General features: G+C 38.4%; 2 protein-coding genes across 3 annotated transcripts; both read right to left on the reverse strand.

Annotated features, from left to right (window-relative positions):
• Positions 1-23704: 23704 nt before the first annotated feature.
• Positions 23705-72808, reverse strand: PLOD2 (procollagen-lysine,2-oxoglutarate 5-dioxygenase 2). Of its 2 annotated transcripts, XM_053458509.1 has the most exons (20): positions 72637-72808; positions 59461-59552; positions 58375-58511; positions 49801-49964; positions 47768-47880; positions 45241-45304; positions 43674-43771; positions 40057-40158; positions 34952-35077; positions 33267-33388; positions 32417-32521; positions 31885-32010; positions 31146-31287; positions 29503-29565; positions 27663-27776; positions 26466-26531; positions 25699-25803; positions 25243-25389; positions 25025-25150; positions 23705-23971 (listed from the first exon to the last, which is right to left on the reverse strand). In XM_053458509.1, exons 1-20 carry the CDS (start codon positions 72752-72754, stop codon positions 23816-23818), a joined length of 2286 nt encoding a protein of 761 aa, XP_053314484.1. In that variant the 5' UTR covers positions 72755-72808; the 3' UTR covers positions 23705-23815. The 2 variants fall into 2 exon arrangements, with proteins under 2 accessions (XP_053314484.1, XP_053314486.1); XM_053458511.1 differs by lacking the exon at positions 29503-29565.
• Positions 72809-110603: 37795 nt separating this feature from the next.
• LOC128484089 (uncharacterized) lies at positions 110604-139443 on the reverse strand. Its single transcript, XM_053460407.1, has 17 exons — positions 139387-139443; positions 138689-138731; positions 137218-137438; positions 136035-136196; positions 135733-135894; positions 134604-134625; positions 133707-133756; positions 130732-130952; positions 130128-130269; positions 126779-126855; positions 118236-118267; positions 117160-117218; positions 116682-116724; positions 115992-116212; positions 112392-112553; positions 111613-111774; positions 110604-110676 (listed from the first exon to the last, which is right to left on the reverse strand). The coding sequence occupies exons 1-17, from the start codon at positions 139441-139443 to the stop codon at positions 110641-110643; spliced, it is 1872 nt and encodes a 623-aa protein (XP_053316382.1). The 3' UTR covers positions 110604-110640.
• Between the last annotated feature and the right edge of the window lie 4736 nt (positions 139444-144179).

A 144179-nucleotide genomic window follows, 5' to 3' on the forward strand; every position in this document is an offset into this window, starting at 1 on the left:
TACCCTCTCCCTACCCCCCTTCTCACTATCTACCCTCTCCCTACCCCCCTTTGTAGGTCACTTACCGTGCAGTCCTGTGGTGTCTCGCTGCTCTTCTGTGGTGCGTACGGCTTCACTGCTGAGTGCCGGCATATGATGTCATATGCCGGAGCTCAGCGTGAAGCGCCGGTACCCGAGACCGACGCCTCACGCTCCCATCACTGCAGTCGGGGCAGCGCTGAGGCAGGCGACAGGGAGCAGAGGAGACACAAGGGTGCCGAGCTGTTGCTGAAAACAACCGCTCGGCACCCCTTGGGCCCCCCTGACTGGCAGAACTCCAGGGCCCGGTAGCAGTCGCGACCCCTGCGACCCCAGTAGTTACGCCACTGACAGAAGCGGTTGGCAAAGAAGGTAGGGAGAGCTTAAGAGAATGAAAAAAAGTGTATGAGAATGAGGGTGTGAGAGACTGCGAAAGAGCATTAGAACGTGAATGAGGGTGGGTAACAACAAATTTAGTTTTTCCGAATGTAAAATGCCTTCGATTTTTTTTCTGAATCAAAAGGACAGGACATGAAATTCATTGTCCAAAAACGAAAGACCAAAAACTAAAATAAATAAACCCTACTACTATGTAGTGTTTAGTAAATGGTCAAACTTTTAGTTAATTCAAAATAACACAGAAAAATTTTAACTTACCAAAAAGCATTATTATTATTAGTAATAAATATATCACACTTACAGAATGCCAACTAACTTCACTGCTGTACCATTGGAATGTTAAGTGTATAATAATAATACTTTTAAATCAAGAAAAGCAGAAGAAGTTTATAGCTCTTCTCAATAGAAAATTGATAAGACTGTAGACATAAGGGGTACATACTACTATAAGTAGTAAGGACTGTATGAAGGCCTAGTAAGCATTAGAAAGTGATGTACTGCTTCTCCCTTATATAACTATTCCCCTTTATAGAAGCCTTCCTTTGGAAAAATAATATACTACTTTCAATGATGAAAAAATGCCACTTATATTTATGGATTGTGACCTGGTTTATTTGTTTCATTTTAATCAATTTAATAGAAGGATGAGGAGACCAAATATCAAGAGCAATTAATTCTGGAGAGACATCATAGCAGCACTGTACATGTATATCACAGTAACTGATTAAAAATACACATTACAAGCACAATGAATGAAATGACTTTGTACATTAGGTGGATTATAAGACTTTGTCAATAGTTAATAAACCTAAAGTTTATTTTGTTCAAAATGTTAAAGTAATACCCATCTATCTCTAGTTCTCTTTTGGGATGTTTTGCTGAGTTGGAACTTTTTCTTATTATAAATTTATTTGGGTAAAAAGTGACCTGAATGCAGAAACCAACCTTTCTAAAGGGACAAATCATTCCTCACAACTGTCCCAATTTATGCAAGATTTCTCCCAATTTTATGGATCTTTCATACTGTCCTGCAAAGTGGTAATATGAATGTGGTGATTTGTGATGCTTCAGCTGTGAAGGTATGCAGTGGACCAGAATGTCACAGCTCAAGGGCAGTACGCTGAGCTAGAGAGAGTAGAGGTGGGGACATTTTCTCAGAGTATGCTAAGCATGAAGGTAAAGGGAGGGATGCAGAGATTGTATGTCTGCACTGTTAAGCTCTACTCTATTACTTGGTTGTTGATCTTATTAACTATATATATATATATATATATATATATATATATATATATATATATATATATATATATATATATATATATATATATATATATAGAAAGGCTGCTCAAACACTCATTACATACCTACATAACAATATCAAAGAAATCCTTTATTTGTTCCCACATTTGTTCTACTATGAGGTTAGAACTGCAAGTTATTTAATGAGAATATAAACTATTGTATATTTGAGGAAAAGTATTGGGACAACCCTCCATTTCCATAGACAACTATTGGCAGTAGTATGGGTAGTACTGAAGAGCTAAGTGACTTGCATTGCAGTGTCATAGCACACCACCTTTGCCACAAGTCGGTTCATAAAATGTCTGCCTTGCTAGATCTGCCCTGGGCCACTGTAAGTGCTATTATTGTGAGGTGTAAATGTCTAGTAGTAGCAACAGCTCACCCACAAAGTGACAGACCACACACAGCAATGCTGCCAAGTACTGAATAGCGTAGTCTGTAAAAATGATCTGTCTTCTGTATCATCACTCACTACAGAGTTCTAAACTACCTCTGGAAGCAACATCAGCACAAGCACTGTGTTTCAGGGGCTTCATGAAATGGGTTTCCATGGCTGAGCAGCTGCACACAAGCCAAAGATCAAGCTCACCATCTGGTGTTTTGTAAAGAACACCACCACTGGACTCTGGAGCAGTGGAAATGTGTTCTCTGGAATGATCAATCAAGCTTTACCATCTGGAAATCTGATGGACAAATCCGGGGTTTGGCAGGTGCCAGGAGAACACTACCTAATATAATGTATAGTGCCTACTGCATAGGAAGGATAAAGGTCTGGGGCTGTTTTTCCTAGCATCCGATGGGATAATTGTTGACAGACAAGAGCTCAAATAATGTATGTCTGCGTGACCAGAGGCCTCTTAAACCTTCTTCCACTCCAGCCTCAACCCTGTCCAGTCCTGGTAACACTCAACCCCACTCAGTTGAAGTTCCTGAGTGAGAGAAGGGAGAAGAAGGAACAAAGTATGGAGGTGCTAATTAAAACACTTGGACTGGATCTTAAAGACATCTACTGCCTGCAAGACCAAGTAAAAGGTACATATGTAGTAACACTACTGAACATTCATAACATCTACAAGAGCCTCAGAGGAAAGAAAGATGACCCTTTGATTGGATGGACTCCACTTCATGTTGCTGTGAGAAAATCCCTCTTACTTTTCACATGTATAACCCATATGTGTCTGATTAAGCTATCATAGCCTGGTTATATGGCTATTGTAATAAAGTATCTAGCCCACAGAAGGTACAGAAGGAGATGGGGATTTGGAACAATAAGAGAAGGTTCCTTGTGCAGTTAAAAGAGCACAAGGAAGGGGTCGGTGGATTAGTGCACCCCCCTAGAGTTTTTCCATCGGTAGCAACAGGGGATACTGTTTCTACCCAGGAATGCCAGGGGCTATGGGCACACTCAAGTGACCTGCACAGCCGACCCTAGGCCCCTGTGCAGGAACTGTGGAGAATGGGGCCACCTCACTGCTAGCTGTGATAAGTCCAAGTTGTGCAATGGATGTGGCAAGCCAGACCATGTTAATAAGGACTGTCTCGGTAAGCCCCGGCAGTCCTGGGCAGATATGGCTACAGGACGGCCTGGGATCTTAAATCCAGGTCCAAGTAAGCCCTCCTCTACAGCTGACCCAAAAGAAGCCTGTAATGGTGATGCCGCCACTGGATGATCCTGCTGTGCTGGATGCAGTGGGATCAGTAATGCCAAGCAATCAAAAGAAGGAACGAGCTGTTTCGAGTCCAATGGATCCCTCCCCAGTGGTGGGTCCTGCGGATCACAATGTGTTTTTCAATCCCTGTGTGGGTCCTTCTACCAGCCATGAGAGTCACATTACTGTGGGAGATCCTGAGAGCAGTCCTGACGACAGAGGTGGAAAGCCCAGCAGTGAGATCTCGCCATCAAGTCCGGAACAAGAGTTAACTACAGCTGTCGTGGAGAAGACTGTCCAATCACTAATCTCCATTAACCCTGCGCATATGATAGCTCTGATGGAAGACTGTCCAATCACTAATCTCCATTAACCCTGCGCATATGATAGCTCTGATGGAAGCGGAGCAGGAGTTTCCATGCCTAAGAGGGGGAGGTCTGACAGTGAATGCTGTTTGGCACCCCTTCTGGAGGCTGAAGTGGAGGGCCTGGTAGACAACGCAAAGGAGAAGTCCGAAGTAGAGTTTTCCGGGAGCCCCAGGGATGACATCATAGAATCATCCAAGCAAAAGTCAGAGCTAGGAGACCTTCCGGAGTCAGAGGGCTTTGGTCTCTGCTTGTGTCTTTCTCAGCATAAGTCACTTTTACTTACCAAGGGCTCAGTTGCAGCTTCTGGCTACTGGAGTGATTGGACAACCTGGGCCATGGATGTAGAGGCGGTATTGTTGGTCCACCAATTACAAACGTCCTGTAAAAAAGGGGATAGCAGAGGAAGATCAGGCCCCTGAAGTTCTTATAAGCCTTTACATACTGGGAAATTCATTAATCTTTGAGTTAGGGAGTTTCCTGCAAATGTTGCATCTGAGAGTAACACCCCATACATTTCAATGGAGTTCAGTGAGGTTCCATACAATAAAAGTTGCATGGAATACTCTGCTTTTTGAAATATTTCTCAGTAAAAAAACAATAATCTGCAAACTCTTTTCTGTCACTTTCCATCTCTTAATTAATTCCTTTCTAATGAGCAAAGGTAAATGCTTCCTGGTGATAACGGAAATCTGCCTTATGCGCCAAGGATTAAAATGTAAAGTTGAAAGATTCTTTTGAGACCCGCTTTTGTTATGGTTAGAAGGATAATTGCTTTTAAAATAATGCCCAACAGCTAAATTAGTTTTCTGACAAATTTTTTGACATATTTTCTTTCACTAATGTATTATGAGTATTTTGCACAAAGTGGCGAGGGAAGGGTGGGATGTGTTTTTTCTCTCAAAATTGAATCTTAACATAAAAAAAGATACTGTTGAGAACAAAATACTACTTTAATCAACACATTCTGGGAGTAGGTAAATGTTTATACCCCTACAATTCTTAAATTAACTTTTTAGATCTTGATCATAAATGAGCCTGTTGGAATTAATTGAAAGTCGGCTAGATAAGAATTCAGAATATATTCTATTATATAATAAATAGTTTGTGCAATCAACGTTGAATTAAATCCATAACAGAAACCATAGACTATATGCCACATGACTTATTTTTATGCTGAGAAGTGAAGTGAACAAAATTGTGCAGATTGTGTTGTTGCCTGTAAGATAAAGAAGAGACCTCTGCTGTCCTGAGAGTTTATGCAAATTTACATAACTTTCTGTTTAGGCCCAAGAAAAATTTATTTTGCATATATGATTGCATTCAATGTGCAACAGTCAAAACCAGATTTTTCCACAGGAGAGAGAAAGTGAGCATGTGCATAGAGGTCCATTTGAATAGGGGCAATGTTGAGGAAAGTGGTGGTGCTTAGTGTTTAGTCCTACCCACTCATAATTATTAACTTTCTGTATCATTACTTTGATGCGAGTCTGCATCTTGAAGTTGATGTTCCCTCATTATCTGAGTGGCATTGTGATAAATTATCTTCAAATGATGATACTGGTTTTTTGGACAAGAATCAAGAGACTGTTTACTTGTTTAGGAAATTGAGCTGTCTGCATTGTTGTCAGCTATGCTTACTGCTCTGCACCTTCCTCCAATACCCCACTGATTTCGCTTTTAGATAATTTTATTCCTTAATTTTAGACTTACTAACATTTGTGTCCTATGCCATTATACTTAACTCCTTGTGATATTATTGTTATACTTTATTTTTAAAGCGCCAACAGATTCCGCAGCGCACAAAGATGAAAATGTTACAGATAACGACAAGTACAATACAGCAATTGACATACAGATGAGGAATGAAGGGCCATGTTCCCTCAGGAACTTACAATCTACAGATTGTAACATCATTACAACATGCTTACACCTATTTTTTTCATTAACTTCTTATATTTGTAATTATATTTCTTTAGTTTCTTGAAAAGGGAATATTCAAAAAAAAAACATTTTAAAACTCACTTATTCTCCTATTTTATAATGTGATATACTTGAAATACAGCATTTTATCTATATATTGTTTTTGCAAATCATCTTGGAAACAGATCGTATAGTTATAACTATTTCTCAGATGTTCCCTCCTTAATATTGGAAACTGCCTCTGCATAATTTTATATTAGTAGGTCAAGGAAAAAGTCATTTTAACATGATTTTTCTGTCCTTAGAGATTAACAATTTTTCATTATGCTCAGAAATTTGTTTAGTTTAGCTGTGTGAAATTTCCCGTGGCTCCAGTTAATTTGCATGTAGTTAAAATCCACCTTAATTAACACTTGACCTAACTGACGTTGGAAATCAGGAGTCAAGCTCACTTATGGACCTCCAGTGCATTTTGGTTTATTAAAACCCACAAATCAGACTGAATGGATAGATCAACCTGACATTCTATTTATTATGACGAACATGTATATTAGTTAGATAGCCTTGCCAACAGATATACATAGCAAAATCCATGTCAGGACATAGTCTAAGGCTCGGGGGCGATGTACTTGTCATTCATTATTTAAATGGTGGCAGCATATTCAAAACATTATGAAACTGACAGACAGACACATCTGTATATAGTGCAACAGTCTCTAAACACCAGAGCTTATAATATTATATCCGCATCTCTAAGGTGGCACTTTGTAAACAGGTACTGCAAGAAACATGCTTGTTTGGCAAACAGAAAATCTGCTCTGTGGTCTCCCCAACACCCCTAGTTGTATCCATTTTTTTAAAAAAAAAAATGATGTAATTTCTAATGACTATATAAGTAATAAAAAAAATTGGGCCTGCATCAAACTTTCCAACCATTCTATCACTACCGGTACCTCGATAAAAAACCATATTGTTCTCTGCTTGAAAAATGACAGCTTTTTCCTCCTGACCCAACAGGGTTAGCCCTCCATATGTCACAGCCTCTCACCTTTTAAAATTTACCTTATAAGGAGTAGTGAGTACCTGGACTTTTCATGCTTGGGGCACCAAAGATGCACATTTGGTCATGTTTTTTTTAGATTTGTCCTATTTTTTCTCAGTATATTTCCAAGGACTACAACGTAGAATAGAAAAAGCTCATCCACCTATTCTTCATCTATACTAACAAGCTACTTGCAACATAATTTGTCATATTTACACCACTCATATTCTGTTTTATGTATAAAAAAATGGAACATAAGGAAACAAAGATCATTGAGAGTCCAGAAGCATTGGCTCTAATTCCAAATGTCACATATTGTTCATGCTCCTGAGTAGGATTGCATGAGAAATGACATGGAAAGGTCGCAGTACAGAAGGAATTGTCATTGTTGTATTAAAATGAAATCGCTTCTTGTTTGCAAGACTTCTCTTCAATTTTCAAAACTTAATGTCACTAGAAGCTGGCATACAAATGACATTTACAAACTAGCGGTTTCTTTGTGACTTTGAAATGGAAAATTTGCCAAAGGGAATTCCTAGATATTGCTGGAGGGGTAAAAAAAAAACCTTATAAAAGCTTTATATTGAAATTATGCATCAGATACTCAACAAAAAAGCTAATTTGCATATTCTAAAGAGATCCAAATATTTGTATGTTTTTTGTTTTGGGTTCATAAAAATTTTTTCAATGTAAATTTGCAGAGAGATGAAAAGCTGCATGTTCTAAAATAAATACCCAGTAGGCACAATATGTCAGAGGTGATTGCTTAGCAAGAGAAATGACAATGCTGATAGAACAAGCACAGAATTGCACTGATGTCTCTTCTTAATATGTATTGAAAGCATGATTCATATTACTCTATAAATGATTAAGAATATAAACCTTGGAATACTTTTTGTATGTTATTCTAAAAAGGATTGGTAATGCCTTCCATCTTTACAACCTATGTTCTGTTAAAAGGTGTGTCTAGATTCTAACTTATAATGTATGCCTTTGGCCCTTTCTTTATTTGGAATTTTTTATTAACCTCTGTCTTAAAATATAAAATATATATATATATAATGTTATTGGTTATTTCAGTGGCAGCGCAAAAAAGAAGAAACTTACCTGGGGAAACAGGGTTTCATCTGGAGAGTGCCAATGTATGTATATTATTCATTATAATATTAATATGTGGTATTGTTACTGACAAAGTGGCATTCAACAAATCTCATCAGTTAAACAATACCTAGTAAACGTGGTAATTTCAGCCCTTCTTCTAGGAGAAACTCTATAAGAATGCTTTGTGAAATCAGTGAAATCAGTGAAATCTAATGTTCAATAGAAAAAACATCACCTTACATCAGTGGTATCAATGTCTGCTATAATGTTCATATAACCACAAAAATGAATAAATAGACCTGTGCATTTGGATTCATATATATTGGAAATTTACAGTATTGGCCGGCAGACCAACATTCAAAACAGTCGTTGAGCGAACGGGATTGAAAGCCTCTTCCGGACGCCGGAGTCTAATGAAATTAAAGGGGCTGGCGTGCACGCACCGCGCACCCAATGGCCGTGCCTCAGCTCTTCGTCCCACCTCTTTTAAGACGTGAGGCGAAGTGCTGAGGCACGGCCATTGAAAGCCTCTTCCGGTCGCCGGTATCCCGTTGGGCCAGCCCGGCCCTGGCCTCACCCTTCCAGTGAACCCATACCCTCCTGGGCAGTCTGTGCTGTCTCTTTGGTACAGCCGAAGGAACAGCCCCTCTAGTACGGGTGGGGTTGAGAATATAAGAAAGGCTGGACAGGTTGTGGTGGTAGGGGACTCTATATGTAAGAGAGTAGATAGGGTAATCTACCGCTCTGATGGGCTCAGCCATCCACAGAGTGGATGGATTATTGGGAGGGGCTGGGGATGACCCGGCTGTCATGTTCCATATTGTCTGGCATAAACTTTTAAGTGATAAAAAATGGAGTATCTTCAAACAAATATTAGAAAGGTACACTTCTCAGTATGTACCATTGGGAAATAAATATAAAAGAAACAGATTGAAACCAAATGTGGATTAGTGGGGAAGTAAACCAAGAAATTAAAAATAAGAAAATGACTTTTAAAGCATTTATATCAGACAAATCAGAGGCATTCGCTCAGAGGCAGGGTCGTTCGCACAGACCTTTAATATTGAGAAGGCCCCTGCCGGCGACCAATAGAGTCGCTCTTATGGACCTTAACGCCTGGCGGCGAACCTACGGATTTCCGCTCCCGTTAACAATGCAGCATCGCAGGGGTTAACAGGAGCAGAAACCCTTAGGTTCTCCGTCAGTAGTTAAATGTCCATAAGTGCCACTCTATTGGTCGCCGGCAGGGGCCTCCTCCGGCATCAACCAATGAAGGGCACCTGCACTTCATTGGTTGATGGTAGGCAAGCCCCCTGCTGGTGACCAATAGAGTCGCTCTGTTGCCGAAATCCTGGTGCCGAAACTCGTTAAAGTTTCAGGCCAAACGGAGATTCTTCGTGTTGTGTGTCTCCGTTTTCGTATACGTTTTGCCTCCGCCATGTTCGTTTCTTCTGTATTTGAGCTGAACAACGAAAACGCACCCTTCGTGTTTGTTTTCATGTTCACCCGAATACGAATGCACAAGTCCAACTTTGTCTCATCAGTGTAATGTCACTCTGTAAAGCAATATTAAAATTAGCACACATATTTAGTTATTTTGCTAGCAGCGTAGACAAGACAAAACATTGGTGAGTTAATTATGATATACTGTATGATATGAGATGATACCTACCTGCATAGCTTTAATTATACCTTGTGTCTTTAGTGTTGTACATAGAACAGGAAAATAAGTTTTCAGGCACAGTTTCTCAGGACTGAAAGACATGATAAACATCCCAGAGCTGATTGTAGGAAAGAATAATGGGAAAGCAACTATTTATCTTAGCAGCTATTCATCTTAATAAATTGAATCTTTTGTCTCCTCTTGTCGCCTGCTATCTGCTGCATCCATCTAACAAAATAAATGCACAGAGAGGACCATTATCTACCCTGTGACAGTTACAGACAATTGTGAAAAAACAGTTTTTTCTATGCATTTTTTTATTACTCAAATCCACCTTTAATGTTTTGCTGAGATTTTTACATCACTGAAATAATTTACATCAATTCAGACTTTTGCATCACCTGTAACATCTCCCATATTATTAAATTTATATCACATGTTTAAATTCAACTGTGCTTTATGGACACATCCTGCTCCTGTATGGTTGGGGAATGTTTTTTCATAATGATGCACAGGAGAGAAGGTTATATTGCCATATTAACCTTTTTTCTTGCATAGTTGAATTAACATTTATCTGCATGCATATTTAACACCTTAGAACAGGTGCTCTTGAACGCAACTGGCACTTGACAAAATATGTGCAAATTACGGTATAATCTAAGCGAAATATGTAATACTACACAGTTAATGCTACCACTTCATACTCACACCTAGTCATGTTGAATCATAATTAAATAAAATATAACTTGCAGAAAAACATAATCAGAGTATATTTTTTAACTTTTAAACTGGATCAATCTATTCATTATATCAGGGTTTCCCAATCCAAACCTTGGAAGATGTGGATACAGGTTTTAGGATAGTACTTGCCATCTAGTTTAGAGGTTCCCATTGCTCTGTTTATGATTTATTGCTTTGTATATTGCTTGATGATTAATTGCTTAAGCAAAAACTATTAGATCTTCTCTATATTAGGGGATACATATCTTTAAGGTAAATCACTGACTGTAAGCAATGGCTAAAACTAACTTGACAAATATAAATGCTCGAACTCGGAGTAGTCTTCCATCTTGTCATTTTGATTTTTGTCCATTATACAGTAATTTATATATATATATATATGGGTGTGAGGAGAGAGATGGCAATATAGCTGTGCAGAGGAGGAAGGTTGAGCTATAGTATTGTGATTATTGTGATTATGGCCCACATGACTGTGGCTTTGCTGATTTGTGGGCCAGGATGTGGTGACTCCCTGGCCAAAATAAAACACACTGACACCAGGCTGATACAATCTGGCCAAAGTTTAATATGTATGGGGCATACCCCCTGCCTCCCCTCCTGGGACTCCCCAGTTGCCCTGCCTGGCTGGTAGCCCTGGCCTCGACCCCACTAGTGGGCCAAGCTGCTCCTGAAGCCATGCAGCTCTTATGTGCCTGGTCGCTGCCCTGATCCAAAATCAAGCAAATTATATATATATATATATATATATATATATATATACAGTATCTCACAAAAGTCAGTACATCCCTCACATTTTTGTAAATATTTTATTATATCACAGCCATTAATGTCTAAACCTTGGCAACAAAAGTGGGTACACCCCTAAGTGGAAACGTCCAAATTGGACCCAAACTGTCAATATTTTGTGTGCCAACCATTATTTTCCAGAACTGCCTTAACTCTCTTGGGCATGGAGTTCACCAGACCTTCACAGGTTGCCACTGGAGTCCTCTTCCACTCATCCACGATGACGTCACAGAGCTGGTGAATGTTAGAGACCTTGTGCTCCCCCACCTTCCATTTGAGGATGCCCGACAGATGTCTGAAGACATGCTTGGCCAGTCCATCACCTTTACCCTCAGCTTCTTTAGCAAGGCAGTGGCTGTCTTGGAGGTATGTTTGTCGTTATCATGTTGGAATACTGCCCTGTGGCCCAGCCTCCGAAGGGAGGGGATCATGCTCTGCTTCAGTATGTCACAGTACATGTTGGCATTCATGGTTCCCTCAATGAACTGTAGCTGCCCAGTGTCGGCAGCACTCATGCAGGCCCAGACCATGACACTCCCACCACCATGCTTGACTGTAGGCAAGACACACTTGTCTTTGTACTCCTCACCTGGTTGCCGCCACACACGCTTGACACCATCTGAACCAAAAAAGTTTATCTTGGTCTCTTCGGACCACAGGACATGGTTCCAGTAATCCATGTCCTTAGTCTGTTTGTCTTCAGCAAACTGTTTGCAGGCTTTCTTGTGCATCATCTTTTGAAGAGGCTTCCTTCTGGGACTACAGCCATGCAGATCAATGTGATGCAGTGTGCGGCTTATGGTCTGAGTATTGACAGGCTGACCCCCCACCCCTTCAACCTCTGCAGCAATGCTGGCAGCACTCATACGTCTATTTCCCAAAGACAACCTCTGGATATGACGCTCAGCAGGTGCACTCAACTTCTTTAGTCGACCATGGCAAGGCCTGTTCTGAGTGGAACCTGTTCTGTGAAACCGCTGTATGGTCTTGCCCACCGTGCTGCAGCTCAGTTTCAGGGTCTTGGCAATCTTCTTATATCCTAGGCCATCTTTAAGTAGAGCAACAATTCTTTTTTTCAGATCCTCAGAGAGTTATTTGCCATGAGGTGCCATGTTGAACTTCCACTGACTAGTATGAGAGAGTGTGAGAGTGATAACACCAAATTTAACACACCTGCTCCCCATTCACACCTGAGACCTTGTAACACTAACGAGTCACGTGACATTGAGGGGGGAAAAATGGCGAATTGGGCCCAATTTGGACACTTCCACTTAGGGGTGTATTCACTTTTGTTGCCAAGGTTTAGACATTAATGGCTGTGTGTTGAGTTATTTTGATGGGAAAACCAACTTTACACTGTTATACAGGCTGTACACTCATTGTGTAGCAGAGTGTCATTTCTTCAAATAAAATATTTACAAAAATGTGAGGGGTGTACTCACTTTTGTGAGATACTGTGTATATATGTATGTATATATATATTGTGACAAACCCTGTAGCATGAGGGCCATACATGTCACATTTAGGGGTCCTAAGCACAGTCCTCTAGGGCAATCAGTCGGGAACACCAGCGTGTAACAAAACAGCGCTTTATTTTGAACTGCTCAAACCCCAAAAACCAAATCTTAAAAAGAAAACCTAGCTCCCAATTGGAGCCCTCTCTAACTGAACTATGCTGGTCCAGACTGACCAGCCTAATCACCCACTAACTCAACCTCCCAGCCAGACCCAGCTACGCCAGGCTCTGGAAAACCTCCCCCAGACAGCACACAAAATGTCCAGGCAGGTATTGCCTCACTTGGCTCAGGGATGGTATCCTTGTTCAGGGCCTCTCCTTGCCCTGGGAGCACAAGGAAACTTCCTCTTCCCCCTACAGTCTCTCTGCGTATCAGACTCCAGGGGTTTTTAATGCCCAGCACCTGTGCCTGATGCCGGCCTCATAGAAATCCCGGACCGGATGCTGCAGACTTCTAGCCTCCTGGAAAAGCAGGCATGGATTTTCCACAGAATGGGGGAACGGAGCATTGGCCCACCCTGGTCTCCAATTGCTCCACCCCAGGGACCCATATTTACATTGTGGATAGCACCTGTACCCAAATGCCATATAATATAAATGGCCTCCCTAAGGTCAACTGACCAATACCCTTTTTAGGATATAGTCGGTAAATGGGTTTCTTCTCTCCATTTTTAAATTGCTCTAAAGCAATACGTAGATTTACTGTTTGAAGTATATCTGCCATGGAAGGTGTTTCAGCTTTCTGAGGGTTATGGAAATGTAGTTCACAAATAGCTAATGATCCATATTTGGACAGTCCTTTAAGCTATGTTTTCATTATGGCAATCATCACTAATAGAGTTAAAGCTAGCATTTATTTTTACAAAAAAAGATTTGAAAGCACAAGACCAGTAAGAACAGTAAGCTCATTTGAGCAGGGCCCTCCTCACTTGTTTCTGGATGTCATCTTGTTATGTCCTGTCTATCCTTTGTACAGTACTGCAAAATAACACAATAAATAATACAAATTAAAAAAAAAATAAGAATAAGGTACACATCATTTTAGAGTTAAAATATAGGATGCAAACAACTGAAATGGACATGCTGTCATCAGTCATTTAACAATTTAATATTCAGTATTAATTTGTTAGTTTGTTCCTTTTTGTCAATTTAATAGACATTACTGAAAAAATGTTATTAGTTTAGTTGTTTGATATTAAATTCAATGCTGCTCCCCAGTGGAGGATTGAAGAATTTAAAATAATTATTCTCGGGTTTTTTGTGAAGGTATCTTTTACTCTAAAATTATATATATATTGTATATATAAACACTTAGTAATATCGTTTTCTGTTTTATGTTGAAACAGAGGAGGATTATATATCAAATCTGCCTCAAGTTAGAACTTATAATTTTTGACTGAATTAAACCATTGCATTGGCTGCTATGGAGATGTTATGTATATGTGTGTTTGGGTGTCGGTGTGACAGAGCCTGTCCTGGTGTGTGTCTGGGTGCCGGTGCGGCAGAACATGTTCTGATGTGTGTGTGTGTTTGGGTGTCTGTGTGGCAGAGCCTGTCCTGGTGTGTGTGTCTGGGTATTGGTGTGGCAGATCCTGCCCTGGTGTGTGTGTTTGGGTGTCGGTGTGGCAGAGCCTGTCCTGGTGTGTGTTTGGGTATCGGTGTGGCAGAGCCTGTCCTGGTATGTGTGTCTGGGTGTCGGTGTTTCAGAGCCTGTCCTGATGTATGAATATCTGGGTGTCGGTGTGGCAGAGCCTGTACTGGTGTGTCGGCGTTGCAGAGTTTGTGCGTGTGTTTGGGTGTCGGTGTGGCAGAACCTGTCCTGATGTGTGTGTGTTTGGGTGTCTGTGTGGCAGAGCCTGTCCTGGTGTGTGTGTCTGGGTGTCGGTGTGGCAGATCCTGCCCTGGTGTGTGTCTGGGTGTCGGTGTGGCAGAGCCTGTCCTGGTATGTGTGTGTTTGGGGGTCGGTGTGGCAGAACCTGTCCTAATGTATGTATATCTGGGTGTCGGTTTGGCAAAGCCTGTCCTGGTGTGTATGTTAGGGTGTCGATGTGGCAGAGCCTGTCCTGGTGTGTGTGTTTGGTCATCTGTTTCCTGGCACTTTACTTACCGTATGAATAAAATGAACTATTTAATTTTTACTTATCCAGAGATAAAACACCCTCCTTAATTTGTAGTCACTTCAGAGGACAAAACATTATACGCCCTGAAATCAGTGAGAGGAAAAGTAAAGGTTTTGTGTTATTTACTCTATTTCAATCTGCCTATTTTATTAAAAAGGATTAATGGCACTAAATTGGGGCTTCAGGTGTATTATGACTTTTTTACAGTACTGATGTACTCCCAATTCCGTCACATAAGATACTATCTTATACTATCTGCCTAGCACTGATGTCATCTTTATCCAGCACACATGGATGCCGAGGAGTTAAGATTCTGTCTATTCCCAGGTACTTATATGGGAGTTTTAACACTTTTTTGTTACTGGGAATTTAATAATAATAATGTGGCATTCTGTAACCATAAAGCAACAATTTAATATAGTTTTAAAAATAATGATTTAAAGCTATTTGGAGGGTGAATAGTGTGGCTCAGGTAAGCATGCGTAACGGGTGTGACATAAGGGCACAAGAGCTTGACCACTTAATACAATACATGGGGCTAGTGTCAAAATATTTCCAGGGCTGCTTTTCATTGCCAGTCCAGCCTTGGATATTGAATCTGTTTGGTCGCATTGCGGCCGTTCTCCTGTGTGTCTCCATGTTTGTTGTGCCTAACACTGCCTATTAGCCAAAAAAATAATAGCCTAAATTGAGATCCATACCAGTGACACCCATTGGGCCAAAGTAGCCTAAATATGGGGATAGGTAATATATGTGTGTATATATATATATATATATATATATATATATATATATATATATATATATATATGTATATATATATATATATATATATATATATATATATACATATATATATATATATATATATATACATATATATATATATATATATATATATACATATATATATATATATATATATATATATATATATATATACATATATATATATATATATATACACTGGCCACTTTATTAGGTACACTTGTTCAATTGCTTGTTAACACAAATAGCTAATCAGCCAATCACATGGCAGCAACTCAATGCATTTAGGTATGATGCGTGATGCCATCATGACCATTTGGACCAAAATCTCTGAGGAATGTTTCCAGCACCTTGTAGGCAGTTATGAAGGCAAATTGTGTTATGAAATGTTTATTAATAAAAAAAAATGTTCTGGTCTTTACTACAGTCTTTACATGAGTTGAACTAGCCTTACAACCATATGGATGGGCGTGATTTTTCTTTCTGCCCCGGGCGACTGCAACTCTGGTTACACTGGTCTGGAGCAAAGCTAAATTATTCTTGAAAATGTGTGTTGTATTTACAAAGTTTCTATAAATTTATGAGCATTTTTGCCACTTGGTGGCAGTACAAAGCTAAAATTTTTAATTGTTCTTTGAAATCACATATTCAAACAATTTAGCAGTCAACAACATCAACAGAAGTGACTTATTGCTTCATGTGCAGTATAGAATTGAAAGTAGCATATGGAATAAAGCATGTCCTATCAAAGTAATGGAAATCAGATGTTATATTTGGAAAGTTATGAAGCTTCCAGCACTACAGTTACAAATGACATTGTTTTATGTATGAGTGAGATACAAAAGTATGTGACTGAACACGTTTTTATGGATTTGCTGACTATAGTATATTAATTAAAGGGCAAAGTTAAAAATGTGGTGCTCTAACCGTGAAAACCAGTAAACTATTCCTTCTGGTGGCCTCACATTTAGCACCAGCTAAAGCTTTTTGCTTTATTCTCACACCCTCAGTGACATTATGCAACTAGCCTATTTATTCTTCATTCCCGCCCGCTGCTGCCACATATGTGGTCAATCACGCCCACCTCCTTACCTGATCTGCAGATTTCCTGCACAGTCCCGCAAGGCTGCCTTTGCGTTGCTCCCTCACAACGTCTCTTCTCTTGTTCTGCCCAGGAACACAGCGGAGTCACGGGAAGAGACGTCCCATCACGTGACTCCTCTGGGTTCCTGGGCGGAACAAGAGAAGAGACGCTGTGAGGGAGCAGCGCGAAGGCAGCCTTGCGGGACTGCGCGGGATTACCGGGACCCGCAGGTACAGTGTTTGACCATCTGCTCCCACTCGCAACACCAGCAAGACCGCCCGCCCGCGCCCGTAAGTTTTTTTGGTGGGACCTGCAGGACCTGCATCCCAATGCAGTCCTCTACTATGTACTATTATGTTAGTTATCACTCATGTTTTAGATTCATATGAGTTGCAATTTTAACAACATTTGCATATTTTGCCAATTCATGACCTCCCGGTTAACTTATATGTGCAACCTGGGTGCTGAACAATTCTTATTGATGCAACTTGGGTGCTGGGCAAGTCCTGGAATCTGGGTGCTGCGGTAAATCCTATGAGTGCAATCCAGGTGCTGGACAAGTCATTTGGATACGACCTGGGCACTGGGCAAGTGATTCAGATGTAAATTGTGTGCGGAGCAAGTCCTGTACATGCAATCTGGGGTTTAGTGATTGTCTTTGGGATATGCGAATTGTGATCTTTGCCTGCTATATAGGTCAATGAATACTAACGTGCATTTTTCACTTGATCGCACTTTTCTGTTTTGTTTTTTTTTACATACAAATTTATTTTGTTGATCTGTAATGAATCAATGTTCATATTCTTAATTTTGCATTCTGGTAGACCAACCTTTTATAGTATCTTCTAGCTCTAGCTGGTCCTTTTATATATATATATGTATACTGGCTCTTCATAATGTATAATTATTGGACACATGTTTTACCTAAAGCAATGGCCCAGCGCATATAATTAAAAAGTGATATTAATATATTGATGTGATATTGGGGAGTTATGCTGCACCACTGTTAGTGTCTGGCTCAGACACTGTATATACAGTTAGGTCTGGAAATATTTGGACACCGACACAGTTTTCATAATTTTGGCTCATTACGCCACTTCTATGGATTTGAAATTGAACAATCCACATGCAACTGAAGTGCAGACTTTCAGCTTTAATGCGAGGGGTGGATTTAGGAAACATTTAGGAATTGCAACCATTTTTAAACACAGTCCCCTTTTTTATTTTTTAATACTTTGTTGGGAATGACTGCTTGAAGTCTGGAATGCATAAAAACACATATATTCACACACACTATGGATAAAAGTGTTGGGACACCTGACCATTACACCAAGAGGGACTTTGATGACATTGTATTCTAAATAGAAAGACATTAATAAGTAGTTGATCCCCCTTTGCTGCTATAAAAGTTGCCACTATTCTGGGTAGGCTTTCCACAAGTGTTTAGGGTGTTTCTGTGGAAATCTTTGCCCATTCATCCAGTACAGGATTTGTGAGGTCAGGCACTGATGTTGGACAAGAAGGCCTGGCTCGCAATCTCTGTTCCAGTTAATTAGAAAGGTGTTCGAAAAGGGTTTAGGTCAAGACACTGTGTGACCAGTCAAGTTCTTTCACACCAAGCTCATCCAACCATATATTTTATGGACATGGTGACATGATGATGTTAGGGTGACATTATTGCATTTATTGTTATTTATATATTGTATTCACTGTTATCACTTTTGTAGCTATCGCACAGTGATCAAGAAGCTATGTAGACCTGCATTCATGATTACAGTGTGTGCAATCTGCCAGAAGCTGGACGTGATCAGAAGTCTTAACAGAACAGACCCTCCTGGGTCTCTTCTTCTCTCCTTTGCTCATCTGGTGGTATCAGCATTGATCATACATACACCATATGACCAATGGTGTGTGGACACCTGACTATCATACCGATATCATATTCCATTCCAAAACGTTAATATGGAGTTGCCCCCCCCTTCCTTCCCACTATTCTAGGAAGGCTTTCCACAAGATTGGAAAATGTGTGAGAAAATTTGTGCTCATTTATCCAGAAGAACATTGTGAAGTCATGCAATGATGTTGGGCAAAGGGCTGGTTTGCAATTTGCATTCCAATTCATCCCAAAGGTGTTCATTGGGGCTCAAGGCTACATGCAGGCCACTCAAGTTCCTCCACACCAATGTCCACTCATGTCTCTATGTACTTTGCTTTGTGCATAGCACAGACATGCTTGAACAGGAAAATTACTTCTCCAAACTAGCGTCACAAAGTTACAAGTTTACAAAATATTTATATTATTGTATCTATGCATTAGTATTAACATTACCCTTCAGTAGAAATAAAGGGCCTGACCCAAACCCTGAAAAACAGTCCCAGACCATTATCCCTCATCCACCAAATGTTACAGTAGGCACTATGCATTCTGGTAGGAAGTGTTCTCCTGGCACCCAGATAGTGAATCATGATCTCATTAATTCATGAACTCTTCTGTGAGTAATGCTACAGAGGACAGATACATTGTATTCACTACAGCCTCAGCACTTGGCAGCCCCACTCTGTGAGTGTACGTGGTCCACAGCTTTGGGGCTGAACTGTAGTTACTTCTAGACACTTTCACTTCGCAATAAAACAGTGTGCCTGAGCAGATCTAATACAAACTGGCCTATGGCAATGGTGGCATATTCTTTTGTGCCATGTTTAAAGTCACTAAGCTATTCAGTACAAACCATGTTTGTCAAAAGAGATTTCTGCCTATGTGCTTGATTTTATGCACCTGTTGGTATGGGGGTGGCTGAAACACATAAATTTAATAATTAGGAGGGGTGTCAACATACTTTTAGTCATATAGTGTTTTGGACATTTAGCTATTGAAGGTATATCTGTTACGGACAACCTAATCTTCCTGCAAAAGGACAACTATCTGGGGTCTCTTTTTCAACCCCAAGGAAGAACCCTACCTCTCACAAGATAGAAGAAGTAATCTGAGATGGATGTAGGGGGAGAGAAGACCACAATAATACCACTGCTCTTAGCTTCATCCAAAATAAGGGCAGCCCTGTGAAAGTCTTCCTCAGATCCATACAATGTGTGCTGATTAAACTTGGGAAATGTAGTCCTACAGTCTGAGTTCTTTATATTATCCCATAAACAAGCAGGACCAGTCTATGCAAGGGATGAACAGTGTATTGGTCTGTTGATCTGTAGCAGTTTACTCACAAATTGTATATACACATATATACTACATATCCCCTTGTAAACAGTTAAACGTTTTACAAAAGTTGAAATATCCTGCATATTGTGGGAATCCTTAAACGTCTTGGCAGTAAAAAAACAAAATAGTTTGTGAAATGAACAGCTGTGTGGTTTGGAATGGTGCAGTGTTTTTTCTTCCAAACAAGTCTGCAGGCTTTTAAAATGGCCAGATTTAAACAAAGGGATTTTCAGAGGGCAATACATTGCAAGCAGTACACAATCCCAATGTCATTTATTACTAACAAACTGTTTTGCAAGCAGATATAAATTGTTCAAATACTAGCTTAATGAAGGACAATGTAAACAACACAAGGATATATTTGTGTAAGGTTTTCGTAAAATATAAATAATATATAATTAGATTGATTGATTTGCAAAAAATACTGCCCTATTCATTCTCCCTCCTCAGTACAGGTTGTGTTTGAATGGTTTCCCAGTAGTAGGTATGGGTTCTCTCATTGCTCCCTTGGTATGGAAAGCTCTAGGCTTTTTTTTCACAATAGATCTGTTTTCCAAAAATGTAAGACTTTCCATGACTTTTTTTTCTACAGAAATAAAGAAAGCAGAAATCAATTTTACTTTGGCACAAAACTACAGCAGAAAACACTTCTCTCTTTTTATGCATAGAAACACAAACACAGTCTAAATCTTAGCGGTTGGAATGATGGTTCATAGCCAAATTATTGTTTTGTATTAGACTTAGGCACCAGGGGGCTCTTCGTCTTCGTGCTCGTCTTCGGCCAAAAAAAATCTTCGTATTCTGCGAATATTCGCCCGTTCCTGTCTTCTCTTCGGGCGAATATTCGTGGACATTCTTCGTCTTCGTTTTTTCGTTGTTTTTTCCGGTTAAGGGGTTAATACGGGGTTAACACGTACCGCAGCAGCTCTGGCGCCAAAAGTTTAAATGTCCGTATGAGCAACTCTATTGGTTGCCATCAGGGGGCTTCATGCTGGCGACCAATGAGCATACTACCATATATGGCTAATATATTCTCAGGCAGAATGCTGCCCTCTATTGGTAAGATACATTGAGTAGCATTGTTCCATATGCTTGAAATCCAAACAGTTGCAAACTTTGTTTTTATTAATTTTTTTGGGGGGGGGTTGTATTAAACTGTTAGACTAAAGGATCATGGGAATATATTTTATTTCAATAAATGCAATCTTCATGATCGTTTTCATGTTCGCCGGAAGACGAATGCACTAGTCTATTTTTTATTGACCCATGATATAATAGTCAAGCAATGGTGCATAGATGTATAGATTTAATATTTTAATATTAAGTGAAAATCTTTAAAGTGACACTCCAGTTCTCATTTTCATTTTAATATATATGATAGCCGATAAATTTTTTGGCGCTCTCCCCTTAAAAAAAAGATGGAAGGTTATTAATGTAATTTTTCTTTTGTATGTTTAACTAATGTATACAAAAGTACTCACAAAGTACATTTAATGCACATTATTTTTGAATTCCTAGGACACTGGAATGTACCATTTAATGTATCCAAATAAAAAAATGATATAGTGTAATATATAGACTTGTGCACTTGGATTCATACGAATTTTAATTTTAACAAAATTTGCCTGAATGTCTGAAAAGGACTACAAATCTGTTTGAATTTTGTTGGTTTCACATTGTCTACTTGTACACCTTTAACCTAGCATCCCAGAGTGCTTCTGCAAAAGGGCAGAGTCTGTGTTCATATCCCCCCAAAGGCAGAATATTGGAGATATAGCTGCATAAAAAGGAAACATTCAGAAACAGTTCTCTTTCTCTGCCAATCTGAGAGGAGTGTTAAACTAGAGAGGATGATTTGAAGGTAGAGGAAGGAAGTCTGATAGGTAATGTGAGAAAATACTACTTTACAGAAAGAGTACTCGATACCTAGAGTATTTTAGAAATACAAATGCATTACATGCTATTACACCATAATTTGGGTCATTTTTCTCATGGAGCATAAATACAGTGACTTTCCCAGCTCAAATACCAAACTCAGCTGATTCCTTATGACAATTCTAGCAAAGTGTGTTTCTCCATAAACCTTTGTAAGTCAGAGCCTCTGACTTGGTGATTAAAACTAAGCCATTCTGTTTACCACAAGAATCAGGCTGCTTGTGTAGCTGAGATAACATAGCTAGTACAAATATATACAGCTAATATGCATTTGTCTGAAAACATTATATTACGCAAAAACTAGGACTGTTTAATAAAAGCACAATATATTGAAGTTAAAAATTGCATTTTTAAATTTCTAAGGAGGAGAAATCAATAAGGTGAAAGATGCCAGTCTGTGAATAGCAACATTAAAGAAATGGAAGTAGGTTATACAACGGTAGTTGCAGAGTGGGTCTTAATGTAATGACTTTTTATTTTTTCTTCTCCTCAATTTTTAAGACACACTTAAATGTGAATATGACACCAAAATGGAAACGGATACATCAAATGACATTTAGACACAACAGGTTTAGTTTGTAAATATTTTTTTTTCTGTGTTTTTGTTTTAATTAATTCCATAAGAGCATCATATTCAAAATATTCTGCTTTCATTGAAGAAGACAAAAACTAGGTTTAAATTAACATTTATTCATAAACAACTGACATCTCACCGACACATCAGAATGAGTTACTGAATATTTTGTTCAAGTACTGCAAAAAATACAGAAAAATTTACTGATCCCAATCAAAAATCATTTATATCTCTAATAATATAGAAGTCACTTCATCTGACAAACCCTTTACAAAAAAAGTTCTCTACAAACAATTCAAGTCATTTTTATTCTTCAAAAATACATTTAGCCCATGAAATGTGAGAGGGCTTCACACAGCATTAAAAAAGCACCTGGCAAACAAAGGGTCAAATTGCACAATATATGCAGATGTTTATAAAATCTGACTGCCCTATTTCCATTGGAAAATCTCCCAAACATATAAAATAAATGTCCAGTTAAAAAAATTCCCTTGTCATGTATACAATGAAATTATCCTTCCATAATGAAAGATATATATAAAAGCACATTTCTTCATAGCACTCCTTAAAAAATACTATTTACATAAATCATCAATCCTGATGGATTTGAATTGCTAAAAATCATAACAACTAAAACATACTTTCATATATGGAAGGAGCATTTGAAATGTTTGATTCTCTTGGACCGGTGAGCAGGGGTAGGGGGTTTGGGGAGTGGCACTCAGCTTTACTCACTTCGTAGATATTCCATGCTTCGAATATAATTTAAAGCAAAGGATTCATTTTACAATCTATAAGTCTGTAACATTATATAAGCATATCTGAGAACTTGGAGGCAGGCCCAGACTATTGAGCAAGCAGCCCGCTATATAAAAAGGTTTCAGTTTTGTTCACAGATACACGAAAATGAATAGACTTTTGTTTTTCCATGTTACTTTGGAAAGCCTGTACCACATTTAATTTTCTCCTCATTTTTTTAATAGAGCTATTTTGGTACTTTTTAAAAAATATACCCTTTTTGTGATAATAAGGTATAATTTGTGTGATCATATATGATAGGATGTTATACTGTAGCTATACTAGCTCTTCAAAGTACAGATTCATTTGACACTAGATGTTTTATGTGTGTTTTACTACAATGTGTGTAGAGTGGGTCTGGATATATATATATATATATATATATATAAATATATATATATATATATATATATATAGGAAAACTTGAGTGCAGAAATTCTTGCTCACAACACTTCTGCATCAATTTTCTTTATTATAATTTGTATAATTAGTATTAACTAAAAGCAGAGTGATTTACAGCAATTGAATACTAAACGGGAATAGCTGCTAGGAGGGTTGGCCTCCTAAACATTCTATTTTGTGGGCCATGTGAGGGGCATAATACACAATGAATAGGGTTTTAACCTACGATTATTTGTAACAGTGATTCTCTTTTTAAGTATTTTATTTGCTGGATTAACACAGATTTTATTTTTTTTATTTTAAATTTAAACATTGACAAATATTTCGATTTGGTACAAATTCTATAAATAGACATCTGTCATAAAAAAAGGTAATATCTTGGTCGTCATGGGTCTGGAGTTTGTTATACGGAGGCTTAAGGGTCAATAAAAGATACTGCAATATATCGAGTTCCATTGGTAACAGGAAGTCCTTCATGCAAATGTGTGAGTCTTCCTGGGTGCATAAAGCTCCAGCCTTTCCTTGGTGACTCAATGGAGCAGTTGTATCTAGTGAATTTACATCCTCCTCCCTGCAAGAAGAGAGACAAATCTGCATCATTATTGTTCAACATTTTTTTTCAACCAGTGAGTGGACATTTAAAACTTTAAAAGGTGAATGTGTAACTAGGCAAGTACAAACCAAGATGCACATTCTCTAAAATAATATAAGTAAACTAAAGAAAAACCTAATGCCCTCAAGTACTGTCTAAATCGAGCCATAGTGGACCATGTGTATAAAAAAATGGACCAATATTAAAAGAACAAAAAATGGCAAAGGCTATAAGGACAAACAAAATTATATAATTTCCTAAACCTAACTCCAATGGCCAAGGAGCTGGTGGGAGATCCACCAAGGATCAAGACCTGATTAGGAGACATCCAGATCCTCCCAATTTGACAGACAAGTTGTCAAGGAGGGGAGAGTGTATCATTTCAGCATATACCAGCCTGCCTCTGGGCAGGGCAAAAAAAAAAAAAGAAAATGCTTTCGGTAAGGAAACATAGGTTATATCCCTAGGAAGTTAAAGGTAGAAAAACAGTAAGAAATGTATGTCAAAAGGAACAATAAGAATGTAAAAGACATTTAAGGCCATATGTACAAAATTACCAATCCTGGAACAATGCTATTAGCAGCCATAAGAGTTTTTCTACTAGTTAGTACTTTGCCCATTAATTGCTCCTGGTTGGTAACCTAAAGTAGTCAGCAAAAACTCTTAATTGGTTGCTAATTGAATTGATCCAAATTTGATTTATATAGTTTTTTCCTATACAGATATGCCCCTTGATTTAAGAAAAAATGAAATATAAAACTACCTCCCCAGTATAGAAAGGGTCTTGCTGCCTAATGAAAATTAGAAAACTGTAAATTACTGACATAGTTCAGAACAATTATGTGTTGTAACAGTAGCTTTAAAATATACTTAAGTATGGGTAAACTGCTAACAGAAAACCACTTTATTGAACAACAGTGTAAGAAATAAAGTCATGTGCAGGTCTGGGTTATGAAACCCTAATAGTAACAGGGTAATTGCAAACTATATCTCATAAGATACATTAAAATAATGTTCAGATATGCCACATACCCAAAAGTCCACATTCTTTTTGTTGAGGGCTATGTTGATGGTAAAGGTTGAAGCATCATGATGAGGACGTAGGTATGACTGACGATCTGGGGTATATTTGACCACAAAATTAAGCAAAGCATGTCCCTTAAAAAAAAAAATAATAATAATGTTGATACATCACAAGAGCAAAAGATTAGCAGTTGCATGGAAAGTTTGACAACTGGAAGCATTCTTACTTTGGTGTAATAGCCAGCAAATACTTTTAAAGTAACTGGAGCAATGTATTCTCTGATGAAATGAAGCCACTCTGTATCCATCCCGATCTGGCTCATGTGTATATCATCCGTTGGCACGTTCTCGTATCCACCAGCAATACGTTTATCCTAATTACAAGTAAAAGAAGTAAATTGTAGCCATAACCAGAATTTCAAAACAAATCCTGTAATTAGGGTACTGTAAAAACTAAGTCTAAAATATTCAGAGATACAAGGCTAATGATAGTTTCACTGCTTAGCCAATACCAAGGACAAGTATGTTCTTTATTTCTGCTCAATTAACAAACATGCCTCTTCATGCACATATATGACTTCCATGTAATTATTTGTTATGACATGGATGATTCCTCAACCCAAATCACTGTCAGTTGTTAACTTTATCTATTTTATTTTTATTTTTTTAAATGCTTTGCTTACCGTATTTTTTGAACCAGACCATTGTCCAAAGTGCTCCATTTCCTGTACAAGTTCATCACAAGCTTTTTCAGAAAGCACGGGGAACCAAAACACATCTGGACAAGGCTACAAAAATAGGTATAATGAGGTGATTTATTCAAAACCTGCTGAAGTGTTGTTTGGGCCATAGTTATGGCCATTTAAATGACAATAAATATAGGTATATGATCTGTGAATTAAACTGTGTGTTATGTACATAGCTAGTTTAAACAGCAGATGGCAGAAAATAAGTTGTTTCTACATGTATGTTAAAGATGCTCTTTCACCTATTACTGATTGTAACTTTTTTGTAAATTAAATGTAGCATTAGTCGTCCTTCATAATAACCAAACCTTTCCTATAAATATTTCTGTGAATTTATTTGTGTAAAAATTACTTATTTGAAATTTTGTTGCCAGAGAAACTACAAAAAGATTTTTACAACTTTTATGTGAGTAAACCTTTAGACGGAAGAATATTATGGCACGTGTGATAAAGTTTATTTGCTTAGCATACTAGAGTGCAATTAGTGTTATAACTTATGAGACTATTGCCTAAATTCAGTAAAGGTGTTTCCAGGTCCTTTCGTATGTATTCTCTAGCTTTACATAAATTGTTCTGATATCCAGCAAATTAGGAAAAGATTTTTATTATAAACTTATGTCACAAATCAGAAGTTATGAAACAATTCATTTTTCTTACTGGGATTGGCATACTCAATAGCTGCCTTAAATATGAAATAATCTTACCTGCTCAACTATGTTTTCAGTGAAGATCTTTGAGTAGTTTGGATCAATGTATTTTTCTTTCCAATCCTGGAAAAAAATAGATTTAGGTTTTATTTTGTATACTGTTGCTTATGATACTACATCAAAGAAAATACACAATGCATGTACTGCTCCACATCTGAATGCAGCATGTGAAATTTAGTGTCTGTCAGTTCTAATAACACGCAAACAATTTTTTAAAGAAAACCAAATATCTTAATGCATGTGGGAATTTCTGTAAGAAAGATTATGTTGGGAACAGAAAAGGAATTCTTTATTGTCACTGGGCTATAAACCCATCTTTTATAGAGGAAGCGATACACAGTAATAAATAATGGATAACTAATGGATAAATTTAATAGAAAAAACTTGCATAATAACAATAATATAACATAATAATAAATTTAGGTATAATAAGATACAGATTAGGCATTGTAAATTAGACATCCAGAAACTATATCCTTACAGAGAAGTTGGCAGCTGAGTAGAAATTGTACACGTACATGCATAAAAAAAAATCATGAAATATGACGCCACCAAGTGCCTTCCTCACGGCTACAGTAACCTGCACAGCACAGCTACTGTTATTCAGCCAGAGGTGGTGTGTTGGCAGGTTATCCATTAAAGCACCAGGTCCTCTAGGGCTTGAAGTCTCCTAAGAATTTGACTAGTGTGCCTAAGGGATGATGAACCACCGTGAGAGCATACGTGTACTTTTTAAGGCTTGAAAGGTTTATCAGGTTACCCAGTCATTCCCCACATAATGGGATAAGAAACATCTTTTTCACCTGGTATTTGTTTTTGAGCATGCATACCTTTCATTACACCTAAAACAGTTGAAGAATATATTTTCATTGCATAATTAGTGCTAAGCTGTTAACAAGTATTAATACTAGGCCTCAACTCACCCTTTGCCCAAAAACTGTACATTAGAACACTCGCTTTCTCTCCCTCTGACCGAATCTACTTTTTCACAGTTACTCTATTACATTATACAGACTTTCCTAATCAGATCCTATCCACTTACATATTAGTGACAGAACGGCCAACAGACCAAAGGAGGTTCAATATCCCTACCAGAGGCTATTACACGTGATCCTCGCATACATGCAACTGCAATGTACATGTTCAATCAAGAGCACAGAAAACAAAACACAAAGGTTTTTGCTTAATACGTACCGCGGGGTTTTCAAATATTTGCCAGAGGTCATTATTATAGTGAGTAGTATTGTAATTGGCAGTCGAAAGAAGTCTTCCAAATTCATGTCTGTTTGTAATGTACATGAAGACGCCCTAAGGCAGACAATTAAGAATATATGAGAGGGATTGTAATTTCAAGAGAATACAATTAACAGCTTTGAAAGTGAAATAGTATAGTGCTGTCACTGAAATCCCCATCCTATAAGAGAAGAAAAGGAAAGTCATAGTGTAAGAAAATATAATGTTAAAAGGTTTAAGTGGTTTTTGTCCTCTGTAAACAATCCAAGTGGTTACAAAAAATGTATCTGAAAGAAAACTTAAGTACTTGTTACATACATGAAATTAAAGCCTGTTATAGTTAGGAAAATGAGCTTCTAAAGAAAAATGTTATGCTTGTAGCACAAAGTAAATGGGCATCTTGAAAAAAATAAAGATTTAAAAAATACAAACTCAGGTTACTTTAAATTACTAAATTAGTATTTTATATATATATATATATATATATATATATATATATATATATATATATATATATACATATATATTTTTTTTATTATTATTATTTATTTTCCATTGTCGAGTACATTTTAGATCTGAAAAAAATATCAACGTGCCTTAGTTAATTACGAAGAAAAAAAAGGAGGCAGAAGAATATTTTGTTAAAGCATGTTTCCCAATGAAGAAATACAACACCCTTATGCTGCCAGAAGGATAATTGTGTTTTTAAAAGAAACTGTATTCCTGACATTTTTTTTACAATAAGCAGATGAGTTGTATGGCCAGTTATAAATTACTCCAGTTTCAAACCAAATGTAGTTATGGGGAAAAAGGCCCCATAATTGGCATCACATTTTTTGTTGGCATTTTTCTATCCCACATGTAAGAAAATTGTCTTAAGTTGGAGCCAAATGTACTTCGATCTCCAAAAAGAGGCATTTAATTCTTCTTGTTCTGGTTCCTTAACCAGAACATTCTAGTAATACAGCTTTTTATGTTTCACGGGTTAAAAATGGTCCAAGCTCTTGTAAGAAATTATTATTTTGAAAACCAAAATAAAACAAAAAATGGAAGAAACAAAGAGATAAATACATGTTTAGCAATGCCTTGTTCACTTTTTTTTGATGCTAATGTAACCAATGGTTCTCATCTATTGCCTGAAGACTTTTTAAATCGTGGTCTTATACCTTACCTTGCTGCAGATGCCAAGGACATTACAATTGTATGCAGTGGTGACTGCTAAATAACAAATAATAAGACATTCCCATTTATGTAATTTTATAATATAACAACATTAAATAAAACATGTTATATTAACGGGAATTGTGTGATGGGTCGTTATTATTAATGTTATTTGTTAGGTGAGACTAATTACTTGCTTGCATAATAAATATATCTAATTTACATAGAAGTAAAGATTCTGTGTTTATGGAGAAAAATATGCTATGTACAACTAGGTTAAAATGTAATGCTTATACATATAACTGCTACTGATCGAGTTTTAGAGGTTTCCTAACTTCAATCAGCTAATCATTAGGTTGGGATGGTGAATAGAGACATGTTTGTCAAACAGTACTCTCTTTGTTTCGTCTACATATTAATGCTCTAAGGGGGCTCCGTATAGAACCTGTGAGCTCTCCATTGAGTAACAACTGATTCTACATAGCTACATAACCTCTTTAAAATGGGTCACCTTAGAAGGAAAATCCTCCCTTTTCTAGATGCTAAGAAAGTATGTCCACTGTGAAAGGATATTAAAAATGGAAGAGAGCAGAGATCTAGACAAGAACAACAAAAAAAAAGTATAAAAATAAAATGAAACCTTCGGGGCTCTGAGCATATGGAAATTTTCCGAAGATGGGGAGTCTCTTTCTCTTTGTAAACTCTAAAATGAAGAAGCATCAAATAAGTTGACTTGCATATCACTTTTTTTTCTTGCACTCTAATTTTGCCTAGATTAACTGTGGAAATATGAAAAATATAAATTGAAAAAAACAGCCAAACCAAAAAGATAAGGAGTCTTTTTTTCAGACAACGTGCGGCTTCAAGCAAAAGCAGGACATAAAGGATGACTTGTCATGCTCATTTGCCAGATGGTTGGATATAGGTCAAAAATGTTTATCAACATAAATGAATTAGAAAAGTGCCAGTAAGAAAAAAATCAAGTCTTCCCCTGACCACATTCTCAGCCGAGCATTCCAAAGTCAAGGAGTTAGTAACAACTGAAATCACGGATGCAGAGAGTTACAAAAAAGGAAGTTTGGAGGACTGCCACGTAGGAGAGATGCAGATGATCAAGAAGCCAGGCCTTTAGCTGGAAAGAGTAATATAATGTAGAAATACTTGCCAACTTTTGTTGTGCATTTCAATAAAGCAGTTTCAAAAATAACAAATATCTGGAAATATTGGTGGCTCAACAGTAAATTGTTTCTCTTCTCTAACTACACACAATTAATAGGAACTTCTATCTAATAAAGCTGAACATTTAGTATGACATACGAAAAGAAATATAAAAGACAAAATCAGCAAGTATACATTCTGTCAGTTTTAAGTAATGCTATATATACATACGATGTAAAACTATATGTGGCTTTCCTGGAATTCAGCATTTGTATGAGTATATGTAATTGGTGTATATATATAAGAGCCCAGCAGCTGTTCTGTATGAAAGGGGCCCCCTGGACCAATAGGAGGGGGTCATGACTGCTGGCCCATGCCCAGGGCTTCAGTCAGGGTCCTTTTTTATTGGTGGGTAGCTGCAACATTGTTATAGGGTTATATTGGGGGTAAGAGGTGACTCTTACCTCTTTCTCCTTTTTCACCTGCAACCTTCAGACATTCCCCACCCGCCCTATTTTTTGTGTTTGACACCTAATGGTTTTGTTGCACTACTTTTGGTCTGCTCATGTTATTTATATGTTTGTTACCTTTCTTTTTCCATCTTGTTTGATTGTCACAGCTGCGGTCTGGGTACCCTGGCCAGCGCGGATCACAAATAAGCATGGTATGTTTGCCCCTAATGGTCTTGGGGAAGTGTGTCCCGTGGGCGGCTTATGGCACCTACGGGGCTAGGACTCTTGGCTTGTTGGGGTAATTATCTACCTGTTGGGCTTAGTGCTTAACAGCTGGCAGGTCATTTTAGGATTGGTTATGTGTTTTACCGCTGGCCTGGGGAATGTTTATGTAAATTCTAATAAAGCTGTGGCCAAAAGCCCTACCCCACTAATGGTGTCCTGTGTCTTTGTTTGGGGGAAGGTGGGGTGGTTAATCTTGGTATTGGTATCGGGCTATGGGCTTAAGCAGTCAAGTAAATAAAAATGAGCAAACCTTATTTTGTAAAGAAAAAAAAAATAGCCTAGTACTCAAAAACATAGAAACACACACAAAAAACAAATGATTAGAGTGGCGAAAAAGTGCTAACAATGTTATAAATTCTAGTCTACCAAACCTGCACCAAAATCGTACCATTTCCCTTGCATTTCGGCACAGTGCCATGTCTGGATCTAGCCTGTTCATAGCAAAATGGTTTCTCTCCTTTAATTCAGACCTAAGTGTCTCTCCTTTAATCAAATACACATTGGCCATGTATGGAACATTCCAAACGCCTCTGTAGAAAAAAAAACATAATATTTAGTGAACTGATTTTCTTTTTTGGGGGTGTCAAACTCCAGGCCTCAAGGTCCCCAAACATATACCACTTTAGGCAAAATGATTGAAACTGATTTAATCTCCCAATCGCTCAAACCATTTAGGTCCAAAGTTGTACATCCATTCTCTATATTCATTTTAAAAAATAAGTAAATAAGTATTTTTTGTGTGTTTATAAACATCTTAAAGTTAGACCTTAAGAGAATTAAGAATAACCATAATGATGCAATTTACTTTCCAGATGTCAGTGAAGTGAAGAATTAGGTAAAGAATATGCTTCATTAAATTCTAATATCTGTAATCTAAACAAGATTTCCCATAAAACTAGTATTAATAATATTAATAACAGGGGCGAGTTAATTTTATATTAGACATGACTGTTCCTTTCATTACCTAATAGAGGTTTTTATGATGCACAGCTACGCATCTAGTAAGACAACTACACTGAAGTATCACGGTATATAGTTTGCAGAAATGTACAGTACTGCAACCACAAACAATGGTGGTGGGCCACAGATTTTCACGAGGGTATGAATTATGGTAAGATTACACTTACACTCTAGTGCCTTGTACAATGTCCACATAATCTTCCGACCTTGCATAATATCCATCTGGACTCAAGGCACCCCAGAAATTAGACCACAATTTCCCATGTCGTGTTACAAGAGGAGCAAGGATCTTTCTGTAAAAAAAACAACAAAACAACCATTTTTAAACAGTCCCAGTTTTTACATAAGTAGTTATTTGTAGATGTGTGTGTGTGTGTGTATATATATATATATTTATATAATAATCTAGCTCTGTTATTGTAATCCAGTCTACAAGACAAACAAACTCCTTATCACTCCCTTTCGGCAAAGGAAACAATGGCTTCTTAATCACCCAGACTGCCACTCTTGCCATAAAGCATTGCCATAAATAGCTCAGTGTGTTGATTCAGCAGAGGAAGTCACCCCAAATATCACATGATAGGTTTGCATGTAAAGAACAAAATTAAATAAAAACAGTTCTCAAATACTAAACTATATTACCATATTCAGCACTGAATTTATTCTATAAATTCTACACATCATGAATAGCCCACCTACCTGTTTTGCTCAATTAGTAGTTTTAATGTTTTGGGGTTTGTCAATACAACATCTGCATCTATGCTAAAGTAATAATCACATTCTTTATTCTGACGGCAGGTGTCCCTAAAAAACAAAAATGGGAAAAAATGTAAGTTCAGTTTGATTTATCTCAATTTATATGCATAATATAAGTCTGGAAGTATGATGCCCCCATTGGAGACTGTAATAGAATGGCACATGTACAACATAGTATAGTATATTATAGTATACATAGATAGATATACAACATTCACACATAAGCATGCTGAGTTAAATTCGCACTGATAGCAACAGGAAGTCAAATAGTTGAATCATTAACATCTGAACATCAACATCCCGCTGGGCCTCCAGAAGTCAAGAAACAAATTTATTTCTCTCTATTCTGTGACATCATGGTTTAAGAATGTTGTGAATGTGTGTGTTTTCTTAAGCGTTTCTAAAAAGGAACAGCCTTAGCGCTGACCCAACAAGATTTCATTTTCACTTTTCTATTCAATTACATTTACTTGCCGGGAGCAAGAGATTTGTGCCGACTTACAGAGTTGTCTAATGCCAAAATATCTATTAGCGAATAAAATGTCTATACAGTTTTGTTATAGTTCAAACAGCAGCACTCAACGTTGTTGCCCTCCTCCCGATATATGTAACTTATAAAGGGCTCTTTGTATGAAGAGTCTGCCCTGTACACCATAATAGAAAAGGCTGGTACTTCACAAACAAACAATCTGATCTGGGAAGTCTCTAGATTTGGAGGCACAATATACAGCCGTCCCTGTTGACACAATGTACCAAAGTGAAAAACACACAGTAAGGATGTAATATTTATTACATTCCCATGTTCCTAGCTTCTGCTTGAGAGATTGTCTCCTCCGGTCCCACGACTTTCAGATTTCCAATAACACCTTTGGCATCTTCCCAAAACTTTTGAATGTGTTTTTCATGATAAACTTCCTATAATGGAAAAAAAGTGTTATTAGGAAAGTACAAAGTCATGAATTGATGGAACAAAGAGTACAGTTCTAAAGGGGAAATTTAATGACAAAAACACACACTTGCATTAATAACAAGAGTGTGGGCCCCCATGTGTACCTTAAATGATGAATGTAATGGTTACTAAATGCAATGCCCCCCATCTTCAGTTCAGAGTGGACCACAATAATTCCTACATTGGCAATCATTAATAAAATGATGTTAAATAAAGACAAACTAGACAGGTATCATAAAGCTTTCTCCATCAGGCACGGAACAACTGGATCCCTGGTGATGTCCTTTTACGTACATTATTACTTCCTGAAAAAAGGTCATCAGAATGATCTTAGGATGTAATAGTACATCCTGTGCTTTTCAAATTTTCTTCTGATGTGTGGGGGATGCAAGCATAACTGAAGCCAATATAGCTACATTACACTACACTGATATTAGAGATATTAGAGTTATAAAAGGGCAAACAATGTATCAAAAAATACCCCCTAATTACATGATTAGTGTAACATTTCTTTAATGTTCACTTTTAATAATATTTGCCAATTTTGTTCATTCATATGAATTTCTGAAAAAGAGGAGAGCCCAATGAAATAGATAAAAATGAAAGAGAAAGCTCCTAATTTGCATTTCCTTTCATTCTCACTTTCTCACACTAACTCTTACGTTCTCTCACACTCTCTCTATCTACTTTCTCCCTCAACTATGATCCTGTTTCCTTTCCACAGTTCCGCTTCTTGTTTTGCCTCTTCTTGTTCTTCTGTCTTCCTTCTGTTGTCTTTGTTGGTCTGTTTTACCCCACTATCCACTCAGTTAACCTGCCCTCCTGGAGTACTTCCACAACAGGGCAGAGTCTTGGTATACACCACAGGGAAAACCTCACTCGTAATTGGAGGAGTGGAGGAGAGGCTCTCCCCTTGGTGCATACTGTGGCCTCCAGGAGGCCAGAAAAATGCAGACGGGTTCCCAGAGAAAGCGAAGTGCAGAAACATGTCTCTTTCTCTGTGGATCTGTCTGCATTGTTCTGGCTTCTTGGAGTACTTTTGCAACAGATAGTGGGGAGAAATGGATCAAAAAAGAAGACAGAAGAAAGAACACAGAAGAAAAGACACAAAGCTGCAGAAAAGGAGACTGGGACACAAAAGCCCATGCATTTAGGGACTTATTGTACTCAGGTTATGCTGTTTAGCATAATTTGATTTTGTTTCAGTAGTCGTTCCTATACAGTGTTAAAGTTTTAACCACAAACATCACAAAAAAATATGCTTGTACCTAACAGCACCAGGACTAGGTAAGTGGTCATACAATCTTTCCGCACAGTTGACATGGATTTCAATGACTTTCAAAGGCTAAAGAGTTACCCTCAGCAGTGCTATAAGAATACCTTTGTATTTTCTGCTATAGAACCTTAAATAAGTTTAGAAAATACACTAGTAGCAATGTTAAAATACTATTTAGATCTCAGTATAACAAATGTCATTTGTTTACTTCCACTGCTTTCAAAAACCACAAATGCGAAAGTAAAATACTCACACTGTTGTGGATGAACAAAAAGAGATTTTCCATTGGATAATCTAGAGCCAGCAATCTGTTGAAAAAATCAGACAGGAATGGTGTTGGTTGTTCAATAAAGATTCCAACTGTTACTTTTGGATACTCCTAAAAACAAAAAAAGATACAATATTAATAACTAATTACCGAGAAGGGGCCTCATTCACTTTTATCACATGCAATGATTCATTGTAAATGTATTTATCAACCCTGTAAAATGTACATCATTGTAAAACATGTTGATGCCTTGTAATTAATCGAACTGCCATTGGTAATATTACTGATATAGTACAATATAGAGCCCTAAAAGCATGTTCACTTGATGGTTTCCAAGCTTCAACTTCTAAAGAGTCTAGTGAGTTTGAAAATAAACATTACTTTTTAAGGAGCCTGGATCATATGGATATGTCAGAAGAAGATTTTAAGCCCTTTTTTCTGTTCCACCATAGAGCCAGCTGCATCCATTATGTATCTTGCTAATACAAACAATTAAATGCAATGGAATATTACACATCTGGATGTCAAAATCACAAGCCATTCAAACGTTCAACTTTTTTTTTCTTGGATAAAGTGCAAGTTCATGTTATTAAGAAGGAACTATTTATGTTTAAGTCAGTTCTCCAGAACAGCTTTCCTTGAAGGAAATATGCTGCTCCGACCAAGAAAAAGAAGAAGAAGGTGAAGATGGGAAAAACACACTTTAGGTGAAAAGGTCAATAAAGTTAAATATCAGGAAATATACAAATAAATAAAAAACATTCGCCAAAATAATATACATTTTTAATAAGAGATAAGTATAATGAACATGTATTCTTTGTTGTTATGTTTGTTGTTATGTTCTGGATTTCGTTACTTCTCATGAGGTATTCCGTCCAAGTTTAAGCACCCTAAGTAACTTGCCACTGTTTGTCAATGTTCCAAACTCATGTATAAAATCATGTATTTGGAAATAGAACTTTACTTTTGTTTGTGTAACTATAAACCAGATTGCAATGCATAATTTACTTTCTAAACATAAAAACATGACTTCATGTGCACTAAACAAATATTCCTGAATGTGTAAAAATAGATTTATTTCAACTCTTACACTTTTCACAAGTTTTTTGTTGAGGTAGACAAATTTATAGCCATATGTGTTATTTTATAATCCTCAGTATGACTGAATGCAAATCTACTCTTCTACAATCCTATAAATACAACCTTTCATTTAAAATTGTATATTTATGATGCCAAAGTACTGTTACTGGATATTAAAATATGACTCACACAGTGGCGGAACTACCGGGGTCGCAGGTGTCGCAACTGCGACCGGGCCCTGGAGTTCTGCCAGTCAGAGGGGTCCAAGGGGTGCCGAGCGGTTGCTGAAAACGACCGGTCGGCACCCCTTGGGCCTCCTGACTGACAGAACTCCAGGGCCCTTCTGTCTTCTCTGCTCGCTGCCCTTTGCCGCCGCCTGCCTCAGCGCTGCCCCGACTGCACGCTGGCCGCTTTAAAATCATTAAGAGGCCAGCGTGCCTGCACAGTGTCCTGTTCCGTGTGACTCCGCCCCCTTGAGCGGCACGTCACATCATCAATGTGATGGAACAGCTCCTCGTGACAGCTAGAAGAGCACGTTGGAGGACAGCAGCAGTGAGGAATGACAGCAAAAACGCAAGTATTAAAAAAATTAAAAAAATAGTTGGGGTAATAGGCAGAAGGGAAGCCATATTCAAAGGGGGGGCTGCATTGGGACAACAATTAAATGCAAAATGGGGGTGGCTAGGGGGTATAAGTACATAACAGGGTGGTTGGGGTGCCACATAAATCAATACACAAAGGTGGGGGGTGGGTGGCTGGGTTCAATATACATTATTGACATTAACATTGCAAAGGGGGGCATCGATACACAAGGGAGGGGGCTGGCTGGGGACATCACATAAATCAATACACAGGGGTGTTGGGGCATAATCTACAAAGGGGGCTGGCTGGGGGCACAAATCCACATGGGGCAATACACAAGGGGCATAATGTACAAAGGGGGCTGGCTGGGGGCACAAATCCACATGGGGCAATACACAAAGGTGTGGGGGGAATACATTAAAACTAAAGGGGAGGTGGCTGGGGCATCAATAAACAAGGGGGAAAACAAACAAACACCAAACCAGTGTGGAAAGCATTTTGGATGTGGGTGTCAGTGTGGCAGAGCCTGTCCTGGTATGTGTGTGTGTTTGGGTGTAGCTGTGGCAGAGCCTGTCCTGGTTTGTGTGTGTGTTTGGATGTCAGTGTGGCAGAGCCTGTCCTGGTGTCTGTGTGTTTGGCTGTCTGTGTGGCAGAGCCTGTCCTGGTGTGTGTGTGTGTGTATATATATGTGTGTGTGTGTGTTGGTGTGGCAGAGCCTGTCCTGATGTGTGTTTGGGTGTTGATGTGGCAGAGCCTGTCCTGGTGTCTGTGTGTTTGGCTGTCTGTGTGACAGGGCCTGTTCTGGTGTGTGTGTCTGACTGTCTGTGTGGCAGAGCCCGTCCTGGTGTGTGTGTCTGGGTGTCGGTGTGGTAGAGCCTGTCCTGGTGTGTGTGTTTGGGTGTCGGTGTTGCAGATCTTGTGCTTGTGTCAGGGTGGGCCGTTTGGGGACAAAATTGGCTCACTCTGGACTGTAATTTGTTAATGTTATCTTGGTGCTGGTCGGGTTCTATGTGGGCAGTGTGGACACCAGGGCTGGCTTTGCGGGTGTGCATCCTGTGATCTATGCCTGTAATTTAGGGGGTTTTATCTATACCTTTAATGCTTAGTTGTTATGTGATTTCCAGTTGATCTGTACCTGCAAAACTGGGTTTATGTGTTATTCTGTTGATCTGTATCTGCTGTGCTATGTTTCCATACATTATTTATGTATACCTGCAAATACAGGGTTTGTATTTCTTATTCAGTTGATCTATACATGCACGTGCTGTTTACATGTGTTGTTTATTTGATCTATACCTGAACTACAGGGAGTAAGTAAAACAGAGGTGTGGCTTAGTGAACAAAGGGACTCTGGGGATGATTACAGGCAGGGGCCCAAGGAAATGCCTAGGGTCCAATTTTTCCATATTTAAATTTTATTTTTTTACAAAGATTAGTTGTTTTTTAATGTATTAAACATATTTTTTTTTACTCCCAGTCCCATCACATTACATCAATATGCGTTAGAAAATCAGGAAAAGATGGGCATGGATGGTGTGCTGATTCGGTGGTGCAACGAGCCACTTGACTAGACTTGCCCCCCCGAGCCTTAGGCTGCCAGCCCTCCCCTGACTGCAGTGGTGGGAGCGTGAAGCGTCTGTCTCGGGTGCCGGTGCTTCACGCTGAGCGCTGGCATATGACGTCATATGCTGGTGCTCAGCAGTGAAGCCGTGCGCACCGCGGCAGAGCTGCGAGACAGAGGCCTGTAAGTGACCTACAAAGGGGTGTAGGGAGAGGGTAGATAGTGAGAAGGGGGGAGAGGGTAGATAGCCTGAGAAGGGGGGGTAGGGAGAGGGTAGATAGTGAGAAGGGGGGTAGGGAGAGGGTAGATAATGAGAAGGGGGGAGAGGGAGAGGTTAGATAGCCTGAGAAGGGGGTAGATGGGTTGGGGGTGGGGGTCCCTTAACAGATTCTCGCACCGGGGCCCTGAGGCTTCTAGTTACGCCCCTGGACTCACATTTAAACAAATTATAGTTTTCCACTTTTATAAACTTTAATCCAGTGTTACCAGCTCCAGGTAATGCTAACAATGATCTGCAAACAACATATAGTGAATTATATAATGTCACTTAGGCCCATCTAATCTGCCCATTTTTCCTGATGTAAAGACTCAGAGCATAATCAGTCCTTGGTCTCATATTAAATTCAGAATAGTTTTATCACTATCATTCTAACACCTTTCACATACAAACAAATATCTAACACATACATACTTACACACAGCCAATCTAAAACTACATACTTATACATACATACACACTCACCTTATTGCCACACACTTACACATACATACATCCAAACATACTCAATCACTCTAACACACATACATACACACATATGCACACAGCCACTCTTACACCATACACTTACACATACATACAGCCAACCCATTCTAGCACAATACATTTATTTTTACAGTACATACACACACTATCATACACTTACACATATATATATACATTCATACACTCACAATCACTATAACAACCATACACTTACACACATATATACATACATACACTCAATGCCTCTGATCGCCCATGCAGCCCACACACTTCCACATCCCTCTTACATTTTTAGCTCTAATTTTTAGGAGAGCTACAGGTTTGTGTGCATTGTAAAGTAAAGTTAAAAATACTAGAAGTGGTTGCATGCATGATAGATGGTGGTTTGCAGAGGGCTTCAGCTGTTTAATGAAAGCTACAAGAGGGGAAAGAGAGAGGTAGATAAGAGAAGATCCTTTTACGATTAAGAAAAGAAGACTGGGTTATAGCTGTAGGAGGCCAGAGGAGGAGGGGATTAAGACAAACAAATTTACTTTACCAAAGTAAAGACCACTTGGCTAATGACACAAGTGATCATATTTTTATTCTGCTAAAAATGGAATTAATATTTCTAACTGAACCTGTATAATTATTTGTAATGTTACCTTTCATCTGTTTAGCCATGATGAGCTCAATAGTCAGAGCTGTATATTGACTGAGTTCACCAACATATTTACTCTGTACCCACCCTTACCTCACATCCATACACTCAGCTCAGCAGAGACAGTTATTTAGGCAATATGCTGACAATTGTTTGTATAAATAGCACAGCTTTGCCATATTCTTCAGTTTCAGAATATTCCTCACATGGCAATAGGGGCGAAGGCTAAAATAACTAGTGGCTCAACAGAAAAATCTGGAAAGCCTAGGGATGCATTAGTTAAATATGTTGTGACTAAACAGATAAACTCACTGCTGCATGACATCAGGCAGCTGTCGGGTAAGGAGCTGAAAAACTTCCTGGATTTCACTACAGAAGGCACAGTAAGAGAGAAACAAAGAAAGGGCAATATATAAAGGGGAGAGGGTGCATTTTATTATTACACTCTTGCAGAATGAACTTACTGTAGCTGCAGATAAATTAATTGTATCCAAATCACAAGTTCCGCATGGAGTTTCAGGTGTCCAGACATTGGGTATATAATTTCCAAAGAAGTTCAGCTGAACCTAAAAGAAATATTAAACTTTGATTACTAATGTATGATACAGATCTGTTTAATATGCTGCAATTTACTTGCAGGAATAAGTACTTTTTGCAATTAAAAAAAGATGCCATGTTGCAACAGACCATGGACACATGCAGAAGAGAATCCCTTTAAAATTTCCAAAATCTGTATCTACAGAGGCACCATATGTGAAGGTAAATTTCAAAAAGCGCTCCCTCAGCCCATGTAGGGGTGGAAGCATTAGTCGACATAGCTGTGGGGCCCTGTTTAGCATCAGGTCCAAAATGTGTTATGTTGCAACTCATTGCCAACTCACACAAACTCAACTGCAGGAGTCTCAGCATGACCTTATCTTTTGTAAACTTAAAGGTCCATCTTTAACTAAAGAGAACACTTTGTGTCTGTCTAGCTCATGGCCATAATCCATCCAAGTTATAGAAACATTCATATATATGGAAATAATTATAAAAAACCTGCAACACCATTTTTCACTTTCATTCCCAGATTTTCAAAATGGAATATCTGAACTCATAAATCAGGTTTTTTTTGTCTTCTCATGTGGAAGCATTAGACTATAAAAATAATTTTATAGCTTACAGCCTGGAAAAAAAGTTAAATGTTTCACATTCTCCATGGTTTCATTCATTTCTATGATATCATTTATTTTACCATGAAACAAAAAGATAGTGGAGGGGAAAAAAGTTGAAAATCAAAGGATTCTGGAAATGGCTCTACCACTTTAGAATTAAACATGCCAGAATGGTTTATCATTTCACAAATGTTCCTGTTATTCATAAATACTCCATTTGTGGGTCTTATGTTGGGTAACTGATGGTCAGAAGTGCACAAATCATCCTTGTCTTTCTCTCTTAGATGAAAGCATGAACACTTTTATTTCACAATTATAGAGCACAAGGGATTACTGAGAAGACTGGAAACATCAATGAATGCCACACATATATACAATTTTAAAAATCTACGGAGTTCCAAAGGATATTTGAATAGACATAATAAAATGAGGGTGGGTCATGGACAATTTTCCAAAATGTCACTGTTTTATTAATTTATTTTACTTTTAAATTTATAAAACTGTGTTGAGAATGTAATTTCATTCAAAAACTGAATTGTTGATGCTGTTATCCATGTGTTTATATATTACAGCAAGTATATGTTATTTTACTATATGTCTATTGCATTTAGCTGCACAGTTTCTCTGAAAATGTTAAACTTATGACAAGGAATACCAAGTCTGATGCCAAGTCTGATGTGGCACCAACTGGTAGAAGGTCATGAATGATTCACTTTATACTCCAATACACAGACAAAGGAAAGTGGCAAGTTGGAATTACATGCTTGAGATGCAAGAACATGTACAAGAACATCACAAGCTTTAAACAGTTAATAGTGAAATGCATGTACTATGTAAAGCATCTGTGTATCCTATTCAAATTCCAATCCCAGTTTCTTATTTCCATCTTAATATTCTTGAATTTATGGTCTCGGGGTCAGCTCCATAGAGATTTTCTATCATTCGGTATTTACTATCTAAACATGACTTCAGGGGAAACCTTCTCACAGAGCTCACACATAGCTTGCCAAGTTTAGAAATTGCTTCAGTTTATATCCTGTAAAAAATATCCTACGCATAGAGGCAAAACACTGTGCCTCTAACATATCTAAAGACAGTGCTCTTTTGTTACAGGGAGAGTGGTTGGAGGACTAGCTAGGGGGGCATGTAACTTATTGATATCCGATTATGCAATTAAGGAAAGTTATTTTAAGTATGTTTACAAATTAAATGTATAAACAAGACGTTCTGTTTTTTTTCCTAAATACATTGTGACTTTTAGCAATTCAGAACACTTTTATACACTCTGAAGTCAAAAAAGATGGATAGTGGGGGATGAAACATGTTGTGACCAGCATTTAAAAAAAATAAAAATAAAATAAGCTTCCCTAGTTAATGAAGTCCTCTGGACAATGAAGTGAATTATGGACAGAAACTCCCTCCTACTGAGAGACACTTTTTTTTCCTACAGAGAGACACTTATTCTGTTCATTCATTCATTCATTCATTCCATAAACCTTGTTTACATGATATAATGTCTAATATAGAGTCAGCTCTTGGGAGCAGGAAGTTTCCACAGAAAGAGAAGTGCATGGAAAGAGATTACAATACTTACAGAAGTTGCTTTACAGGCTGATTTTACAAGATTGCCTTTACAGAGTGATGCACCCTCTATTCTCATCATTACTTTTCCCTCATTTAGATTTTATCATTAGCAATTTATATCATGAACAAATAAGCACATTAATAGCAAACAACATTAGAAAAATAACTTTAACAAGATCCGTTCATGGTATTTTATTGCCATTATAATGTGTGATTAGCTTATGTGGAGAGACTGTAAAAAAAAAAAAGTAAAAGGTATGATGATGAGACAGAAACCGCAAACTAGCTAGCAATGAAGGCAGCAAATGCTTTCCAGATGACATCAGTCTGACAGTCTAGCCTGTCTCATGTAAGGCAGTTTTTCCTCCTTTCAAACATTTTTTTCAGTGTTTCCTGACAAAACTAAATCGTCAGGGAATATAAGACAATGTAAATGGATGCTTTAACCCATAAAGTGCTGTGCACAGCATGGCCCCAAGAGCACTTATGTTACAAGATGCAAGCCCACATAAATCTCACTAATAACCAAAGACTGAAGCCCAAACCTGAAATAGCCAGTGAGTCATCCTGCACAGAAAAAGTAAAAATATGGCGCAGTGTTTCCAAATAAAAGTACATTTCCGTGTGTCTTGTCTTTCATTTAAAAAAAGATTATAAGGTACATAGAGGTTCAAACAGTTCCTAAACTCTAGAGGATTTAATTACAATAATTATGGAGAGACTGGGGTATTTCCGTAATATAGAACTTTTTTCTGCTTGGAAACTATTTGCTTCTGGGTAATTGATAAATATGCGAGCAATTCATAAAAACTTCAAATACAAAAAAAAATGACACCTTCTGATTACATCAACTGCTGTGCAGATCTCACTGAATGGTTTTGACTAGATTATTTTTTTACTTCACAATATATGAGAAGTAAATCTGCCCTTAAAATAAACTTATACTCCCCAACATTCCAGGAGTCCAACTCACAACACTTATGGGTGTGAAAAGAGGTGGGAAGATGGCCCTGGAGGGAGGGCTGGGAGCCATGATTCCATCCCAGGGAAGCAATGTCGGAGCTGCGTTTGAGGTCTGTGCTGTAAAACTGGAAGAGGGCCAGTGTGGCCTGTTATAGAGGATAGGTCCATGGGCCTCATTTTGTAAGACTCTTTGGCAAAAGAACGCGTGTGATATATTTTAAAATACTGTTCCTTTACAGCGCTTCTCCAGGGTCTGGGCCCTCACTACTCAACTCCTGGATTTGTACAGCTAAGTGTTTTTAGTAATAACAGACAACTATATAAATGTCAGTTAAAGATTTCTTGAAAGTATAACATAAATAATATGTCCTTTACTGTACCTTTGTTGGTCCATTCCCATGTATTAAGACTGGAAATGTGTCATATTGAGAATTTTTTGCTCTAGCTTTGCCCTGTTCAAAGTGTAACGTAACTTCATCTGCAATAAAAATGAAAAATAAAAAATAAACATCAACAACAGATATTATGGTTATTCAGACACAATCAATGGGACACTGGTGTCACACAAAACAACTTTTGGCTACAAAGAAAGGTGTGTGTGAGATCAATGTGTCAGTAACATGGTAGCATTCATTACTCCTCTGGAATACTATCCTTAAGACTGATTTTGATTTTTTCTTCTTTTTTTTTTCAACTATTTACATAAACCTCTGATATGTACATTAACTAAATGGCTCCGTTCACCAGGAGGATAAGTAGTATATCATAACATGCATTATCTTATTTACATTACTATGATCAGGAAGTGAAATAACTTTTGTTTTTAGAGCAGAGTGGTACCATTGCACCTTTAAATCTAGGTTATGGCATAGCTGGTCAGTTATATTGAGTATGCACGTAGCCCACAGATGTGCCCCAGGAAACAGGTTGTCCTAAGGTTAATCCCTTGAAAAACAGCATCTTTTTAGCAGACGTGAGCACCATAATTCAACTAATCTCATTTGACTGTTCACATAATCTTGGTTCTTTTTGTAGTTGTGCAGCCAATGGTCAGCTCTCCAGATGTTTAGCTTCATATGTTTTTAATTGCCTGCATTCTGGCTTAAAATCATGGGATAGGTTAAGCAAACTACAAAAGGCCTCTAAAATACCCCTACTACAGAGGTGCTACAGAACACCTTTGCTAAAATTCTGTTTTATAATGGCCGCAACATTTATTTTAAACTCTAAACCCTAATGCTGGTAAATAAAAGAAAACGCCTATTATATTGCTCACTTATTTCAATTACACATTTTGGCGGTTGTTAAATATACTTGGGGATTTTACTATATGGCTTGAGAGGATACGATGAAACATATGGTACTTTTTAGGATATTAAACTGAAGCAAGATTTGGCAACAATTAGACAGCTAGTGTTTGTGAAATATGTTTTGTTAATCCATATCCATTGTGTTCCAGTAAAAAAAAAAACATTCACACATTTTCTTAGATACGAATAATATATTGTTACATTTCACACATGTACTTTCCACCAGGAATTCTTTATTTGGGAAAGTACTAATGTAGTTGGAGTTTGAGTTTGGAGAGAACTAAGTAACAAGGTTCCCTCAAGTTTTGAGTGTTCCTAATCAGTGAGTGACTTAGAGAGGACAATCCATGTGTTGCAGAAGTACTTGCAGGTGCTCGTCCTCTTAGACTTATCTGCAACAAACAATTCTCAATACCTACAGCATACTTTAAAATACAGATTGATTTTTACTAAGTATGGGTCACAGTTACTATTACTAAGAGTTACTAAGATTTTTATAACAACATGAGTTAGATTTAAGTGATAGGTATTTTATTTTTCACCTAATAACTATGGTCTTGTCAAAAATAAGGTACAGATGTTTTTTTGCACATAGATGTTTATTATATATATATATATATAATGTAATTGATCATACCAACTGCTCCATTCAGATTCTGGAAAATTCTACACTTGTGATCCAAGGTAATATTGATTTGTTCCTGAAAGACAAAAAGGCATGTTTGAATCAACAAATAACTTTTGGAAAGCCCTGTTACAAAAGGACACATGTTTTTGTCTTTATTAAAAAGCTGACATACAATAGTAGGAGGAGGGATTTTTTTCCCCTTAGAAAACCCATACCAAATATATAACTTCTGTAACCCTGCATCCATATATCTTACTCATTGACATCTTTTGTTAGAGCAAAGACATTTGGTACTAACTACATATCATAACTGACTTCAAAGGAAGCTGATCTTAATGTGATATCCTTGTCTAATGTAAACCTTTCTATCTATACAGTACATGACTGATTTTGTTTCTGTAAGAACGCCGTATGAATGTATCAACTTTTATCTCCTGCTCAGAGAAATAATTATTGTGTTTGCCTTAGTATCAAAAACAATGAAATTATTTTTGACCAACGTCTATGTTCCTTATACCAGATTTCGATCTACGCAACTGAGAATCTTTTAAAAATATGAACACATGCATTCTACTTGGTTTATCATAAGAATTAACAAAATATAATACCCATAACAAATTCTTTATTAGGTTCCTTAAAATGTTAAACTTAAAAAAATGCTTCAGTTTTGCAGACACACAATTTCAAATGGAACATCGATGTGTCTGTATTTCAGACTAGACTAAAGTGATAAAACTACATGGAACAGTATAAAATACAGTTGGTGAATTTGGGGATTAAAGCAAAACTCAATTTCGTCACAGCTGCCTATTCAGTTAATCCATATTTGTCCTCTTCATCTAAGACTAAAAAAGTACTGACTTTTGGTTTTCATTATTTATCGTATTTACCCCATGAATTAAGCCACCTATTGGGATATATGTATCGTAAAGACTTTAGCGTAGCCAAAAAGGAATAGAACTCTTTGCAAATATAACAAAACAATATTTTTTGTATTATTGTCTAATCTAACCAACCCAAGCTAAGTATATTACATTATTTGTACAAAACAAAAGAAATCCTATCATAAAAAATAAATATTTAGATATCCCACTAAAATATTCAAGTAATCGAGATAGCTGGAAAAGAGATAAAACTTTGATTAAATTACTACATTAAGGCTAGGTTTCCACTTGGGTTTTTGTCCTGCGTTATTTTCTTGATGAAAAACGCCAGGAAAAACGCCAAGAAAACTGCCACTGCATTCTCCTGCGTTTTGGCGTTTTTTCTGGAGTTTTGTCTAGCGTTTTAGCCTTTCTGTGGAAATTGCTTTTCTTGACCTTAGGCAGTTTTTCCAGCCTTTACAAGTTAGAAGTTTCACCCAGCTAAAAGGGATTAGGATAAATGGCAAGTATCTGCCCCCTCCTGATGTCATTTACTTGGTAGAGTTCTACTTAAACGCCCCGGCGGACCCTTTTGTCTCTTTTCTGTGGTTTGTAAGGCATGCTTTATTCCGAATGTCTGCTCCTCTAGGAAGATTGGCCCCAAATGATGGTGCAAATTGTTTGCTGTTGCTTTTGGCACGCAGGATCCAGTTAGGTATGTTTGTTTGTAATGGCATGTTTGTTCCAAATGGTGTAAAATTCAATATAAACTTTGTTTTGTGTGAGCCTATTTCTCGTAGGACACACAGATACTGGGTCTATCCTCAGCATTGTAACTGTGGGAAAAAACGCCATAAAAAATGCCAAGGCAAAAAACCCACATGGCTTTTTCATGGCGTTTTTTCGCTCCCATAGACTTCTATTGGAGAAAAACGCCAAGATTTCCTTGCAAAAAACGCCGTAGTGTCAACATGCTGCGATTTTGAAAAACTGCCACAGAGCCCAAAAAAGCAGAAAAACGCCAAAGAGGACTGAAAAAACGCCGAACAGAAAAACGCCAAGTGGATATGGCATTGTGCGATTTCCTATTGAAGAACAGCTAACATCTGGCTGCAGCGTTTTTTCACTAAAAAAACGCCATGTGGCTGAATTGGCGTTTTTATGGGCGTTTTTAGCAAAAAAAAACCAAGTGGAAACCTAGCCTAACTCAAAAATATGTAAATATGATTAAATTAACTGGAAGTCCATGAGCTATTAGAGGTAGTAGTCACAGGGGTCACCAATTCACACCTTACTGTTAGAATGTTGGTTTCTCCTTTCCCTCAGGTCATGTTCTTAAAGGCATAGTGTCAAGCATCATTAAGCCAGGACTATTACCTCTAATAGCTCCTGGACTTCCAGTTAATTTAGTAATTTTAATCATATTTATCTCTTTTCATGTTAATCTAGTAATTTAATCAAATATGTATCTCTTTATATGCTACATTGATTATTTGATATTTAAGTGGGATATATATATTAAAAGTTTAGTTTTTTATATGATTCATTTTGTTTTGTACAAATATTTTTTGTGTTAGGGTTTGATTACCCCTGGGAATGCCTATAATATAGAATTTTCTGGTGAACCAAAAACTCTGTGATTAAGTATATTACATTAAGAATGCTCTACTTACCCTTTGAGGGTTATCTATGAAGATTTTTGTGTAGAAGAGTTGATCATCATCATTATCTTGCAAATTCCATTGTTGGACAATTTGCTTAATATTTGCCAGGTATCCCATAAATCCTGCAATCAGACAAAGCAATTAAAAAACAACACAGAAAAAAAACATTCGACAATTACGTTTTTAAAATATTTTTTTAATACATTGAGTGTAGAGCACTCTGGAGCAGTGGAAACATGTTCTGCAGAGTGAGGAAATACGCTTCTCCGTTTGGCAGTCTGATGGGTGAGCCTGGGTTTGGCAGATGACAGGAGAACATTACCTGCCTGACTGCATTGTGCCAACTGTAAAGTTTTGTGGAGGGGGACAATGGTATGGGGCTGTTTTTCAGGGGTTGGGCCACTTACTTCCAATGAAGGGAAATCTTGATTCTTCAGCATACCAAGACATTTTGGACAATGCTATGCTTCCAACTCCGTGGGAGCAGTTTGGGGAAGGCCCTTTTTCTATTCCAGCATAACTGTGCCCCAGTACACAAAGCAAGGTCCATGAAGACGTGGTTGGATGATTTTTGGTGTGGCTTGACTGGCCCGCACATAGCCCTGACCTCAATCCTATTTTTGTCCAACATCAGTACCTGACCTCACAAATGGTCTACTGGATACATTCGCAAAAATTCCAGCAGAAACACTACAAAATATTGGCTTTTAGCTGACCAATTGTGTGTGACAGCACAAGCGCTGGTACACCGCTAGTGCTGACCACCACTGGAAGTTCACTTAAGGAGAGGAAAGGCTCAGCATGTTTTTTCTAGAAAAAAGCTAAATTGCAAAACATTATCGATTATTATTTTTCATTTGATTTTAGTTTGGTTTTTTTTAATATTGTATAACTAATAATAATTATGTTTTATGTATTTATGTCCTACGTTTCTTGAATAAAATCATGTATAATTTGCACAGGTTCATCATATATGGAAAAGGGGAATCATGGTTTTACAAACATATGGAAAAAATTACAAAAAAAATCTGGTCCTTAGGTTATGAAAACCCCCAGGCCTGAAGGAATTCAATGTTTCTATCACATCTCCTCTTTTGTTTTCTTTCCTCCAAGCGATAAATATTGAGTCAACAATTCTAGAAGTGATCACCGAGACCAGATGAAGCATGTTAAATTGAGCAAAGCAGCTATGACAGTCTCTGCATCTACTGCCACAGTCTTGAGCAAAAGGTCAGCAAGACTGATTGCAGGTTGAGGATTTCTACACAGCACTGTGAGTGCCTTTGGCTTGAGTGGGTTCCAAATTTAGTTTATAACTTCCCACCAAGCAATTGTAAAGTGGGGGTATTTGCAAAGAACATGTAATCTGTAACTGGTCCTCCTCATATTAAGTTTCACGTTACCTCTGGCCTTAATTATATCGTGGCATATCGTAACCAAACAAAATAATACTTTCTGTAAATGGGAACGTGCAAATCGTTTCATTCTCAATGGTAATCTCTATATTTAGAACTGTCAGTCGGCAGCACAATGAATAAAATGGGCTCCACAGAAAGAAATGAACATCGCAGACTATTTACTAAAATTAGTTTTTATGGTCAAATAAATGTAGGTATTAATAACAGTTTATTCCAGGATGAAAAAAGTGAAATATTTTCTAAACAGCACTTCATTAGAACATGGGTGCAAATATCTGTGGCCACTTTTCTAACAGTGGGCAATTTTTTAACAGCCTATTTTTATTATATATCCAAGAAAAAGTTACATAAACAAATTGATTTTTAGGTTTTTTTTTTATTTTTTTAGGGTTTTTTTTCAATTTTTTTTTTAGTAATGCTAAAACACTGCAAAAATAGCAGAAATATTATAGAGCTACTGATATAAAAATAATAATGTATGCAATTATAAAACTATACTGAAATATAATTTTGAACAGCTATCATTTTGAAAAGGTTAACAGAAATATGTTAAATGGTCCAGTGTAAACCATTAAAATCCTCTGAAATTCTGTAAATATCTGATTTAAAAATGAATGATCTTACCTCCTGAATTAAGGAATCGTTTCCCACTTCTCACCACAGGATATTTTTCAGCTAATCGTTTATCTGGCCATATTAAGCCATCGGCGGAAAAAATAACTTTATGGTTGGCTTGCTGGAACTTTTTGAGCAATTCTTCTGGGCCTCCAGCAAACAGGACATCATAGCTACAAGAAAACACCAGTTGACAATTCTATGAAATGCTATGCATACTTAATATGGTACATACATTACATTTTTTTTATAAAATATATTTTCTATTGTAAAAAATCCAAAACCACTCTGTACTTAAATGTGAAATTGTTAAAACGTTTTATAAATGTGTTCCAGTTGCTGGCCAGCATTGTGAAAATGGAATATTGAGGTGTAGCAAATGTTTCTTTCTAAAAAATGTCTGACCTTTCTCTCTTGTCAACCCAGGGAAGAAAACAAAGCTAAATCTTCTGTCTAACAGACAGAAACCAGATAACCAGCATGTGCTTACAAAGCAAATACAGCAGCTTAAAGTCTATTGATGGTCGAAAGGGGACTTACAGTAAAAACAACAAACAAAAAAACATTCACGCTGTCGCCGAAACATCAACAATAACATGCATGCTAGGTCAAGTAAATTGGTTATTCTCCCGAATCCTGGATGTGTAAGGGAGTAACCATATGACATTTATAGAATAGTTCAGAGATTACAAAGCATCCATATGAAGAGTATGATGTGACCTCCCTATACCAAGAAATTTAGGTGGCCAAAATGAAAAAAATATATATCTGCCATTTTTTACTGGCCTCATCGATATTTGATGATACCCACCCATTTCTAAAGAAGAAACTCTGAAGCCACATACGAATTACTCATATAATACTCATGCTTTAATTGGATTATAACCACAATGTTAAGAGATAAGGATTTGCCGAGACAGATCATTTAGAACATTTTTTTAAACACACTGGTTATTCCAATTACTGTGTGTGTGTGTGTGTCCATTTGATGTGATAGACTGAGATATAGCAATGTTTGTGAATCCAGAATATAGTTAAAAACAAGATAAATCACAATGTATCCTTTCTGGTAAAATATATTACAAATAAGTAAATATATCCATGCACATCACATATTAGCAACTACTATAGAAAGTAAGAGATCATATCATTTATTTAAATAGAGATCATCTGGCAGGAGTGCCTTGGGCACCCAAAGGGCCAAACATATCTGTGTACTTGCTAAAACAGAAAAGTAGGGACACAGATTTGTAAATGTCAACAAAAAAAGGATATTAATTACAGAGAAGTAAAAATGTTAAGTGTGCCTTGTAATAGTGTCATGTATATTTTTAAACCCCATCTGATGTAAAAAGTCAAGGGAATTCTGACTGATTAGTACAAGAAAATGTAGGTGACGTTTGAGTATAGGGAAAGCTTATTCCCCCAACACCAGATGTTTAAATTACTTTTAATCTAAACACTACTGCCAGAGGCATTCCCATTTCCATGTGTCTGTATGATGGACTACATCTGTTTCAGTAAAAAGAAATCTACAACCTCCACTATTAAATGCTGTATTATCACACATCAAACATTATATTACATTTATTGATCATGAGGAGTGTGAGATTTCCAAAAATAAGTAGGATTCTAGAATTAGGATATCAACCAATAATTCGCACCTGAAGTGAAGTTGCATTTCTTATGTCTGTGGGATTTAACAAATTTACTAAGCTAACTCTCATTTGAACAGAAAATATGGTCCAAGGTGACTCACTAGTGTCCTGCAAAAAGCAGTTGAATTAGAAAATTATTAATTTATTAATTCAGGGGGCCACAGGTATATTTGGGCCTACACCCATACCTGACAACTCTTCAGGTTTCAGTGTGCTCTTTTATTGGGGTACGGGAATTGTGTTTAGCCAGACCCATTTTCAAAACTACACACACACACACTATATCCCATCACAAGGCTTATTTTATTATTCCCATACCCAAAAAAAATCTGTGTTTTTATTGTTTTTCTAGGGGTATTTTTACCTAAATTTGGCTTTTTCAGGTGACAATATGCAGGTGTTCATAAAAAATGTAATTGATCTTATGAGACTAGTTGTAGGCACTCACATGCATTTGCTAACAACTTGCATGCTACTGGTTATGTCAGTTGTTTCGCAAGTCTTAGCATGGAAAAGAATGCAACCTCAGTCGGGTCTGGCAAAACTAGTCAACCCAAGACATATCAGCAATCCCAGGTCCCACGGGCAACTAGGAATCTGAATACCAAATTTTGTCTGTTTTTTTTTTTTGAGAAATATTTAAAGTGCTTCTGTCATTACAAAAATGACAAGGTGTCACTCTGAGGGGATAACTTATCATCTATATGTCTGCGTAGCCAATTTTCTAAGAAATGTATGGGGGTTGAAGTTTTTTTAAAAATCTGAAATATTTCTCTTTTTTAAGTTTATGCCAACATTAAGCCAGCCTAGGGATAAAAACGTGGGTGTCCACATGTGCACCCAGAATCCTCCTCACTATGAGTAGTTTAGTGCACATGCATGCGCAGCACCCAGGCAGCCATACGTAAGCCTCCAGGAACTGGCACCAGCGACACATAGTTTATACATACACACATGCTGATTATCTCACCAGCACAATGTATGCATAATGTGTCATATGTACCTGCAGTGGACCCCATTATCTGAGCCCATGACTGGTCCACTTTAAGTCTCATTATTTTAGCATGTCTGATTAAAAACCAAAAACAGCTTTCGCAAACACAGCTTTTAGCATAATTATATTAATTGATTAAAAGCTACCCTTTTCTAGGAGTCATACTGTTCTTGTCTTAACTGTAGACCATTAATTTATTAGGTGTTCAGTTTTGGTTCTCAACTCAAAATTGTTTCAAAATGAGAGCTGTACGCCATTTATTTACATTTACCAATTTGTGGCAAACAAGATCTATTTTCTGGCCCCTATTATATGTGAAGATCTCAAATGATATAATCAATTTCCTCCTTATTACATGGAGTAGAAAGGTACAGTTAGATATGGAAGAATACAAAGATGTGAAATATTAATGGGAACATTAAATAACATTGCTTATATGCAACCAAATATCATTTTGAATTTGAACTACCAGCAACTTGGTGGCTTGCAAAAAAAACATATGCTAGGATTTTATCTAGTTCAGTAAGTTTTATGACATGTATACCTTTCTTTTATTTCACTTATCCTAGTAGAATATCTGCTATCATATTAAAATATTCCAGGAATGCCAATGTTTTCTTAAGTTAAGAGAACAAATATAACTGAAAAGTGAACAAGTTAAAGGAACAATATATAAAATTTGATTCACTAGGTGGTAAAAGACCTAGAATGATTTATGTAGCATACTCGAACATTTTAAACTGCAGCTGTATGTGGTTTCATTGCCCTCAATTAAAATACTATTTGTTCATGGAAATCAAATAATGGGAATCAAAGGGACTATGCTTAATTTTGTACTATTTCCACACTCTATATAGTATTTGTTTTAATTTAGTTAGTGAATGACTAGGTCCAGTTTTGTTTAAGTTACATCATCGTACTGATAAGCCTATTGATGTAGTTCCTACAGCAGCCTGGGAAAAGGAAGAAATGGCTCCCAAAAAAATAAATACATGAATACATTAATATAAATAAATGAATATAGGATTCATTAATTATTGGAACTTGAGCCTCTTTAAATAACCTCTTGAAAATCTCTCTAAAAAAATGCATGGAGGGATTGTGCAGAATCCCCTCCCCCAAGCATTTCCCTCTTTCTCCATCACCTCAATTGAAGTAGGTTCCAGAGATATGGGGCAGCAGGAGCAAAGTCTTGTAGACAGGAAAGGGAATAGGTGATAAGTGAGAAGGAGAGCCTTAGCCCACGGGAAGAACGATCGAGAAGGGGAATATTTGTTTATGAGGGCAGAAATGTATGGAGGAGCAGTGTTATGGAGAGCCTTATATATTAGTACAAGGATTTTAAATTTAATTCCAAAAGTAATTGGGAGCAACTGGAGGATTTCACAGAGTGGGAAAGCAGAAGAAAAGCAGTGTGCAAGGAAAAAAAAGCCTAGCCGCAGCATTTAGGAAAGACTGCAGAGGAGAGAGTCGAGACAGCGGAATGCCAACCAGAAGAGTGTTGCAATAGTCAAGACGGGAAATGATAAGTGAATGTTGTTTAGGTGCAAGCCGCAGGATCTGGTGAGGGACTGAATGTGAGGGATAAAGGCAGGGCCGGCCCAAGACAAAATGCCCCCTGGGGCGAAGTTTAAAATGCCGCGCCCCCCCCCCATTATCTACCCTTCCTCTCCCTGCCGCTCCCCCCATTATCTACCCTTCCTCTCCCTGCCGCTCCCCCCATTATCTACCCTTCCTCTCCCTGCCGCCCCCCATTATCTACCCTTCCTCTCCCCCCCATTATCTACCCTTCCTCTCCCTGCTGCCCCCCCCATTATCTACCCTTCCTCTCCCTGCCGCCCCCTCCCCCATTATATACCCTTCCTCTCCCCCCCGTACTTACCTTTCAGCAGTCCTGCGGTGAGTCTCCCTGCTCGGTCTCGGCTTGTAATGCTGAGCGCCAGAAATGATGTCATCTTCCGGTGCGCAACATTACAAGCCGGCACCGAGACCGAGCTAGAGGGCTCGCAGAGGAGAGAGTGAGGGGCGTCGAGCGGGTACTGACAACTTGGTAAGATAAAACCACTCGGGGCCCTCTCTCTCTCTCTCTTCTCGGCTTTAAAAAAAAAAAGGCAAAGTGCCGCCCCTTCAAAAGTGCCGCCTGGAGCGGTTGCCCCACTCGGCTCCATTGTCGGTCCGGCCCTGGATAAAGGAGAGGTTTGAGTCAAGGATGACCCCAAGGCATTGGGCCTGGTTAGTAGGAGAGATAGTCGTGTTGTTAATGCCCACTTCAGCCCACTTCTGCCCGTGACTCAAAACAGGGGTCAGGGGAAGCAAGCAAACTATATGAGAAGCTATGAGAAACATGTATCACCTTACATCTATAATCTACAAAGCAGTATGCTTTTTTAAGGTTTGGATTTTGTTATTCTATAACTCTTAAGATGACCTCATTCTGGCAGCAATATCAAACACATTTATGAGTGCTGGGTCTGTATAGTATCAACAGCTGTTCTTCATCACATTGTCAAATGAATATCAAAATAGTTAAGCACAGATCACAAAATCATACCCAAAATCGAGAGTTCAAAACTTTTTTTCAACACTTCTTCAACAAATGACCAACATTTATTTGCCAACTAAACTTACTACTACTTATAGAAATGCATTTGCAGGATGCACGCCTCATTTAGAAATATTTTTCTATTCATTAAAGATACATTCCAGCCACTGTATGCACTTTAACATATACAGTATATGACGTCAATAGGAATTCTTTCTTGCCAATGACGGGCTACTTCAAACAGCCACAGCTCGCACACAAAGTCAGACTGCAGTGGTGCAGCTTCTCCAAAATGTAAGTAATGTAAGATTCTTTAGAATCCCCTAACAATTGCCATCTTCCAAAATCCTCAGCTGAATAAATGCCCTGAAAGGGGATTAGTTTGGCGAACACATCTACCTAGATATAATCAGTGGCGTCGCTACAGGGGGGCAAGGGGGGGCAATTGCCCCCCCTAGGTTATTCCTTGCCCCCCCTGTTGCCCCCCCGCCGAATTTGTAACCCTTTGACTGCTAACGACGGCATGGTGCCGTCGCTAGCAGTCCCAGTCAGGTGCTAACGACGGCACCATGCCGTCACTAGCACTACCTTACCTTGATGGAGGTCTGTGGACCTCCATTACCACCTACCCCGGCGATCTGCCCCTCAAACTGAAGGGCATCACCGGAGCCACCCGATCTGCCCGGTGACGTCTCGCGCAATGACGCGATGACGTCACCGCGCAACTTTATTAACAACTGACAATTGTCAGTTAAAGAGGTATGGGGGCATGCTGCTTAGATGCCTGTATCTCAGGCATCTAAGCAGCTACATACCCCCAACATATACCATTGGAAAGGTAATCGCCTCGCCTTTCCAACGGTATATAGCTTGTAAAAAAATAATAAAAAATATTAAGTTAAAAAAATAAAAATGTAAAAAAAATGATTTGGGGGTCTCTAAATTATTTAAACAAAGTAGTTTAACTTTAAAAAAAAAAAAAAAGTTTAAGTATTCCAGCTAAATGATCACTGTGGTAGCCAATGTTACCACAGCGATCATATAGCTATAAAAAGTCACATTCCCTTTTTAAAAATGGCTGATACTAATTTTTAATCCTATGATCCCTTTGATCATGGGGTTAAATTTAGCCAACAGTAGAGGGAGGCAATTTTTGAAATCCTGATGAACTGCAAATATTATTAAAATCAGCCATTTAGCCTGTGCGGTACGTGAGTAACCATATCATCCCTGTATCATCCCTGGAGCGCCTTGCATTTTTACTGCAAAACTTATTTTTGCTGTAAAAGTGATTTGTTTTTCTCCCTTTACCATCATCTCTTTGGTATTGTAAGGGGAAAGAATGGTGTGTGCTTCTGTGAGTGAATGTATTTAAAGTATGGTGTGTGCTTCTGCGAGTGAATGAAGATATGAAAGGCGTGTGAATGGTCAGTAATTAGGGTTGAAGCCTTGACGTGGCATTACTGCTCACGTAGGAAGTTAAATTATGGCACAAAAAGTACACATTTGCAAAAACGACATCCCTTGGCGCATCAAATGAGGGGCTGCATGTGTTTCTAGTACAAACCTGGAGTGCGCAAGACACAAATGAACATGTCGCTATGGATAGAAAAAACATATTTTCTAGCCAACGCGACATATTCCATCATAATTTGTGCACTCAACTTTTGTCCTAGAAATACATGTAGCCCCTCATTTGAAGCTCCAAGGGGTGTAGTTTCTTAAAATGGATGAATTGTCTGAATGAGGGAGAGCATGAGTTAATATGTGGATAAATTGTCTGAATGAGGGAGAGCATGAGTTAATGTGATTGTGCGTATCATAGATGTATAATTGTGGAAGGGCAAAGATGGCACTAGCAGGATGTTTGAGCCTTGGGGACCAAGATGGCACAAGCCGGGTGTATATGGGACAAAGATGGCAAATCGTATGTGTGTTATCTGGGTGTGCAACCTGTGATGTATCCCTGTAATTTAGGGGGTTTAAAATATACCATTAATGCCATGTTTTTATGTGAATTCCAATTGATCTATACCTGCAAAGCTGGGTTTGTGTGTTCTTCTGTAGATCCATATCTGCTATGCTATGTTTCCATACATTATTTATGTATATCTGCAAATACAGGGTTTGTATGTCTTGTTCAGTTGATTAATACCTGCAATGCTGTTTCCATGTATTTATTTGATCTATACCTGCGATGCTACGTTTCATATATTATTATTGTATACCTGCAAATACAGGATTTGTATGTCTGATTCTGTTTATTTGATATATACCTTCAGTGCTGAGATCACAAGTGAATTTCAATTGATCTATACATGCAAAGCTGGGTTTGTGTGTTAATGTGTTGATCTATACCTGCTATCGGCAGCAGGGTCTAATATTTATATATATATCGGCAGCAGGGACTAATATTAACATATATATCGGCAACTGGGGGCTAATATTAATATATTTGGGCAGCAGGGGCTAATATATATATATATCAGCAGCAGGATCTAATATTAGGCCCTTAAATCATTTAGTGCAAAAGTTAAGGTATTGTGTTGTTTAAAGGATTTCAAGGATTAGTTTTACTAAATTGTGGCTTCAGGCTTCCCATGTTGAATGATCAAGTATTGTCCAATAACAAAAGTATCATTCCATAGCACATTACTTTTGGCAATATATATCTATATATATATGTGTGTGTTTTTTCAGTGGTATGATTTAATGGTGGAAATTATTAATGCCCCCCCAGTTTGACTGTGGTATCTTGTGTGCCCCCCCTATATATTGTTTCTAGAGTCGCCACTGGATATAATACACTCACCTACAGTGAGCTTGAGTGCTGGTAATACTGTGTGCTGTTCAGACCCGTGTATGTGTGTGTGCGGTAAGTTCTGCCATTGACTGACTACTTCAAGCAGTTGAACCATGGAGAAGGGCTACTGCTGCTGCAGGGCAACCTCCTCTGTGTCAGGTAAAGGCTTTATGTTTAATTGTTTATCTTTTGGATTAATGCATTGTAAAGTACGTACAAAGCACACTACAATAAAATACATCATAATATTTAAAAAGTAAATACAATACATACTATCATAAAAAGTTAATTTGTAAAGACATACTGTTTGAGCCAGTTAACTCACTTGTAAACATAAATACATCTACAGTTAAATGGAGCTTGGCTTTATGATATATTCTTAATAGGAAACAAACTGACGATAAATCCTTTACAACACTTACAAGAACGCCACGTTTGCTTTGATAACTGAACCCCCCATTAAATTGAATACATGCAAGCAATAATAATAAGCTGTCTCTCTGTGAGTGTGAATGATAGATTAGTACTTTATATTGAACAGCCAAACACATGCACTTAATTATTCCTTCCTAGGTCAAAAGGTTACCTGTCTGTAACAAGAATTAGAAGATCCTCTTGGTCAGCAAAGCTTTCCAAAGCTTCTTTTAACAAACGGACTTTCTGCCCTCCACCTATTGAATTGGCTACATCACCACCTTTCCATTCCATTCCGCTGCCAAGAACCTATGGAAAGATTACCGGTAAAAAGGGTATTACATTATTATGTGTTAGTTTATTGCAAAAACGTCCACCATTGTAAAATAAAAAAACAGATTTGAGATCTACATTCAAAGAAATCTGGGGGAAAATCCTTTTCAAAGATATCTTTATAAAGATTTCTACTCATTCAAAAACACAACAGACTAACAGATTTGAGAAAGATTATCTGGTTTTAAAAAACAAAAAATTACTTTAACTTAGGGTATCAAACCATTTAGGTAAAGTTCTAGTATGTATAGAGAGTAATGTTGCCTTTAGTTACTTTACACAGATATTGTAACATTTAAATATTTTGTTTTCTATAAACAGAAATAATTTTGGACACTAATCAAAACATTTAAAGAAAATTAAATTCATATTTTAAGAAAAATTTGCAAAAATGAATAACCTTTACACACAGTTTCCATACCAGCCAAGATAAGTGGCCGAACAGTCACACTTAAAAATGATAGCGCAAAGAAAAGTCTCACCCTTGATGGCCTTTATGAATTATTTCTTTGGTGATCTTCAACCTCAGCACTTACTTATCCCTTGTCTAACACGCTTGTCTACGGCAATTGGTCTTAAAGTCCTTTTTCCGAAAATGTAACTTTATAACACAATAATAATTTATTTCTAACTAATAATGGTTATATTTTACAAAGCACTCTGGTCTACAATGGTTTGTACAGTATGCTCACTTGAATTAAGGAATCTAATATATATATATATATATATATATATATATATATATATATAGCTAGCTTTAAACAAAATTAGGTTTTCCTGCTTTCACTAAATTATTCCAAGATCAGATTAAAGTAAGTCATTAGGCAACAACACTTGGTAATGTGTCTCTGCAGTTACAAGATTCTGTTACTACAAAATCTACATGTTAATAGGTTTATACTATACATTATACAAAAGTACATACCTTAACATTATAGTTGAAAAACTTTGCGGACTGCATAAACCGGTGAAAGCCATCTGTTTCTTGTGTTGCTACTGTCAAAACCAACAGTTTTTCTAGAGGGGAAAAATCAGGAAATAATGCCAATCATTCGTCTGTAAAGGCTTTTAATACAGACATAGACAAATTATTTTACATAAAGCCTGCTTAAACACTATCAATCTAGGAGTGCCAACAGCTAATTCTTAAAATCTTGTTAAAATAATACATGTTTCAGCAAGAAGTGATATTGCCTTTAATGGTATGTAAGTAATGTATATATGGTAAGGTAAGCTCTGGTGTTCCTTTCAAACATACAGTGTTATAGCGCTGGGGGTATTCTAACATTCAGGTAAATAATTAACCACCAGATGTAACTATGCTTTCGGGTAGCATATATCATTTTAATTTCTACAAAAAAATAAAATAAATGACAAAATGAATTGGCTCAATTAGGAAAGGAACACATTGAGAATATGTTCTACATTTCACCCACACAATATCTTTACTAAACCATAAAGATTCACTTGTACTGATAATTTAACTTCTGGTATTTTTACAGTATTGATTATTACATTTAGCATACAAAAAAATCATAACATTCAGTCCCTCAGCAAAAAAGGAAAGCATATTGAAAATATATTCTACATTCCAAACAAAAAACAAAAAAATCTTTACAGAACCATGGGCTGCATTCCTTTGCTTATAAAATCTTCTTTTACATAAATTCTTATGATCCAAATGGGAGACGCATTGAAAGGCATTTAAAAAATCTGGCATCTTTCCAGGGCCAAGGACAGGAACTTGAATAATCCCTTTATAAATCTTCACTAGTCTAGTCAGACACAAATGTGTGCTTAAATGCTCTTCACGATGGAGATGGAAACAGCCAGCGATAGAAGCAATATTTTTAATGGAGAGAATGACTGTTATGGGATAAAACAAATAAACTAAAAAGTTCCCTGTACCTTCATCATAACTTTAAAATGTAGCCAATATCCATATTAAAAGAATAATTTCTGCCACTAAACAAATATATGTATTTAATATAAGGTTATCCAAAGAAAGAACATACAAAACAACATAATTCTGAAGCTTTTTTTAACAATTTATTTCACAATTAGAACTTTGGAACTGCCTATTTCTTTGATTACAATTGTTGGTTCCTATGGTAAACCCAAACAGAAGTGTAGATTTTTTTCTGGACTATAGTGAACTGTATTCTGTATTATAAAGTGATATAAGAGGAGATAACACGCATCATATACATTTATGATGTCAGCTTTAAGTTACGGACAAACTATTTATTTTCTGTTCTCTACATTAAAATATACTTCTTGAATATGAGTAAAAGAAGTAATATATACGGGGTGATATCACCAACCATTCTAAACGTCTACATCTGGTCGCTCTACATCTGGTCACTCAAACCAGAATCTAAATTAAATCCTTTAAGATACTTCTAATTACAGGCAACCAACCACATTGATCCAGTAATGTCTGCCACAGAAGTGGTCTGGTGCATGCAATTAAACTGTTCCTTAAATGAATGGGTGTTCTTGCAAAACTTAAAATCTCTTCCCATCAACATAAACATTTTGCTTAATCACCACTTTTTGTGACAGATGCAAAATAGTTCTATATTATTTTGCTGATTAAGCTGGAGAGAAATAAGACCATTGCCTAAAATACACAAACCTTGCAAACCCTGCCGTATTAGTGGTAGACTTGTGCATTCAGATTTGTACAAATTTCAAATTTAACAAAAAAGTCCACTTGAACTTTGCCATTCTGCACTGAGATAGCCCTGCATGAACTCCGGCCAAAATGGTGGATTTTCTGGTGATGTCCTATCCCCTAATTGGGGGATCGAGGTAAAGAATGTCACCATAAGCTCTAATGTAACCTTGTGTGAACTTCTGCCAAAATGGCAGAGCTTTTGGTGACGTGGCTTCTTAGTCATACATGTCTCATTTACTCACTTACATAATCCTCTCACTTATTCCCTAATGACCAGTTTCTGATTTATATCATGTACCACTGCTGGGCCTGCTTTCATGAGCATGTGACATTGCATATGGACATTCATGCCCTTATGTCAAGACAATCTTTAACATGGCTATTCTTTTAAAACTATACTGCAGAGCATGTATACAGTAGTATACATAGTGAAGAGGGTAACATTGAATACATTTTTCACATACATACTTTAAAGTAAAAGCTGTGTCCCATATTTAAGTACTTTGCCCCTGCTATTCAGGCCAGGTCTGATTGCTTAAAGCAGCCAATTACTGGCAATAGTTGATGTCAATGGGAAAATACACAGCACAAGTGTGCAGGGGGTCTCAGGGGATATCATAAGAGACATCAGTTTACAGGTAATTATGCTGTATAGATGTAAAATAAATAAAACATATGTCTCCAGTGTTCCTTGTAAAGTTGCCTTGCCAACTGCCCCTCGCAGTGTTAAGGACCTAATGTGGCAGCTAGAAAGGACAGGTACCACATGCTCAACACAAACAGCCAAGTATTAACTTGCTAATTTACAGTTTCTCTGATATAGAACATGTGAATCACAAAGAATTGAAACCAAAAATGTGTAATGTCAAATAATTTTTCACCACCAGGTTTACTTTTTTTATTTTTATTATAGTTGATGGGGTGATTATATGTACGATGGGTACTAGAAAAGGGATTTTTTTATCCTGCTAAAGAATACAGACTGGGTCATGGTTCCATCTTATCCTTGTGTGTTGTTTTAAGAAGAGTCTAGATGAAGTGTTAAGACAGCTCCTGGAACATTAAACTCCAGTCCTTCTATTCTTCCAATTTTGCTGTATCTCTGCAACACTACATACTGAGTTTGTTGGGCCGCAGAGACATAAGCCTGCAGCAATGTGACTTGGCTACAGGAAGCACCATGCAATATTTTTTCCTCTCTCCTGTACACTTGTATGGCTGATTTGTTTATTTTCAACAAACATTTATGATAAGACGCCAGAAAAACATAAATAAGATGCACCCAAACAGCTGTCTAATATCACATGATCTGTGTTACTGACCATATTAACATATTCAGTGCTACTAATAAGTATAAACCAGATAAGGCAATGAGAATACAGTATTACGAACCAACATGTATACTTAATGAAAACATGACTCCCTGGCATGTTAATGAGGGATAAAGATATGTATTAGCCATGTTGCCATGGAATGTATAGCCGACCTCTTGCTGATACTATTGCAGTAATATCAAAGAAACCTAATGCCAAAGCTCTCTTGGGTTTAGCCTTGCTGGCTGAGGAACAGATCACAAACAGTCTTACATAATGCTACACACACACACTGTTTGTGCTTCTGAGGTGTTTAATTTTAAGTTACAATTTTAGTAACGCAAAGTATATTTTAGTAGGAGAGCCAGAAACTCTGACACCGGATTACTTTAGGTTACCTTTTTTGACCCCAAAAAATTTCAATATTTCAAAATAGTCAAAATTCTTTTTCAGAGTAGCAGAAAATGATTACTTTGGAATAAGATATCAATCTCAGCATCTGATCTAAAACCTTTTGGATAAAAAACAAATTACATTAGCAAGGCTTCATAAAATCTAAAAGAATCTAGATCAAGTAGAAAGTAAGGCAACGGTATGTCTGAATAAAAAAAAATATATATATATAGATATATATAAAGCTATATAGATATATATATGTGTGTGTGTGTGTTTTGCTCGCTGGTATTTAATACTAGCTGCGTGTATATGAATCTGCCTAAACATTTCTCGCCAAGTGCCACGTAGTATAAGAGAGTTAGAAGAAACTTCTGTTTTTAAACCAAAGCATCACTTTATACAAACATTGTTTTCATTTTCCTGCCAAGCCCCATAATTACAGTAAGCTGTGTAGTTACATTGGATCAGATAAAACGTGCAGAATACAGGCGCCCTACTCTGATACACTATCATTCTGTTAAATAATACCCTAGAATACTGTGTCTCTAGCAAAGCTAGTGTTAACACACTAACGCACTACACTCTGTAACCATGTTCTGTGTAGCTTCTCTGTGTGGCTGCCACATTTTTTGGGGGGAGGGGGTTGCACGTATGTGGTTATGTAAAAGTACATCTAAAAAAATACACATAAAAAAGTTAAAATATACTGTTAAGGCTTAAAGTTTCATTTTTCTTCCAATGTGATTTCATTGTAGCTCTTAAAATAACCATAAGTAGCTTTAATTATATAAATGTTGGGGGCCCTTTATTTAGATCATGTGCTACTAGAATGTCCAGATGTGTGAAATATACCATTATTTTATTCCCTTTGACTTTCAACAACTTGAATGTGAAGAGGCATTATATTAAACTTGCTAATTCTCCAAACTAGATTTTGTATTTACAAGGGGCATTTATAAGGAAGACATATGAAGGGTAGCATTAAAATGAATGAAGTTGAAAATATATTTTTTACTAAAACCCCCCAGTTAAAGGGGAAAATAGCATCCTTATAACACATGCTTGTTTTGTTGTAATGAGTATGAACATGCATTCAAACTTTGCAGCCACCTAATAAAACACATAGGTTTATTCACTAAAGGGACAGTTGACAGTGAGTCAGCAGGAGAGTTGCAGTTTCATCTACCTCACTTCACTATTCATAATGAAGAGCCAACCCTAGTGAGCTTCTGTTGTGAAAACACTTGGCTGGTCCTGTATAATGCATAGCTAAAACACTGAGATTTCTTCACTGTCTGCTCACCCATAAAACTATTCATTATGCAGGGCCAGCTCAGTCTTCAAGCTGGAGGAACCTGCCAGTCTTGCTCCTCCATAGTAAATGAGGGACCTGAAACCACAACTGTCCTTTAAACTCTCCAGTCAGCTCTTACTTTAATGAATAAACATCAAAGAGATGTGGCATCTCAATATAGCTTCTAGTGGTTTTATGGAAAAACAAAACAGACATGCAAAACAAAATCAACGGAGAAGGAACTCGGGAAATCATATACAGTATTATAATACCAGTATGGAAGGTTATGTCCAATGTTTGTGGCAGCTATGCTTACATTGATGCACAAATTAAATTCAGTTGATTTCTGTATGTGCACTTGAGATTAAACAGTATAACCCAAATAGTGTATTAAATTAAACAGATATCTCATTAAAGCCAAGAAGAATTCTTGTGTGATTGTGTTATTGAATATATGTGGTATCACCATTAAGAAATATTACATGTTATGTATGTATTTATTGATTAATTGCTGTGGCCAGTACGTTGGGAGGTCCCTTTCAAGTAAGTTATGACTTTTTACTACTGCTGCTTTGGAAACAAAGAATACTTTTTCTTATGGCATGAAAAAGAAAACATGCTGGCAAAGCAATTAATTGAGGCACTACTATTGGATCACTGTTATGATTTTATTTCCAAGATGAGATGTATGAATCATATATATGCCAGGAAGGAAATTGTAACTGCAATGATATCTTTACTTTGGCCAGTAATGATTAATACACATGGTTTGATTCTCTATGCTAATGGCTGGAATTTACTGACTGCCCCAAACCATTTTAGCAGTTGGATAGGAATTTGGACCTTTCCCTGGCTGAGGTGCACTATAAGACAGAAATTTATTAGCCATAAAAGGGAAGACCTTACTGCCACTGAGTGATAGCTTAACCAGTGACAAGTACTTTTGGGTTATGGAGGTAAAAAGATGCCAGGTGTGTCACACAGTACTTTTATATGCATTTTTCTATAGTAGGGTAGTCAGTGGCATTACATTGTGTCTTCAGGGAATAATTTCTATTCTCTGATATCAACATTATTTATTCTATTTTCCTCATAGAAAAAAAAACATATTCCCTAGATTGTGCACTTGCCAGCAGTGTCATTACATAAAATATTGGTTTGTCTTAGTCTATTTATACATGTTTTATTGTATCCTCCAAATGGATGCAGTGGAGGGCAACACCTGGAGCTGCTGTCCTCTATGCAAGGTAGGTGGTGGCGTTGAGTGCAGATCTATATAAGGGTGCCAGATAGACTGCCTGCCGCTGGAGGGAGCACGGGGTTCAGACCTCTGTCTCCCTGTTCACCTGGTATGCTGCTTGTGATTGATGCTCAGTGCCATATGATGTCATATCCCGGCGCTCAGCAATAAAGCGGCGCACACTCCGAAGGAGCAGTGAGACAGAGGTCTTGTGCTCCCACCACAGGACTTCAGCAAGTGATGGAGAGAAATGAGAGAGAGAGAGATAGTGAGAAAAGGGGGAGATAGGATGTGAGAAATGGGATAGATAAATGGTGAGAAAGGGGAGAGATAGTAAGGAAATGGACAGGAAAATATAGAGCGGTAATCAGGAGGAGAGAGAAGGGGAGGAATAGAGAGAGAAAGGGGAGGGATAGAGAGAAGGGAGATATAATGAGAAAAAAGAGATATGGGACGAAAGACAGATGGGAGAGATTTAAGATACATTAGAGATAATGAATAAGGGGAGATATAGGGACAAAGGGGAGAGATAAAGAGAAAGAAGAGAGATAGAGATAAAGAAGAAGAGATATAGAGTACAAAGAGAGATAATGAGAAAAGGTACAGATTTAGAGAAATGGGAGCGATAAAGAGGAGAGATGGGAAAAAAACAGTAGAGAGAAAATGAAGCAGTAAAAAAGAAAAGAGATAAAGTGAACTAGGAGGAGAGATGATGAGAAATGGGAGAGATGAGATAAAGATTTGTGGAGATGTGGACAAAGATAGAAGATAAGAGAAGATGACAGAGAAGATAGTGCTGGCTTGGCAGGCCATGTAGGTCTTACAAGACCAGAAACAAATCAGCTCCCATCTTACTTTGAAGAATACCCCTGTGAACATGTGCAGGAACTGCTGATTTCAATGGAAGCATTTTCCTGCTACAGATTGGTTGCTTGAGACTACGGAGGAGGCACTGCACTGCAGCTTCTCCTTAAGGTAAGTGCTTCATTTATTTTATTTTTTGAACAACACATATAAAAGTACTCACAGAGTAATTTAATATGTAGTTTTCATTAGTTAGGCTGCATGAGACACTAATGTATATTTTTAATAAAACTTGTGTTCATTTGTTTACAATTTTCAATTGCATAAAAATGTTCATACAACTGCCAGTCTTTAATATTATTAGAGTATTTTTATGTAGACTCTGGCTAAGTCTGCATGTGAAAAAGATCAACATTTCCTTCCATGTTAGTAGGTTTTTCTAAAAGGTGTAATGGATACTTATTACATGGAAAGGAAACTTTTATTTTCAGTTGAAGAAAAGCTGGCTGACAACATATGAGATTAAATTACATTGTACTAATAGCCCGGGTAAACTGTACTCACAATGCTAGTTAATTTTTTTGTAGGGTCTGTAGTTAGCCAGTCCACACCATAGCCAAAGACTTCAGTCAGGATTTCCCCTTGGCTCGGCAAGAATGAAGTCATAAAAACGGTGTAATACATTTTCTGGTGTGTATTTAGGAAAATTCAGTAAGAAGCTCAAATTCTATTATATATATTTGCCAGTAGATGGGTAAGAATGCAAGCGTAGAATAAATTAACTCAACAAAACATCTGCAATATTAATCAATGTGAAAAAAAAATCTCATGTTAGGTGTATGACCTAAAGAACATTCTTCTTAATAACACAGAAGTTGTTTGTAAACTTAAATGTTTCATAACAATTGCATAAAGCAGTGGATTTATTAAGTGAAAATAAAAAGGGCTGCATCTCTAATACCCTTGTCTTCTGATCACATACAAATATTATTAGTTCTAATAAATCTTAATAAATTCAATGAGGACTGGACTCAGGAGCCCAGCTGGTATGATCAGTTTATGACCAGAGTGGTTAATCTGCTTACCAAAATCAATTAAGTGGATAGATATCAGTACTTTGCCACCCAACATCCAATACATTGGATAAACTGGAGACCCAAAGTTTAAAGTCTGATCTGTGAAGTTGTACAAAGTGGTACAGTAGTCATACAGCCATTAGGATCGGTATATTTGATTAATGATAAAAATAGGTATGCCTACATTAAGGAAGAAGGTCTAAGCTGCACTAGGGTCAGTCAACAGTATACAATTAGTTGGAAACATTACAAAATGCATTATAAACCAACCAATTAAGCAGCCTAGCACCAATGAAGTGAATATTTCTTGGGAAGACTGTAAATAATAAAAATCAATTAAAATTTTACATCTGATATGGGTTTTGCCCAGGTTTGTCAAGTGGTACCAAACATACCAGTTTTCACTTACAGAACAAAAGGTAATGAGGGCATTTCATCTCTCTCTTTTTTTTTTACTTCTGACTGTATCTATACTCAGGCATTTTAGCCCCAATTCACACTATGTTAACCTTTTCACCTTCAGCTGTGAAAGTGACATTGCTTGATATACCTACAGCATTGTTTAGGGCAAACAATCCCACCCACCCTGAGTGCTGTGATTTACATAACCCAGCTGTTTAAATGGTTACAAACTAGAACAGGAAGCAGATGATAGGGAGGTTTTAAAAAAACATTGCATATAACATTGTGTAACATAAAGAAAATTATTACAAAATTCAAAAAAAGTAAAGTGTGCATTATGAAAAAAAAGTATTTGGTACTTCTGAGATATATGAATAACAGAAGTAAAGTTTATTTAGGTGATAAGTAAATATTTAGTGCTATTGTTGTGTTTTCCCTACCGCTTGCATTTTGAAGCTTCCAGCTGTTCCCATATGCATGTCAGTCTCAGGGCTAATTGGAAACTGTTCCCATAATTGGAAACATTCCCATGTAAACTGGGATGGTTATAAGAGAGGTTCATTGATAGCTAACTATTGAAACAGCAAACTAAGACATTTAAACAAATGTGATTTGTTAACATGCTAGAGACCACGTTGCATGCAGGTAAGCTGCCAGCTTTCAATTCTTTATATATATATATATATATATATATATATATATATATATATATATATATATACACAAGGGACATTCAAAAAGTTTCACAGTTTTATATTTGCGTTGGAAATGGTGAAGGCGGGAGGAGTAGTAATTGATATGTCTGGCAAGCAGTGAAGATGACTGCGAAACGTATAATTGCATCAAAGAGGAACAGCGTTCTGTCATGTTGTGCTTTTGGTGGGCGGAAGGTTTGCCGGGAGCACAAATTCATCTTTTCACGTGTGCTCAGTTGAAGAGGTTGCAGCAAAGCCGAATGTGAGTGTTGGATCTGCCTCTGATTCATGACAGCCTTAAGTTCAGCGTGTGCCAGGTGGCAGCTGACAGAGGAGCATGAGTGCAAGCGCTTAGATGTTTGTTCCCAACACATGGCCTGTTACTGTGAAGAAGGTGATGATTTTCTGTGGAAGATGTGGGTTCACCATTACAAGCCAGAAAGCAAGCAGCAGAGTATGCAGTGGAAGAATCCATCATGCCGATGATGTGAAAGCAGTGGTGCATCATGATGCATAATGCTGATGGCATTAAAAAATTGGTACAACGTTGGGAAAATTGCATCGCAAAGGAAGACGACTATGTAAAAAAGTGATGTTTAAAAAAAGTGTGGAAACTTTTTGAAAGTCCCTCGTATATATATTGTGTATATATACCGTATTGGCTCGAATATAGGCCGCACTTTTTCCCCCCACTTTAAGTCTTTAAAGTGGAGGTGCGGCCTATATTCGGGGTCTAGCCTCCGACGCCCGGGACATGCAGTCCTGGGCGCCGGGCAGGCAGCGGGGTTAGGATACAGATCCCCCACAGCGGTGCAGGGGACCTGTATCCTACTCTCCGATACGCTCAGACAGCCTCCCCTGCCAGCACTTTCCGCGATGCGGGTAAACAGCCTCCGCTGCCGGCACATCTGCACGATGTGCTTTAACAATCTCCCTTGCCGGGAATTCCCACGGGGGAGTCCCGGCAAGGGAGATTGTTAAAGCACATCGTGAAGATGTCCCGGCAGCGGAGGTTGTTTACCCGCATCGCCGCAGCCAGTGACCGTCCACACGATGCGTTTTACCTCTGCCCCCAAGACTTACCAGAGCAGACTTCCGGGTGTCTTGCGGGGCCGGCGGGGGACATCTACGCAATAGGCGTATACTACTTCCGGTGCCGGCACATCCGCTGAGTGCCGGCACCGAAAGTTGTATACGCATATTGCGTAGATGTCCCCCGCCGGCCCCGCAAGACACCCGGGAGTCTGCTCTGGTAAGTCGGGGGGGGGCAGAGTGGCAGCATATCTCGGGGGGGGACAGTGGCAGCATATCTCGGGGGAGGACAGTGGCAGCATATCTCGGGGGGGAGGAGGAGGACAGTGGCAGCATATCTCGGGGGGGGACAGTGGCCGCATATCTCGGGGGTGCACAGTGGCAGCATATCTCGGGGGGGGAGTGGCAGCATATCTCGGAGGGGGGAGACAGAGTGGCAGCATGTTTTTTTGGTGCTTTTTTAAAGAAAACAACTTTTTCTTTAAAAAAGCACCAAACTTTTAGGGTGCGGCCTATATACGGGGGTGGCCTATATATCCGAGCCAATACGGTATATATATATATATATATATATATATACGAGTAGATTTAGTTTTCAGGAAATGAGATGACTGCTCCTTTGGGATCCTGACTGTATCAGTTGTATACAATGCTATCTGTTGCCAAGGCTTTTATTTAGACAGCTGCCTGTCCACTGGAATCACTAAGAATCACACCAGGGGTTCATGGCTCCAGGTGATTTCATAAATACTACGTGTGACAGGTTTAAGGTGCTATTTAGCTATAGCTGAAGTAAAAGTGTCAGAGCTATTTAAAATGTTTTATGGCCTCTTAACCTACTGTTTATATTGTTTACACAAGTGAATAGATTGTTAGAAAGTTTGGTCTAATGTGGACCAATATGGTGTCATCTCTGCTATTACACAGTAGGGTGTAATGCATAAATAGAACATTTTCCCTTAACGTACAAAAATTTTGATTTTTCATTTATACTATGCACAAACAGCAATATTCCAATAAAGGTACATCACATCATTATGTGTAAAATCCGAGGTTTAGTGTAGTTTACAGCTTTTGTGATTTGTTAGTTTTTGCTATCCAATATTTGAATGATTCTTAAAATATCATCTCAGATTTTAGCTAAAAATCTAAGTATAAAACCATGCAAAGATGCAATTAAGTAATCTAAAGGCATGTGACATCATCAGCCACAAAAGTTTCCACTTGTGTAAAGAAATGTGAACCAATAAATCATGTCTGACAGTCACGAATGAATAAAGTCTTATATATATATATATATATATATATATATACATACATACATACATACATACATACATATATATATATATACACACACACACACACCATGAATCTTAAAAGAGCGAGCCCTTATAGAAAAGTTAGTTATACCTGCAAAAACTTTTTTAGGATTTTCCTTTCGAGGGTATAAAGAGCTACTACCAATCTGAAAGAGATGTAATAGGCTTGACTATGTTACTAAATCAATTACTGAAATGTGTTTCAGGGACATAAGTAAACTGCAGCTGAGAATAAGATCTTAATACCGCCTTATTAAGTTATTCAGAAATAATTAAGGTAGGTCAATGTATTATATTAGATAATAAAACTAACTATGCATTAGACAACCTAAAACTACAGCAAAATGTATCTAATGTCACTGCTCACACATAAACCAACTGTCTAATGAGGTTAAAACCCCCATTCAATCAAAAGGAGGTTTGGATTGCCTAAAGTCATGTAAAAGTTCAGCAACCGTGTTATTACCCTCCTGTTAAACTGATGCATTCAATAACAACACAACTCATAAAACGTAGAAGCCCTTAGGCAAAACTTTGCACCATAGGAAACTGTTACTTTTTTTCTTAAAATATAAAGGAAATGTTATTATATACAGCAGTATTCATTTTATACTGCTTAACATGCATTTCTGACAAACTAACCTGAATTCCTATTTATGCTGGAGGCTTATTACAAAATAAAAAAAATTGCAACAGGCAAGGATACATTGACCTAGTGTGTGGGTACAACTACTAATCTGTATTTGTCCCATTGCAGATCTCAGTAAAATTTAAAAGGAGCAGTCTTGATGAACGCGTATATATATATATTTATGTATACATACTGGCAGATAAATTGTCTGTAGTTTAATTGTATTGTTTTATACAATGTTTTTATTTTGTTTATATATATATAAACTACAGCATATAGTAGCTTTGTCTGCAAATGTTAGAAAAGGCTGGCATTATGCCAGCAAAGACAGAATATATATACTATATATATATATATATATATATATATATATATATATAGTATATATATATTCTAACTTGCACACAGAAGCAGTGCTGTTACCTAGACTGGTCTTTAAGGTAGAGTATAAGTTAAATAAAATGTAATCTCATAAAATAATAAGCAATCTCACATTCCAGAAACAAAAGAGCTCAAGTTAGCAGCATGTCTCCTACCCAGTGTAGGCTTGAGGAACAAAGAGTTTAGAAGAAGAACTAAAAGATATATTATTAACCACTTTGGTGTCTTAAACAATCGAAGCGTTTTATTAGAGGAGTACTGTGGCCATGGAGGATGCTTGTACGTGCCACAGAATGCGTAGGATCAACAAGTCTCAAGTCTGGGACCATGAAGCAGTCAGCAGGGTTTGCTTCTCAATGAATCACTGTCTGAACACCTTACAAGGGAGTCAAAGAATCCTTCCAGACGCAACCAGCCAGCCACACTACAGAACTCTGACAAGTTACTGTTACAATCCAAACACTGCCTCTCCCGTCTTTAAATACCCCAGGGAGGCACCCAATATGGCACATTCAATGAGCTCACTTTTCTATTGCACTTTCATCAAGCTGGAGACTATTTTAATGTCAGATCACGCTGGATAACCCTATGCTGCAGATCATCTAGATCCAGTCGAGCAAAAATGAGATGAACTCGGACACTCCCGACAGAGAGCAGCCAAATGAAGTCTGGCTTGAATATAGCATTGTTCTGCGTTGTTACACTTTAACTAAGTACTGTTAGTTATTAGTTCATATACAATACAGTTACCATCCCTGTCTGCCTGCTGTTGGTCATCAATTCCTTATAGAGCTTGTAAACCCCATATTACCCTTTAAGTTGATTGTTTCCTTACCTCTAGGAATCAGGGGCTGATCTGTTTCAAATTCTGTGGCTGAAATGCCCTGAAAGAACACGATAGGATAGAAGCATGATAGGAAGAAAAGAGGCGATCGTAAGTAGCCCAAAGGCATTTTCTCTGCAGTTCTGGAGAAGCAGCAGCAGCAGAAGCAGAGAACTAAGCCTGGGGAGTGCAGAATTCAGCAAAATAGGCAGCAGCGCAGAGAACAAGCTCCTCCCATCTCCATCTATCAGCCACCAGTGTGATCAGGCTTCCCTGGCCACGAAAAGGGGGGTGCTGGTTCAATTAACCCCTTCTTTGCCACGTTTACCAAATGGAAGTCACAGGGAATTTCCAGAAAATCCAAATATCAGATCAACTGCATTGGTAATGTGAATGTTTATTAGAGAATTTTAACTAAAAAGTGTTTTCATTTAATATTTTGGACATTTAAAACAGAACTGTCAATTTTCCAAAATCTTACATTTTATCCTCCTATGTGTAACAGAGTAAAATATTATGTATTTCTATATCAAGTTTAGTTCCCTGTAAATGTAAAGTTCTAAACTTCTTGATTTTTGTATACGATAACCCAAAGGCTCGTTCAACCAGGGAAAATGAAGATCTGATTCTGGAAAAGCAAGTTCTGTTGTGCATTATGTTCTCAAACACAACAAAGGTTTTAGCAAAATTAAACAATTTGTTTTATGTTAGAACTTTTACCTTACTGTAAGTATAGTTTATGTTTGTTTTATTTCAGCAGCACTAACCAACATTTTTTGCATAAATAATTACTTGACTTCTCTGTCCTGATCTCTCCTAATCCCTTCTATATAAAAGTGGAAATTCTTAGAAAAAGAATTAAGACATTACCAGCAATGCCTTGGGAAACAAGAAATGTGGGGGAGAGAAAAAAAAAAGCTGAAAGGTGGAGAGATAAGAAAATAGTTCAAGAGAAAGCGGATTGTTAAACAACAGAACAAAGGAAAAGTGGTGTGTGAGTGTAAGAGTTAAGAGAGAAAGTCAGTAAAAGTAATAATGAAAGGCACTCTCCAGTTTCACAGGCAAAATTCAGAACAAATACATATTAAAGTTATTTGAAAGTAACCCCTTAAGGACCAGGGTTATTTTATGTTGTTTGTGCAACAGCACCAGAGCAATTTTTGTGTTTTTGCTATGTCTGGGATTTCCGACTAGCTTACTAATTTCCCATAACTCATAATTTGTATTCAGCAACGCCCCTGTGTGCAGCAATACACCACATGAATGGGTATGGCATGTTTTCTGATGCTTCAGGGTCAAAATTGGAACACATGCATTATTTTTTTTAAACTTGGAATTTTGACAGATCACCAACTCCATAAAACCAATTATTAAAAAAAAAGAGTACAGAGAATCTGTACAATGCAACCGATTCCACACCAAAAAGGTTATTGTTTAGTATTCAGTAACACCTCCCAAGTACAACAATATGCCATATGAATATGTCATGTTTTTCAGAGGTTGTAGGGTCAAATTTGGAACATGTGCATTTTAGTTTTTAAACTGATCCTCCAATCAGGGAGGATGTCACTGCAGAGCCGCCATTTTGGCTGAAGTTGCCACCAGGTTATGTCTGCGGAGATGCAGACGAATAAAGAAGATAGCAGATTAAGAATCAAGATTGAAGAGAAGAACAGAGGAGGGAGAAGATAGAGGGTCAAGGAGAAGAAGATGCGGAAGCAGAGGGCGGAAGTGGTCTTCAGAGAAGGTACATTTAGAGCGCGTGAGAGAGTGAATAAGAGTGAGAGTATGAGTAAGAGTGAATGCGGGCAACAGGGAACAAGCAAAATGCCCCCACATTTTTGGCCGAACGAATGGACAGGGAACAAAATTTGTTGCCCGAAAATGAATTGGACAAAAACAAATGGAAAAATGTGTCCAAATCATTTTTGCCATATTTGCACATGTCTGAAGAACCTTGTATTTCCATTCTTACCAGGGGACTAAATTCTAATTTCCATTGGGTATTTTCTGTAGCTTGATATGTTTAGGGCTGCTGTCATGGTGTAATGGTGGTTAGCTTCAAACTGCCAATCAGTGGCAAGAAATGTCACACCACAGAGGTAGAGAGCAACTGCAGAAACATGGCTACAACTTCTATGTCAGGTACATGTTTTATTTAGGTTTTTATTTATGTTATTTTTTTCGAAGAATTTATATTGAAGCACTCACGGAGTACAAGTATCATTTCAGGACAAATTGTTTTAAAAAAATTGCTACAGGTAAACCAATTATGCTGTCAGTCATCTTTATAAGCTCAGACAGTGAAATCCTTAATTCAGATTTGTTCTTGGTACTAACATTTACATGTCTGGAAATCATTTCAGAGAAAGAAGCTGAGAAGCACTTCAGAAAAAAGCCTTTTTAGCAACTCAAACTTTTTAGCATCAAGAATCATATATTTAATAGATCAATTTTTATTTTAATGCACATTAGACTAGATTTTACATGGACTCTAGAACATTTTACTGCATGCACTTTGCTGCATGTGTTCCAGTTTATAGGAGTTGTAAAACAAGACATTACCTAATTTTCTGTCTGCTTCAACCATCCCTGTTTGGAAGTGACTGCAACTTGCATATAGTAGTCTAGTAGTCCAGTAGTCAAGAAAGCCTTGAAACTTTAAGTCTAAGGGAATAAGAAACTGTGTATCGAAACAATCTATAGCCAGGCTGTACAGGCCATGCTTATATTACCAAAGTAAGTAGTTGTAACAATCCATAGAAAAGGATAGCATGGGGTTACGAAATAAGGAACCATGTCCCTTTTTGTAGATAGGGCTTAGTAGAAGATATTTTTAGTATTTGTATTTATAGTTTTTTTATGCTATACACATAAATAGGGATTTAAATAAGCAATGTGTAAATTGTCCGCGCTATATAAATAAAATAATATAATAATAGGGTTTCACAAGATTTTGGTTTCATTAAGTAACTTCTCATCCTTCCCCTATGGCTATACAATGATGTGTGTGAAGGTTGCCTTCATCTGGGTCTTTCTAAATAATATCTTGGTTGAATTCCTGACCTGGATATGGTCTTCTTGGACAATTTTGATGTTTTGACAATATTTTTTACATTTTATGTCACAGCAGCAATAGGACCTGGTGAAATTGAAAAAATTTACTTACTATCATACAGGTTTACAATGATTTAATTAAATGTAAACCTCCATGTTTCTTATTACTACCTTATGCTACATTTTCAGTATAGAAAATACAAGTAAGGATAAAAAAACAGTTGGAATGTTAATGTTCAGGAAGACATACTAGATCACCATTTATCAGTATTTCTAGTTTCTATGTAGAAATATTTATTATTTTTTATATACATTTTACATCTTAATTTCTTGAAGGTAAGCTGTAGCATAGATATCCAGTGTTCTTTTCGTTTCTAAAGGTTCTGTGTGAAGGTTTCAGGCAGGTGTGAAAAAAGGCTGTAAAGTAAGAATGCTTTCAAAAATAAAAATGTTAATAGCCCATTTTTATCATTTAACACAATTAAAAGTGAGTGAACAGGAGAAAAATCTAACTCAAATCAGTATTTAGTGTGACTGCCCTTTGCATTCAAAACCGCATCTATTATTCTAGGCATAGTTGCACACAGATTTTTTAAGGAACTTGGCACGTAGGTTGTTCAAAATATCTTGGAGAACTAACCACAGTTAATCTCTTTTTCTTCATGTAATCACAGGTAGACTCAATGATGTTGAGATCAAGGTTTTGTGGGGGCCATACTTCCAGGTCTCCTTTTTCATATGTATGCTGAATATTGTTCTTAATAACTTTGGCTATGTTTGAGGTTCTTGTTATGCTGCAGAGTACATTTTGGGCCAATCAGATGCCTCCCTGATAAGTATCTGCCTGTACTTCTCAGCATTGAGGAAAACGTTTAATTCTGACCAAATCCAATACTGTTGCCTGCAAACACACATCCTTGTGCCTCCTTCACCTTTTGTGAACAAACAGCCTTCTGCTACAGCCAGATATTTTGTCAGTTCAGAGCAACTGCTGTAATTTTTATATAACCCAGTTCTTGTGTTTCTGAAATACAGGGTCACTTAGCTTTGTTTCCACATTGAAAGTAGGACTTTTTGGCCTCAAGTCTTCCATGAAGACCACTTCTAACCAGACTTCTAACCAGACTTCCCCAGAAGTAGATGGGTGTACCAAAGTCCTACTGTTTTTTGCCAAAGCTGAGCTGGTGGCACACCCGGACATCCTCAAATTGCAAAGGGAAGTATACATAATGTATCTTTCATCTGCTGCATTAAGTTTTCTTGGCCAACCTCTGTGTCTACAGCTCTCAGTATTGCCCATTTATTTGTGCTTCTTCCAAAGAGCTTGGACAGAATATCTGGAAACCCTTGTCTGCCTTGAAATTTCTGCCTGGGAGAGATCTTGCTGGTGCAGTATCAATTCGATGTGTCTTGTTGCTGTGCTCAGTCATGCCATGGTGACATGCCATGGTGCTATACAAAACAATAAATAATAATAAAGTCTATGGGTATATGAATGCACAACTCATTCACCTTTTATTTTGAAGTGGCAATATAGCTGTCATGCTGTGTTTTAAACTATATTCACGGCTGCAGCAAACTATTTTGATCCTTTCAGCTTCCATATGTGAATTAATGCTGTTTGACTTGTGTTTTGAATTTAACATAGCAACTGGTGAGGGGTACAAAGGGAAAACAGACTGCCCACTTGGAGCAAGGCATGAAAATTCAGTGTTTGCCTGAGCTCCATTTGTTTTGAGGAATTCTCAAATGGAGCCAAAATGTCAGTTCAATCTAGTTCATAACAATAATAACTGTAGTTCTCAAGCTTATAATATCCCTATGTACTTTACAATATTTCTGGTCAGAGATGAGGTACAATGAGTGTGAAGCACTAATTATTCATTACCCCAGGATATAATTTAGAGAATCCACCAATCCTGATCCCAGGACATCTCCTGCCACTTATTATTATTGTTTTTCATTTATATAGTGGCCACCATTTTACACAGCACTTCTTACAGTACTTACATTCAAAAGGAATGGCATATCTAGAATTGACAAACTAAGATAAACCAGTACATTAGGTAAAGATACACAAGGTAATACATTAGGCACCTACTTGCAAGTTTACAATCTAGAGGGGCAAACTTAGCTTCCTTGAGGTAAAATAGTGCCCCTTTTCTAAACTAAATGTATCCAATACATTTAAACTTTTACATTACCTCTTGCCCCATGGAAAACAATAGAATGGCCAGTCTGATTAATAAATGTCTATGGAGGAAAGGATTTATTTCATTGGACAAGCTGGACTTGTTTAGCATTGATAAATACTCAGTGCTTTGAATATGGGAACCCATCATATCAGTGACAACAATGACAGCCTTCAGGACTGCAAATAAAGGGAGAGTATTGGATCAAGACAAAATAAAAGCAAGCTTTTTTGAATGCTTATCTGCATAATAAATACAGCACTATACTTTATACTCAATGAAAAATATTTTTTCCATGGGATTTCCGATGTCAGTTCTTCAAATGCTACATCTGACACAATTAATACACTTCAGTAAAGGTGCTTACTGATTAAAATAAGCGACATACATCTATTAAAAGCTCAACTCATATACACAGTGGTAGCTGCCATGCAAACTCAGTATGTGCATGATTATTGCTTCAAAATTAACTTATTTTTCCCTTTTGGTACATGATACTAATGTCTCCTTTATTACCCTATGTTTTTACTCCTTTCCCTAAGAAAGGGTAGCGATGGCATAATAGAATCAAGGAAGGTAGTGTGTGTGTAATTTTTATTATTATTTATTGGATAAATATTAATTTATTATGCAGATGAAGTATTGAGAAATAATAATAAACAAAAACTAACTACCGTTATGTTTAATTTAACACATTATTTAATTAGTATTTTAAGCAAATGAAAGTGTACTACTAATTAGTGGCTCCGAGCTTAATTATTTTTAATTACAAAATAAAATAGGTCTTAAATAACATTGTAATAAATTGTAAAATAAGCATCTTTATACTTGCATAGGACAGAAGTCTCGTTCAAAACAGCTAGAAGCAACAAGCGTCCAGTTAGTCTTTCAAAACTTGAAGTAACCTCTGTTTATGGCATGCAGCTGTGAACAAAAGGTGCTTTGTGCAGTCACATTCAAAGAAAAATACAAATCAAATGTCTGCCTCTTCAGTTAAGGTAGAATTTAATCATATGGAAAAACTAGTCAGTCCAACTGGTCTAATTAACCCTTGGAAGTCCATATGTATAGTATGCTTCTGAAGGGTAATGCTGTGGTCTGGCTACAGCAGAAAATATATAACTTCCAAGTTAGGACCCCCAATCAAAGTCTGTACATATATGCTCAATCCACAATAGACAGAGGGGCATGCCGGCTAAGTGTTAAAAATATGCAGCTGTATGTATTTAACATTAAATCAATGGTCTATCGCTGTGCTGACAGTTCCAATGGAAATATTTCCACTAGCTACAGCAAAGTATTCTTGGGAGTTTATGAGATGAAGTCAACCCTACAGATCCTCAGATTGTGGTCCAAAACTAACTGTCATGTATTAGGCAAATATGTCTATTTTTTCTTTAAAATGATTCCAATGTTAGCAAGTATGCTATATGTATATGCAACAAATCATTTACTCCAGTTTTATACAAAACAAATTATATTTACTAACTATATAAGCGTTAGATATAGACGGATAGAAGGGCCAATTCAAGTGAATATGGCGTTCACTAGACATTGCTCGCAAATACCGATATGTTGATAAATGTAATTCTAACCTACAGCTTCCTTCTTGTTTGGAGAATGAACATTAAATATAATTACTGCCAGTAATGTATACTGGAACCACAAATAGTGCATCTTTACTGTATTTTAAAAATAACTGTTTTCAAAATAGCAATTGATCTTCTGCTCAATTGTTTGTAAGAATGTATTTATCTTTTAATCGACTTGTTACATTCTTAAACAGAAGTTGTTTTACTTACCATTGTTTTAACAATTACCCAATGTTTACTACAGTCTGTGATTTGTTCACTTGTGTACAAAGAGCATTGGCAGCTGTTCATTTTGGCTTCCAAGTTACATACAGTGTTTCCATAGTTAAAAGCATCCAGTGAACAGCTGAGCTAATTTCCTTCTAACTGCGAAAGTTCAAACCCTATATAACATTATAAAGATGTTTTACAGTGGCAAAATCTGCAGGAATCTTGGGCTCCTTTTTTAAACAATAGTTTTCTCTCTCCAGGCATTTATGTATATTTCTCTGCAAAATATACCCCTTGCCAACTAATATCTCCTTTATTCATTACTTATAGTTTTATCTTGTAATACATATTTAAACAATTTAAACATCATACACAGTCCTTAATACCACGGGTTCCGTAACCACGCTGGCTAACCCCCGCTGTCCTGAAAGTCCTGTAGGCCGGGAATCTACAGGCGCCTCCCTCCTGGGACCACCCCTGGTCGGCACCCCCACCACCCGTGAGGTATCTCCATATGATAGTGCTGTGGTCGAGCCGAGGGTGTCCGGGTTATGCAGGGTTAAAAGTCTGGGGGCAGCACATGTGGCACATGGACAGGGTAACACATGAGGGGAGAACAAAAGCCTAACAAAAATTACAACATACACTTGGAAATAGGAAAATGCAGGCATCACAAACAATAACTATTACAGACGGCACCGATTAACCCAGGACCGTCACATTCGTGTTGTGCATTCGGATTCTTACAAACTTAAATTTTAAAAAATCTGTCAGTTTTGTCTGAAAAAACTAAAAGGGACACCAAATTAACAAAAAAATAAAAAAAAGAGCTCCGAATTTTCATTTGAAAATGAGGTAGTGCTTGAGAGTGTGGCTGATGGTTACAACAAATGTAATTTCCAAATTGTAAAGCCCTCTGAATATCAATCAAACCTAAAGGGCAGAAAACAAAATTCATTGTCTGAAAACAAATAGACCAAACTCTAAATGGATGTGTCAGAATTATGTTCATGATCATTTCTAAATATTTACTGGGAAAGGGAAAAATTGTTGCAACAGAATATAGAGGTAAGTTTGAAAATGTAGTGGTGGTGGATATACATGTCTGAAAATATGTTTCATAAGATGCACTAGGGGAATACCTAGAGTATTTGGCACCTGGGGCGGATCCTGTATGTGTCACCCCCTCACACACACACATACACTTTAAAACTGCATAGCTTCTATCATTAGGCAAACATTGACGGGGGTACAACATAACTGTTATTATATACTGAAGCAGACATTGACGGGGTACAGCATAACACCTATCACTATATACTGAGGAAGATATTGATTGTGGTACAGTATAGCTGCTATCATTATATACTGATGTAAACATTAACAGTGGTACAGCATAACTGTTATCATTATATACTGAGGCAAACATTGACGGTGGTACAGCATAACTGCTATCATTATATACTGAGGCAAACATTGACGGCGGTATAGGATTACTGTTATCATTATATACTGAGGCAGACATTGGCAGTGGTACAGGATAACTGTTATCATTATATACTGAGGCACGCACTGACAGTGGTACAGCATAACAGCTATCACTATATACTGAGGCACACATTGACGGTGGTACAGCGTAATCCCTATCACTATACATTGAGCCAGACATTGACAATAATGCAGCATAACCCCTATCACTATATACTAACCCAAACATTGATGTGGCGTAGGCCTACCACTTCAGTGTCTGACTTAGTATAAGGATGCACCGAAATGAAAATTCTGGACCGAAACCAAAAATTCAGCATTCACTTGGTCGAAACCGAAAATGACTCCCCCACCTTTAAAAAAAAAAAAAACTTTTATTAAGTAAGTATCACGCCAAAATTAGACCAAAAAAATCCACAACAATATATATATATATACACACACACCAAAACTGGACAGAAAAATTCAATAATAATATTAATATATATATATGATTGTTAACAGCAATCACAATCCTATCATGCCCAGGCATACACAGATCACAGCATATACTGGCTGCCTGTAAAAAAACAGAAAAAATAGATACATCTGTTGGAGAACATTTCTGTCAGCCTAGACGCAACATTCCTAAAGCTGGCCTGCAGCTCACCACCCAGGGGGAGCAGCACGGGGAGGCTGTTTTAGGGGTAGTGATGGCACAGGCAGGCTGTTTTAAGTGCAGCGGTAGCATGGGGAGGCTGTTTTAGGGGCAGAGGCCTACCACATCTGCCGTCAATGTCTGGCTCAGTATATAGTAACGTGAGTTATACTGTACTATATCTGTTCAGTAAATATTATTTATTCAAACTTAATTTATTTATAAGTTGATAAATCATTTTTTCCAGTTGACATACAGTTTACAAATTTGTGAAATAAATATTCTTGCCAACATTATTTTTTTTTTTTTTTGGGGGGGGCACATACAAGATCCACCCCGGGTGCCAAATACCCTAGATATGCCCCTGCAAAGAATTTCTATCTTTTGGCACACAAATTACCCATGCAGGTGGGCTGTGTTTGTGGTACATCATAGTTTGCCCTATTTACTCTATATAAACAGACTTTCCAGACCTGCTGAAATTGCAAGCAAATTACAAGGCTAGTCTTTCACATCACCTGATCGATTATTTGAAACAAACAGAAACACAAGCTGTGTTTGCATTTGTGTTCTTTGTTGTATGAGTAAGGTAATTAGACTGATTTAAAAAGCTAAGCACATATGCAGGTCCAAACACCTGTAGAATGATCATTTTTGGAATAACCTTAACAGAATGCCTAGGTTACTATTTATCAGTTCCAATAGCTTTTGTAATACAATTTGTTGGTTTGGATTTATTAAGGTCAAGTTAGATCTTATGCCTAGCACACGAAGAGAATGATTTCATTTTTAAACAAACTACGGTACCTTTTATCATCTTAAGAGATGTGGTGATACAAAATAGAATGACGAATATGCAATTCCCACATGTTATGGGTTGTAGATGCCTTTTGTGGAAAAGGGTAGGAGACAGAACCCCCCCCCCCAGCTTTCTTCAGTTTGCTTAAATCTTCAGAGAATTTCCATAAATGATAATAATTACATTTTGAATTTAATATTTTGTTACAGAATATGTTTACTTTGCAAATAAAAATACCATACCAATAATTTTAAGTAGTATAATAAAACATTAGCTTGGTGGCGTCGGATAAAGGTATTAATAGACAACATAACAAAACTAAAAAATATTATTAGTTTAATAAAACGTTCATCTCATACTTTAAAGAATTGCATTTTCTAACTTGTTATCATATATTATTATCATTTCTTGCAATCATTCATACATTCAACACAGTAGCTAAGGTATAGTATAGGGTTTATGTGCCCAGATGGATGAGAAAGAGTTTGTCTTTTCAAAAGCAGCTGATAAAACAGAATCTCTTGATTTATGACTCTGTGGCTGCATGTTAACACTCAACTTTGTGAAACAGAGAGAACTAAACACTCTGAAAGAGTACATTGTTTTTGGTGGAATAAATACATTGGATAAGGTAATTTGATCTCATTCTCTTTGGGTTATGTATACTTTTAAGGAACTCTGTAGACAAAAAGCAGTGTTAGCTGACTGTTCTCCCTATTCTTCTTGTACTGCTGCTGTTATTTCATAATATGAAATTGATAATAAGAAAGTTTCAAAATTGTGTACAAGAATCAGCTTTTTTTGTGGCTCGTATGCACTTAATTTGTTTTACAAACAAAATAGGAAAAAAAACTGTATTACATTATTTAATACATTGTTTTCCCCTTTAAAAAATATGTATATATACAGCAACCTATGAAAATGTTATGACTGATGGGAACATTTTTTTGCACATTCACATACTGCTGATATCTAGTGGAATGCAAGTCTACTAAATGTATGCAGCTTTTTCTGAAGGTTTGACGTCTGGAAACAATCATTCTGACACATATTTTTCGGAGCATATGACCATTCATATTCTACTGACCTTTTCAAAATTTCAGAATAGGGTTCATGTGTCTGAATTTTCCACAGAACTGAAAGTGGTTTTAATTTTACATTGAACCATAGGGAGGCATGTTTCTAGAGTGAGATCACAATTCAGTAAAACCCCCTATCTGTCCAAAATGAAACAGTTTTAACATAACAGTGAGAAAGCACAGCGAAGTAAATGTTCATAGCTATTGGATAATTTAAATGTAGGTGCCACCTGTCACCCCCCTACTGCAGCACAGCGCCATATACATACCCATACTGCTGCTCCAGCATCAGATTGGGTCTTCCAGTGTACAGCTGCTAATTGAATATTTACAGCTGCAAGCTGCACAAGTAGAAAAAAAGCACTAAATGTGGCCACAACTATCCAGGCAGCAGCTACATGTACATAATTTAGAAGTTGAAGGCCTTCAAGTCCCAAAGACGCTTGGTTTAGTTCTGCCACCTGTACACATCACCAAGCAGGGGATGGCCATCTGGTACATTTGGGCGATAGGGCCGCATATTTACCTTATTGCACACACCGACACTCACACCAAAATGGCCACTCATACTAACACACATCTAAACAGGGCTGGCCCAAGGCAAAATGCCGCCTGGGGCGAATTTTAAAATGCCGCCCCCCCCCCCAACTACCCTTTCTCTCCCTCCATCCCTGCCTCACCCACCCCTTGTACTTACCTTTCAGCAGTCCTGCGGCGAGTCTCCCTGTTCGGTCTCGGTGCTGAGCATTACAAGCCGGCACCGAGACCGAACAGGGAGACTCAACACAGAGGAGAGAGAGAGAGGGGCGCCGAGCGGGTAATGACAGCTTGGTAAGCGAAAACCACTCGGCGCCCCTTTCTCTCTCTTTCGCTTTAAAAAAAAAAGGGCTTGGGGCGGCAAAGTGCCGTCCCTTCAAAAGTGCCGCCTGGAGCGATTGCCCCACTTGGCTCCATTGTCGGGCCGGCCCTGCATCTAAACAACAACACAACCAGATCTGCCAATGTCTAACACTATATATCCAAACACACACTCAGTCTCTCTTCTTTCTCCTTATCTCTCCTCCTGCTTTACGTTGGGCCAGTTAGGGAGAGATCCATTATCTCCCCAAGCTCCCCTGCTCCTCAAGCAGTTGGTGCTCCCCTTATTAAGGTGTTCCAGGCAGCTGCCTGGGCAGCCTGGTACTAAGACTGTCCCTGGCTGCACATATATACAGTAGGTTGGTATCTTCTTGCTATAAAATTACAGGGATGCTTAGTCATCCACAGTCTTGCCCTGCACTTCACATACAGTGCTGTGGAAAAGTATTGCCCACTGCCCGATTTATTCTATAATTGCATATTTGTTACACTTTAATGTTTCAGATCAAATACATGTTAATATTATACAAAAAAACCTGAGTAAACACAAAATATAGTTTTAAATTATGATTTTAGGTATTGAAGGAAAAAAGCTATCCAATCTGACAGCTATCCTACCAATTTCACTAGACACACCCAGGCATGATTACTGTTAGCCCTGTTGAATCAAAACATCAATTAACTAGAATCTGTCTTGCAAAGTGAAGGAGACTTAAAGGTCTGAAAAAGCAACACATGATGTTGTGATGTAAATAAATACAAAAATAGATGAGAAGCAAAGTAATTGACATGTATCAGTCTGGAAAGGGTTACAAAGCCATTTCTAAGGCTCTAGAACTCCAGTGAATCATTGTGAGAACCATTATTATTACAAATGGATAAAACCTTGATGATGCTTTTCAAGAGCACATCGACAACTCATCCAGGATGTCAGAAATGAACAGAAACTAACACATTATGAACTGCAGGCCTCAGTTTCCTCAGTTAAGGTCAGTTCATGATTCCACAATAAGAAATAAACTGGAAACATTGCATCCATGGGAGATCTTGATGACCCCCATGATTTTTGGACTGATGAAACAAAAAGAAAACCTTTTGGAAGACACGAGTCCTGTTACATTCCACAGTAAGTACATCTTACCAACCCAATGGTGGTAGTGTGATTGTCTGGGGCTACTTTGCTGTTTCAGGACCTTGGTTACTTGCCATAATTGATTGAAATGTGTCTGGCCATTAGTTTGTGAACTGAAAAGCACAGTTGGGTCATGTAGCAGGAGAATGATCCCAAGCAGACAAGCAAGTCCACCTCTTAATGGCTTAAAAGAAACAAAAACATATCTTTATGTCACATTATCAACCATTCATAGTGTTCTAAAAATGTAGTATTCCATTCATCATGTAGCTGGCTTAAAATGCAGTTAGTACCACGGCTAGATGAAAATGTGTGACAATTTCCTGAACTGCAACAGAAACCTAAAAAACATGAAAACAGTAAAACATTGTATAACATAAACATGTTATGCTTTCATCCACTTTTTTATGTGGGACAAATGAGCATTTACCTTCTGCTTCTTCTATTACCTCAGTTGGTGGGTAATGGGAGTAGATGAGTATTTGAATTACATTGTCTCCAACAAATGCTTTTTTGTTCAGTGTACATTCTGAACTAGTTACAAATTAAGTAGTAAGAGTAAAAATGTTCAAATCCACCTTTAATGATTTCATGAGACTGTTCTCAGAATTTTTATTATCTTAGTATGCAGACATTTAGATCAGAACACATGGTATGCCACTTTCCAATTCTTTACCCACTCGTACATGGGGTGCATCATTTGTATATTAAAATGCTGTCAGCACACTTATTTATCTAAGGCTTGTCCCTTGCCTTTGTAAATACTGATTGGCCAGACTGAAAAAAGTAAGGAAAACTCACACAGATTGCTGATTGTAGATAAAAAGCCATTCAGCCCATCAAATCAGCCCCTTAATCAGTCCTTGGTCTTGTTTAAGATTCAGGTTAGCTTTATGTCTATCTCATGCATGTTTTTTTTCACACACTCTATTAGCCTCTACCATGTCTGCTGCTCCACTCATCTACTGCCCTCTGGGTAAAGTAAGAGAAAAAGTAAAAATAGAGCACACTCTGTATGTAATTTTAGTAATTTAATTCATGGTAAGGGATGGACAGAACTGATGTATATGAACTGGAGACAATCTGTCCCTATATCTTTAAAAACTAAAAAACAGTCTTAACAGAAAACATATTTAATATTAAAAGCAAAAAAATTCCTGGCAGGAGCAAAGATAAAAGTAAATTATGGTTGCATATTTATTCAGTCCTAGGTACTGTAACTATTAACATATAATGCATACACTATAGTATTATTATTATTAGCTTTTATTTATAAAGCACCAACAATTTACGCAGTGCCTAATACAATACATATATTCAAGAGGTATGACAAGACGAGAATTGACAGACTAAGACAAATCGATACATTAGGTGGAGAGAGCCCTGCTCACAAGATTACAATCTTGGAATGGGGTGACAATCATAAGGCACAGAGAAAGGGTGAGAGGTAGTTTATTCAGTATACGGACAAAAGTACACATCTCTTAATTATTGAATTCAATATATGGACAAAAGCACACACCTCTTAATTATTGAATTCAGGTGTTTTAGACCCATATTTGCCACAGGTATACAAAATCATGTACCTAGCCATGCAGTCTGCATTTTCAAACATTTGTGGAAAAATCTGTCATTCTAAAGTGTATTCAAATGTGGTAATACGATAGAATGCCACATTTGCAATAAGTTCATGAAATGTCATCTTTGCTAGATATTAGACATATGCATTTTAATTCAGGAAGAAAATACTTTCACACTCTTTAAGTGTTCCCCTATATTCTCTGCCGACCTTCTTCTTTTTCATATTCTATTTTTTATCTTCTCTCTTTTATCTCCAATCTGCTATCTTCAATCTTCTTCTTCTGCATCTTCACACTTGAGTTCAAGTAAGCGTTTAGGAAGCAGAAGACCACGTAAGGTCACAGAGCGGAATCACCAAGGTCTGAGGAGCATGGTACATAAAAGTCACCAACACTCTTTTGATTTCATAGCCAAAGAGCTCCAAACTTCCACTGGCATTAATATCAGCACAAAAACTGTGCGATGGGAGCTTCATGGAATGGGTTTCCATGGCTGAGCAGCTGCATGCAAGCCTCACATTACCAAGTACAATGCCAAGAGTTGGATCGAGTGGTGTAAAGCATGCTGCCACTGGACTCTGGAGCAGTGAAAACGTGTTCCGTGGAGTGAATGTTTAGAAGTCTGATATGTGAGGGTTTTGAGGTTGCCAGGGGAACGTTACCTGCCTGACTGTATTGTGCCAACTGTAAACTTTCAAGTCGGAAGAGGGATAATGGTATGGGGCTCCTTTTCAGAGGTTGGGCTAGAACCCTTACTTCCAGTGAAGGGAAATCTTAATACTTCAGCATACCAAGACATTTTGGACAATGCTATGCTTCTAACTTTGTGGAAACAGTTTAGGGAAGGCTCTTTTCTAATCCAGCATGACTGTGTCCCGGTGCACAAAGAAGGTCCATAAAGACATGATTGTATGAGGTTGGCTTGAAAGAACATGATTGGTCCGCACAGAGCCTTGTCCTCAACCCCATCTAACACCTTTGGGCTTAACTGGAACAGAGATTGCAAGACAGGCCTTCTCATCCAACACAATGCCTGACCTCACAAATGCTCTACTGGATGATTGGGAAACTCCAAAAATGTGTGAAAAGCCTTCCCAGAAGAATGGAAGCTGTTATAGGGGAGACCAACTTCATATCAATGTCTATGTATTTAGAATACAATTTCATAAAAGTCCCTGTTGGTGTAATGGGCAGGTGCCCTTATACTTTTCTCCATATAGTGCATACTTCCCTCTTTTTTAGGACATTTAGGCAGTCTATGTGTATTATGCACAATAAAACATACATGACCTCTACATATAGTTTTCCAGAAAATATAGTTCTGTGTTAAGCTTATGCGTCATACAACAGTGCAAACACAACGTGTAGCTGCCTGCATGATACCATCAGCAAAAGTTTTAGGGCATAATAACATTACAAAAAAGAACAAAAATGAAATGGCAAAGATCATGTAATGATGGTGTCATTGGTGATGCGCATCAGAGTTGCAAAGGTTAAATCCTGGCCCTGGTCATCCCTGTCCCCAGGGACAACTACATTTTTCCCGGATTTGGAGGGAAATATAAGAATCCGGGTATGGAATTAAGCAGAAGAGAAGATGGAGTATAAGAGGGTATATTGTACTCCTAGATTTTTTGCAGCCAAATTCCCTAGCATAGTGAGAACCCTGCAATGTTTGCCAGGTGATTAATAAGAAAAGATAGTTAACATTTTCAAGCATATTTACCTGTGCTTAATATGAATAAATATTACAGGTCCCTATATGCAGGACTCACTAAATGATAACTCAGATAACTCAGAAAAAGACTTAATGCCTAAGTATATACCTCTTCCCAAGCAGACTCTTTATAAGTGGACATTTTAGAGTTAAACTGGAGGGAAACAACATACCAAGTACTACTGCAGAAAGCAGGATTCACCCGCGCCGCACCCCTCCTGTGGAATTCCCTTCCCCATTCCGACTTTCTGCCTCATACGCAACTTTCAAAACCTCTCTGAAAACCCACCTGTTCAGGGAAGCGTACAACATTCCTTCCCATTACTCCCAACCATCATAATCAAGCCATCTGAATTACCAACAGCTTCAACACATCTTTGGAACCAGATCAACTCATCCCCATCCAGCAGTCTTCTCCTATTGTGTCACTTCCTCCTCAAGCACCGACTAGATTGTAAGCTCACAAGAGCAGGGCCCTGGTTGTCAACAATTTTCATTATCGATTAGTTGAATCGATTTTTATCGTTTTATAAAATTAGTTTTTTTCAGAGCAAATGCTCTGAAAAACTCCCCTCCTTCTATAACCCGACCTCAAATAGAGATCGGATTATAACACTAGAATCCAGATCCCCCGCAGCGCTTCAGGAGACCTGGATTATCCTCTGTCAGCCGGTGGGGGTCTGTGCAAAACGTGCAGACATCCTCCGCTTCTCCCTGAGTCCCCTTCACTTGTACTTCTCCCCTCCACTTCTAATACTGAACGCCGGCGTCACGTGAATTTCCGGACCAGCACACCATCATGGAAGCCCCAACGGAAGTGGAGGGAAGAAGCGGCTGTCTGCGCGCATCGCACAGACCCCCGTCGGCTGCCTGAGAGGATCCAACGGGAAAAACGGGACAAATAAGCACCACTGGGTAAGATAAGCCTGGAGTATTATCTTAATTGTTATGCTTATTTGCACTGTGTTTCTTCTGTTGATATATTAACCCCTGGTGGGGCAGGTAGAATTTTTTCGGGATCTATTAATTATGTGCATTCTTTAATTTGTGTTTTTTTATTTTTTGATTGCTATTTGATTTATTTATTGTTTGTATTGTCCATATATTTATATATATTTATATTGTATTGTGTATTATCTATTCTTTTTTGTCTATATTTATTAAAACATATTTTTATAACTATTTTAGCGCTGTCAGTTTTTCTTATATTGGGGGGTATAAGGCATATCAGGGGGCTCAGTGGCATATAGTGGGGTATAAGGCATATCATCGGGCATTGTGGCATGTAGGGGTATAAGGCATATCGGGGAACAGTGGCATATCAGGGGGCATGGTGGCATATAGGGGGTATAAGGCATATCAGGGGACAGAGTGGCATATCAGTGGCATATAGGGGGCTATAAGGCATATCAGGGGGCACAGTGGTATATAGGGGGCTATAAGGCATATAAGGGGGGCACAGTGGCATATAGGGGGTATAAGGCATATCTGGGTAAAAGGCATATCAGGGGACAGAGTAGCATATAGGAGGTATAAGTCATTTCTGGGGGCAGAGTGGCAAGCTGGGGTGAGATGTGCATAACTGGGGGAAGGTTGGCAAATAAAAGAAAAGACAAACAAGAGGCATTTTTCGCAATCATAGTTTTTATTAAATATGAAAAAAATAGTTAACATGAATGAATATGTACTAGTAAAACTTTTTTTGGTAGTTTGGTATTGCCTTCTTATTTTAATTGGTAAAAGAAGAAGGCAAATAGAGACATGCCATTGTGATAAAGAGATAAAAGTGTTAATGACTCATCTTAATGTAAATTATACGTTTTTATTTTAAATAAACGAAAAATTTGCATATTGTTTTTTTTTATCCGATTAATTGAATAATCAAAAAAAAACTATGAGAAAAATCGTTAGTTGCAGACCTATGTTATTGTATGTGTTTTTGTATGTGAAATTGTTCTACTGACTGTAACAGCGCTGCGGAATCTGCCAGTGCTTTATAAATACATGTGATGTAATGTAATGTAAAAGTATATCCAAGTTTCTTGAGAAGAGCGAAAAGAGCTCTCATTTATTGGCCTTTTCAAATATTGAACAAGAATTTATCAATAGAGCAGGCACCCTGAATACCTTTACAAGTTGTTTTGGTATAGTGAGGAAGCAGTGTGGGAAACCTACGCCTTTTCTGCTGTCTGCTGCATGTTGCCATGAACTGTTCGTGATGTCACAGGAAGGTGTCCCTGGTGCAGCTGTTTCACATTTTTGTGGTAGATGCAAACAGTCTCCAATTCAATAACCGAAAAAAGGAAATGTAACAACTTTAATGAGATTGAGCAAAAAGTTTAACAACAAACATCCCCTCTTCCTTTCCCACAATTACCGTGTTTCCCCGAAAGTAAGACAGTGTCTTACTTTCTTTTTATCCCTAAAAGCCCCACTATGTCTTACTTTCGGGGTATGTCTTATATTGGGAAAAAATTGTCCAATTTTTTTTTTAACCATAAAATTAACATATACACCAATCCACACGTATACACAAATCCACACACATATACACTAATCCACACACATATACACCAATCCACTCTCACTTAATGCTTTCCTACCTTTCCTTTCTTCTTTCAGCTTCTTTTCCTCCTCTTCGCTCCTCTTCTTCAGTTCTTGTCTCCTTCCGGGTCAGAGGGCACGGACAGCGGTGGGCGCGGCTTCAGTGTTGTGCGCCGGGATCTGACAAGAAACCCCGGCGCACAACAGCTGTTGCCGCGGGGATCACAAGGGAGCGGTATCGGAGGTCATTAACAGACCTCCGGCTCCCTTGAGTGATCTTAAGCCGGGTTGAACCACTCCCTTGCGAGCCTGCTCCTCCAGCGGCGGACATTACTGTCCGTCTCTGGAGGGGTGCCGGGTGCCGCAGGTTGGCACCCCCTGGAGTGTGGCGCCCTGTGCGGTCGCACACCCCAAAGGTCGGCCCTGCTCTAAGGGGCCGGCCTTAGGGGTCTGCGGCCGCACAGGGTTTAAATAAAAACATCGGGGGGTTTTTTCAACTTTATTTAACATCCTCCATGTTAAATAAAGTTAAAAAAACTTTATTTAACATCCTCCATGTTAAATAAAGTTTTTTTTAACTTTATTTAACATGGAGGATGTTAAATAAAGTTAAAAAAAAACCCCGATGTTTTAATTTAAATCCTGTGCGGCCGCAGACACGTAAGGCCGGCCTTGGTGGGGACTTCCCGGCCCCTTAGAGTGGCGGACCCGGTCGCAGGTGCGGCGGGCCTAAGGGGCAGGCGCCCCTTATGCCCTGCGTTAATGCGGCCGTAGGCCGTAGGCAAATCCCCCGTGTTTCCCCGAAAGTAAGACATATGTCTTACTTTCGGGGTACGGCTTATATTAGCCGACCCCTCTGAAACTCCCGATACGTCTTACAATCGGGGGTGTCTTACTATCGGGGAAACACGGTAAATAACACTGACCGCTACTGCAAATAGTGCACATGGAAAAGACATCAACACACATTTGCCGCATCCTCTCTCAATATATCTGATGAGTCACTATGGAACATAGTTAATCTTAACTGATTACCAAATGGGACTGGTGAAATTATGTCTACGATGCAAGAAGTCTGTCAGTACAGATAATATTGAATTTCTACTAAAATAGGGCCTGTTAACATAGTATTGATGGTTGCTTCCAAAGCACAATAATGGGCCAATGTCTATACTTAACATGAAAACAGGGCAGGAGTGAGAATTTAACCCCTTAGGGACCTGGTTGTTGAAGCAAAGTAGCACAATGTTGCAATGTGTACTCAGCTATAGTACATAAGTAATGTTAAAAAAAGTTTTGAAACATAATATGCAATTAAAAGCTATGAAAGAGTATAAGCAATTGAGCTAATAGTTCTATATGTGACAGGATGATTTTATACAAATAAAGATGCATGTGTATGATTGTGTTATTTGAATCTACGGAACTTCAGACCCAAATAGTAGGCCCCGGAGACACCACAAAATAGCAGGAGGGGCCCCATGATCCGGCCTTGATTATTGTAAGGGTGAGGCTTGACCTCAGATTGGCCCTAGGCAAATCAAGTGGGCGTGTGGCCACTTGGCTATTTAAGGAAGGCCAGGGGTCGTGGCCTTCCACTTTTTAAAATTTTGGAAGCAGTGAAGAAGTTTTTCCCTCCCGCCCGTCCTATTGTTAGTGTGTTGTTTCTGGTTTGTGTCCTTGGGGTGGGGGCACGGGGTGCAGGTTGACTTCATTGGCGGGGAACTGAGGTTCCGGTTGGCTGTTTTTAGGATACTTATTCGTGGTACCTGGTTATAATTGGGTGGTTTCTCATCCGAGGTTTGGGAACCGTGTTTAGTTATCACGTTTTGTGGGCGTTTCCCACGGGCACGGTCCCAAGGGAATGAGGGGGCCGTTGTGCTTATGCCACGTGCTAGTGCGGTTTACGGCTCGTGGTAGGGGTGCACGGCAAAAGTTGGTGGCAGCTCCCGGACGGAGGTGGAGCTGTCTGGAAAGGATGTCGGTTTATCCTTAAGGGGTGTGGTAGTAACCTCCATGGAGTGAAGTGTGGTAGTAGGGGTGGAGGGACCCTAAGTCATGGAGGTTACAATGTTACAAAGTTGTGTATGTTTTAAAATTCAAAGAAAGTTTTATGTGTCACAGTGCTTTTACAATAAATAAAGCTGTGGCCTTTTCAAAATCCATTTGGTTGTCCGTCTCATTTATTTTATGGTACATTACATTGTGCTTAAACCCGTTAGCATGACCCACAAGCTGTCAAGTGCTCGGATCAAGATTATCCTTATTCTAAGATGGGACCAAGAGCTTGTCTGATTCTTTACATAAATAAAATGGGCAGACTCGATGGACTGAATGGTTCTATGTTTTGGGTGGTACTTTGACCATTCTGTTTTTCCTGTATAAGTGCAGAATTTGGTATTGAGTCTAACAATGGAGGTTCTAGTACTCCATGAATAGGTGAGTACTGCCAGTATGCAAGGTCTTCTATTTCTCCCAGCAGACATGAGAGCAGTATTTGTGAATGGTATGGCAGACATTCATGCAGTAGCCTGGGAAGGCTTCCAACACCCAGCACAGCAGTGAGATATTTCCAGCAAGCTAAGAGAGCTTTCAGAATGAATATGACAGCAAAGAACTGGATTTAGACATGCAAAGCTTTCAAAGCTTTCATTCATAGGACAATGTAATATAGCTAAACATATATCTATATTGTTTAGTTTTAAATTTATTTGTTTTGAAAAACTGAAGAATATTGGTACATAGATGTATGCACGCCAGATGGGTCGATATAGTCAAATCATATATTTCTCTTAACAGAAAGGAGTAACGAATAACATTAGTTTTAATTTAAAAACTACATGGTACAATTTTAAAAGTGTCAAGAAATATTTTTATGCCTCCCCATCTACATTTGAATAACTACTGTACTTCCTCACTATGAACTGCTTGGTGCCCAGTAAGTTTACATAGAAACATGCAGTTTGACGGCAGATAAGAACCATTAGGCCGATCTAGTCTGTCCATTTTTCCTGATGTAAAGAACCAAACCTTATCAGTCCCTTTTCTTGTCTTAGATTCAGGATAGCTTTATGCCTATCCCATGTATGTTTAAGTTCACTCATTATATTAGTCTCTACCATTTCTGCTGGGAGGCTTACCTACCATCCTCTTATTAAAATAAAATGAAATTATGTAGAGCAGAACATTGTTTTTTGTTCACCTATATGATTTGAAATCTAAAAACAATTAAACATTTACATTAACATAAAGAAAAATATTTAGTTAGCCAATGTTTATGCTATAAAAGGAATTTTTCAGTCTAGACAAAGGCCTTCTCTGGCCTAAAACATGAAAAAATGGCTTCAATGTGTCAATAATATATGTTAAATGTGTGCATGGTTCATGTTTGGTATTCTTATTATTATTATTGTATTGGTTTATGGTGTCAGGCACAGTCCCAGCATCCGCGTCCTGTTCCATCACAATTACCACAAAGGAGGGGGCTCGGGTGCATAGTGGGGTGCCGCTCCACTTGGCAACATCTTCGTGTGTCACCTCTGTCCTCTGCCCTGTCTCGCCCCATGCCCCCGTGAGAAGCAGCGGAGCATGATGGGGTAAAGGAGGTGATGTCAGCAGAGGGGGCAGAGCCTCTTCCTGCAACATCAGCTAACCCTCCTTTGGTACCAGGATAATCACATCCTCTAGGTTCGGTCTTGAGACCAGCCATTAAATTATATGTATAATATTCAATTATCTGCTTGTTCTTCTCTTTTCTCTGGGGACATCACCTCCTGGCAATTGTGGAGCTTTGGTAGAGGACGTCACCAGAAGCTCCGCCATTTCGCCCCAAAGATTAACCTGGTGTGAATTTCTGTCAAAATGGCGGCACTTCTGGTGACTTTCTCTCCCTCTGTCGAAGGAGCGTGGATGTCAAGGTCCATTTTTTCGCTGCCTGAACCATGGCTTTTTCATACATGTGGTATATCAATTAGGGCTGCAACAACTAATTGATAAAATCGATAATAATCGATAATGAAAATCGTTGCCAACGAATTTCATTATCGATTAGTTGAATCGATTTTTATCGATTATAAAATAAGGGTTTTTTTCAGAACAAATGCTCTGAAAAATACCCCTCAAGGAGGGAGAGGGAGAAGTGGGCGGGGCCAATCGGCACTGAGTGCAGGGAGGGACAGGGAGAAAGAAAGGGGCGGGCCAAAGTGCCAATCAGCCCCGCCTATTTCCTATACTGTCCAAATGGCTCAAGAACTCATCTAACTGGTGAGTATAAAATGTATATTTGAGCTGCTGAAAGTTTAAGGTTAATTTAGGGGCAGTTATAGTTAGTGGGGTGTTTAGGGTTAATTGTGGTTGATGGAGTGTTTAGGGTTAATTTAGGGGCAGTTGTGGTTGATGGGGTCTTCAGGGTTAATTTAGGGGCAGTTGTGGTTGATGGGGTCTTCAGGGTTAACTTGGGGCAGTTGTGGTTGATGGGGTGTTTAGGGTTAATTTAGGAGCAATTGTGGTTGATGGGGTGTTTAGGGTTAATTTAGGGGCAGTTATAGTTAATGGGGTGTTTAGGGTTAATTTAGGGGCAGTTATGGTTAATGGGGTCTTTTCTTCAGGGTTAATTTAATGCTGAGGACTGAGGGTTAATTTAATTAATTTAATAAGGTTAATTTAAGGTGCAGTTAGAGGTAAAGGGGGCAAAATGAGGGGAATCTAAATCCTGGGGGCAGTGAAGATTATTAATAGATTCATTTATAAAAGTATATTGTCTGTGAACGAGTCTGCAAACCTATGAGGGCACTATGGCATATCAGGGGGGTTATACGGCTTACCTTGGGAGGACAGAGTGACATATCAGGGGGTATAAGGCATACTGGGGTATATAAGGCATATGTGCGGAGGGCAGCGTGGCGTGTCTGGGAGGCAGTGTGGCATGTCTGGGGGTATGTGGCATATCTGGCAGGCAGTGTGGCAAGCCTGGCCTCAAATGTGCATAACTGGAGGGGGGGGACAGGTTGGGAAATAAAAACAAGAAATGCATTTTATCAAAGTTTTTTATTCTGCTGTTTGTTTTTTACGTCCTACGTTACTTTATTAAATTATTTGAAATAAATGAAAAATTTACATTTTTTTTATCCGATTAATCGAAAAAATAATCGACCAACTAATAGATTATGAAAATAATCGTTAGTTGCAACCCTGATATCAATCTGCTACCACTAGTGGCCACCCTCCGTCCTCTGGAGCACTCAGAACTCAATTACCAGGATCAGATGTACCTTATTACCTGAGTTGAGCCCTAATCAATACATCCAGCTGCGCCTTGTTTCTGGGATTGTATCCTGGCTGCTTCATCCAGCTCTGCCCTTCAGTCAGGGCCTTTGTATTGTGGACCATTCTGCTGTGGCGCTGTACCTGTACGGTTCTTGGTTACCTTTGTGTGCTTTGTGTCCTTATCAAGTGGAATCCCTGCTTTGTGGCCTTATCAAGTAGACTCCCTGCTTTGTGTCCTTATCAAGTGGATTCCCTGCCTTTCGTGCCCTTCCAAGTGGGCTCCCTGCCTTTTGTGTCCTTCCAAGTGGGCTTCCTGCCTTTCGTGCCCTTCCAAGTGGGCTTCCTGCCTTTCGTGCCCTTCCAAGTGGGCTTCCTGCCTTTCGTGCCCTTCCAAGTGGGCTCCCTGCCTTTTGCCAAAAGACTTATTACCGGTATTTATTTATCCTGCCATACGTCCGGTTTCTTGCTAACAGACTGTATAACCCTTATTTGCTTGTGGTGTCTTTGTTTGTATAATCATGCATCGTGGGCTACAGACCGAACGCCAAATACCCCCTGCGCATGGGCTCCTACCCGACCTGATTACCCGAGTCCTGACAGTGGGAGAGGATGCGACCAAAAGCTCCACCATTTTGGCAGAAGTTTGCCTGGAGGTTATGTCTGCGGAAGTGCAGACAAAGAAAGAAAAAAAAGAGAGAAAAACAAAAAGATGTGAGGCACGAAAGTGGAGCTGAGAGGCTGAATCGGTCGGAGAAAAAGGTAAGGGGACATTCAGAGAGCATGAGAGAGAGAGAGAGTGGATGAACATGAGAGTGTGAGAGAGTGTGTGAGAGTATGAGAGAGTAACTGAGAATTAATGTAGGCAGACAAGGAATTTTGTTTCCGAATTTAAAAAGCCAATCGATTTTCATCCAAAACGAATGGGCAGAACATGGAATTAGTTCTCCAAAATTGAATGGGCCAAAAACTAGTTTGAATTGTTTTGGCATTCGCAAGGATAATGATACTGGAGGGGGGGTTAGAATGAAGTATGATATGAGTGGGTATGATGATCGTCAGGGGCAGCTCTACACTTACACACACCTTACAGATACATACACACACCCACTCTAACACCATACATTTACGCATACACATGCACATACAGACAGTTTAACACATACACTTACTAAAGTGATTAATATTAATATAATTTTATTAGATACATTAGGACATTGCACCAATATCCCAAACATTATTTATTTATTTATTTTGGTGGGTGGGTTCAGTCTGAGCCTTTTCTGAAAGTTCCCTGGTATATGCATGGCCATAAAGCAGAAGGGCAGTTAAGGGTCTCACTAGTCATGTTTTCCATGCACTTTTGAATAAATAAATTTGTAGGCCGGAGGATAGTAGTATATTCTTATTGACCAACCATCAAATCACATATTGTATAATAAGAAGGGAAAGGTTAAACATAACAATGATAAAAAATAGTCAATGATGTATAATAATGACAAAACAAAATTCTTTTTGTATTACTATTGTCTTCCAAAATTTGGGTTCAATTTCTAAAGCTATTTCAAAATACATAAAACCCAGCAGGAGGAAAAAATATTTAATCACTTCAAAGCTCATTTTACATTAAATGACAGACCAGATGTTGAAATGCACCAGACATGCACTAATGTAGACAGTATTAAGAGGCATTTTATGGTCATAAGCATTGTAATGCATTTTCCATACTGAAACATTGGCATGCATTGCAGTTCTGTCAATGTTAAAATTACAATGCTAGATAAACAGAACAATTATTAGATTTACATTGTTTTGGTCTGTCCTACATTTTTAGTATTTTTTAAGTTCAAACAAGTTTAGATTTGTACAAATGTGGTCCCAGGGACTCCATAAATATGACAAAATGTGCTGTTTATTTTTTAGTTAATCACACCTTGGAATATAGTAAGGAAACAAAAAAGTGACGTTTCAGAAATGTTTCTCCCCCTCAAATATTATAAAATAAAAAAAAGCTAAGGGGCCCATTCCTTCCAACTAATAGGTCAATAGGAAATGTATACAGTGGGTTATTGTGTACAAAATATACAAGTCAATTTGGGTAATTGGCAGAAGTCAGTCCATGTATAGACAGTGGGTGTCAGAAGGTAGGGGAACGGAGCACAGCGCAGTGAGACGCTAAACACAGGTGATGCCAAAGTGGTGCAAGCAGGTATTTATTTCACAAAAGACAGGCATATACCGGTAGCGAAGTCTTAACACAAGCCGTGGTCAGGGAGTACAGAAATACACGAGAGTCCTTTTAAACGTAGCCGAGTTCCAGGGTAGTAGATAAGCACAGAGTCCAATAAACAAACCGAGGTCAAGAATAGCCGGGAAACTTACGTAGTCCAGTAAACAAGCCGAGGTCAAATTAGCCAGGAAATCCACGAACAAGATAAGGGTAAGGAAGGGTAAGATTCAGGTAATCAGCATACAGGAATGGAGCACCGCTTAGTTAACAAGCCAGCACTGACTGAACAGTGCTGGGGGTTTATATAGCCCTGCCAGATCCTGACTCCTCCCCTCTAATTATCCACCTTCAGTATAGAGCTGTCAATCTTCCCTATTCCCCGCCCTCTGCTTACCTCCTGCACTAACTTCAATGGAACTGGGAAGTTTGACACGCCCCCCCGCCATGGACAACGTGTTCGCGGCCATCTTCCGCGAGATGCCTTTCAATCGAGGCCGGGGATGCGGCCCACGCCGCAACCGCGTGGTTCTCGTACGGCGTTTTGGCTGTCCGGACATGGAGGCAGTTCGTGGTGGGACCCTGCACGGCCGCCGAGGTAGGTTGGATGCCTGACAGACTCCCCCCCTTACACGCAACCTCTGGGGGCGTCTGGACGCAGGCTTACCAGGATGTGCCCGATGGAATGCACGGATCTTAGCAGGTGCATGGATGTTGGTGTCTGGTTCCCAAGATCGTTCCTCCGGACCGTATCCCTTCCAATGAACTAAATATTCTAATCGGCCGTGACGTATGCGGGAATCAAGTAACTCACCGACCTCATATTCTTCGGTACCTTGGACAACAATAGGTGGAGGTGGAGATGGATGTTTCCTTAAATGGGTGTCCGGTACCCAGGGTTTCAGAAGAGAGATGTGGAATGTAGGATGGATACGGCAAGAAGGAGGAAGCTTTAATCGAACGGCAGAGTGACCCAATAATGCAGTGATTTCAAAAGGACCGAGATACTTGGGATTGAATTTTTTGGATGGGCCAGGTAGATTGATGTGAGTTGAGGACAGCCATACTTTATCCCCAACCTGGTAAGGTGGGGCAGGTCTTCGTCTACGATCAGCATATCTTTTGTAGTCTTGTTGTGCTTTTAGCAGATTGTGTCTTAAAGTCACGAATCCCTGTTGGAGTAGTTGAAGCCGATCCCTAGCGGGAGGTACTGAAGAAGCTCTGGGTAAATCAAAAAGGAAGACAGGGTCGTATCCGTAGTTAGCTTTAAATGGCGACATTCCAATGGATCGTTGTAACTGGTTGTTGTAGGCATACTCTGCCATGGGTAACATCTGGTACCAATTATCCTGTAGATGTGTGATATAGCAGCGAAGATACTGTTCCAATATCTGATTTATTCTTTCAGTTTGTCCGTTTGTTTGAGGGTGATAAGCCGACGACAGTATCCGTTTGAGCCGAAGACCCCGACAGAAAGCATTCCAGAAGCGGGACGTAAACTGGACGCCTCTATCGGATAAAACTGTACGGGGTATTCCATGGAGGCGAAAAACCGATTGAATGAAGAGTTCTGCTGTTTCTGTGGCAGTGGGCAAGTGGCGAGCAGGTACGAAGTGTGCCATCTTGGTGAGACGGTCGACAACCACCATGATGGTGTTGTGTTGGTTGGAACGGGGTAGGTCAACAATAAAGTCAACTGTGATGTCCTCCCACGGTTGCTTTGGGATGGACAAGGGTTGAAGAAGACCCATAGTTTTTGTGTTTTGTCCCTTGTTTCTTGCACAGGTCTCGCATGATCGGACGTAGTAGTCTATGTCTTGCTTCATAGTTGGCCACCAAAAGGATCTGGTTGCTAGATCAAGCGTCTTTCGGTACCCCCCATGGCCCGCCATTGGATGATCGTGTATGGCCTGGAGAACGGCAGGTCGGGCCGGACTAGGGACGTAAATCAAATTATCTTTGTAGAACACACCCTGGTCTTGTTGTAGTGGAGGAAGGTCCGTAGAGCTGGTAAGGGATTTACTGTGGGTTTGTATCTCTTTCAGCAGAGAGGTTTGTATGGAAAGGAAATGGTGGGGTTGCAGGATGGTATCGTCAGAAATATCGTTGTTTTCTGGGTCTTCATACATACGAGACAGGGCATCAGCTTTCCCATTTCGGTTGCCAGGTCGATAGGTGATGTGTAACTGGAATCTCGTAAAGAAGAGTGCCCATCGTGCTTGTCTGGGGCACAGTCGTCGAGCAGTCCTTAAATATTCGAGGTTACGGTGATCGGTGAAGACAGTGACCGGGTGATGGGCGCCTTCCAACAGGTGACGCCATTCTTGAAGAGCCATCTTGATGGCGAGGAGTTCTCTATCGCCAACCGAGTAGTTGCATTCAGCTGGACTCAGACGCCTTGAGAAGAAGGATACAGGATGAAGATCTTCTTTGTCACCCTGGCGTTGAGATAGAACTGCTCCCACCGCTGTTCCAGAGGCATCGACTTCTAGGAAATAGGCCTTTTTCGGGTCTGGGAGGATGAGAATGGGAGCCGTGGTGAATTTTTGTTTTAGCAAGTCAAAGGCATGTTGTGCTTGGGGGGTCCACTGGAATCTTGTTTGTTTCTTTGTAAGTTGCGTGAGAGGTTGAATGATGCGGGAGAAGCTATTGATGAACCGTCGGTAAAAATTTGCGAACCCGATAAACCGTTGTACAGCTTTTACTGAATTTGGAACGGGCCATTGTAAGACTGCGGTGACCTTGTTAGGATCCATCTCTAGATGTCCGGGAGTGATTATAAAACCCAGGAATTCCACTCGAGTGGTTTCGAAATGACACTTTTCGAGTTTCGCATAGAGGTGATTGTCTTCGAGTCGTGTGAGTACTTGTTTTACATGTTTTCGGTGTTCCGACAGAGATGAGGAGTAGACTAGGATGTCATCGAGATAGATGACTACGCAAGAGTCCAGCAAGTCCCTGAAGATATCGTGGAGAAAGTGTTGGAATGTGGCAGGTGAGTTGCAGAGTCCGAAGGGCATGACTCTGTACTCGTAGTGTCCGTATCGAGTGCGAAAAGCAGTCTTCCATTCGTCTCCTTTGCGCATACGGACCAGGTTGTAAGCACCTAATAAATCGATTTTACTGTAGATCTGTGCCCCACGAAGTCTATCCATCAATTCCGGTATTAACGGGAGCGGGTATTTGTTTTTAATAGTGATGTTATTCAATTCCCGATAATCTACACAGGGTCTCACACCACCGTCTTTTTTGCCTACAAAGAATATACCAGCACCAGCCGGTGAGGTGGAAGGACGTATGAATCCTTTCCGTAGATTGTCTTCCACATAGTCTTTTAATGCTTTTAATTCGGGCTCGGATAAAGGGAAGATCCTTCCGAAAGGAATAGTCGCTCCCGGTAGTAAATCGATGGGGCAGTCATATGGTCTGTGGGGTGGTAGTTGCTCTGCTTCCTTCTTATCAAACACTTTGTAAAAGGACCTGTATGGAGCTGGGATCTTTTGTGGTTCGACTGGGGTCACCGATATTGTGGAGGACAGTGCATGTGCAGATAGGATCCCTGAAGAACGAAGACAATGTTGTTTGCAAAAAATTGAGGAAAAGGTTACTTCACCTGTTGCCCAGTGTATGTAAGGATCGTGAAGCCGCAACCAGGGTAGTCCTAGGATAAGTGGAAACAAGGGAGATTGAACTAAATTGAAACGGAGTTCTTCTCGATGTCTTGTTCCTGTAGTCAAGGTGATAGGAATTGTCTCTAGCAGTACAGGACCTGATTGTATGGGATTACCATCAACCAGTCGAACAGTCAATGGGTGTTTTTTAGGGTGCGTTGGGATTTGGAGTTCTTGAGCCAGAGTAGTGTCGATGAAGCTTTCACTTGCTCCAGAATCGATGATGGCCATCTTTTGTATCATCTTATCTCCCCACTGCAGAGAGACAGGAATAGAAAGGTGAGACGACAAACCAGTTAATAAAACAGTAGGAGGTGGGAGAATATTGTTACCTCTTGTGGCCAGAGCAGGGCAGTTAGGAACGGCGTGACCCGGACCACCGCAGTAGAGACATAAGTTTGCGAGTCTTCTTCTGTCCTTTTCTGCAGCTGTTAAAGGACCACGTGCCATCCCAATTTGCATGGGTTCTTCCGTGGGAATCGAGTTGGGAGTAGTAGTGGTAGGGCCTGTGTGATGTAGCCTTGGAGGAGGGCCGGACGTAGAAGCACGTTCTTGTCTGCGTTCTCTGAATCGTCTGTCCATCTGTGTGACCAGTTGGATTAAGTCGTCCAGAGTGCCAGGCATTCCAACACGTGCTAGTTCATCCTTCAGGTTTTCGGAGAGACCCAAGCGAAATTGATGAATCAGTGCTGGCTCATTCCATTGGGTTTCGACAGCCACTCCTCTGAATTCTGATATGAATTCCTCCACGGGTCTACGACCCTGTTTTAGGGCCCGGATAGAGGATTCAGCGGTTGAAGTCCGGTGAGGGTCTTCGTAGAGAACATCCATAGCTTGACGAAAATCAGTCCATGTATTGAGAGAGGGATGTTCCACTTGTAATAGATGGTGTGCCCAGGACATTGGAGCGCCCGAAAGAAGAGAGATAGCTGTTCTCACTTTAACAAAGTCCGTGGCATACGTCCTAGGCTTAAGGACAAACAATAATTCACAGGAGGAGATGAAAGACTTGTATTTGCTGCGGTCTCCAGTGAAGCGTTCAGGAAGGGCTACTTGGGGCTCAGGTGCGGCCATTGCTCCATCAATTGGTAGGACAGGAGCGAGTATAGGAGCAGGTGGATCAGCTGGAGGGACAACTTGCAATGCCTGTACTTGAACTTGTAACGTTTGTTGTTGTTCTTGTATCCCTTGAACTGTGTGTGCCAATGCTGCTAGTTGTTGGGTTAGCGCTTGTATGGCGTTAGCAACTCCTGCAGGCTCCATAATGGCTGGCTTGTTCTGTCAGAAGGTAGGGGAACGGAGCACAGCGCAGTGAGACGCTAAACACAGGTGATGCCAAAGTGGTGCAAGCAGGTATTTATTTCACAAAAGACAGGCATATACCGGTAGCGAAGTCTTAACACAAGCCGTGGTCAGGGAGTACAGAAATACACGAGAGTCCTTTTAAACGTAGCCGAGTTCCAGGGTAGTAGATAAGCACAGAGTCCAATAAACAAACCGAGGTCAAGAATAGCCGGGAAACTTACGTAGTCCAGTAAACAAGCCGAGGTCAAATTAGCCAGGAAATCCACGAACAAGATAAGGGTAAGGAAGGGTAAGATTCAGGTAATCAGCATACAGGAATGGAGCACCGCTTAGTTAACAAGCCAGCACTGACTGAACAGTGCTGGGGGTTTATATAGCCCTGCCAGATCCTGACTCCTCCCCTCTAATTATCCACCTTCAGTATAGAGCTGTCAATCTTCCCTATTCCCCGCCCTCTGCTTACCTCCTGCACTAACTTCAATGGAACTGGGAAGTTTGACACGCCCCCCCGCCATGGACAACGTGTTCGCGGCCATCTTCCGCGAGATGCCTTTCAATCGAGGCCGGGGATGCGGCCCACGCCGCAACCGCGTGGTTCTCGTACGGCGTTTTGGCTGTCCGGACATGGAGGCAGTTCGTGGTGGGACCCTGCACGGCCGCCGAGGTAGGTTGGATGCCTGACAGTGGGGCAGTGGTGGCTTTGTTATTCAGTGGTACATAGAAGGGTGTGGTGCTGTCTGTAAAAACTTAGATGAGGGTATCAAAATGTAGTTTACTTTGTGGTTTGTGTACTATATATGTGGCTTCCTGTATCTTTTTGTTGAATTGGTATCCTGTAAGATCAAATTATTGTTTCAGGAATTTATAAATAGCAGAACATTTTTTTGTATCCTACGGTAGGATTCCTGAGACACTGCAAGGTGTCAGAAGGAGTTAGTCAAGGTCACTAGTTACAGTAAATAACTATTACAGTGGATGTGTGGAATGTGTGGAATCATCACAGTATGACCTCTGTGTGCACAAAGAGCTCAGCCTCACTTACTTTATACAGCATAAACATTTTTGCACTAGTGCATTGGGGAAGAATCATTGTGCCTTTATCATCTGTTTTGGATCATTACATGATTATTATTATAATTATTATAAGTGTTTGTGGATACTCATCACCCTTATTTTGAAAAGTTACAATGTATATTTGTATAGAGCAATGCTCCATTCTTCTAAACAATCCTTTTTATGGTATACCACAACTTGCCTTATTTAATAAGGTGTTTTAAGGTAAGTTGCATTGTTTGCCATGGCTGGCACAGTAAAGGAAAAACATGATCAGTCTATAATTTTAATGGTAGGGTTATTTTAACAGTGAGAGAGAGAATAACAACAAAACAAATCCAGAATAACGCAGTTCAAATAAATTATAAGGTGATTTGCATTTTACTCAGTGAAACAAGTATTTGACCGCTTTGCGATACATGACTTAGCAAAAAATGACTGTTGGCAATCACAGAGGTCAGATGTTTCTTGTAGTTGGCCACCAGTTTTGCACACATCTCAGGAGGGATTTTGTCCCACTCTTCTTAGCAGATCCTCTCCAAGTCATAAAGGTTTCGAGGCTGACGTTGTGCAACTCGAACCTTCAGCTCCCTCCACAGATTTTCTATGGGATTACGTTCTGGAGACTGGCTAGGCCACCCCAGGACCTTGATGGTGTTCTTGGAGTCAGAGACGGTATTACTCCTCCTCCAAACATGTCGAGTTGAGTTGATGCCAAATAGCTTGATTTTGGTCTCACCTGACCACAACACTTTCACCCAGTTCTCCTCTGAATCATTCAGATGTTCATTGGCAAACTTCAGATGGGCCTGTACATGTGCTTTCTTGAGCAAGTGGGTGCTGCAGGATTGTTGGGGTAGGGAGAGGGTAGCTAGCGAGAAGGGGGGGTAGGGAGAGGGCAGCTAGTGAGAAGGGGGAGAGAGGGTAGATAGTGTGAGAAGGGGAGACAGGTAGATAGCGTGAGAAGAGGCAAAGGTGGGATAAAAGTAAGAAAAGGGGTGTAGTAAGCATATTGAAATAAAGAATGAGAATGAATTAATTAAAATGTGGATGAATTGTGAGAATGAATAAGAGAATTAATTAATCCACGTGTGGATGAATTGTGTGAAATAAAGAATTAATGTGTGGATGAATTGCTTTAATTATTTGTGAGCTGGGCTGTTTGGGGACAAAGTTGGCTCACGCTGGGCTGTTTGGGGACAAAGTTGGCTCACACTGGGCTGTAATTTGTTTGTGTAATCTGAATGCTGGTCAGGTTCTATGTGGGGAATGTGGACGCCAGGGCTGGCCTTTGGGGTGTGCAACCTGTGATCTATGCCTGTAATTTAGGGGGTTTCTATCTTTAATGCTGACTTTTTATGTGAATTCCAGTTGATTTATACCTGCAAAGCTGGGTTTTTGTTATTCTGTTGATTCATATCTGCTATGCTATGTTTCCATACATGATTTATATATACCTGCAAATATAGGGTTTGTATGTCTTATTCAGTTAATCTATACATACATGTGGGGATCTGATGGGGGAAAATGCTGTCCCCCCAGATTTTTAGGGGTTCCTACGCCCATGGTCTTGTAGCCCATCCCAGCCTTGTGTCTGGTCTACAATCTTGTACCTGACATCCTTGGACAGCTCTTTGGACTTGGCCACAGCGGAGAGTTGATTGATTGCTTCTGTGGACAAGTGTCTTTTATACAGGTAACAAGCTGAGATTAGGAGCACTCCCTTTATAGAATCCTCTAAATAGATTTTCAGGTCTATAAAATCAACCTTCTGTTGGCTAGACATAGTGAATAATATGATGCCCCACTGGTTGCTTTTGAGAGAGTAAAAACTGATGAAAGCTTTTGTAGAAACCTCCCCAAATAAAAAAAACATGTACTGCCATTAGGATACCAGATTTGCCCTTCATTCATGGTCAGAATGGATGCATACAGCCTCCCAAGCTGCCATGAATAAATTAGCATAGTGTTCTTTAATGGCGTACAAGCTCTGAACATCACTCGTAACAAGAGTATAATTGGGTTGCTGTGTAATATTATCAAGGACACATAAAATATCCGTGTATCCTTCAGATATGAGGGTGGATTGGAGGTGGTAATAATATATTCAGACAATAGGGAGGTGAGGGACCCTATACCTGATACTATAGGCCTCCCTGTTGAATTTTGAATATATTTGTATATTTTAGGCAGTAAATAAAACACATGGATTCTTGGGTATGTAATGGCTGTAGTTAAGCCTTTATCCAGGAATTTCACTAGTGTTTTTTAGTATTCTGCAGTAGGGTCTTTGTTAGGCTTGACATAAACATCTTGGTCATTTAGCTGTCTTAAAGCCTCCTCAATATGCATATCCTTTGGGGGGATAACTATGACTCCCCCCTTGTCTGCTGGCCTAACTACAATTGTGTCATCTTGTTGTAAAACTCGGACGGTCTTGTGTTCCTGTATATGTGTGAAAAGATCAAAATAAAATGCCCAAAATGGAAAAAAACAAATAGGAAATACCAATGTGGGTATTTCTCAAATCACCCAGATGGATGTGAATTAGAATAAGATGAATGTAATACTTCCCTTAAGTGGTTTTCGGGCAGTCTCCCGATTACAACACTCTCCAAATTTTTAAAACAAAATGTAAGAACCAAGATCCACTAGGTGGCGCTCACGTAAAACCACAAGAAAAAGAAGAGATACAAATTGATAGTGCAGACTGCAACAATGTATCTTTTGTAACCACAAAAATCTCCCAATGCACTCAAAATAATTAGCGTGTTTTCAAGCATTTTTCATTTCCTTTTCAAAGTTTCTAGATGGAAAACAGGTGTAGTATGCAAACTTAGTATAAGTTAAAAATAAACATTGCACTCACACAACTGGTTAGCACATTTTGATTGATGTGCCACCAGTTGTGTGAGTGCAATCTTTATTTTTTGTATCAATTCGTATCTCTTCTCTTTCTTGTGGTTTTACGTGAGCGCCACCTAGTGGATCTTGGGCCTTGTGTTCCTGTCAGGCCCCCAATCCAGCACTCATGCCACACTAGGCCGCATCCCCGGGTTGCCTTGTGTAGTCTCCATGTTTCTCCCCTGTGTTTCCCTACTATTTATTTGATTCCCCTGGTTTTGGCTTGTTTACTGGATTTCCCTTACTCAGATTGCTACCCCACTTCTGCACAAACTCTGCCGGCCCCGACCTTACACTTGTTTTCCATACCACTTGTACTCAGCCTGCCTCGACCCTCTGGACTGTCTCCACCATTCTAATTGCCTTACCCTTGCCTTTGCCTTTGCTACCTGAAGGCCCCTCCTGCCTCAGCGCTCTGACAGTTCTGTTCTAGTTAAATTATGTTTGTACTTATAATTTCTCTCTAATTTTTCAGTGTCATCTATGATCATCAAATTGAACAATTCCTTAGCTGTTGACCTCTTTGTCCATGGATAAAATGAAGAATTATTTTTTAAGGAGCACATTTTAGTCCCTAATTTAAAATGCTGAGATGGTCTTGAGTAAAAGTGTTATTGCTTAAATTAAAGATCCCAATTTCAGTGTTCTTTTCCCTTTTGCATCTCTGTGTCTGAGCTGCCCGTCCCCTTTCCTCGTCTCCCACACTTCTCCTTCATTTGGGAGGGTGTGGGTATCGAAAAGAAAAACTTTGGTGTGATGATTTAGATTGAGGTGGGAATCTATTCTTTTTGGAAATGTCTTGTGCCTACCAGGTGTCTCTTGTTAGCATTGGCAAGGTTTATATTCTGTTCTTGCACCCTGTTACCCATTATTCTTTTTTTTTTATTTCTAATAGTGTATTTATAGTAATCGTCTGTGTCTCAAATGTATTTTTTCCCTTTAATATGCATAATGTCATTTTCAACTTAGAACTGCCATGTAAGAACAGACATTTTATATCTATATTAAAGTTACAGTTTTTATTTTTATTTCCCCTTCTGCGTTATTCACTTTATTCACAAACGGAGAAACACATCAGCTCCAGCAAAGATGGATTAGGAGATTCCTTTCAGTCACCACTAGAGGGTATCCTGAGCCTGCATAAAAGAACAGTGTCCGTTCTGAAAAGGGTAAGCATCTCTCCTATCGTTACCTATATTCATATCAGTTATTTTATGCTTAATACGCTAGAAGGTTTCTAAGTTTTTTTTTAAATTAATATACACCGGATGATTGTTAAGGGAGGTATTATAACATTTCCCTACAACGTGTGCTATCCATTCTTCAAGTATTTTGCAGTTTTGTTAGCGACAGCTGAGGAGGTTTTCTCTTTTGGCACTCAAACTATTTCACTATTAATGGGTTTTATACGTTATCCCACACAAATATTTGTGCCTATAAGCACTTGTTGTTTTCACATCACGAAAATTGCACTGGTAAGTTGTTAGGGGCAAAGATGGTACTGGCAAGTTCTTTGGGGCAAAGCTGTGGGAAGTTGGTGACATGTTACTTGGTGAAGTCGGGAGGTGGTGTGTGGTTGCCATAGAAAATGTAATATGTTTGTTAAAGGGAGGAATTAGCAATATAGCCACACTCATCGAGGGCGTCAAAATATTTCTTGCCCCCAATTATCAGTGACTCTATGGTCGGACCTGTGCAGATCAAATATATGTTATATATTGAGCCTTGTATCGATGAACACTTAAAATAATGTATTGGCCAAAGGAGGTAGAATGTATTATATTGGTCATCCCAATGGTACTTAAAAGGTTTGATCCTACTGATTAAGAAGCAGTCACAATCATTTATAGACACTACAATGCTATGTGTCCAAATGCATTAGTGCAAACGTGGCAGAGCTTATAATTTATATATTTAATCTTTAATCAAATAATTTGGCAATGTGTCATATATCGTCTGGACAACAAGCCTGTAATAAAATCTATTTTGGGTAAGAACACCTTTTTATATCCAGATCTGTAGCAGAAGTGCATACACCTAATAGGGCACATTGCACATCTTATGATACGTCTTCTACACTAAATACATGTTGCAGCGTATTCACCAAAGCAGCAGGGTTGCCACTTCGCTTTGCTAACACACATTATATTATGAATGGCCAAATCTGACAAATTTCTCATGCATGTGAGAGCTGGCCCCAACAATAATGTTTTGAGAAGGTCACAAATGGCTGGTATGAGATGTTCACTGCATTAGTGAATGAGCATGTGGGTGAAGTGTCAGGGAGTCAGGGGAGCAAGGAGAGAGAAGGAGAGTGATGGGGGAATGAAAATTCTAATGTGTTAAATCTAACTGCTGGGTTTCTTGGCACATCACTTTATAAGACCTAATTTGACAATACATCACATTTCTGTTTTACCAATGCTTTTACGAAACCAGCAAAATATTATTGTTTGTTAACAAATGTTAATCCGAATATTACGTTAACATTTTTGGCAATTCTTACTTTGTTCCCTGTAGCAGAAATGAAAGGCGCAGTGGTTTCAGTTTTTTGGAAATCATTTTTTTAATGTAAACATCTGCAGTTTACCCAACACCTGTAGCCACACAGAGCCCCACAGAGCATTAGTCAGCATAAGTATATTATACAGCAAACTTAAATTGTCATGTGCACTGTTCAGATGCCTCCTGAGGGTATCCTTCCACGTTTTAGTTATTTTCAGTATGCTCAAAAAACATAAAATCCTGTGGAGGGAAAGAAAACATTTTTAACCAACTAAAGAGATAATGTTTGAACTGAAAGTGAAACAAGACTTAGCAAGTAGAAAATATTTTTGTGATATTCAGTCATTGTTTCTCTGAGCAACCCACATTCTTTTTTAATAGAATACAAAAGTCTGTTAATACAAGTTGTTTTTCATTCATTTATTTCAATTATAAGGAATGTGTTTGACATCTATACCCCTTAAAATAGAATAGGTGGATTAAATGTATTGATGTGTCAGGTAACATTAGTGAAAATGTGACACACAGACTCCAATGCATGACTAATGAATTGAGGCTCTTTAGGAATGATGGAGTCCACGATGGTTATTGTATAACATCCAGGTAGCTTGAACACCCCTTTTTTTGCATTACTGAACAAATATGATCAGCCCACCCAATATATGCCGTTAATGTAGAAACCTCACCAATTGCCATACATGAGAACACAGAGGGCCCATGAGCCACAGCTAGTTTCAGGGTAACTAATGATTTATGGGTCAATTTTAAAACAATGCTGCCCACTTCTTACTTCTTACCTGGTTCCATCAATTGCTACCTATTTGTGGTTAGACACGCTACCCCAATGTCCCTTCCATCTACATCCCTACATCTACATCCCTATGTGGAGCAGGATGAGGAAGCCTCAGGGAGCGTATGTTTGCAAAGTTCCCAAGTATTTTAGAATGTTTTCTAATACATCAACTGCTGTGCTCTCACTTTTAGTTTAAATTAACACTGTTATAAAGAAGGCCTTAATAATATACAACTAGTATGTTGACTACAAGTACATACCTGTTCTCAGCAATATCAGAGTAATTATGAGTGTAAAAATGAAGGGTTTTTTACAACAGAAAATGAAAGAGATAAAAGAGAGTGATACAACCGTATTACTGCCATGTATAAAGAATATCTTACAATTAGAAAACAGGCCCCCAGAATCACTGCTTTGACTTTCACATCAAGATCCAAAGGAAACTGCACTCCAAAATTGTCAACATCTGTGAACATTTCATTTCCAAAGCCCGACCACTGCTTGGAAATCCGTCCTACATTATAGGTCTCATCAAGAGACTTCACCTAGAAACAAAACTTAATTATATTAAGCACCAATGGGGCCATGTGAGAAAGAAAATGGAAACATGTGCATAGTGAAAATTAGGTATATATGCAGCATCAGCAACCATATTAATTGTTTTTACCTGGCTAGCATATAGATACACTTCCATCTCAATGTCAGGTCAATTGTTGGGGTGAACATAAGTGACCACACTCAAGATTGTCACTGCTAGAACCAACAACACAATTTGCATTTTCACAATTTTTTAATGCTAAAATTGATTTTAAAAATTACCAACTTTACTAAATGATTGCTTTATGGAAGTCATTTGCAAAACATGTTTATTAATAGAAAGGCTCCTTTGGTAACAGTTACTGCTAATCATAAAGCAGTTGGACAGGATAACTTTATCTAGCAGACCTAAAATGTATAAGTCTTTATAAATAAATAAGAACAAGCGAGCTGCAACAAGTAAAACTGTTTCATAAACATGGGTTTTAGTAGAAACAACATAAAAAATAGGGTGTCAAAATTGTGACTCTGAGACCCGCTTATAATAACTTTTATAATTTTGCTTGGTGATTATTCAAAATATTGTATATTGGCATAAATGTGAAATATAATTTATCATGTTTACCTCAAAGTCAATATTTGAACAACATCTACAGAGAATGCATGGTCCAGAGATCTTCAGAATATTTTGTCCTCTCTCATTTTGAATGGTAAATTTTGGCAGGTAAGGATGCCAGTTTTGTATTACATAGCCAGCAGGTATTCCCGGGGGAGCCTGTACTTCAAGCTGTCCAAAAGTAACATTTGTTAGATTTACCAAAACATTATTTTATATCTTCTTTATTCTGAGGTATTCTGAAAATTTTGCTTTTTCCACTACCAGGAATGCTTCTAGATGACAGGTTCCAAAGTGTGTGTTGCACCACCTGCGTTTTCTACAGATGGACATGGTAGTTATTATGCATATAGGTACGGTCTGCAACAATACTGTCAGGTGCCTGGTACTGCTATCCCCTACCACTGGCATTTAGAGCTCCTTGATAGCTGGGAGCGCCCAAGGTAGGCCATAGTACTGGCCTTTAGTGAGTCTGCCGCACCTCAATCAATTTATTGCACGTGACGACTAGACCCTGGAACCACGCTGTTACACCCCAAGAGGCATGGCCACACTACGGGAGTTTCAATTGGAGGAACAGGAGGCCAGACACGAGACTGCTCAGCCATTGGGTAACCAGCTGCAGAGGAGGGTTACACAGGTGCAACTGGTGAGTGATCATTACCGGCGGAGTTATATATTTCCTTCACACCTTTCTGTCAGTACTTAGTTGTCTGATGCCTTCGCTTCAGTTTCTTACTAATACATTTATCTACTAGAACCTCTTTAGATTCTGACCTCTGGTTGGTCTCACGTTATCTCTGCTGGTAATCTGGATTGAGCCTTCTGCTTCATCTACCGGTTCCTGGATCTATGTTGACCTTTGGACTTTTTTTTTGCCTGTTGCCTTGTTCTTATCTGAAGTGGTTCTTCATTACTGGATATTTTGCTTACCGACCCAGTAGCAGCCTTGTGCCTCTGTGTCCCTATAGTCTCTGTGACTATTGGCAACCATAGATTTTTTTTCCCACAGGATTTCTTGTCATATAACGGTATTTAGGATAACCTTATGCCCATCCTATGTTAGACTGCCCTCACTGTATTAACCTCTACCAAGATGTGCTGGAAGGGTGCCCCACTCATCTACCACCCTCTCGGTGAAATTAAGCTTCTTAATGAACTCTGAGTACTTGACATTTATCCTCCTTTGAAATATAGATCCCTTTTGTGAAATATATTTATAATTGAACTGTCAGTCTTATAACTTCATGTCACCAAGGTTAACCTGATCCTATATGTTTCCCAGTTAGCCATTTTGAGACGTTTTCCACTGACTCATAAATATGTGCCGTTTCTTCATAAAATATTAAAATTTTAGAAGAGGGAGCCCATTTAAATTTCATATTTTCTTTCCTTAGTAGAGTTGCTACAGAATAGGAAGAGCATCTACATTGTCTAGTATTTCTTTAAAGATCTGGAAGACATTTCAGATATTGACTCTGATGAAATCTTTGAAACATCGTTTAGTAGTTGAAGAGTTTTTCTGTGATTTTAAACACATGAAAATATTTTAATATCTTTTGGTATGTCTTCAGCCAACCCCTTGGACTTAGAGAGTCTATGGATTCTTTTAAACAAAATATAATCAAAATATCATTTTTAATTTCTGATATTTTCAAGTCAAATAGAAGCTTTGAGAAATACTCCTCTAACTTTAAGACCTCCCAAGAGAGTCCTCTAACTCTTATGTTTGCTGTTCTGTCCCGATCCCGTTTATCATTTATATTTGCCTCCCGATTTCTTATCTTAGCCTGCAAATAGTCGATCTTTATTTCTGTTTGCGTTAAATTGAGTTGTAGTTGTTCCAGTTTTTCTACATTCTGGCCTACTAATTTGTTCAAGCTGAGTTATTTCAGATTTTATTTCTTCCGTAATGGATTTAACCTCTTCCTTAATTTTTATAACCTGAGAGTCCAAACAGGTATGGAATCCATATTTACTACTTGAGGCTCAAGTTCTCCTGAGCTATCCAACTGTGTTGCTGTAGTAAGTCTCCTCTTAGGTTAGAGGCATTCATAGATAACCGAAGGCAGTCAGTGGGAGCTGGTTTGTTAGTTGTTGGAGAAAACAATAAAGCAACCTTCCTCTCTCATTTACTTTCGCCATCCTTATTATCTTTCTTTTTTAGCTGTTGCTTATTATCACCTTTTTGTTAGCCATAATTTGTTTAGGCCAGAAAATATTTGAACAGCCAGGTCTGAGCTTTTATTCTGGTATCCAGGGCAATAGATTTACCAGATTACCAATTCTAAATGGAGAAATAAGGCGCTTTATCTCTTACAAATCATTGTTATCTGCTGTTTTGCTGTGAGAAAATTCTATATTTGGACAATATAGGAAGATTTTCGTATATATAAAAGCTGCCCTTCTTTACTTAGAGATGGCTACTCCCATAGAAGTTTTTAAAACCCAGCTTTATTCAGAGTGTATGTTACACTCTCAGGATAGTGTGGTATTGTACAGATAAATATGAAGTGCTTAAGATTTGACTCATGGTTTGTAGAATCTAAGGCTTAATTTCCTAATGGCCTTTCAGACGTGGAGAGCAATTCTCGTGTTCAATAAAGATGCTGCCGCCTAGTCTATTTGAATTATAATCTTATGGGTGTTATGTGTCGAAAACGAAAAGTCCCAGGCGACAGTCTTTATCATAGGATCTTTGATTTCAAGGTCTTCCTCGTCCCCTCTCATCTCTGCCTCTGGCATCCTACATAACTTCCCGTCCATCCTCATCCTTATTTTCTATGCTCCGCTTCTGTGGACTAGCATGGTGCGATGTGCTACTGGCTTCAATAAACATTTTGAAATGATCCCATTTCTCCGATTCCATGTAAATATTTCCAGGCTATCAAAGACCTATTTATGTATGTTTTGGTTTTAGAAAAAATCAGCTTTTCTAAAACCTCAAACCTTAGTTTAAAAGATAGCTCAGCCTCTCTCAATATCTTAAACCACGCTGATGGTCACTGAAGTCCAAACATTCCTCTATATTGCAATCTAAAATCAAGGCTTAATTTAAAAATAATACATCAAGCATACCCTTCTTTTCATGTTGGCACATCTACCAATAAATCGATGTAAGAATAGAGGGTATCTCTAATCCTAGCTAAATCAATTTTTTTTTTTTCAGTCAACATCTGAAAAATCTTAAAGTCTCCCATAAAAGAAAAAATATAATAACAATTCATAATTATCCATTGAGTTCATCGTAGGCATAGACAGAGTGGTCGGTCAAGGAATGGAGGAAGCACAGGCAGCTTGCCACCAGATTCTTACAGTGTGTCTCCTCCAAGTCTCAACGGTGTCAGTCTGCCCCTCTTCACTAGTACATTGGTGAATTAGCCACGTCTCATTTTTGTGATGTCTGCAGTCAAATGAACTTTGTTAATTTATTACTGTTCTGTTATTAAATGCTAGATTTTACTACTATGCTGAAAGTTGACAGCCTGCACCAAGAAGAGCTTGTATTAAATGAAGAAGATGATGGAATGTATCCAATCATGTGAAAACTCCCAGATGACTTGTTTGTTATTTACACACTATTTAAAGACTGTCTCATAATATACTTACTTTCTGCAGGCAGCAGGGAGTACAACAACAATCACATCTGAGTGGTCTGAGTAATCTTATTACTTCCTGGTTGGCATTATCAACAATAGTCATAATGAAGGACCTTAAAGATCCACAGAAATATCGACTGCAGCAATCACTCTGTTCTCCAGCAAAATAGATGTTTTGACCCAAGTTGTTTTTAATTTCATATGAGTTGTTTGTTTCGAAGCCGGTGATGGCTAAAAACCAAAAGATAATATTAAACAATCAGCATTACAACTATTAGTAGGAACCAGTAATTATTAAGTATAGCATGCTAAGTTTTGCAATGAAATGTATTGAATTGGCAACAGTGTCACACCATAAACATTTTTTCCCCCAACTTGAACATATCTATCACTCAAAGGGCCTTTCAAGGTGCTCCATGCAGTCCTACCAATGAAAATGGCCTACTATTACCATGTAAGTACTTTATTATATATTATTTTGTTGTCAAAAAATACACCCAATTATTTGCACAAAAGCACTCACATTGAAACCAAGTGCCTTACGAAAATGGGCATGCGCACTGGCAAGTAGAAGATGTGTTTGGCTGGACACATTTCCTTCAAGTCTACAGCTAGGGGGGAGAGGGCTAATGGGATTTTGTATATGAAGGCTGTTTTACATAATATCCTGATAAAGAGTGCGTCGAAGAAAATATTTTACCTTCCAAAAACTCATGTTGTTGGTGAATTAGAAGTCTATCTGCCTGCCAATAACAGAAAAATCCAATCAGATAAACACCCTGTCAAGGACAAAAATCCCTCTGATTTATACAAACAACATAAATGGAAAATAGTGAAAATGGTATATAAAAGCAAATATTGAAAAAAACCATCATTAAAAAAATAATAATAATAAAGTGCATACTACTATTGCTTAAACCAGCATCGGTCTGTTTTAATTTAACTTAATAAGCCAGATTATGAAACCTACAGAGACAGAAATTAGGATGTTTAGGCTCGGCCAGAAGAGATTCACTGGACATGTGCAGAAGACAGCTATGTGTTGATATGTCCAGGAAGTAAAGGGAAAAAAAACATACAATGAAAACAAAATCTGGCTTTTTTGTACTTTACCTAACATTTCTAACACTCTGGTTTATGGTAAATATAACAAATATATAGAAGACATGTCTTACTACCTGGATCAGACATTCAAGCCCTGGGGGGCAGCTAGTAGGTTGAGTTGGCGTCCATGCGGCTGTTGGTATAGAAGGTAGGTAGGTAGGAGGAAGATAAATCTTTATTAAATTGGAATAGCTTTAGAAGCTCACAGCAGTGTCAAGTTTTGGTAAGTACGGTAGTTAAATACACAACTAAACCATCCTAGTTTTTAATTTTACATTTACAAAGACGATAATTACAGGCAACATTGTCATAATCACATATTTGCACAGAAAACGTAAGGGAGATGTAATATAAAATAGTTACACTTCTAGCAGCCTGTGCTTATACGAGTTTCTGCTTCTATTGTGGGTAGGCAAACTGAACAAACATAGCTATTCTATGCTAGGGGCAGCTGGGAAACATGTAATTGCATTATTATAGGTAGGCCCAAACATAGATGATATCTACTACATGTCCAGTGTGGTAGAATATCAGTAAATTTTAGGTTTTAAATCTCATTTACATCAAAAACATAAAATTTTATTAAATGAATGCTGGATTGAAAATTCAAATAATTTTAGAGATAAGCAAGGCTATATAGTAATTGAAGAATATTAGCAGGGATAGTAAATGGAATGAGAGTAGACATCTGAGCGGGACCATCTTTGTATATTTAGCTGGTGATGCCCCCCAAACCTTGGTGTACCGAATGATCAGAAGGGAGGTGGGGACCGGTTAAGCAATGCTGAGAAACATCATAGGGGTCACCTAGAGGTTTTTTCTTTAAAGACGCCTGGAAGCTTTTCTGTTAAAATAATCCCCTGGAAATAATCACATTCTCAAAAGCCAGACTGCGGCGGTGAAGAACAAAATAAACAGACCTGGAAACACACCCTTACAAATGCAAAGATGGGATAATAAACCATTCTGAGATTCTGTCTTTAAACAGCAGTTTGTATCTCTCTTCTCCGTTACAAAATGATTTGATCTATAGTATCATGATAATCCCATGTTACAAAACATCATATGTATCTTGTATGGGTTTCCCCTCTGAACATTTGATGTACATGTAGGTGACATAAAAGCATAGAATAATGTAATAATGCCTTACCTTGTATTGCCATATTACTACCTGAGAGTGACCTTGAAAAAATATATAACAATATAATTAGAAATTAGTTTCAGAAAGTTCATACATCAATAACACCAGTTTGAAAACAGTATGCATAGTGTGTTGTTCCATGGATATTTCTGTGTTTCTGAAAGCAGTGACACAGCAAATGGAAAGCAAGCGGATGGCGTTTTTACTAGCGTATGGTAATACCCTCTGGATTAAAAAGATAAAACAGTGGCCAGTTTTTTTGATAAATCAGACTAGACAAGTAGACATGCACTTTTTTGGGATGTTGCTGTGGCAAATATAGAGGGGCTTAAAAATCTCACATATACCACTTTGTTTTTTACTGAGACATGTTTGCTTTTATTTGCTCACATCCAATCTTTTTTTAAATTATATTATTTTTTTGTTTTCAATTACTACAACAGGGTACAATATAAACAAAATGCAAAAATAAAACATTATGTATCTTAGGGAGATGTAAGGTAGTTTTACTTTATTAATGGATAATAGATAAGTGGAACAGCCCCCCAGCAGACGTGGCAGAGTAATGTAATTTAAACATGGAATGGACATACGGCTATCCTGAATCTAAGACAAGACTAAGCACGCATTATGGTTTAAATCTTTAACACGTGAAACAAAGGCAGACTAGAAGGGTTGAATGGTTCCTCTCTGCTATCAAATACGAAGGTCAAATTACAGTAGTGTGTCTACTCTTGTCACGCTAAAAATGACATTTCTTGGGTTGCCAGATCAGCGAGTAATCAAATACATAAAAGGATTTAACAAAGTCAAAGAGGGAATTTTATTTCAAAGGAGGAGACATGTTAGAACAAGAAGTCCTAGTCTAAAACGGGAGTGTCAGAGGTTTAAATGTGATGTAAGGAAGTTTTACTTTACTGAGAGGGTGGTAGATAAATGAAACTGTCAGAAGTAGTTAAGGTTAATACAGTGAGGGAATTTAAACATGCATAAAGTTATCCTGAATCTAAGGCAAGATCAAGGACAGATTAAGATCTGTCTTAAATTGGGAAAATTAGGATCAGATTTAGATGGTTCTTATCTGCCATCAATGTCTACTATACAAACACGCTACTGACTTTTGCCGCTGCTTCACTTTACTGCATGCTCGCCTTTTCATCACTTTAAACAGTAATGTCCAAGTCCTTATCTTGAAATCATTCTCCTTTTCTAACTACCTACCATTTAGGAGAAAGATAGAAAACTCTTACAGATTATCTTTGATCCACTAGTGTTTAAACTAGGGAAAGGGGGGGGAGGGAAACTACAATATAGAAGGGGAAGATAGTATAGATAGAGAGCTGGGGCTTATAAATGTACCTGGGGGTGGAGCGGAGGGAGGGGTTAGAATAGTTAATAGGGATAGGCTTCGTAGGAGAAAAAAAACATACACCTCTAAATTGTATGCTTACTAATGCCAGAAGTCTGACCAATAAAACTGGCGAACTGGAGTTAATAATGTCTGCAGACAATTATGACATAGTGGGTATAACAGAGACATGGTTGGATGATAGCTATGACTGGGCGGTTAACATACAGGGTTATAGTCTATTCAGGAAGGATCGAAAAAACGAAAAGGGGGAGGAGTTTGCCTTTATGTAAAGTCCAGCCTAAAGGCTACACTGCGGGAGAATATATGTGAGGGAAATGATGATGTGGAGTCATTATGGGTAGAAATATATGGAAAGAAAAATAATAAAATACTGATCGGGGTTTGCTGTAAGCCACCAAATATAATTGAAGCAGCAGAAGATCAATTATTAAAGCAAATAAACAAGGCAGCAAATCACAATGAGGTGGTTATTATGGGGGACTTTAACTTTCCCGACATAAACTGGGAAACCGAGACCTGTGAATCTCATAAAGGAAACCGGTTTCTGACTATAAGTAAAGATAATTATCTGTCCCAAATGGTACAGGACCCAACCAGAGGGGGCGCTCTACTGGACTTAATATTAACCAACAGACCTGACAGAGTAACTAATGTGCAGGTCAGAGGGCACCTAGGAAATAGTGATCACAATATAATACATTATAACTTGTCGTTCAATAAGGGAACTCTTAGAGGAGCCACAAGAACTATGAACTTTAGGAAGGCAAAGTTTGATCAACTAAGAGAAGCCCTTAACACTGTAAATTGGGAAAATGTCCTCAAAAACAAAAGCACAGACACTAAATGGGAGATTTTTAAAAATATCTTAAATTCTCACTGTGAAAAGTACATACCGTATGGGAATAAAAGAGTCAGGAACAAGAGAAAACCAATGTGGATAAATAAGAATGCAAAGGTGGCAATAAATGGCAAAAAAAAAGGCATTTAAGCTACTAAAACAGGAAGGCAGTGAGGAAGCACTAAGAAGCTATCGGGAAAAAAATAAAATATGTAAAAATCAGATAAAAGCAGCAAAAGTGGAGACAGAAAGACTCATTGCCAAAGAGAGTAAAACAAACCCCAAAATGTTCTTTAACTATATAAATAGTAAAAAGGTTAAAAATGAAAGCGTTGGCCCCTTAAAAAGTAATGAGGGAGAAGTTATAGACGGGGATCAGGAAAAAGCTAATCTATTAAATATATTCTTCTCTGCTGTATTCACAGAGGAAAATGAAATGCCAGGTAATATACAGCAGGATGAGATAAATGCCCCAGTACATGTCGCCTGTCTAACCCAGGAAGAAGTACAGTGCCGCCTACAAAAAATCAAAATAGACAAATCACCAGGTCCAGATGGCATTCACCCCCGCGTTCTAAGGGAGTTAAGTAATGTAATAGACAGACCCCTATTTCTAATATTCAAGGACTCTATAGTGACAGGGTCTGTTCCCCAGGACTGGCGCATAGCAAATGTTGTGCCAATATTCAAAAAGGGGACAAAAAGTGACCCGGGGAATTATAGGCCTGTTAGTTTAACTTCTGTTGTATGTAAACTGTTTGAGGGTTTCCTAAGAGATGCTATTTTGGAGAATCTCAATGAAAATAAATGTATGACTCCATATCAGCATGGGTTTACAAGGGATCGGTCCTGTCAAACTAACCTGATCAGCTTTTATGAGGAGGTGAGCTCAAGACTGGGTCGCGGTGAATCGCTTTATGTCATATATCTTGATTTTTCCAAAGCATTTGATACGGTGCCACATAAAAGGCTGGTACATAAAATGAGAATGCTTGGGCTGGGGGAGAATGTGTGTATGTGGGTAAGTAACTGGCTCAGTGATAGGAAACAGAGGGTGGTTATTAATGGTACATACTCTGAGTGGGTGACTGTTACTAGTGGGGTACCACAGGGGTCAGTTTTGGGTCCTATTCTTTTTAATATATTTATTAATGACCTTGTAGAGGGATTGTATAGTAAAGTATCAATCTTTGCAGACGATACTAAGCTCTGTAACGTGGTTAACACAATAGAGGACAGTGCACGATTACAAATGGATCTGCATAGGTTGGAGGCTTGGGCTGGGATGTGGCAGATGAGGTTCAACACAGATAAATGTAAGGTTATGCACATGGGGAAGAAAAATCCAGGCTGGGAATATGTATTAAATGGGAAAACACTGGGGACGACTGACATGGAAAAGGACTTAGGAGTCTTGGTTAACAGTAAATTTACCTGTAGCGACCAGTGTCAGGCAGCTGCTGCTAAGGCAAATAAAATCATGGGGTGCATCAAAAGGGGCATAGATGCCCACGACAAGGAAATAATTCTACCATTGTACAAGTCACTAGTCAGACCACACATGGAATACTGTGTACAGTACTGGGCACCAGTGTACAAGAAAGATATAGTGGAGCTGGAGAGGGTTCAAAGACGGGCAACCAGAGTAATAAGGGGAATGGAAGGACTACAGTACCCAGAAAGATTATCAGAATTAGGGTTATTTAGTTTGGAAAAAAGACGGCTTAGGGGGGACTTAATAACTATGTATAAATATATAAGGGGGCAGTACAGGGATCACTCCCAGGACCTATTTATACCCAGGACTGTATCTATAACAAGGGGACATCCTCTACGGCTGGAGGAAAGAAGGTTTCTACACCAGCACAGACGGGGGTTCTTTACAGTAAGAGCGGTGAGATTATGGAACTCTCTGCCAGAGGAAGTGGTAATGGTAAACTCAATAAAAGAGTTTAAAAGGAGCCTGGATGTGTTTCTTGAAAGCAATAATATTACAAGTTATGGATATTAGATTAATAGGGACAGAATGTTGATCCAGGGATTTATTCTGATTGCCATATTTGGAGTCGGGAAGGAATTTTCCCCCTGGTATGGGGCAATTGGCATCTGCTTCATAAGGGTTTTTTGCCTTCCTCTGGATCAACACAGTAGGGACACAATATGTATGTAGGTTGAACTTGGTGGACTTTGGTCTTTTTTCAACCTTATGAACTATGTTACTATGTTACACAAAGGGCTTTATCTAGTACTCCTTTGAACTGCCCAATTCTTAAGATGCACTGATCAAAATGAAAATTCATGCCACACTCATATGATAAAATTATTACATGTATGGATATTAAGTGTAGAAAAAAGGAGTGATGAAAACCAGTGTGAAGTGAGGTGTATAGAGAAGAGACAATAATCAATATACTTCCCTTTTATGTCACTTTACCGGATACCCAGCTGCAACCCGTACAAAACACTCTCCAGGTGTTTTTAAAATTAGAACAAGGATTACTAGGGGGCGCTCGTGTATACCGGTTGAAAAAATAGAAAATAAAACAGAAAAAATGATTGTGTAGTATTATGCACAAATGACGGCACTATATGTCTATATAATGCACTCACAATGTATACATGTATTCAGGCTTCATAAACATCCAATCCTCCGGGTGGATATGTGGTACATATATGTAAAGAAGCAGAAGACAGGTGGGGACTACAATGATGTAGTATCAAGCAGTTTTTGTAACACTCAAATGTAGAAATACACTTAAACTTTTTGAGAGGGTGTAATACCCGTATACATCAAGTGATTTTCCTCTGCTTCTCCTCTAACGACTCTGGATCTGCTGGATCTCAGTGATCTGCTGGTGTGGAGCTGCACTCAGTGGTTAAATTAATATGAATCCACAATGTAGTGGGATAAAATGTACTATTTATTTAAGGCTACAAGCCAAAATAAAAACTTATTAACAATCATCCACCAAGGGATGTTTTAAAAAGTTAATCAAAAGTCCAATAAAAGAACTTAAAAAGAGCTCTGTCAAATCCTCAACGTGTGGCTTCATCAGGAGTATCTTCGGTATTGGTGTGTGGTCCTTTTAAATCATGTAGGGCGCCATCTTAATCTGCCGGCGTCTGACGTCAGTACGTCTGCTATTGTCATTCCGTTTGCTGATGGACCTTCAGACGTTCCACGGAACTCCGAAAGAGGTAAGGGAACACTTTTATTAATTCATTTTTGCGGCGACTATAATATAATGATGTACGATCGCCTGCTAAGCCAATCAAACACCTGCTATATCAGGTGTATGTCCCTACTAAGCCGATAACGATAACCCGCTATGTCGGGAGAGTACCCCCACACCATACAGTAAGTGAAGAATAGATAAACTATCTCAATGTTTGGTGAAGCAGCAAAAAGTGCCGATCCGATATTGCAGCACCCGCATCGCCCACTCTATCGATGGGGACCATCCCCCCAGAGCTGGCCGTGTTGAATAAAGTCACCAAATGATCGGTAGTGATGGTTATATTAAAAAACGTGTAGGAGACATAAAATGAATGAATAAAATGAATGAATAAGGATACCAATCGGGAGCATAAACCAGGGGATTCCAGCAAACGGAATGACGATAGCAGACGTACTGACGTCAGACGTCGGCAGATTAAGATGGCGCCCTACATGATTTAAAAGGACCACACACCAATACCGAAGATACTCCTGATGAAGCCACACGTACGGCGAAACGCGTTGAGGATTTGACCGATGGATATTAAGTTCCTTGTATACATTTAGTCATTCGAGAACCTTTATAGACCCGTAGTATGTAGTATAGACCCTGTCTGGAAGTCATATTCATCAGCAGGCTAGAGTTAAATTATGAAGCCCTGCAGTATGAATCCTCCTCAGAAGCAGATACAGTCAAACATCATAAGATAAGAGGTAATACTCCTCCAAACTCCCTATCTACCGTGATCTATTATAACTAGGCAACAAGATGCAGGTAATATACAAAAACAGCAAATGCTTGAGAAGTTAAGAAATCAAAAAGAGTTTGTAAAAAAAAAAATGTGTATTTGCATGTTCATTAATAAAATATAACATCTTAAAAAGCCAATGTCCTGAAATCATATAAACTTTATTTAAAACATCTGTTATTTAAGTAGGTATCAATACTGAAATGATATCTACGGTTAAAAGGTATGCATAAGCTGAAAAACAATTGTATGCGCAGAATCCTATGAACATGTTGTCCTAATTAAATATTTATTATTGTAATGTAATTTTAGGTCGATACAATAGGTGGATTCATTTACCAATGAGGAAAAAAACTGCTGATGCTTTCAAAGGTTTAGTTTGCAATTTTAAAGATTTTAAGCTTGTGACCAGGGCTCTCTCCACCTTGGTTTGTCTTAGTCTGTCAATTCTAGTCTTGTCATACCCCTTGAATATATGTATTGTAAGAAGCACTGTGTAAATTGTTGGCACTATATAAATAAATGATAACAATAATAATTAATGTATGCCATTAACACTGTAGAGTGTAAGAACCCCTTCTTGGTCTGTACCAGTACGCCTGCACATATGTTAATCTTATTATCAAACTGTATACAGTCACCTTTAATGTTATTGTTAATTTTACTTTCCACTATTATAACAGTGGTATAGAATCTGTTGGCTGTCAATAAATAAATGGAATGGAACATCAATATTATTAAACCAAAACTTTCCTATCCAGTGGTAAGATGGAACAGAACATGTCGACTGAATTGTCCCGGTTTTTAGTTTTAATCTCCCGGTTTTTAGTTTTAACACTCATATTAAAAAAAAAAACAGAATTCAAGGTTGCTGTATCGACATAACAATGAATAACCAACTAAAGCTATAACTTTCAACAAATCAATTACTAGAAATAAGATATGTGTTCAAAGATACCATGGTGATAAATAAACAGTCTTAAATATCCTTGGAGCATGAATTTATAATGCTCTATACAAGGGACACAATTTTGCTTTAGAATGTCTTAAGTCATTACCACCCACACTAAAAGCATTATAACTAGTCTTAATTCTTTTCATTCCAGGGCAATTTTCAGGTGTAAATCAATAAAAAAAAAACAATAAAACTTTTTTCCCCTACTACTTCCTCATATATGCCAAACCAAATAGTTAAACTAGCAATAGCTAAATATTTTCCCTAAGAGCGTTGACATCCAATTTATGTGGTTCTACATAAAAGATGGTTACACACAAAGCCCAGGGAAGGGACACTATACAACATAATAATCATTGTGTTGTTATTCCAAAAAGACAATCCCTGTGTCAATAATTTGATACACTTGCATAACCTTTCTTGCCAAAAAGTAATCAAGAAGCAGGGAAGCAACTGGCACTAGATTTAGCATGCACTGCTACTTTCTGAACCTTTTTTCTGAGGATCCTTAATGTCCTCCATGTATGGGCTTTCCATGCATGCCCTTTCAAACCTTTACTATTGAACATGTTTTCTTCAAATATGCTTTGGTTTGCTTTATTAGTGCGCTACCCGGCTTGACCCCTGGGCTCAATGATGCCAACCCCTCCCTTGTACACAGAACTTGTGGTCAACGCTTCCATAGATCATCCATTCCAGGGCTTAATGGACCTTACCATGAAGAATGCCCCTCTTATCTTAATAATCTTTGTAAGTAGCATCTCTTTATATGCTAAATTACTGAGTTCAAAAGGTTCAGCCGATGCAACCTAAATAACTATTGTGTTTATAAAGCACCAGAAAAATACTGTCAAGTACCAAATGGCAATTTTAATTAAAGTATGAAAAACAAAACATTTGGCTATTTACCATGACAACTTTAATGATTACGTAAAGGGAATGATATTATATAAAAATGAATGTAGTGTCTTTAAATCAAATCCCTCGACCTAATTCTTAGTTGGGCTAACTCTAAGTCCTGACAAAGAATGTACGGTAATAATGCACAAGCTTAAGATCCTGCAATATGATTTTCATAAAGTGAACATACAATGGAGGTTATAATAGAATAGAGATTGTAAGATTGCAAGAGCAGGGTCAATTTCGTCTTTTGTACCAATTCCTCTTATCATGAGTTAATGTTGCTTCCAAATTGTATATTGTCAATTTTGAATGTTAAGGTTAATTATACTCTCCTATTGTATAGAAGTAAAGAATATGCTGAGGCTCTATAAATCAATGTAATGTAAATCTACACCTAGGTGAGCCTGTATCACATGGACTCAAATATAATGTTTTTAATGACAGTGGTACTTTAATACTGCAAAAGAAGAAATACATTATATAAGCCACTGGCAAATCCAGAATCCATGTACACTTACCTTATTGTGTGGCTAAGTGGAAGACGTGCTACTGGGTGCCAGCAGATGTGCTGTGTGGTCCTTAAACTGCGTCCTCTCTGTAATCAAGTGCTGAACCATGTCATGTTGTTCTTCGCTTCAGAAAGCATGTTGAAATGCAACACCTTTCCAGGACCATGTATCTCCACCTGGTGAGAGACAGTAGACTGCCGATAGCGGTCACGGTATACAAACGACAGGGATAAAACAATAAGGGGCTTAGCATGTGAAATATCATAAAGCTTCAGGCCACAGGATCCCAGGTTAGTCAACACGACTATCCCTTATTGAGATACACATCATCAGGATTTTTTCTGGAGCAAAAAGGCTCATCATTCCTATATTGTTAGTGTGTGCTTTTCTAGGTGTGAGTTGAATGAGATATATAACGGTCATGACAATAACCTTTTTTTACTGTTACATTTATAAAAAGTATATTTTGTAGCTCTGTAAACTGACAGAAATAACTTTAACAGGTTTAAGCACAAGCCACCCATGCTATTTGTAAAATGAAGATAAATAAAGAATAAAAGACAAATAAGAAAGATCAGGGATATAAAGCATACAGACTTCTTGTATTGGGCGGTTTGCTTTATTCCAGGTACTGGGAAGGAATCATTATTTATTTATATATTGCATATTTGGCACCATAATATTCTGTTGGGCTGCACAATGGGTAAACAGGGCTTATGTAGTACATTTCATAATATCTTGGGCTTACAGAAACAAAAGTTGATGAAGGCCTTGCTCAAACAAGCTTACAAGTATTGTCCTTGTCACTCTGCTACCCACACAATGTATTACCGTGAAACACCTGATATTCGTCATCTACCTAACACCATCTTGGCCATTCACAGAACATTTTCTCGAGGAAGGCAAACATTAGTCATATCAAAGGTGCAGAGCATGGGCAGAATACCCATCCATTGCTTGGGGGGGGCAAGTGTCCCTTCTTGTAGACACACATGAACATCAGACAGCGGTGTCTGGTTAGTTCACCATATATATTAATATTAGGCAGTCACACTTCAGGACACAGTGGTTGGCAAGACATTATGGAAAGTTTTGAGGGCAACCCCTAAAGCCCCTAGTGGACTAAAGCTAAAATGTATTTTTTGCTATGATATTTTAATATCATTCATAGCGCTTCACATGCTGTAGACACAATATTTCCTGCATTGGATAATTATTTTAACCCCTTCAGGACTTCGGGATTTTGTTACTAAGGGTGCGCTAAAAGACCGAGCCGTTTTTGTGTTTTTGCTATGTCTTTCTTCAACTGTAATTTCTCTCTTCTCAATTAGTGCACCCACACAAATCATATATTGTTTTTTTCAGCACAAGTAGGACTTTCATTTGAAGCCATATTAAGCTGGGTAGTACATTGTTTTGTTTGAAATAAACTTGAAAAGGTGTGGAAAAATGAAAAAAAAAAACATTTGTTAACAGTTTTGTATACATACAAATTGTACACACATTGAACCAATGGGAAAAAAATATCCAAAATATATTCATTAACTTGTCCTGATTTGGAAACCACCCAATATGGCCAGGATTTTCATCTATTTTTACCGGTATAGGGCAAATATTGCAAGGCATGTATCACGTTTTTAAAATGTATTTTTTTCAAATTTGTCATAGTAGGCTAATAACTGTAATAGTTGTCACAGGTACTAATTATTCCCCAAAAATTATATGTTTATGAACAGTAGATAACTCAAGGTGTACAACTAGGGCCATTTTGATACTTTTCAAAATGGATTTTTATCACCAAATGGTGCCAAATTTTGAGGTATTTTTATATTTTTGTATATGTTGCAATGTTGCTTTAGATTTCATATTATATTTTGTATAGAATATGTGCAACTGCAGAAAAAAAACTGCCTCACATGCATGGTTCATGCATTTTTTGAGGGAGCTATGGGGGCAAAACTGGAACATACGCATTTTAGTTTTCAAATTTGGAATTTTCATAAATTGGTTTACTGGGCCCATATCCCATTTGGGACATTTTGGAATCACTCCACTGTAAATTACCCCATAAAAGTATATGTTTATGAACAGTAGACAAGTCAAGGTTATTCAACTAGGGTAATTTTGACCGTTTTCAGGCTTGTTAGTGACAAGTTTAGGCCACTGACATTGATCAGGGAGACTGATCAATAATCAGTGACTTAAAATGTCACCGACAAGTGATCAGGTAATAATTATGGGTTTTTTTATTAATATTTTTTTTCCACAATTACCCTAGATCAGTGGTTCTCAACCTGTGTATCCTCAGGACCCACATTTGTCTTTGGTCATTAAGTCAAGACCAAAAAATAATTTCATTTCCGAAACATTATATTTTATTCCATAAAACAACTTGTGCAGTATTCCACATACATATATATGCAATTTTTAAACAGTAAACAGATAGTAAACAAACAAACGGATACTTTGCACATTGAATAATGCAGTAATCACAGTGCTAGTGAAATTAAAGTGCCATTGAAGCAAAAACCCAATAAATAAACAAACAGTCATTGAAACATATGAGGTAGAACTAATGGGAAAACTGGGGATGCTTTTTGCTTTTGAGGAGTGTCCCAAAATCTGGGGTGATGGTAGACAAAGCAACTCTGAGGTCATGTTCAATGTCCATTCTGTTTCTATGCTTTGTCTTTAACTGAACCAGAGTTGAGAAGCCACTCTCACAAAGATAAGTTGTGCTGAATGGTAGTAAAACTTTGAAGGCATGGGTTGAGATGGAAGGATATTCAGCCATAACATTACACCAAAACTGGGAGAGGGTTAGCTCAGTAAATTTTTTTTTCATCTGATCGCATGAAAGCTCTACAAGCTGACTCTCATCGTTGCTTGGCAACATGACGCTTTCCAAATCAATTCCAAAGGGATCGCGTATCAAGCCGTCATCCCTGTGCTGCTCTGGGAAGTAGTCTTTAAAACGTTCCTGCAGTACAGAGATGTGCTACTATAGTGTTCTTCAGTTCATTTCTGCCTGTGGAGTCCAGGTGTGTAAGCTCATGACTAGCATTGGGGAACATATCAAATCTCTCTTTGCAAACATGACTTGTCCACAATGCCATTTTCTTTTTGAAAGCCTCGATTTTTTTCAATCTGTGCAAAAATATTGTGTCCCTTCCGTTGCATAGACACATTTAATGTGTTCAGCTGCTCAAACACATCTGCAAGATAAGCAACTTGTGCAAGCCACATGTCACTGTTAAACAGATCGGCAAGAGTCGAGTTGCACTCTCAGTTCGTATAAACGTGAGAGAACTTTGCCCCTGAAAAGCCAGCGCATCTCCACATGATGCAGCACCTGTACATGTTCACTGCCCAGGTCTATGCACAGCTTCTGGAAACACCTGCCATACTTGGCGCTCCGTTTAATGTAGTTCACCACTTTGACAGCATCTTTCAAAGTTTTGTGAAGCATTGGCACCATATCCTTGGCTGCTAATGCCTCCCTGTGCAAAAAACAATGGTTCAAAACCGCATTTGGTACCTTTTCAAGAATTCTCTTCGCCACCCCTAAGTGTTTTCCAGTCATGCAGGCTGCACCATCGGTTGTGATTCCGGCACACATATCCCATATCAGGCACACTGAATCCAAGTATGAATCCAAAGTACTGAAAATGTCCTCTGCAGTAGTGGTGCGAAGCTCTCTACTGCAGAGAAACTACTCCTGAAAGTCTCCTTCCCACACATGCCTCACATAAACCAGGAAAATGAAAAAATGGTTCTGCACTCAACTCCCAGGAAGCAGGGTGCTAGCAGGAAAAAAGGGACAGCATAAACCCTCTTGAAGCATACAAACAAAGAAAAGGAATCCCAGCACTCCAAACAGCTTCCAGTCTATAGGACACTTTATTAAGCGAGAACAAACAAAAGCAACGTTTCGGCCAAACAGGGCTTTTATGTCACCTGACATTTCTTGAATCGTCCTGCGTATCGTGTCATTGGATAGTGGAATTGTCTTCAATTTATCTGCAGAAGATTGATCCAGGACCTCTCTGGCCATATCAATGGCGGCAGGTAAGATAAGGTCTTCTGCAATACGATGAGCTACGTGGTAAGATGCTTGGAGTGCCTGCTCTTGCTTTGAACAAGAAGATGTTAGGCACTTTTGTGATGCCCTCAGCTCTTGTAGCTTTCGTTGAAAATACTCAACAGGTTTTTCTGCTTTTTCAGGTTTTTCCGTTTTGTGTCTAAATGGCGCTTTAGCTTTGATGGCTTCATGCTTTCATTAGCCAATGTTTTGCTACACAAAACACACTGTGGTTTCTGTCCATCATGTCTATCTTCAATATATGAAAAGCCAACTTTAATATAATTTGTATCATATTTAGGTTTTGAGGCCATGTTTACTGAGGAGCGCTGCTTTGGGTGTACTTCAGCAAACTTAGATAAAATCCTGTAAGGTTCCAGTGAAGGATATCCAATTTACTGAATGTAATGGGAAGTCTCCAGTGACAGTGAGGGGATAGGGGAAGTAGTGAGGGCAGTGGTGGGGTATATGGGCTGTAATAGGGGATAAGATTGATGTTGAGGGCATCTGGGCAGTATTGGAGGATATGGCCAGTGGTGGGGAACAGTGGCTGTGGTGATGGAAACAAAGGAGCTGTGGTGAGTGGACAGGGGTTGTGGTGTCTGGGTAACTGGGGCTGAGATGGTGCATAGGGGCTGTGATGGGGGACAGGGATTGTGGTGTGGGGATAACTAGGGCTGTGTGGGGTTAACTGGGGCTGAGATGGTGCATGGGGGCTGTGGTGAGGAGTAGGGGACAGGGACTGTGTTGGGGCAGGGACTGTGATGGTGGATAGGGGCTGTGGTGGGGGTAACTGGGGCTGTAGTGGGGGTAATAAGGGATTTGGTGGGGTAACAGGGGTTGTGTCCTAGTGGGGGACAGAGGCAAAAGGGACAGCAGAGCAGTCCTGACAGCCTGCGGCTCGCGGAATGCGGCTAGAATGTGTAAGGCAGCCCCAGGAAAGTGAAATTTTCCTGGTATGCCTCCAGTCCGGCTCTGACCCTCCGCGACCCACTGAAGACGGGTCGCGACCAATGAGTTAAGAACCACTGCCCTAGATGACCCCTCTCTCTTTATAAGGCAGGGTCATCCAGGGGCTGCCATAATGATCAGATCACTCCTGTTGGCCAGGAGTGATCTGATCATCATCAGCTCACTTACTAAACTCACAGCATTTGACCTGGAAGCACCCTGGACTTTCAGGTCAGTGCTGTTATTTTTTTTTTAACTCTTTCAATGCTGATGCTTCATTGGAGCACAGCATTGACTGATATTTAGTCCCCACAATATTGCGCTTCCAGGCAGGCCACCAGCAGCAGAGCCCTGAACAAAACGGGTATTTACCCCAAAAATGCTGCAATTGAAGGGTTTAACGCTGCACCGTCGCTCTCATGGAGTGATCAGGCAGCAGGGGGATGTTGTGTCAGGCAAGTGTGGGGACCCAATCAACACACAACCCCCTTCCCTGAAGCTGCCTGTGGCAGCTGAAAAAGCGATTGCTGGTTTTCCTGCAATCGCGTTTTCAGCCTACACGGAGTGGGAGTGATCAAAGGATCGGGGGTGGGCTCTGGGTGGCTGTGCTGTCTGCACTGTCTGCAATCACGATTGTGGCGATGTGGGGGAATTTTTGGGGGGATGACGTACCTGGTACGTCCCGGTCTGACGGTGACATGTGACCAGGAAGTACCAGGTACGTCCCGGTATGGAAGGGGTTAAAGGGAACAACCATAGAAATGCCTTGAGACAAATAACCAGGTAATAAAAAAGTACCAAAACATCCTGGCATATTTATATCATGACAAAAATGTATCTAGCTACGTGTTTCCTATCTAAATTAACTTGCAACACACATTTACATGGTTATAACCCAAACAAGAAAAATTGCCATTTTAAATATATGTTTTTAATGATGTACTTTCCATTGGACACTTCCTGCATTTGAAATAAATAAATTCAGTGTGAACATAATTGTTTTAGTTTATTTATACTTTTTGAAATCCAGGTCTGAACCTATACAATAAAAGTTAACCAGCCTACATTAAAAAAAGCTATTAAAATCTCTAACAACTCCTAGCCCTACCTAGCCTTATCTGATAAAAACAAATCCACATTTTTGGCAATTTTGCTTAACATTATCTTATATACCCTAGGTGCCACAGCTTAATGAACAATGACCCAATTAATGTTCCACAACATATACTGATTATAGTCTTACTGTATTTTTTTTTCATGTTCAAGAGGTCCAAATCCATTCTTTACATTTTACCCTATATTAAATATTTTTAATACTATTTGCTTAAGGGGTTTGTGGGAAGTGATTTTTTTACTTATAGTGGTAGGGATAATATATGTTTTACTTATTTATTTTTATTTTCCCGTTTCTTTGCACTGTTCCCACTACAGTATGACTCAAGATCCCTTTTGGGGAACTCTCATATGTTTTTGATGCCAGTGATGTCATGGTGGTGTAATTTTTTGTTAAATGTATTTATTTCATTTTTTCCGTTAATTTGTTCTCCTTGCAAATGCATTGAGGGATTCTATATAAAAAGCAGGCAGCTGCAAGAGAAGAACAGAAAGCTGTAAGTGGCAAATCTAGAGAGGGGGACTAGAAGTTTTTTTAATTAGTCAGACCACCACATGTATACAATACATAAAAGCTGGTGTGGTGCACACATTGCAGTATTCTGTCTAGCACTGTAAGAAAAGTTGACATGGTACCCTAACTTAAGCTCTAATACTTAACTCTTCCCCTGCCATGTTCCTTATCTGCTCATACTTCCTATTTTGCTGCATTCACATATGTATCATGTTCCTTATACAGTGGTGTATAAAAGTTCCTCCGAACTGATCCAGGTCAGTGCCTACAGCACCTACCCATGTGGCTTCGATACTGTCTACAGACAATTGAGATATGTTTTTTAGGCCTAAAACAAATATGAATATGGTTCAAAATAAAGCTTTACTTGTGTTGAATATAAATATAATTTGTATAGGTAAACTTAAAATCGCTCTTGACCAAAAAGGTCTTGTGATTAACAGGTTAAGCATATACAATGTGCTAGACATGACATATGATACAGTATAAAGTTTTTATGTCTAGAAGACCTTCAGCTTCCTGCATTATAAACTGTAAACACAAAGCTAGGATCATTGACAATGCATACGACATTGTAAGAGAGCACGCATTTGGATACAAATATAATACATATCACAATCTATGCACTTAGCAAGTACAATGTATGGGTCAAGAAATAAGTCTATTTAATTTAGTTAGAGTTAACAGACACAAGGGCGTACTAACATTTGTGTAGTGTGGGCATGCTGTCCAGGCACTCTTATAACTGCACTGAAGAATAGGCCACACGTGAGTTAAGTTAGAAAGGGAGAGATGTATTTGTGTTGTGGGTGACTGTAAGTGAATGGTGTTATAGTGTATGGTAGTAATGGACTGGGGCTCTATAGAAATACAGCACCCATGATTCACTAACCATAGGCTCACCCTTACTAGGACATTAGCGATGTTGGTGTTTCAGACAGCTTAAATGCCTTCTAGTAATGATGTCAAGCCAACTGGGGGTTTTAATAAAGACATAAAAGTTTACCTATCCCTTGGGTTACAACACATATATCAATGACATTGACTCCATGCATTTGCTTCTCAAACATCTTCAAAATTATAAAAACAAATCTGACATAAAATTTCAAATAATTGGTCATTTTTTATTCATCAATGTCTTCAGAAAGCAGTCATCAAATCTGTACTTTAATCGCTGTTTTCGAAGAACATGAAATCCTGCAGTAAAAAAAAATGCAATTGACATTTTAGAATGCAAAATCTAATCACAATAACCAATATATACAATCATTTGGCATAGGTTTACTAAATAACATAAAACCCATGTGGCATTCATTGGGTATAAACAAACAAGGAAAGATATAACATGAGTAACAGAAAAAGACACAGTGAGTGGATGGGGTATGTCTACAATAACAAGGTCAAATTTCCTGCAGATCTAAGATATAGAGAGGTAGTGCTAAATATGTGGAAGTCATGTACACCTGGTACACAAAATGTATATAAAGAAAAACAAGAAAATACACATTTCTTATATTGCTATGGGTTAGGTCAAACTGCAAGTGTAGGAGATGGGGACTAGAAAAGAGGCATAGAGGGGGGAATTCTGCAGGATTGATCTGTCACACATTTGCAAGGGGTATAAATTTAACAGGACATTGTACAGCTTCAGGAAAAACATGTGGCCCATTTGGAATATATATTTGCCCCTCTCCCCATCCAATCGCTAGATGCTAGACAGGAGATCTCTTCAGCCAAACACATCTCCGGACAACATCTGTCAGCACCAGCACTAGTTTGGCAAGGATTGCAAGGAGGGTTCTCATGAGATGCCTCACAGAAAGTAAGCCCATTGATTTCACTGATTGGATGATTGTCAGACCTTGGAGGAGACAGGGAGCTGCAGCTTCTCTTTAGTAAGTAACTGTTTTTTTCTACATTTTAAAAAATGCATATTAAAATATTCACAACTTACTTTAATATGCATTATTCTCTGGTCAAGCTGTCTATAGGACTTTAAACTGTGCCTTTACTTTTAAACTTACAGACATCCAGAAAGTCATGCAGCACAATGAGTGGCAAAAGTTAGAAGATCAACCTATCAATCATGTTAAAGCAATACTTTTTCAGTTACTGTTAGAATTTTGATAAAAACATTTCTATGGGATATACTGCTGGTGGTCAATTACATTTTCAAGATAAATATAACTTTATATCTGCAAACACATTCACTCAAACCTTTTAAAATGGAAACAGAAGAAACAATGCAAACATATTTACTTAATTTTAACAATGTACCCTATTAATGGGTCACTAAAAACTTACAATAAGGAAGCAGGCAGCAATCACGACTGCTTTGACTTTCACATCAAGGTCCATTGGAAACCGAACACAAAAGTTGTCTGCATCTGTTAAGGCTTCCTTTACAATACCTGTCCACTGTTTGGAAACGTGTCCAATTGTAGAGGTTTCATCTAAAGTCATCAGCTAAACATCAAAAATAAAATAAATAATCCAATATTTAAAAAATAAATATGGCTTAACAATGCACACTAATAATAATCGCAAGACAATTTATGAAATAAATTATAACATGATGTTAGAATTTATATATATATATATATTACCTCAAAGTTGATATCTGTGCAACATCTGCAAGGGACACATGGGCCACAGATTTTAAGTAAGTTTTCCTCTCTCTCGTTCTGCATGGTAAACTTTGGCAGGCAAATATGCCATTCCTGTTTTACATAGCCAATTGTGACTCCTGGAGGAGCCTGCACTTCAAGCTGTATGAAAAAAGAGAGATTAGTGCTCTGTATGAATGTGGAACTGGATGGTTCCTCTGATGCATAATAATTTTTTTTTAGCTTCCCCCCCCATATTATTTTTAAATATTTTACTAATCACATTGTGATTAGAAAGCTGGGCTCCATTGACTTGCATGATTGCATGCAGTACCTGTATTCAACCTGCAAGTGGAGCCAGAGTTCAATGGTCTCTAGCAAACTTTTCCAACTTTGGGGTTTTTTTTAATAAAAAAATTACTCGCAGTGGCGGTTGTGACCGCTCACCGCAGCGGTCACGGCGCATCCTGGGGTGGGTGTTTGGTGTTGCTGAATGCATCGCTATCGAGGCATTTCAGCGAGACCATTGAAGTTTAGGAGGCGATTGTTGAAAGGAAATGTCATCGGTCATCACCGTTTTGGCGAATTTGCGAGTAAGACTTTTGTCCAATCTCACAAGCATTCGTACTTTAGTGAATAGACGCCTGTGAAAGTACTTTTCCTATTGAGATATAAAGGTGTTTTATAATTTTTGCACATTGATAATTAATGTTTATGGTTAAGCATTAACAACCTTTACGTAGTTCTACCAGGAAATATAGCATTTTTTTGTAATATAAAGGGGTGTTTATAACATGAAAAGGTTGGCAACATTCAACTTGATGGGCAATTACACCACAGTGGCCCAGTGATAAAAGCCCAAAACACTTTGGCAGACAATATTAATCTCCCTACCTATTGTACAGCTCTGTGGAATATGTTGGAGCTATATAAAATAATAATAATAATAATAATAATAATGTCCAAAGACATTTTTATATTACTTTCTTAGAAAGGGCCAACAGTGGCAATTGCTAATAAAATACACTGTTTGTATTAAGCCGCAACCCATCTACATAATACCCACTTTACCATAATGCTCCTTGCCAAGACCATAATACACTACTATTAAATTGGTCATGCAAAATAATCAGTAGTGCAGGCAGTGATTAACCCTTGCCCCTACAGACGGCTTTATACTCACTTTCTGTAAGCAGCAGGGACAACAGCATAAGGAACATCTGCACGGACGAATTAATTTCATGACTTCACAGCCTGTGTTGTCAGCAATGGTCATGATAAAGCAACGGTCTCCTCCACAGCAATTACGATTACAGCAATCGTTTTCCTCTGTGGCAGAGTATACCTTCTGCCCCATACTGTTTTTTATTTCAAACATACTGTTTGCTACACAACAAGTAATCACTGAAAAAAGGAGCACATTTAATACAAAAAATATCATAAAATAAATTACCGTAAGTAGTCATGTGCCAATTAGCAACCTGGTAACCAAACTATGGCCAATCCTAAGAGAAATGCATTGGTCGTAATTGTGCATTCATCATGTTGCAAGGAGTGAAAGATAAGCCCTGATATATCTACTGCTCTACAAACGATGATGATTACAATATGTAGATACAGATGGGTATTTTTTACAAATGTTATTGTCTGTAAAAGCAGATTTAGACCTTGTGGGTGGATACCATATCAGAGAAATGCATAGTAAAATGCGAAAACTCAATAAAGGTAATCACAATATCAATGCAATATATGGGATTAGCTCATGCAAGCTCACACTTTAGTGAATACATCGAGTCAAATGTTAAATGTATGTTTGGAAAGTGTAATTAAATATGAATTTCTTTGATACCGACTGTTATTAAGTTTTTGGATATACCGTACTTAATTACTCATAAATTAGGCATGTTGACTAGATGTGTGAAAGTTTTTCCCTACATGCCCCTAGAAATGACTTGATGGCTTAATGAGGGGACTTAATGAGTTTAAACCCACCAAGACAATGTTACTTGGTAATTGAATATATCTAAGACAAAGGGTGAAATAGGGCTTTTATATAAATATGAGTTTGGATAATAGTAGTTCTCTTTGACCTATGGGTTAACTATGGGCCATATTAACATTAATCCCTGAGTGTTATATGCAGGGCTGAAGAAAACAGGCTGTCTATCTCATTGAGCATTCATTATCCTGGGTGAAAGTGGAAGACACAGAGCTGGTAAGAGTGCCAGATTTATTGTTAAAACATTTTATATGTTTGTATTGTTTTGACTGGAAAGCAAATGTTTAGCCAGTTTCCTAAACAGGAGTAGGTTTTTTGGATTGACTCCTGTTGCCCAGTCACTTCTAAATCCACAGAATGGACAGTGTGCTAAGGTTACAATTCTTTAAATAAAAATGTAAAATCTCATCGGGTCTGAAAGCTTCACTGAACTATGGTCCTAGATGTTTCCCGACAAGTGCGATACCACTAGGGTCAGAACTAATGTAAAACCGTTTAGTCTCTTGCTGTTGCAATTTGCTTTGAAACTACTACTACTACTACTACTATCATGATTTGAAGTACTTTAACTGGTTTAGGTGATGGGGACCCCAGCGCATTTGAGGAGAAAAGTGTATTCACTCGATGACAGCATGACAGAAAATACATTACTTACCTTCTACTAGATTAACTCCCTGGTGAATTAAAAGCTGGTCTATCTGGAAAATATGATATGTGTAATTAGTCAATTATCTGCCACACTGTACAATTTTAACTTATAAAATTGTTTTGTGCCCTACTATTAGTACAGGTTTTAAGCATGACCAGAATGTGTTACAAAGCAATAGAGAGTCCTGCAACTGTATGTTGTAACAAGCGCTCTCCTGTGGGAGGAACACTCCTAGTCTCTCTCTTCCTCAATAATAATAAGTAACCCTCGATAATAAGTAATATACAGTATGTTTTGTTTATCGGAACCAATTTCTGTTCTGAATTGATATTAGAAAACCCTCCTATTTTTTGTTGTTATATTTTCTGTTAAAAGTAGAATTCTAAACAAAACAAGAAAAAACACACTCCCAGTAATACTGGAGTTGGAATTAAATCCACTGATTATGTAATGAAAAACACTACTCTGAATACATTTTAAACTTAACGTTTAATCATACACCTAAAAGCAGAGAAAGAAACCCAAAAAAGAGTGGGGGATGGCACTGGTATTTTTATGGTCATTTGAGGACATTCTATTTGGGGAAATGAGGAGGGAGAAAACTGCATGATACCTAAGACTTGCATAAAGCAAAACAATTAGATTTTAGTCTTTGGTAATCTCTTGAAGCATTAAGTTTTAGAGAGATTTGGTATTCCAGATACCTGGCTGAGATACTCCAGACCTGGCGGACAGCCAGGGATCATTGGAGGTGCTGGCATCAATTCACCTGTGGGGTCATTTGGCTGACCAGGAACAACAGGTACTCCTCCATAACTTCTATTGGGGGGATTTCCAGGCAGACCTGTTTTGTGAAGAAGTCATTTTATGTTTAAAATCAAATTAAATTATTAATTGCAAAAGCATATATTGTATAAATTATATAATACCCAATGTTACCATAACTTAGCTTAATGCATTGTATATAGAGGACGATCCACTTCAAGGTTGCACATGTTATGGTACCTCAGGGATTGGTACTGGGACCCATCCATTTTAATGTTTTATTAGCTATATTAAAGATTGTTTAATTAGCTATATTACAAAAGGTCTCAAAGGTAAGGGTAGGCATTCCTTTGAGAGTAAGTCAAAATCGAATCATTCAAGTAATTCAGAAAAATTACAGAGTTTAATGTTGGTAAGTTTAATGTTGATAAATCTAAAAATGCACTTGGGACGTAAAACTCCAAAGTCAAAATATAGCACTGTCTATACTGTACTGGGGATTTAACAGGTGGGGCCTGATATCCATGAGTTTTCTGCACATTTGCAGCAGGGTATCCCCGTGCATGGTAACGAGGAGCAGGATACTCTGTTGGTGGATACCCATGACCTTGATTTTCTGGTGTAGGGTTATCAGCACTTGCAAATCCAGACCCAATTTTGTGGTCACATCTGTTGTTTTTATCTATTCATAAAAAGGAAACATTAACAAGTTAAACAAAACATTCAATCATTTTTTTTATAGATTGAAATCACAGCTTTAGGGGATATGACCATCTCTTGTTGTTTACTTGGGAACAAATATGGAATATCCTTTGAGTTAACCCCTTAAGGACCGGGCTCATTTTTCGTTTTCTACCCTGTGGGACCGAGGCTGTTTTGACACTTTTGTGGTGCTTGTGTTCAGGTGTAATTTTCTCCTCACCCATTTAGTGTACCCACATAAGTTATATATTGTTTTTTTCAGGACAAGATGGGCTTTCTTCAGATACCATTATTTTGATCGTATCATCTTATTTACTATAAAAAAAAATAAAAAAAACATGGTGAAAAATTGAAAAAAAGACATTTTATGACTTTTATTTGAAAAATCTTTTACTCACCTAAAAAAGCAAGTAAAAAAACTAGCTAAATAGATTCTACTACTTGTCCTGAGTTTAGAGATACCCAATGTTTTTATGTTTTTTTGCTGTTTTTTGTACGTTATAGGGCAGTAAGTACAAGCAGCGTTTTATGATTTCCAAATCTTTTTTAACAAATCTGGTCAGTCTGCCTACATCTCCTCTTTGGAACATCTTTGAAGCCGGTTAACTCAATTTAACCCATTCAAACCATATATTTTGGAAAACTAGACACCCCAGGGTATTCCGAATGCTGTTATTTTAACCCTTTCCATGCACCAATTATACAACTACACTTTGTCAAACTTTGTAATAGTAATTTTTTTTATTTTTTTTCCCACACAAATTGTACTTTAGTTAGAGATATACAGGTCCTGGTATATGTCACTATCAAACAACACCCCAATGTGTGTTCAGGAACATCTCCTGAGTACAGCGATACCCCACATGCATGGGTTTGTCAGATTGGCTGGTAAAAGGCTACTTTTGGGGCATGCGTAATTCAGGTGATCATTTGGTCATTCTGCCTCCATCTCCTCTTTGGAATATCTTTGAAGCCGGTTAACTCAATTTAACCCATTCAAACCATATATTTTGGAAAACTAGACACCCCAGGGTTTTCCGAATGCTGTTATTTTAACCCTTTCCATGCACCAATTATAGAACTACACTTTGTCAAACTTTGTAATAGTAATTTTTTTCACACAAATTGTACTTTAGTTATAGATATACAGGTTCTGGTATATGTCACTGTCAAACAACCCCCCAATGTGTGTTCAGGATCATCTCCTGAGTGCAGTGATACCCCACATGCATGGGTTTGTCGGGTTGTTTCAGATTTAAAATGCCACATTTGGGAAGTGCGCTTTTTTTCTCCATTTTGGTCAGTCTGTACCTATGCCCTATCTGTGAGCTAGGCCACTCCAATTTACCCCATCAGCCATTTTTTTTATATATTAGACACCCCTTGGGTATTTGAAGTGCTTTTATTTTAACTCTTTGAGATTTTTGAGAAATTTTAGCACTTGCTCAAAATAATAAACTTTATTTTTTTATTTTTTTAATACTTTTTTTATATTTTTTTTACACATTTTGCTGGTACTGGATGGTTCATCTAGTGCATAATTATTTTTAAATGTTAGCACATTTTTTTTTTTTTTTTTTTCCATTTTTTTTTATTTTTTTTATTTTTTTTTTGAATATTTTACTAATCACATAGTGATTAGAAAGCTGGACTCCATTGACTTGCATGGTTGAATGCAGTACCTGTATTCAACCAGCAAGTGGAGCCAGTTCTCTAGAGGGTCTGGAGACCATCTAGCAAACCTTTTCTTGTTTGTTTTTTTTTACAGAGCGGCGGCCATCTTACTTGATGGCGAAGATCACCGGCAGCTGCGGCTGTGACCGCTCTCCGGAGCGGTCACAGCCCACCTAAAGGTAAGTGTTTGGTGTCGCTGGATGCCTCCTGATCGAGGCATTCCAGCGACACCATTTAAATTTAGGAGGCGATCGTTGATCGCCTCCTAAACGCTTTTAAAACGGGCGTCCCGGGGAGGGGCCAGACATGGGCCCCCGATGTCGATCTCGGCCTTGCTGAATGCCTCGACATTGAGGCATTGCAGCAAGGCCGTTTAAGCGAAGAAAGTGATCACTTTCTAAGCTTATTTAACTTTTTGACGGTTCAGGACCGTCAAAGGTCATTTAGTGACCTTCTTGTCATGACGGTCCTGAACCGGCAAAGGTCGCGAAGGGGTTAATTAGGTTTTTGTAATATTAACAGAGTAGTGACCAGTACCTTCAAAGCATCTTGTTATATGAATCAGTGACCCGCTGCCCAGCTGAGCCACCTTGCTGTCCTGCCTTTACAACTTGGTAAGGAGTATGCAAGAGGGTGTTCAAGGTTTGGAAACAGGTTGTGTCAAATGAGGGCAGACCTATCAAGCACCTCTACACAGGGTGAAGTGAAATGAACAACAGTGCTTTGAGTGGCTGACATTTTGTTTTATTATTTTTTGCAGTCTGTAAGTTCAGCTAAAAAAAGTAGCAAATGGCAACTGTACAATTAAATTTGCAGACGTGATTTATGGACAGGTCTGTTATCTCATTTTAACTTAGACATTCAAATGTATATAACTATCACAGGAACACACTTCTTTCTCTAGCATTAAAAAGAAGCTTTAGTGACATTGTAATCAATTCATTAAATAGTGACTAAACAAACTATAATACATATATATATATATATATATATATATATATATATACACAATCACCAAAATAATAATAGCACACGCTGGCCTGGCCTTCAAGGTCCATCAACTAAGAACAATTTCCACATTACCATTCATTTCCATAGTCTTGACGACGACGAGAAATCCTGTGAAAATAAAAAATATATGAACATTCAACTATAAAATCTAGCGTCACTATGGTCAAGCTATTTGGCAGCGCAACACCTCCTTAATAGGCAAAGCCCTGGCATACAACGTATGTGTTTGACGGCATGGGTAGGAGGTAGGGCTGGGGCAGGCCAAGGGCAGTAATAACAGCAGGTAAAGCACACACATTGTTAGACAGTCCAATGATCAAGTACCGTTAAAAAAAGAAAAAATGGTTCAGCACTCAACTCCCAGGAAGCTGGGTGCTAGCAGGAAAAAGGGACAGCATAAAACCTCTCGAAGAATACGGACACAGAAAAGAATCCCAGCACTCCAAACAGCTTCCAATCCTTAGGTTACTTTACAGGAGACAAGTGGAGTTTGAATGATACCTTTATTGGCTAACTCAGTCAGTTAGCCAATAAAGGTATCATTCAAACTCCACTTGTCTCCTGTAATTCTACGGCTAACACGGTACCAACTCTCATAGGTTACTTTATTCAGAGAAAGCAAAACAAAAAAGCTTGACAAAGGCCCTGTTTGGCTGAAACGTTGCTTGAAAAACCAGGTTTTCAACATGTTCTGTAGTCAGGGCATTTACCTGACTAAGCTATCACACTTGCCTATGAAAAAATAACCTTTGGCACACCAGGTATTCCCATGATGCTTAACATACCAGTCGTGGGAAATGTAGACTCAGCAGCTGGAACTAACCGTAGCTGCAATACATGTTTAAAAACTACCTTGTGTCTGCAGCAAGCAGAGTTAAGGGGTGTAGATCACCTAGAGGGAAGGGGGAAGAGAGCACAAAAAACACAGCAGGGGTATACAGAAATAAAATCCCCTTTGCTGCACTCCCCTGACTATAGGGCATTTTTTCTGCTCTCTGTGTCAAGTCTCTAAACAGCCTACTGTTTCTCCCTCCCCTGCTGCAGGTTGAACTAAAAAAGATCAAAAAATTATAATAAAGGCTTGTTGATGTCATCTATTTCCAAGAAGAAGTTGATGAATATTGAGTCAAGTGCAATAGAAGTCCATTAATTGACCACCACCCATTAGTCTAAATAGAAGCAGTAGCAGAAGCACTAGTAACAGCAAAGGTACGCCAATTTATATATATATTATATATATATCGCTCTAGAATATGACGGTGCCATATGAATCAAGTAAAAATAATTTGCACAATAGACTGGAGGAAATTCAGATACACTCTGCCACTTACCAAAAGAATGGAAC

Source organism: Spea bombifrons, chromosome 3 (genome assembly GCF_027358695.1).
Source record: "Spea bombifrons isolate aSpeBom1 chromosome 3, aSpeBom1.2.pri, whole genome shotgun sequence".
Taxonomy (NCBI): domain Eukaryota; kingdom Metazoa; phylum Chordata; class Amphibia; order Anura; family Pelobatidae; genus Spea; species Spea bombifrons.

Bases quoted from the DNA above. Each gene is read 5' to 3' on its own strand.
- LOC128484089 (XM_053460407.1), bottom strand. From the start codon at position 139,443: ATGCCAGCACCTCCAATGATCCCTGGCTGTCCGCCAGGTCTGGAGTAT. The intron at 133,757-134,603 runs GCGATTAAAGTA...TATTTGTTTTAG, and splicing joins TTTCATGTTCTTCGAAAACA to GCCTAAAAAACATATCTCAA. The intron at 110,677-111,612 runs GTAAGATATTCT...TTCCCTCCACAG, and splicing joins TGGGGGCCTGTTTTCTAATT to GATTTTATGTTTTTTGAGCA.
- PLOD2 (XM_053458509.1), bottom strand. From the start codon at position 72,754: ATGCCTTTGGGCTACTTACGATCGCCTCTTTTCTTCCTATCATGCTTC. The intron at 27,777-29,502 runs GTTTCATTTTAT...TGTCTGCCTTAG, and splicing joins ATATGCTCAGAGCCCCGAAG to GGCGTCTTCATGTACATTAC. The intron at 25,151-25,242 runs GTAAGAATGCTT...TTTTTTTTTAAG, and splicing joins TTGCTGGCTATTACACCAAA to GGACATGCTTTGCTTAATTT.